The sequence below is a fragment of the Hevea brasiliensis genome, chromosome 17, assembly GCF_030052815.1.
Source record: "Hevea brasiliensis isolate MT/VB/25A 57/8 chromosome 17, ASM3005281v1, whole genome shotgun sequence".
Lineage (NCBI taxonomy): Eukaryota > Viridiplantae > Streptophyta > Magnoliopsida > Malpighiales > Euphorbiaceae > Hevea > Hevea brasiliensis.
In genome coordinates, this window is record NC_079509.1 from 3873602 (window position 1) to 4013040 (window position 139439).

At 33.6% G+C, this 139439-nt stretch overlaps 21 protein-coding genes, 2 non-coding genes and 2 pseudogenes across 34 annotated transcripts in view; 10 read left to right on the forward strand and 15 right to left on the reverse strand.

Annotated features, from left to right (window-relative positions):
* The first annotated feature begins 1980 nt into the window (after positions 1 to 1980).
* LOC110658182 (probable serine/threonine-protein kinase At1g01540) lies at positions 1981 to 5093 on the forward strand. Of its 2 annotated transcripts, XM_058140164.1 has the most exons (8): positions 1981 to 2640; positions 2990 to 3408; positions 3538 to 3639; positions 3736 to 3858; positions 3972 to 4142; positions 4263 to 4386; positions 4466 to 4675; positions 4801 to 5093. In XM_058140164.1, the coding sequence occupies exons 2-8, from the start codon at positions 3101 to 3103 to the stop codon at positions 4936 to 4938; spliced, it is 1176 nt and encodes a 391-aa protein (XP_057996147.1). In that variant the 5' UTR covers positions 1981 to 2640; positions 2990 to 3100; the 3' UTR covers positions 4939 to 5093. The 2 variants fall into 2 exon arrangements, with proteins under 2 accessions (XP_057996147.1, XP_057996146.1); XM_058140163.1 differs by having other exon boundaries at positions 1981 to 3408.
* An 85-nt stretch (positions 5094 to 5178) lies between these two features.
* LOC110634794 (probable polygalacturonase) lies at positions 5179 to 7614 on the reverse strand. The gene is made up of 6 exons (XM_058139681.1): positions 7496 to 7614; positions 6891 to 7223; positions 6662 to 6782; positions 6397 to 6571; positions 6249 to 6319; positions 5179 to 6036 (listed from the first exon to the last, which is right to left on the reverse strand). Exons 1-6 carry the CDS (start codon positions 7526 to 7528, stop codon positions 5354 to 5356), a joined length of 1416 nt encoding a protein of 471 aa, XP_057995664.1. The 5' UTR covers positions 7529 to 7614; the 3' UTR covers positions 5179 to 5353.
* Positions 7615 to 13808: 6194 nt separating this feature from the next.
* Positions 13809 to 15751, reverse strand: LOC110658133 (probable polygalacturonase; annotated as a pseudogene).
* Positions 15752 to 17348: 1597 nt separating this feature from the next.
* On the reverse strand, positions 17349 to 19885 carry LOC110658131 (probable polygalacturonase). Its single transcript, XM_058139682.1, has 6 exons — positions 19786 to 19885; positions 19191 to 19532; positions 18959 to 19079; positions 18688 to 18862; positions 18540 to 18610; positions 17349 to 18263 (listed from the first exon to the last, which is right to left on the reverse strand). Exons 1-6 carry the CDS (start codon positions 19816 to 19818, stop codon positions 17566 to 17568), a joined length of 1440 nt encoding a protein of 479 aa, XP_057995665.1. The 5' UTR covers positions 19819 to 19885; the 3' UTR covers positions 17349 to 17565.
* Positions 19886 to 23031: 3146 nt separating this feature from the next.
* LOC110658139 (probable polygalacturonase) lies at positions 23032 to 25307 on the reverse strand. Its single transcript, XM_058139684.1, has 6 exons — positions 25240 to 25307; positions 24696 to 25028; positions 24467 to 24587; positions 24204 to 24378; positions 24057 to 24127; positions 23032 to 23797 (listed from the first exon to the last, which is right to left on the reverse strand). The coding sequence occupies exons 1-6, from the start codon at positions 25270 to 25272 to the stop codon at positions 23112 to 23114; spliced, it is 1419 nt and encodes a 472-aa protein (XP_057995667.1). The 5' UTR covers positions 25273 to 25307; the 3' UTR covers positions 23032 to 23111.
* Positions 25308 to 25722: 415 nt separating this feature from the next.
* Positions 25723 to 27998, reverse strand: LOC110658130 (probable polygalacturonase). Its single transcript, XM_058139617.1, has 6 exons — positions 27684 to 27998; positions 27268 to 27597; positions 27064 to 27184; positions 26796 to 26970; positions 26629 to 26699; positions 25723 to 26536 (listed from the first exon to the last, which is right to left on the reverse strand). The coding sequence occupies exons 1-6, from the start codon at positions 27699 to 27701 to the stop codon at positions 25800 to 25802; spliced, it is 1452 nt and encodes a 483-aa protein (XP_057995600.1). The 5' UTR covers positions 27702 to 27998; the 3' UTR covers positions 25723 to 25799.
* Positions 27999 to 35190: 7192 nt separating this feature from the next.
* On the forward strand, positions 35191 to 37459 carry LOC110658181 (beta-carotene hydroxylase 2, chloroplastic). Its single transcript, XM_021815696.2, has 7 exons — positions 35191 to 35802; positions 35890 to 35949; positions 36044 to 36115; positions 36333 to 36467; positions 36624 to 36749; positions 36986 to 37042; positions 37144 to 37459. Exons 1-7 carry the CDS (start codon positions 35413 to 35415, stop codon positions 37204 to 37206), a joined length of 903 nt encoding a protein of 300 aa, XP_021671388.2. The 5' UTR covers positions 35191 to 35412; the 3' UTR covers positions 37207 to 37459.
* Positions 37460 to 44290: 6831 nt separating this feature from the next.
* On the reverse strand, positions 44291 to 45631 carry LOC110658179 (septum site-determining protein minD homolog, chloroplastic). Its single transcript, XM_021815694.2, has one exon. The coding sequence runs from the start codon at positions 45507 to 45509 to the stop codon at positions 44523 to 44525; it is 987 nt and encodes a 328-aa protein (XP_021671386.2). The 5' UTR covers positions 45510 to 45631; the 3' UTR covers positions 44291 to 44522.
* Positions 45632 to 46024: 393 nt separating this feature from the next.
* On the forward strand, positions 46025 to 48828 carry LOC110658180 (uncharacterized). Its single transcript, XM_021815695.2, has 2 exons — positions 46025 to 46236; positions 47617 to 48828. Exon 2 carries the CDS (start codon positions 48031 to 48033, stop codon positions 48670 to 48672), a length of 642 nt encoding a protein of 213 aa, XP_021671387.2. The 5' UTR covers positions 46025 to 46236; positions 47617 to 48030; the 3' UTR covers positions 48673 to 48828.
* Positions 48829 to 49098: 270 nt separating this feature from the next.
* Positions 49099 to 52243, reverse strand: LOC110658128 (uncharacterized; annotated as a pseudogene).
* A 3956-nt stretch (positions 52244 to 56199) lies between these two features.
* LOC110658178 (probable receptor-like protein kinase At5g24010) lies at positions 56200 to 59227 on the reverse strand. The gene has a single exon (XM_021815693.2). The coding sequence runs from the start codon at positions 59063 to 59065 to the stop codon at positions 56504 to 56506; it is 2562 nt and encodes an 853-aa protein (XP_021671385.2). The 5' UTR covers positions 59066 to 59227; the 3' UTR covers positions 56200 to 56503.
* A 1889-nt stretch (positions 59228 to 61116) lies between these two features.
* LOC110658177 (uncharacterized) lies at positions 61117 to 63767 on the forward strand. Of its 5 annotated transcripts, none has more exons than XR_009145649.1 (5): positions 61117 to 61417; positions 62174 to 62238; positions 62852 to 62943; positions 63024 to 63150; positions 63212 to 63372. XR_009145649.1 is itself a non-coding variant. In XM_058139799.1 (5 exons), exons 4-5 carry the CDS (start codon positions 63040 to 63042, stop codon positions 63526 to 63528), a joined length of 417 nt encoding a protein of 138 aa, XP_057995782.1. In that variant the 5' UTR covers positions 61117 to 61417; positions 62174 to 62238; positions 62852 to 62943; positions 63024 to 63039; the 3' UTR covers positions 63529 to 63767. The 5 variants fall into 5 exon arrangements, 4 of the variants coding, with proteins under 4 accessions (XP_057995782.1, XP_021671384.2, XP_057995780.1 ...); XM_058139799.1 differs by having other exon boundaries at positions 63223 to 63767; XM_021815692.2 differs by having other exon boundaries at positions 61121 to 61417; positions 62852 to 62925; positions 63223 to 63767.
* A 1624-nt stretch (positions 63768 to 65391) lies between these two features.
* On the forward strand, positions 65392 to 67836 carry LOC110658176 (uncharacterized). The gene is made up of 6 exons (XM_021815688.2): positions 65392 to 65826; positions 65956 to 66182; positions 66308 to 66418; positions 66568 to 66723; positions 67027 to 67271; positions 67386 to 67836. The coding sequence occupies exons 1-6, from the start codon at positions 65492 to 65494 to the stop codon at positions 67707 to 67709; spliced, it is 1398 nt and encodes a 465-aa protein (XP_021671380.2). The 5' UTR covers positions 65392 to 65491; the 3' UTR covers positions 67710 to 67836.
* Positions 67837 to 67900: 64 nt separating this feature from the next.
* On the forward strand, positions 67901 to 69817 carry LOC110658173 (uncharacterized). The gene is made up of 2 exons (XM_021815685.2): positions 67901 to 69389; positions 69501 to 69817. Exons 1-2 carry the CDS (start codon positions 69180 to 69182, stop codon positions 69780 to 69782), a joined length of 492 nt encoding a protein of 163 aa, XP_021671377.2. The 5' UTR covers positions 67901 to 69179; the 3' UTR covers positions 69783 to 69817.
* Positions 69818 to 69940: 123 nt separating this feature from the next.
* LOC110658174 (ferric reduction oxidase 2) lies at positions 69941 to 73606 on the forward strand. The gene is made up of 8 exons (XM_058140148.1): positions 69941 to 70852; positions 70957 to 71056; positions 71161 to 71349; positions 71435 to 71669; positions 71761 to 72088; positions 72166 to 72409; positions 72492 to 73198; positions 73383 to 73606. Exons 1-8 carry the CDS (start codon positions 70672 to 70674, stop codon positions 73520 to 73522), a joined length of 2124 nt encoding a protein of 707 aa, XP_057996131.1. The 5' UTR covers positions 69941 to 70671; the 3' UTR covers positions 73523 to 73606.
* On the reverse strand, positions 71079 to 79058 carry LOC110658171 (proline--tRNA ligase, chloroplastic/mitochondrial). Of its 3 annotated transcripts, XR_009145734.1 has the most exons (13): positions 78547 to 79058; positions 78318 to 78374; positions 77860 to 77970; positions 77605 to 77691; positions 77386 to 77499; positions 77091 to 77297; positions 76204 to 76341; positions 75841 to 76002; positions 75326 to 75525; positions 74400 to 74483; positions 74104 to 74307; positions 73381 to 73489; positions 71079 to 73231 (listed from the first exon to the last, which is right to left on the reverse strand). XR_009145734.1 is itself a non-coding variant. In XM_058140143.1 (11 exons), exons 1-11 carry the CDS (start codon positions 78889 to 78891, stop codon positions 74166 to 74168), a joined length of 1647 nt encoding a protein of 548 aa, XP_057996126.1. In that variant the 5' UTR covers positions 78892 to 79058; the 3' UTR covers positions 73756 to 74165. The 3 variants fall into 3 exon arrangements, 1 of the variants encoding a protein (XP_057996126.1); XR_009145733.1 differs by having other exon boundaries at positions 71079 to 73489; XM_058140143.1 differs by lacking the exons at positions 71079 to 73231; positions 73381 to 73489 and having other exon boundaries at positions 73756 to 74307.
* Positions 79059 to 79512: 454 nt separating this feature from the next.
* On the reverse strand, positions 79513 to 81282 carry LOC110658172 (protein PATRONUS 1). 4 transcript variants are annotated; one of them, XM_021815680.2, is made up of 5 exons: positions 81124 to 81264; positions 80731 to 80786; positions 80165 to 80605; positions 79994 to 80031; positions 79513 to 79907 (listed from the first exon to the last, which is right to left on the reverse strand). In XM_021815680.2, exons 2-5 carry the CDS (start codon positions 80747 to 80749, stop codon positions 79716 to 79718), a joined length of 690 nt encoding a protein of 229 aa, XP_021671372.2. In that variant the 5' UTR covers positions 80750 to 80786; positions 81124 to 81264; the 3' UTR covers positions 79513 to 79715. The 4 variants fall into 4 exon arrangements, with proteins under 4 accessions (XP_021671372.2, XP_057996129.1, XP_057996127.1 ...); XM_058140146.1 differs by lacking the exon at positions 80731 to 80786 and having other exon boundaries at positions 79513 to 79895; positions 81124 to 81282; XM_058140144.1 differs by lacking the exon at positions 80731 to 80786 and having other exon boundaries at positions 81124 to 81282.
* A 3222-nt stretch (positions 81283 to 84504) lies between these two features.
* Positions 84505 to 86763, reverse strand: LOC110658170 (scarecrow-like protein 8). The gene has a single exon (XM_021815675.2). The coding sequence runs from the start codon at positions 86543 to 86545 to the stop codon at positions 84638 to 84640; it is 1908 nt and encodes a 635-aa protein (XP_021671367.2). The 5' UTR covers positions 86546 to 86763; the 3' UTR covers positions 84505 to 84637.
* Positions 86764 to 104320: 17557 nt separating this feature from the next.
* LOC110658169 (protein DETOXIFICATION 35) lies at positions 104321 to 107357 on the forward strand. Its single transcript, XM_021815674.2, has 7 exons — positions 104321 to 104723; positions 105035 to 105660; positions 105865 to 105921; positions 106222 to 106460; positions 106542 to 106660; positions 106843 to 106929; positions 107047 to 107357. The coding sequence occupies exons 1-7, from the start codon at positions 104460 to 104462 to the stop codon at positions 107122 to 107124; spliced, it is 1470 nt and encodes a 489-aa protein (XP_021671366.1). The 5' UTR covers positions 104321 to 104459; the 3' UTR covers positions 107125 to 107357.
* Positions 107358 to 119535: 12178 nt separating this feature from the next.
* On the reverse strand, positions 119536 to 123275 carry LOC110658168 (rRNA 2'-O-methyltransferase fibrillarin 2). Its single transcript, XM_058139685.1, has 7 exons — positions 123121 to 123275; positions 122573 to 122895; positions 122351 to 122446; positions 122170 to 122247; positions 121920 to 122096; positions 119923 to 119991; positions 119536 to 119825 (listed from the first exon to the last, which is right to left on the reverse strand). Exons 1-7 carry the CDS (start codon positions 123134 to 123136, stop codon positions 119649 to 119651), a joined length of 936 nt encoding a protein of 311 aa, XP_057995668.1. The 5' UTR covers positions 123137 to 123275; the 3' UTR covers positions 119536 to 119648.
* Positions 121478 to 121548, reverse strand: LOC131175747 (small nucleolar RNA snoR60). The gene has a single exon (XR_009145936.1). It is a non-coding gene; the product is annotated as a small nucleolar RNA snoR60 (small nucleolar RNA).
* On the reverse strand, positions 121665 to 121738 carry LOC131175746 (small nucleolar RNA snoR60). Its single transcript, XR_009145935.1, has one exon. It is a non-coding gene; the product is annotated as a small nucleolar RNA snoR60 (small nucleolar RNA).
* Positions 123276 to 124136: 861 nt separating the features above from the next.
* Positions 124137 to 127512, reverse strand: LOC110658166 (30S ribosomal protein S9, mitochondrial). The gene is made up of 4 exons (XM_021815668.2): positions 126835 to 127512; positions 125577 to 126017; positions 124791 to 124871; positions 124137 to 124578 (listed from the first exon to the last, which is right to left on the reverse strand). Exons 1-4 carry the CDS (start codon positions 127430 to 127432, stop codon positions 124487 to 124489), a joined length of 1212 nt encoding a protein of 403 aa, XP_021671360.2. The 5' UTR covers positions 127433 to 127512; the 3' UTR covers positions 124137 to 124486.
* A 5299-nt stretch (positions 127513 to 132811) lies between these two features.
* On the forward strand, positions 132812 to 134114 carry LOC110658167 (protein SRC2 homolog). Its single transcript, XM_021815670.2, has one exon. The coding sequence runs from the start codon at positions 133025 to 133027 to the stop codon at positions 133853 to 133855; it is 831 nt and encodes a 276-aa protein (XP_021671362.2). The 5' UTR covers positions 132812 to 133024; the 3' UTR covers positions 133856 to 134114.
* Positions 134115 to 138667: 4553 nt separating this feature from the next.
* Positions 138668 to 139439, forward strand: part of LOC110663662 (N6-adenosine-methyltransferase non-catalytic subunit MTB) — a 6886-nt gene continuing 6114 nt past the window's right edge. The window contains exon 1 of one of the 2 annotated variants that reach the window (XM_021823051.2): positions 138668 to 138947. The gene's annotated coding sequence lies outside the window, so the exon portion shown is untranslated. Of the gene's footprint in view, positions 138948 to 139107; positions 139271 to 139439 lie in introns of those variants that run through there. The other variant, XM_021823050.2, reaches the window with a different exon arrangement.

Below are 139439 nucleotides of genomic sequence, written 5' to 3' on the forward strand. Positions count from 1 at the left end.
GCTTGCACTTACTGGCAAACTATGGCCAAAGATTTATGAAATCAAATTGCATCTGACAAAGAAACATATTGATAATGGCGCGATTAAGCAGCTTCGCTTACGATGATCATGATACGAGAATATGCCAGCTAAAATTGTTGAAGTAGTCAGGACACGTGCCATGCTTTACTTGGGTTTAGGAAAGATGGTTACGAGTCTTTATTTTGAGCTGGCTATATGAGCTATGGTTGTAATCCAGATTTTCATCTTGAATGATATTGTGAATTGTGTTCTTCTCCCTCATGAATTCTCTCTATTTTCTCTGTGTGTTCTGTTTCTGTAAAAATCCATAACAATGGTATCAGAGCAAATGACCCTCGGCCATGGATTTTGCTGCTGCTATTCTTCCTTTCCGTTTCCTCTTTTCTCGAACCTAGGGTTCTTCTAAATTCTCCTCTATTCTTTCTGATCTTTTCATTCCTTTCTCTTCTTGCCTATTCTTCTTTCTTGGTCATTCTCATTCTCCTCTCTCAATCTGTTTTTCTTTCCGTCTTTTCTTGGTTACAAACAGAGCTGCTAGATCCTTAGCCAGGATGGAAGATATGAAATCACAAGATTTTCTACAAAAATTCACTGTCATGATGCAAGAATTAGAACAACGACAGGAGGTTTTGCAAAAGGAAGCAGAGCAACGACATCAAGAAGCTTTGGAAGAAATTAAAGCGTTGCTTACTGGTATAAGTTTTCGCAATATGAATATCGTCAATAATATAACTCAAGGTGAATTCACAAAAGCAAGGGAAGATCCATTAGAGGATTTAAAGAATTTGAAACAAGAATTTACCTTGCAAGATTATTGGAATTCCTTTAACCAGTTGTATTCAAAAGCTAGAATTCAAGAAGAGAAAGCATTGAATTTTTTCCTCTCTGGACTGGTTGATGAATTGCAATTGGTAGTGAAGATGTTTAAGCCAAGGACACTTTCAGAGGCTTATTCACTGGCTAGGTTGCAAGAGGTAACTGTGGCAACAATCAAGAATAATGTCAATTCAGATACTAAACCCACAATCTTTGTTACTGCTTCATTCCCTCCTTCCATTCCATCCAATCTCCAATCTAATTTTCCTAAGCTCTCGGTTTCTGGAGACAAATTTGATCTTTTGCCAATAACCATCATTCAGTTACCAAAACTACCTGGTGTACCTCCAAGAAATCCAAAATTGGAGCATCATGAAAATTTCAAAGGTGAGAAGAGTATCAATGGAAGTTCTCTTCCTAAATCTGTTAAGGTTTATGAAGGTAAAGCATATGTTCTTGTTACTAAAAAATCTGACCAGCACAAAAAGAGAGTTGGTGGGAAAAAACAGTACATGAACTATGGGAATTATGGTGAGTTTGATTTGGGTGCTCATGAAAAATACAGGAATTATGAGAACTGTGTTGACTTTGATTTGAGTGACCATGATTACATCACCCTTAAAGAAGATGAGTTTGAGAGATGGAAAAGGCAGAGGAAGAAATTTTATGGGCGCGTGAATTTGCTGTATAAAAAATATATAAAAGCTATAGAAACATTTCAATTCTGGATCATATTGGTTTATTCAAGAATCTCAACATGCCTGTTCTCAAGCATTAATAATGCTGCAAATCTGCTCCTCATTCATTGAAGATTTTTTTTTCCCCAGTTGATGCTTCCTAGAAATGTGCAGATGAGTTGAGAGCTCAGTTTCCTGCATTCCTTGAGGACAAGGAATCTGAAGGGGGAAGTATTGATACGAGAATATGCCAGCTAAAATTGTTGAAGTAGTCAGGACACGTGCCATGCTTTACTTGGGTTTAGGAAAGATGGTTACGAGTCTTTATTTTGAGCTGGCTATATGAGCTATGGTTGTAATCCAGATTTTCATCTTGAATGATATTGTGAATTGTGTTCTTCTCCCTCATGAATTCTCTCTATTTTCTCTGTGTGTTCTGTTTCTGTAAAAATCCATAACAGATCAGCTATGCCCATGAAGTTTTTGACATGCCGCCTCTGCATCCAAGTTAAATGACTTCGACAGAGTTGTGCATGTGTAATAAACTTTCTCTAAGTGAAATTTTTTCCTCACATGCAGGGAAGACAAATGGACTAGGGAACAGGATCGCTTGATTTTTCAAGGAGTTGTTCTTCTTGTAAGATTCGGGGCATGTTCCGCTGAGATGCTGAGGGGGATGGTGCAGAGAGTGTATAAGAAGTTAATAATTTGCTTGTGAAGTGATCTATGTCCAACATAATAAAATTTTATTGGGTTTGCCCTCACTCCTTCTCCACTAGCTGAAATTCTTTGCTCATTTTGGTTGAACCAATCGAAATTCAATCCTGTTCTCTATCCCCATAATAGGGGAGAGGGAGATTCCACGCTGAGGTTGAGCAATAGAGACAGCTAACCATGATTTTTTTCCCCTAAACAGTCTGGTCCAAATCGATTATAATTGGATGCATTTAATTACGTGACGCACATTCAAGAATGCATGCCAAGGAATTTTCCAAATATTTTTCGTTTCACAGAAGGTGGACTTAGCTGATGAAACAATTCATAACAGCTAATATTTTCTTCAAGTGGCAGCAAACTGTTAGATTCATTTGGTGTAAAATTTTCCGCTACTCCCGCTGGTTAGTTGGTAAGTCAAAGATTTGAACTAAAACAAATAGGGTGTTCTGGTTAAGCTTTAATTCTTCTGTTTTCTTTTGTTTTCGTCTGCTAAACCTATACCATAACCTTCTCTTTCATTTCAATGGAGCTCACGTCTTGATTCACCCCTCTCTCTCTCTCTCTTTCTCTGTGTGTGTGTGTGTGTGTGTGTGTGTGTAATCATGTCCTTCCACGAATCATCTCTTAACAGAAATCTATTGAAGCATACCTCATTCTTTGGCATCCGATTATGGGTTGTTTTAGTTGCTTTCATTCTACTCTTCACTGTTCTCATTCTCATCGTTATCTTTCTTTGCATCATCTATCTTTGTCGCCAGAAATCCAAATCCTTCGAACCCCGTTTCCGTTTACCAAATGCCGTGTCTTGCAACAACTATCGGGGTAGTTTCAGTTCATCATCCCTGGACAAGAGACTCCTGTCGTGCCGTATGTCAGAGGTTGAGATGAACATTGCCAAGCTAGACCATCATAATCCGCTGGTATCACCTCAGGCTAGTGAGATGATGATCACCACTCAAGGGAGTGGTGATGTTGATGATTTGGAGTCAGATGGTAGGTCCTGTCCCCTTGTTTTGAATGTGGGGAGAGGAAATAGGTTTGCTTTAAGGGATATGGATGTGGTGACCAATGGATTTGCGGATCAGAATGTGATTGGGAATGGTGATTATGGTGTCGCATATCGTGGCATTTTGTTGGATGCTACAAGAGTGGCTGTAAAGAGACTATTTAATAAGAGGTACTCATTCTGAAATCTTCAGTTTGATAGTATTTCTTGTTTTCTTAATTTGGACGATGAACAAGGTGAAAGTATTCTTAGACTACATTGCAATTAAACAATATTATTGAGAAGCAAATTAATCATCAGTTGCCAAGCTAAAGACTTTGTAGCTGAAGTGGAGGTTATAGGGCATGTCAGACACAAGAATTTAGTCAAATTGCTTGGATACTGTATGGAAGGAGGTTACAGGTATCATTTCCGCTGTGTTACATGAATGAATTCACTCCCTTTCCCTGAATGTTAAGAAAATATTTTAAGCATTTGTTTGGTTTTTGTTTCTATTAGAATGCTTGTGAATGAGTATGTGGATAATGGTAATCTGCAACGGTGGCTTCACGGATGCCCAGAACAAGCAAGCCCTTTAACATGGGGTATGAGGATGAACATCATCCAAGGAGTTGCAAAAGGGTGAGTTATTTGATTCTAAGTCCTGACATTTGGTTTCATTCAATATACACTTCATAGTTCATACTTTTCTTTTTACTTTATGATCAAACAATTTGAATAGTTTGCTTCTAAAGATTGGCCTACCTTCATGAGGACATTGAACCAAAAATTGTTCATCGGAACATAAAATCTAGCAATATATTGCTTGATCAACACTGGAATCCTAAGATCTCTGATTTTGGGATTGTTAAGCTCTTTGGTCCAGAGGGAAATGACATAGCAGCTCGTCTGATGGGAAAGTCAGGGTAAGCTTCTATTGTTGTTTTGACTAGGTCTGCAATTCATTTGCTTTCAATATAGGGCAATGTGCTTAAGTATGCATTTAGTAATTTGAATTGACCATGTAAAATAGTGTGTTTTTCCAGTTATTTATCTCCAGAATATGCTTCTAATGGAGTTTTGGATGAGAAAACTGATGTTTATAGCTTTGGAATACTTATCATGGAGATCATATGTGGAAGGACTCCTGTAGATCACAATCACCCCCACGTAAACACTCAAGTTCTTTACTGAACCTTTTTCGTTCATTTTCATAAACTCTGAAACAGAAGCTGCTCATCAATTGCAGGTTTATTTGATTGACTGGTTGAAATCCATGGTTGCAAATAAGAAAATCATGTATGTGGCAGATCCTAAATTGGCAGAAATGCCATCTTCAAAGGAGCTCAAACGCATACTTTTACTTGCTCTTCGATGTGCTGATCCTAATATAAAGCATAGACCTACAATGGGAGATGTGATCCACATGCTTGAGCCACGCGACTTACTATTAAATGATGTGAGAAGGAATTTATAAACACATATAATGCTCGAGTCTTAAATTCACACACTTCCTGGATTTCATTTCCACAAAAAAATTTCGATGTATCTTATTGAATTTGCTAGGATGGTCCTATGATGCAGGAACATCGTATTAGGAGAGGATCCTCATCTCATCGAAGTTGCTCACAAGAGTCTCGGATTGTTGCAAAATCAGGTGAGAGCGACTTCAATACATGCGAAAAAGAAAGCAACTGTAATGTCTATCAGAAAATGATTTGAAGACGTATTCACTGACGTTTCAACTTTCAAGATTTATGCTTCTGTTTTTGAACAGTCAATATAAATAAAATTGTTCTTCGTTTGTATTTACTTCTGCCATACGAGAATTTTTGCAGCTGTTCTAATCATAGTTGATGAATGAAACACAATGTTAAGATCCCACATTGATTGGCTAACTGGGCAAGTGCTTCTTATATGACCTTGGCAATTCTGCCTTATAAAATACCTTTTAAGATGGAGTTAATCAAATCCATATTATCAACATTTTGTCATTACCCACCCTTTTGTGGTGGAACACACAGTAAGCAAAATAACAGCAGAAAGTTGCAATTTCGTTACATATCTTTTGCATCTTTTTATTGACCATACTTAAGAGGACTGTACATGATTGATCATAACTCACTGGAAATTTTTCTTAAATAGAGCAAGTTGCCAGATGAACATTTTCAATTGGCAGCTTATCATCTGGGAAAGAGCAATCAGTTGCTTTCTGGGGTAATAAATCGCACGGCTCAGGAGTCACCTTGTTTGAAACTCCCTGTATGCCAGTGCAGTTCCATTGCAACTTTTTAGCTGTTTCACTCAATATCATAGTTGCGTTATAAATGCAGATTCCAGTAAAGGGATCCTTAGCATATCCATCAAGTGATCCTGTGATTGTCACGTTATCTGCTACAACGTCTATGTAGTTTATATTGTTAATCACAGCCAATGCATTTGGATCATAGCCATTATCTGGGTGTGAATTATAAGCACCTGAAATCCAGAAAACATACTTCATGGTCTTTAAGGTCATCCTTCTTACAAATATGTCTTTAATATAGCCTCCTCTTCCGGGTGCAGTTTTGATTCTAACAGCAGATTCGGTATTGATGGCTGTGATGTCCTCTGCTCTAACATCTTGAATTCCACCAGACATCTCACTTCCAAGCGCTATGGTAGCACTTTGTGGGGAAATGCAGGTTAGCCTTCTTATAACAAGGTGTTGTGTGGGTATTCCAACTTTAATTCCGTACTCATCCCATCCACTTTTAACAGCAATGCAATCATCTCCCGAGACAATGTAAACATCTTCTATCCAAATGTTTGTGCTTGAATCTGAATAACATAATTATACAGGGAATTGTAATCCAGCTACTATAAAGGAGTACAGAGCTAAGCTATGCTCCCAATAAGAAGAAATTTTTACATCATCCACAACAACCAAAAGTCCATTCAGAATTAAAAAAGAATTCCATCCAAAATGGGTGAAAGAGGAAGAAGAGCATAGCATCCAACTGCAAATGAAATGATAATGTAAGCAATCTAACCTGGGTTAATGCCATCTGTATTGGGGACTTCGACAGGAGCAAGAATCGTCACCTCTTGGATCACCACGTTACTGCATATTGCAAATTTCATCAGAGCCACTCAATATGCAAAAATGGGCCGTTGTGCTCATAATAAACATCAACAAACCTGCTATATATGGGATGGATGTGCCAAAATGGAGAATTGGTTAAAGTAATGTTTGATATTTGGAGCTGATTAGTGTACATAAGCTCAATCAGGAATGGTCTGGTCGCCTTCAATAGACCCTTCTTGAATTTGTCCCACCAGGGAGCACCCTGCCCATCAATCGTGCCATTATTACCTAAAGAATGCAAAAGTCCCAATGGAGAGTATTAACATTGGCACATAGTTAATCATGGGAGAAATGACAGGCATAATGTGTGATTATTACCAGTAATTACAACGTCAGTGAGGTTCATTCCAAGAATGAGGCTGGCGAATCTTCCATCAGTAAAATTTTGCTCTCTCCCATAAGAGGGTAATGGATCGATTAAAGGAAAATCTGCCTCATTCTGCCCATATGATCATCATGCAAGTTTATTCAATGTACATGATACTCTTTCATACAATATTCATAGATCAGAGGAAAATTAAAGAGAAAAAAAAAGGGGGATTAGTACCTGAGAAGCGAGAACAACAGCACCCTCTTGTAGGAAAAGGGTGAAATGGCTAGTGAGGTTAAAGCTTCCAGTTAACCATTTCCCTGGAGGTACAATAAGCTGTGCTCCACCATCTGAACCATATTGGCTTAGATTGGCAATGGCAGATTGAAAAGCCTTTGTATTCAATGTTTTTCCATCGCCAACTCCTCCAAATTGTGTCAATACTGCAGTGTGCTTTCGACAACTTATGGCAGGGTAGTTGATTGTGGTCTTCTTTTCTAAAATCTGAACATTTTTGCTTTCTGCTATTGGGAGACTAACGCATCCCACTAGAATAAGGATCGACAAAATCTGTAAAATCAGCGCAAAATTAAGTTAATAGATGAAGAAAAGAGGCCAGTTATTTCCTTCATTAATTTAATTCTCTTTTTATAATACAAGTGTAAATTGAAAAAAAAAAAATTGAAAAAAAAAACATTGGTTTTTGTTAAAGATTTTCTAGATAAATTTCAAAGAAGACTAATTGATGAACATAACAAGATAAAAAAAAAAAAAAAGAATAATAATAACATAATTGAAAAGAAAAAGAAAAAGAAGTGTCGAGGAAAAGAGAAAGAAACTACATTGAGTCGAATGGATTTTGAGCACAAAGTCATTTTCTGAAAACTGAAACTGATGAATTTTTTTGTTCTGCGGCATTGTTCTTAAATAGATGCGAGAGAAATCTTTAAAAAAGAAAAAGAGAATGTGATAAATACATTAAATTTAATTAATTAAGTTGTTTATTTTTATATTTGAAGACTAAAAAATCACAGATATTTGCACGGTTTCCCTGTTTAGTTGACATAAGAATTTCTCCTTTTATGGTATTCTTTGCATGCTAAGTTTTTAATTCTTATTCCACAATTATTAATCCTATGAAATTTTTTACCATTTATGGTCTAAAGCCTAAAATTTTTAAATAATGTATATTCTGTAGTTTTTATATCGATTGATTTTTTTTGTTGCTTTTAGTCATAAAAGAAAATCTCTGCTTTTTTTTTTATCCAAATTAGATTAAGAACTATTTGACGGTTACTATTAAAAAATTTAAATATATTACTTAAAGTGTATTAAAAAATAACTTAAAATTAAATTTAATATATTTTACTATTAGATAAATTTTTAAATAATATTTAAAAGAAAAAAAATACTAACCACAATTTCAAATTAATTATAAATGGACACTTAAGCCATATTTAGTTTGACGTAATCATAATTGGAATATAATCATGATTACATTACTTCGTTAATTACTTTATTTGAAAACATAAAAAAAAATTGATGTAATGAAATGACAATTACATAACATAATTAATTATATTTAAATAATGTAATAGTCATTATATATAAAAATAAATATAATCATTATTTTTTCTTTTGATTTTTTATTTATTGTCATTACTATCATTATTACCATTACTCAGCTACTATTGTTACTATCGTCACTACTCTTACTCTGTTATTATTACCACCACAATCACTACCACCACCATCATCACTATTTTATTACCACCATAGTTATCGTTATCACTTGACTATCTTTATCACCACTTAGCTATTATCACCTCTATCATCACTAAGCTATTGCCATAACTACTATTTCACCTTACAACCACCATCACTACCATTTTCTTTATTGCAGTTCTACGTGGCATTGGAATTGGGCTCTAGAAACTCATGATAGTATTGACTACCAATTAATATAACCATTATTATTTATTATTAATATTATAAATAAATTAAATATTAACATAAAAATTATCATTATATTATACTATTTATATTTTTATTTTGCAATCAAATAAATGAATGTAGCGACAATTACATTACATTACAATTTTAATTATATTATATAATTGATTACATTACATTACATTATACCAATGTAATATTATTTCATTAAGAGTTTACTTTATACTTTCACAAATTTTATTTTATTTATTTTTATTATTTTTATCTCGTCACTCCCTTCTCATTTCATCTCATTTCAAGTGATGTTTTTAAAAGAAAAAATTTATCCTCTTTATTTTTTTTTTTAGAAAATTAAGGAAGAATTAATTATTTTCTTTCAATTTTAATCTTATCTTTTATGATGCTTAATATATTTATCCATTTCTTATCACCTTTCTTTGTTTTAATTAAATATAAAAGTATTTTTGTCAATTATCAGTGTTATTTTATAAAAATAAAGTTAACTAATTATTTTCTTAATTTTTATAGAAAAACTTAAAATATATTTAAAATGGAACGACAGAGTGATATATGCGTATGAGAGATGGGAGGACTTGTGTCTTTCGATTATCATAAATAAATATTCATTTCATATTTAATACTTATTTGATTTGTATTGAATTCTTAATCCAAATTTAATTAATAATTCCCTTTTGTCTATTTTTATCTTCTATTTTTTAAAAGTTATTTCATAATTATCTATCATTTTAAAAAATCAAAGAATATTAATTATTTTTTCTAATTTTATTATTATATCTAGTAAATACAATAATTATTTATGTAATTTCCAAAAAACATCTAAAAACCTCCCCCTAACTCTCTTAATTAGGTAAGAAAAATGATAATTTATTAAACAAAGGAGTATTTCGTTAAAATATAGGTAATTGATTCTTTAATTACTGTGTAAAAACCTTAAACGACGTATAAAATTAGATGGAGATAGTATAATATAGGAAATATAAATTTAATATCGCACAAATTTTTGAAAGATATATCTATACAGTGAATAAAAATATTTGAAATATTAAAAGAACTAATTATTAATATAAAATTACATTAATATCTCAATAATGGTAAAAGAAATTATAAATAAAAGATAAAATAAGCAGAAAAATTATACTTTAATTTCAAAAATTAAATCAATTATTTTAATTATGATATTATCAATTAATATATTTTTATTATGTTTTAATTTGAAATATTTAAAATTGATTGAAAAAATTTTCAGAGTTGAATGAGTACATAAATAGTAATATTTTAGAGTGTAATAATATGAAATTATTTAATTAACATTATGTCAATTAATTATGTGTAAATATGTCTAATAGAAGAGATATTTAAAGATATAATATTGTAATAATGATTCAAAATTCTCTTAAAAAGTCAAGACACATTTGAAATAGTAACAATTGATTCAAAATTCTCTAAAAAAGTCAAGACACATTTGAAATGGTATAATAATTATAATAATATAAAGTTTGAATTTATTATTTAATTAATATACAATAAATTATAATATTTTTTTTTGTTAGAGGGAAAGATATCTATTAACTAGAAATAAAATATAAAAATGAAATATATATTGACATATCATCTTTTTCATAAATGAAATTAAAAAAAATAATATAATAAATTTTTAAATAAAACATAATCACAAAACTCTTAGATTTTGATAATTAATTTTTTTTAAATAATAATTTAAATCATAAAAATTAAGGTAATAACATAATAATGATAATGATATTAAAAAAAAATTAAATACTTATCTTAAAAGAAAACACTCACTTTTTATAAAGACCAACATGTAGCAATATCATAAAAAAGTCATGCTCATTATATTCTTAAAAAGTATCATGTGATAGCATCACACACACACACATATACACACACACATACGGTTATTAATAATTTTAATATATAAATAATATTAATTTACATATATTGTTTTAATTTTAATATATAAAAATTAAATAATATCTTAATTTTTTATTAATTATTTTATATTTTTTTATTTTTATTAATTAAATAATATTTCATATTTTTTATTAATTTATTATCTCTCAAAATTTTTAATGAAGATTTCATAATAAAAATAATTACAATATAGTAATATAATAAAAACATTTCTTAAAGATATAGTATTTTTTATATTTTTTATTTTTATTAATTAAATATTATTTTATTGTCACGATCAAAATTATAGGCAAGATTAACACTAGGACTTGAGTCAGCATAAGGCCTCTGAAGCTTGTAGTAAGCCTAACTAAACTCTAGCCCATCATTAAGCGCAATTTCAAGTGACCAACCGGACAGAGTACGGCTATAAAATATACCATCAAATAGGGAGCCACTGACTCACTTGACCTGTAATCTTAATGAAAATATATTTGGGGAGCTCAGCTTACCGGTCAATCACCCACAATCCCAAAATAAAATTAATGGGAGCTCAGCAACCTTATCCATCATAAATATCCAACCACACAATTACACATACATAAATCTTATAAGTTACAATCCCAAATTAATAAATATTACAGTCGAGCTAAATATTATGATCCTACACATGCGGAAGTCTAGAAGTTATATTTAATAGTACAAAATGTAAAATTAATAATAAGTAGACCTGCGAAGAATAAAAACAGGTTAGACACAAGGAAAAACTCTCCTGTAACTTGAAAAAATAGTGAACAGAGTGAGCATTCGACTCAAAGAGTAAATATTTATTTCACTTATAATTTCTATAATTATTTAATTCTAATGCATTCTTAGAAATAAAATGCATCATCTTCATACAAGTCAAACATATCATATTAAGTCACATCAAAGATAATCTGGAGTACTTATGCACCCAAGTCATATTCATACTCACGCATACATATATGGGGAGCTGATCCCCCTACTCAACTCTCTTAACCAAGACCTGCCAATGATATCAACTAGAGTTGGACTTTCGCTTAATAATCCATATTCGAGGGCTAGCGAGATCAACTCAAAGTCGTGCCTACCCCGACTTATCCATAATAAGGATCGGGTCTCAGCGAGTCAAGCTCCAGCAGCGTCTACCCATCTTACCCATATTCATATACTCCGCATACACATCAACTTACACACACAGCTCTAGATTATCAAACACAGAAATCAAGCAAATATCATCAAGTATAAATGCAAAATAGGGTATACCTAATATTTAACTACATAAATATAATTATAAGTGATGCATGAGTATGCCATAAATATAATAATATTGAAATTATAAATAAAATAAATATCTACTCACAACGCTTGTACAAACTACTGTGGTGGCTGAACGGAGAAAGAAGGTTATCCTGACTCACCTAAACAATATATCAAACTTTATTAATAAATAACTTGAAACAAAACTGTAGAGAATTAAAAGACAGCCCTAAAGTTTTGTCGAAAATTCGACAATGTTCTCCTTATACATAGAACCTACTTAACCTGCAAAAGGATTCAAAAACACTTCTAATTCTCAATTTCCCACAATCACAACACATCAATAACATATGGCCCCTACTGGGCTCTCCAAATCAATTAAAACTCACAAGCTAGAAAAATTACAATTTAGTCCCCGAAACCAACTTTTTAGCAAAAACTAATTAAACAAGTTTTAAAAATTCTAAAATTTTGCCCCGCGGTCCTTAGCAATATTATTAAACTAATGCAAAAGGAATTATAATTTTCTAACCTACCACGAATATTTTATATATTCTTAATTGAAATCAAACACTAGATAATTAAGAAAATTATGGTTCGGGTTTACCTATGCCAGTTCGGATGTTTGAGATGTGTCCGGGACGTATGAAAACAGTGAGATAACCTATAAACTCGACCAAGTTCTGAAGTTTTCCTGGTAGCCTGCCTGCCCAGTTCAAAATTACAGACCTGAGTAACTGTCAAATTTTCGCGAAACGAAGGTACCTACATGAAGCCCACAATACCAGGGGTTAGACTGAAATATTTATATTTACATATAAAATAATTATTTAAAAATTAGGAGTGTTACATTTATATTTTTATTAATTTTTTATCTCTCAAAATTTTTAATGAAAATTTCATAATAAAAATATAATAATCATCTACATTTCACGTACATTGAAAAATATATGAAAAATTTTTTATATGTTGCCATAAAGTGATGTTCAAAAATAATTTTTATATACCACATTTGCCTCTCTAATTTAATTAAACAATAAAAAAAGCCCAAAAATTCTAATTTTCATAGGATGTCTCGAAAAACAAACTAACCTATTTATATTTTTTTAATCTAAAATAATCCAAAATAATTAAATTTTGTATATTCCATGAACTGGTAGACCATCTCCATGAACGGCTGATGACCACCAGCCACCTCAACTCGATTCATTTGACTTCTTATCGAGCATGGAGTTCACACTTCAAAATTTTCTACTAGTTTTTGACATATTCTTATTGAATGTATATGAAGTTGAGTTGATCCTAAAGAGACTTCAGGCAGCTACAAATAGAGTGCGTATTATTCTATTATAATTGAATAATTAATTGAAATTTGATTATTTTGATAGGAATATGTGTAATTTGATTTAATTTTTAATTAGTAATTTTAAAAATTTTAATTTTAAATTATTAATTCAATCATTTTTAATTTAATTATTGAATTAATTAAAATAATTAAACCTCTATTAATTAATATATTAATTATCATTTTATTAATAATATGATTATTTATAATTATATATAAATAAGTTTAATACGAGAGAGGATCCTCATCTTATTGAAGTTGCTCACAAGAGAGTCCGATTGTTGCAGAGTCAGGTGAGAGCGACTTCAAAACATGAAGCAGCTGTGATGTCCATCAGAAAATTATTTGAAGACATCTTAACTGACGTTTCAACTTTCAAGATTTATCCTTCTGTTTTTGCAGCTGTGCTAATCATAGTTGATGAATGAAACACAAAATGGCTAAGTGGGCAAGTGCTTCTTATATGAGTTGGGCGATTCTCCCTTTTGGGATGGAGTTCAACAGTTCCATTTTATCAACATGGTGTCTGACCCACCCTTTTGGGCGGAACACACAATAAGCAAAACAGCAGAAAGGAGCAATTTTGTTTATATCTTTCATATAAGGAGCAATTTTGTTTATATCTTTCATATCTTTTTATTGACTATCCTTAAAGAGGACTGAACATGATTGATCATAACTCACAGGAAAATTTTCTTAACAGAACAAGTTTTCAGATGAACAGTTTCAATTGGCAGCTTATTATCTGGGAAAGTGCAATCAGTTGCATTCTGGGGCAATAAATCGCACGGCTTAGGAGTCACCTTGTTTGAAACTCCCTGTATGTCAGCACAGTTCCATTGCAAATTTTTTGCTGTTTCACTCAATGTTATAGTTGCGTTATAAATGCAGATTCCAGTGAAGGGATCCTTAGCATATCCATCAAGTGATCCTGTGACGCTCACGTTATCTGCTACAAGGTCTATGTAATTTATATTGTTAATCACAGCCAATGCATTTGGATCATAGCCATTATCTGGGTGTGACTTATAAGCACCCGTAATCCAGAAAACATACTTCATGGTCTTTAAGGTCATCCTTCTTACAAATATATCTTTAATATAGCCTCCTCTTCCAGAGGCAGTTTTGATTCTAACAGCAGATTCGGTACTGATGGCTGTGATGTCCTCTGCTCTAACATCTTGAATTCCACCAGACATCTCACTTCCAAGAGCTATGGTAGCACTATGTGGGGAAATGCAGGTTAGCCTTCTTATAATGAGGTGTTGTGTTGGCATTCCAACTTTAATTCCATTACTCATCCCATCCACTTTTAACAGCAATGCAATCATCTCACGAAACAATGTAAACATCTTCTATCCGAATGTTTGTGCATGAATCTGAATATCGTAATTATACAGAGAATTGTAATCCAGCTACTATAAAGGAGTCCAATAGTACTAAACTAAGCTATGCTCGCAACAAGAATGAAATTTTTACTTCATCCATAACAACCAAAATCCATTCAGAATAATGAAGGATTCCATCCAGAATGGGTGAAAGAGGAAGAAGAGCATAGCATCCAACTGTTAATGGAAAGATAAAGTAAGCATTCTACCCTGGGTTAATGCCGTCTATATTGGGGACTTCAACAGGAGCAAGAATCGTCACCCCTTGGATCACCACGTTACTACATAATGCAAATTTCATCAGAACCACTCAATATGTAAAAATGGGCCGTTGTGCTCATAATAAACATCAACAAACCTGCAATATATAGGATGGACGCGCCAAGATGGAGAATTGGTTAAAGTAATGTTTGATATTTGGAGCTGATTAGTGTACATGAGCTCAATCAGGAATGGCCTGGTCGCCTTCAATAGACCCTTCTTGATCTTGTCCCACCAGGGAGCACCCTGCCCATCAATCGTGCCATTATTACCTAAAGAATGCAAAAATCCCAAAGGAGAGTATTAACATTGGCACATAGTTAATCATGGAGAAATGACAGGCATAATGTGTGATTATTACCAGTAATTACAACGTCAGCGAGGTTCATTCCAAGAATGACGCTGGCGAATCTTCCATCAGGAAAATTTTGCTCTCCCATAAGAGGGTAATGGATCGATTATAGGAAAATCTGCCTCATTCTGCCCATATGATCATCTTGCAAATTTGTTCAATATATATGATACTCTTACTTACAATATTCATAGATCAGAGGAAAATTAAAAAGAAAAAAAATGGGGATTAGTACCTGAGAAGCGAGAAGAACAGTACCCTCTTGTAGGAAAAGGGTGAAATGCCTGGTGAGGTTAAAGCTTTCAGTTAACCATTTCCCCGGTGGCACAATAAGCTGTGCTCCGCCATCTGAACCATATTGGCTTAGATTGGCAATAGCAGATTGAAAAGCCTCTGTGTTCAGTGTTTTTCCATCGCCAACTCCTCCAAATTCTGTCAACGCTGCAGTGTGCTTTCGACAACTTATGGCAGGATAGTTGATTGTGGTTTTCTTTTTCAAAATCTGAACATTTCTGCTTTCTGCTATTGGGAGACTAACGTATCCCACTAGAATAAGGATCGACAAAAGCTGTAAAATCTGCACAAAATTAAATTAATAGATGAAGAAAGGAGACTAGTTCTTTCCTTCATCAATTCCATTCCATTTTTACAAGACAAGTGTAAATTGAAATAAAACAAATGAAAGAAAACATTGGATTTTTCTTAAACTTTTTATAGATAAATTTCAAAACAGACTAATTTATGAACATAACAAGAATCCCAATTAAAAAATAATAATAATAAAATTAGTGATGGGCAACACACAAACAACAGTAACATAATTGAAAAGAAAAAGGAGTGTAGAGGAAACAAGAAAGAAACTACATTGAGTCGGACGGATTTTGAGCACAAAGTCATTTTCTGAAAACTGAAGCTGACGATTTTTTTTGGGCCTTGTTCTTTTCTCTAAAATAGATGAGAAAGAAATCCTTAAAAAGGAATATGATCATTTTAAATTAAAAAAATTATTTAAAAAAATAAAAATTAAATATAATTTTATAAAAATTCAATTAAATTCTTTTAATTTATTAAAAAAATAAATATAGAATAACTATGTGAAATTAATTAATTAATTAACTTAATTATTTTTACATTTGAAAATATAAAAAAACTAAAATCAATGCTATCCTCCAGTTATATATATATATATATATATATATATATATATATATAATTTCGTATTTTATTTTAATAAAAGCTTTTGATACCACAGTTATATTTTGGGGCTTACCGGTTTAGTCGTTAAATGTATGATATTACTATTGGTTGATAGTTTATATTTAATTATTGATGGTTAATGACTGATAATAACTTACTTACTTTATGTGTTTGATAAATTACAACTAACAATTACTGTTAATAAGTAAAATAATTAATAAAAATATATATAATATTTTTATTTTATTATTAAATTAATTATATTATTATTAACTCATTACATTATATAATTTATTCTATCAATAAAATAAATATATAATTATTTATTTTGTTTTTAAATAGATAAATAAAAATTAAATAATAAAAAATATCATTATAAAATAATATATTATTTTTTTAAACATATAAAATAATACATGATTTAATGCACGTAAAATACATATTATTTAAATTTAATAAAAGTATAAAAATTAAAATGAATATTAAAATTAACATGAGATATCGAATTAAATAGTACAAAGAATATGAGTAAAATTTATATAAAATTGAAGGTAACAAAGCAAAAATATGAAAATATTTGAGAGGGAAACAATATTTTTTTTTAAAGAAAAAAAGCATTAAAATTTACAAATAAAACTTTAATTTTGAAAATTTGTAGAGGTACCTCCACTCCTTGCAAGGCCTACCTTCAATGGTTTAATTAATTACATACACTTGAACTTTCAAAATCATATTAAATACAATCTCAGCCATAATCAGGTCAAATGCTCTAAGTAAATATGCTCATTTGAAATTTAGACTCAATAAAAATAATTCATCACCTTATTTATAATGTACAAGTTAAAAACACGATAGTAATCATAGTAAATTCTACCTATAAAATACTTCTGTTGTTAATATATATTTATAACAAAATTTATCAATTGTTCTAATCATAATCCATGAATGAAACATATATAGAAAGCAAAATCAAAACAGAAAGATACAATAATTTATTTTTATTGACAGTCCTTAAAAAAGACTAAGCTTGGTTGTCGAAATTTCTACCAACCAATCGTTTGCCAGTACATCAATAATATATTTAAATTAGACCCGATTCATCTTAAATTCAAGATACATTAGATGTAATAGAATTATAATATAAAATAGATGTGATTCACCTATTTGTGTTTTTGATCTTAATGAATGGAGTTGAGATAAGTTTCACAGAAAAAGTTTCTTAAAAGAACAAGTTTTCATAGGAACGGTTTCAATTGGTAGCTTATCCTCAGGGAAAGAGCAACGAGTGTCTTTTTGGGGCAATAAATCGCAAGGCTTAGGAGTCACGTTGTTTGAAACTCCCTCTATGTAAGTGCAGTTCCATTGCACCTTTTTAGCAGTTTCACTCAATGTTATAGTTGCATTAGAAATGCAGAATCCAGTGAAGGGATCCTTTTCAAATCCACTGAGTGATCCTGTGATGTTCACATTCTCTGCTACAATGTCTCTGTAATTTATATTGTTGATCTCAGCCAGTGCATTTGGATCATACCCATTATCTACGTGTGTCTTGTAAGCACCTGAAACCCAGAAAACATACTTCATGGTCTTTAAGGTCATCCTTCTTACAAATATGTCTTTAATATAGCCTCCTCTTCCAGGTGCAGTTTTGATTCTAACAGCAGATTGGGTATTGATGGCTGTGATGTCCTCTGCTCTAACATCTTGAATTCCACCAGACATCTCACTTCCAAGAGCTATGGTAGCGCTATCTGGGGAAATGCAGGTTAGCCTTCTTATGACGAGGTGTTGTGTGGGCATTCCATATTTAATTCCATACTGGTCCCATCCACTTTTAATAGCGATGCAGTCATCTCCGGAGACGATGTAAACATCTTCTATCCGAACATTTGTGCATGAATCTGAATAACATCATTATACAGTAAGTTCAAATCCAGTTGCTATTTACGAGTACTGGAGCAGAAGCACTGCTTAGTATTATGCTAGCAGGTAGGCTCTCATTAAGAATGAAATTTGTACATTATCCATAAAAACCAAAAATCTATACAGAATAAAGAAAATTTCATTCAAAATGGGTGAAAGAGAAAGAAGAAGAAGAAGAAGAAGAAGAAGAAGAAGAAGAAGAAGAAGAACATAACATCCAGCTGCTACTGAAAAAATAATGTGAGCAAGCTAACCTGGGTTAATCCCATCGGTATTTGGGACTTCAACAGGAGCAAGAATCGTCACCCCTTCGATCACCACATTACTGCACATTGCAAGTTTCATCAGAACCACACAGTACGCAAAAATGGGCAATTGCGCTTAGAATTAACATCATTATACCTGCAGTATATAGGATGGACATGCCACGATGGAGAATTGGTTAAAGTAATATTTGATATTTGAAGCTGACTCGTGTGCAGTATCTCAATAAGGAATGGTCTGGTTGCCTTAAATAGACCCTTCTTGTACTTCTCCCACCACGGAGCACCCTGGCCATCAATCGTGCCATTGTTACCTGAAGATTTAGAAAAAAGAAATATTTCCAATGGAAGCATTAACATTGGCATATAGTTAACATGAAGAAAGGACAGGCATAATGTGTGATTATTACCAGTAATCACAACGTCAGTGAGGTTCATTCCAATAATGAGGCTGGCGTATCTTCCATCAGAAAAATTTTGTTCTCTCCCATAAGAGGGTAATATATCGATTATAGGAAAATCTGCCTCATTCTGCCCATATGATCACCATTCAAGTTTATACAATACACTCCATATGATACTATTTCAGACAATATTCATAGATCAAAGGGAAAACATAAAGAAAGAAATCTGGATTAATACCTGAGAAGCGAGAAGAACAGCACCCTCTTGTAGAAAAAGGGTAAAATGGCTGGTGAGATTGAAGCTTCCAGTTAACCATTTTCCTGGTGGTACAATAAGCTGTGCACCACCATCTGATGCATGCTGGCTTAGATTGGCAATGGCAGATTGAAATGCCTTTGTATTCAATGTTTTTCCATCACCAACTCCTCCAAATTCTGTCAGCACTGCAGTGTGCTTCCGACAACTTATGGCAGGGTAGTCGATTGTGGTTTTCCTTTTTAAAATCTGCACATTTCTGCTTTCTGCTATTGGGAGACTAAGGGATCCCACTAGAATAAGGATCGAGAAAATCACTAAAATCTGCACAAAATCAAAAAACCAAAAAGTGCAAATTAAAATTTAAAAAAAAAAGTGAAAAAAAATTGGATTTTAAAAAACAAACTCCAGAAACATTTTCCAAATAAATTTAAAGCGAACTAGCTATGAACATAACAAGAAACCCAATAAAAAGCTAACTACAAATGGCAAAAAGATTTCTTTTAAATATTGCAAACAATAACACAATTGAAAGGAAAAACAAAAAGAAGCGTGGAAGAAAAAAGAAAGAAATTACATTGAGTTGGCTATTTTTTGAGTACAAAGACATTTCTGAAAGCTCACCAAGTTAATCTTTGTCTCTTTTTTTTTCCTTCTTAAATAGAAGGGGGAAAAATCCTTAAAAAAGACAAATATGAGAAATTAACTAATTAAGGCGGATTTATTTTTAGACTTGATGATGATAATGAATTAATGATGATGAAAACTGAAAATTGGTATTCACTGTTGGTTGAGGTTTTTCTCTTTCAATAAAAGAAAAAAAAAAAAAGTTTTTAATTCTTATCCGATAATTATTGCGAAAATCTTTACCTTCTATCCTAAAAAGGCCTTAACTTAAGTTCTCGACAAAAACTACCAATTTGATCAGAACAAAAAAATCTCAAAGAATTGAATAAACAGATAATATATTGATATTAAAAAATAATTATATATAAAATATCAGTGAATAATGCATACTTTTTTTTTCCTAGTGTATCATTAATACTTTTTAATAATTATTTTATATTTTAATTAATTATATAACAATAATCGATAACAGTAAAGTATAATTTATTTGGAGAATTGTTAATTTATCAAGAATAAAATTACAAAATTTTTATTTTTATAGAGGCTATAATTTTTAAAATTTTACTTTCTTTTAAAAGTTGATTAATAATAATTATGAAATAAAATATCTATAATATATTTATCTATGATTTATAATATGATATATATAAATATAAATAATAGGATAACTTTGTGAATGGATAAAAATATCCTCATGCATTATGTCTATTTTGTTATTATATTATAATTTTTACATATTTAATAACATTATTAAAAATAAAATTAATTTTAATCTTATCATAATTCACATTGCAAAAATAATTATTCCTATTTGAATATGAGTAAAACTTTATTATTTCTATACATAATCCTATTTGAATATAACTATATTTACAAGGTAACAAATATCTACATAAACTACTTTTTTTTTCCTAACATAAATTATTTTAAGATATTCTTTTTGTCTTATAATTCATGTGTAAAAAAAAAATTATTGGTCTATTTTACCATAATTTTTGTAAGTTTTATTTTTTAAAATATGATATATCTATAAAAATTTTGAAATTATGATATTATATTTTATTATAAAATCAATAATTAATAATTTCTTATTTAACTGATTTATTCTCACCTTTTAAACAATATTTACAATATTACATTCCTAATTTTATATAAAAAATATTATAACATATATGTGAATAACAATTTTTAATTTTGCAAATTTTCAATGCACGAAAAAATTTAGATTACTTAAAAATAAAATGTAAACAAATCATACTTATTTTATTCAAAATAAAAAATATAATTTAAATGAGTCCATTTTATCATTTTCATCTCCAAGTAATATTATTCATCCATTTATACTTTCCAAATGCATATTATTATATAGCGCTTTTATTCTATTGTATTTAAGATAATAATTAAATTAATAATAATATAACTTTCATAAAATATAGTTTAATTATGAATACAATAATTTCAAAAATATATATTTTTTAATTTATTGTATTGTATCTGATAATTATATTAATATTATATGTTAAAAATTACATTAATTAATCAATAAATATTTTTTTATAGGATTTAAATAAATTAATATAAATTTAATAATATATTTTAAATAATATTTGATACTTCGTATTTAAACATATAAATAAAATAATTATAAATTATTTAATATACATGCAACTCACATGCTTTAAAAGGAAAAGATAAATTACACTAAATTATTAAATCTGTTTTAAATTTTTGTCCATAAAAAATAAATAAAAATTTTAAAGGGAAAAGATATTATCTGCGATTTGATCTTATAAACATATCTCATTAAATTAAGAACCAAAATTTTTCTTTTAAAAAAAATGCACTAAATAATAATTAACCAATAAAAAGCAAATGACAAATTGGTCCAAAATTCTATTGGAATTCCACTCCTCCCCCCGAAATTAACAAGAAGCCACACAAATGAGATCCCCTTATTGAAACTCCACCCCATTCTCCGATCCCTTTTTTTTTTTTGCCAGGGCCTTTTTCCAATTTCTCATCTTCTCCTCTGTACCCTCCACACACAGGAAATTTATTATTCCCGTTGGGAAGTGCCATCTATCCGGGTATCTCTGCCACAGCAATGGCGTCATGATGAACTTGACAGAGTATTGGAGTTCTATGTGACATTATCGATCCAAGAAGAGCCACCTGCACCTCTTGAGAGCAAGACAGTGGGGAGTTTTTTTTTGGGGGGTAGATGGTAGATAACTCTGGAAAAAGGAAGGCCTGGCCTGCTGGGTTAATGACTTGCAATACTTTTAGGCCGATAACAATAGCTGATTTATATCAAGGGTCCGTTTTGTATTATTATTAAAATTATTGTTGGGAAATTTATTTTTTAAAATATATTAATTAAAAAATATTAAAAAATAATTTAAAATTAAATTTGATAAATTTTAATAATAAAAATATTAAAATAATAAAATAATTTTTTTAAATTATTTTTTTAAACAGTATTTAAAATAATATTTTTATTCAAAAAAACAGTATTGACCCTCCAAATATAATGTTAAAAAGTACTAAATTTTTAATAAAATTATATTTATTTATGAATACATAAAATGACTAATAAAGGTATACATGTAATTTTTATATTTATTGAAATAAATATATAATTAGTAATTTATTATGTCACATTTATTTTATTATTAAAATAAATGTAAAAATATTATTTTAATATTTTTATAATTAAAATTTATGAAATTTAATTTTTAATTAATTTATAATATATACTGTTTAATTAATATATTGAAAAATATTTTTAAACAACATTTTAATAATAATATCAAGTAAATTATTTTATCTTTTATAGACAAAAAATTTTGTAAAAAAAAAATATAATTGTATATTTAATTTTTTTATTTAACTTATTACATGATACCTAGCACTGTTTTACACATTCCATGAACGCTAATTTTTTAAATTAATTAAATTAATGAGAAGTTATTATGTACATGGATAAAGCTACAATGGTGCGTCCCAACAAATGACTTCGTTGGAAGAATTCAAGAATAACAACTCGACTAAAGAACCTTTAATTCACATGCTTTTAATATTATGATTATTTTTGTAATAATAATAATAATAATAATAATAATAATAATAATTGAACCAAACATCTCTTAGTAACCTTTAAAAGCATAATAACATAAAAAAAAAATGCAATTTTTCTTCTTATTATGGAATGAAGCATGGTTGACAATAATTCTACCAACCAATCATTTACAGCATGAATATATAATTATAATATATTCACATCAGAGTACAAGTTTGCATTTGAATGGTTTCAATTGGCAGCTTATCCTCTGGGAAAGAGCAGTCCATGGCTTTTTGGGGCAATAAATCACAAGGTTGAGGGGTCACATTGTTTGTAACTCCCTGTATGTTAGTGCAGTTCCATTGCACCTTTTTAGCAGTTTCACTCAATGTTACAGTTGCATTAGAAATGCAGATTCCAGTAAAGGGAGCCTTATCAAATCCATCAAGCGATGCTGTGATATTCACATTTTCTGCTACAATGTCTCTGTAATTTATATTGTTAATCTGAGCCAGTGCATTTGGATCATACCCATTATCTACGTGTGTCTTGTAAGCGCCTGTAATCCAAAAAACATACTTCATGGTCTTCATGGTCATCCTCCTTACAAATATGTCTTTAACATAGCCTCCTCTTCCAGGTGCAGTTTTGATCCTAACACCAGATTCAGTATTGATGGCTGTGACATCCTCTACTCTAACATCTTGAATTCCACCGGACATCTCACTACCAATTGCTATGGTAGCACTCTTTGGGGAAATGCAGGTTAGCCTTCTTACAACAAGATGTTGCGTGGGCATTCCAACTTTAATTCCGTACTGGTCCCATCCACTTTTAATAGCAATGCAGTCATCTCCCGAGACAATGTAACAGTCTTCCATCCGAACGTTTGTGCATGAATCTGAAAAATGGAGTTATTCAATGAATTGTAATCCTGCTACCATACAACACAGGATTATTAAAGCTAAACCAACACATTGGCTCTCAACAAGAATGAACATGATAGCCCTAATCTCAAAAGCAAAAGAACTGCGACTTTGTCTGATACAAACGGGAAATTATCCATAGCAACCATAATCCATCAAAAATTGGTGAAAGAGGAGTAAGACTAAGAACATACAGTCCAACTTCTAATGAAAAGATAATGTAAGTGATCTAACCTGGGTTAATGCCATCTGTATTGGGGACTTCAACAGGAGCAAGAATCGTCACCTCCTGAATCACCACATTACTGCATATTGCAAAATAATTTCATCAGAACAATATGAAAAAATGGGCCATTGTGCTCATAATAAACATCAACAAACCTGCAATATATAGGATGGACGTGCCAAGATGGAGAATTAGTTAAAGTAATGTTCGATATTTGGAGCTGATTAGTGTACAAGAGCTCAATTAGAAATGGCCTGGTCGCCTTTAATAGACCCTGCTTGTACCTGTCCCACCAGGGAGCACCCTGCCCATCAATCGTGCCATTATGACCTGAAGAGTGCAAAAAATCCCAAAGGAGAGTATTAACATGGGCGCTTAATTAGTTAATCATGGGACAGTAATAATGTGTAATTATTACCAGTAATTACAACGTCAGTGAGGTTCATTCCAAGAATAAGGCTGGCGAATCTTCCATCAGTAAAATTTTGCTCTCTCCCATAAGAAGGTAATGTATCGATTATAGGAAAATCTGCCTCATTCTGCCCATATGATCACCATGCAAGTTTATTCAATATATATAGTACTCTTTCATACAATATTCACCGATCAGAGGAAAATCAAACAAAAATAAAAAGGGGGATTAGTACCTGAGAAGCGAGAAGAACAGCACCCTCTTGTAGAAAAAGGGTGAAATGGCTAGTAAGGTTAAAGCTTCCAGTTAACCATTTACCTGGTGGTACAATAAGCTGTGCTCCACCATCAGGACCATATTGGCTTAGATTGGCAATAGCAGATTGAAATGCCTTTGTGTTCAATGTTTTTCCGTCACCAACTCCTCCAAATTCTGTTAAAGATGCGCTATGCTTTCTACAATTGATCGCAGGGTACGCTACTGCGCCTTCTGTTTTTAAAGTGTTTTCATTTTTGCTTTCTGATATTGTATCACTAATTGATCCCAGCAGAATAATGGTAAAGAAAATCTGTAAAATATATATATAATTATTTTTAATATTTTAATTAACACAAATAAAAAAAAAATCTAAAGTTAAAGGAATGATGGTAGAAATAAGACGAAGAAACCAAGATTTTTTTTTTTATTGACGAAGAAATCAAGAAATTGAGCAAACTAGTTTAAACCCATTAGCTAATCCAAAAAAAGAATTACTTCTATCAAAAGAAAAGAAAACTTACATTAAGTTGACGGGATTTTGAGGGCAAAGACATTTTGTGAAAACTGAAGCCCAGATATATTTTTTTAAAATTATTGTTCTTAATTTGATCGAAGATAATTTGAAGAGAAATCCTTTATATAAAAATTAAGAGAAAAATACGGGAATTATCCTAATTAAGGTATCGTTATTTTTAGATTTAAAAAATCAAAGTTGCTCGAATTAACGGCATGATTGTGGTGTTCATTTCAGGCAAAAAACCATAAATAGGTTGCAAACCCGCGATTTGCGAGGTTATTATTTATATTTTATAATTATTTTAATATATTTAAAAATTGAATTTCGACATAAACGAAAAAATATAGGAAAAAAAATGGACTAATTCAAAGTATCATAAAAATCAGAAAGTTTACCTTGTTTTTTAAATGTCAAAATTACTTTATCCATTAATGATTAAAAAATAAAGAAAAAAACCATAGAAAATATTCAAAAACTAAGACCCCTTATTATAAAAATTAAAACGAAATCGATTAATTATTGATTAAAAAAAAAAAGAAAAATTAGTCACCTAAATAATTAATTTTATTCATTGCTCCTAATAATTAACATGGAACCCAACAGCTGCGGCCTGGCGGCATAGCAGGTTTTGAGCTGAACATAATCAATTGGAAGTATAGCTTCTGGAAAAGGACAATCGATCTTATTTTTCGCAGGAGGCAGCAAATTACACGGCTCAGGAGTCACATTACTGGTAACGCCCTTTATATCAGTGCAATTCCATTGTAGTTCCTTTGGTTTCTCTGTCAATGTTATATTTACACTAGAAATGCAAATACCCGTAAAAGGATCATTTTTAATCCCATCAAGTCTCGCAGAATAGGTCACATTCTGAGCCACAACGTCTCTGTAATTTATTTGGGTAATATTAGGCAGTGCATTTGGATCATATCCTTGATCTGGGTGTGATCCATAAGAGCCTGTCATCCAAAAAACATACTTCATTGCGGTGAGGTTCATTCTTCTCACAAAAATGTCTTTGACATAAGCTCCTCTTCCTACTGCAGTTTTGATTCTGACGCCGGATTGAGTGTTGATTGCTGTGATATCTTCAGCTCTAACGTCCTGGATTCCACCGGACATTTCACTGCCAAGAGCAATGGTTGCACTGTCAGGAGAAATGCAGGTTATCCTTCTTATCACCAGATGCTTTGTAGGAATTCCAACTTTGATTCCATATTGATCCCAACCACTTTTAACTGCAATGCAGTCGTCCCCTGAAACTATGTAGCAATCTTGGATTCTAGCGTTTCTGCACGAGTCTAGAAAACAACCACCATTGAATTTCTGAGTGAAATTTACAGGGTCGAAAGCTTGAAAAGAAATAAATTAGAATCTAATTAAACAAACAGACCTGGATTGATCCCATCTGTGTTAGGGGAATCAATTGGTGCAAGAATGGTCAGCCCTTGGACCAAAACATAACTGCAATTTTAATCGAAAATGTTCTCAGTTCTCATCGATTTATGTGTAAAAACATAGTGAAGAGTTTGATGATGAGTGGACAACAATGGTAAAAACCTGCTATACGTGGGATGAACATTCCATGATGGGGAGTTTATTAAAGTAAGATTGGATATTTGAATAAGACGAGAGTACAAAATTTCAATAAGATAAGGTCTGGTCAGATTCAACAGACCCTTGTGGAACTTGTCCCACCAAGTTGCACCCTGCCCATCGATCGTGCCATTATTACCTAATGAGAGAATTATTAATCCACATTCATTAAAAATTCATACGTAGAATAAACTTTTAGATTTTATAAAGTAGAGTGCTAAATTTGAATTACCTGTAATCACCACATCCGTGAGGTTTGTACCAAAAATTAGACTGCTATACCTTCCACCAGGTGCATCTCTTCCTCTTCCATACGATGGCAATGGAGGAAGAACAGGCCATTCTGCCTCGTCCTGCCCATTTGATCAAATAATACAAGATAAATAAAATGACAAACATTCCAACCCATCAGCAATAGAAAAGAATTTTTCTATACCTGAGAAGCAAGAAGAACAGCATCTTTATGCAGAAAAAGAGTGAAATGACTAGTGAGATTGAAGCTCCCAGTTAACCATTTTCCAGGTGGTACAACAAGCTGTGCTCCACCATCTGATGCATAGTTGCTTAGATTAGCAATTGCTGATTGAAAAGCAATTGTATTAGATGTTTTTCCATCACCAACCCCTCCAAAATCTGTCAAAACTGCACTGTGCCTGCGACAATTAATTGCTTGGTATCGTACGGTATCTGAAATAACATTTCTGCATTCAACAAGCCTTGAAGCAAGTGATCCCAATATTAAAATAATTGAGATGACCTCAACAATCTGTAGAGAAATAAGTTATTTGTCACATAGTTTGAAAATGGAAACAAGACAAAAAGAAAAATTGAAGAGAGCAACAGACAAACTACATGGTATTTGGTAGACATGTTCCTTCTGCTTGTGGAAAATGAAGGTGAAGAAGAATATTTTTACTGGAGAAATAGATAGAATATATAGAGAGAGTATGCTTAGATTGAAAATTCATAAAGAAATCCCCATAAGTGAGATTCAGTTAGCATATATAGTTCTTGATTTTGATATCAAATAGGGATGTTTCGAGTATTCTGTGGGCTAATTAGACATTCATTTAGGCCAATATTAAGGTAATAATTTCTGCGGAATGACATGTTTTTGATAATATACTCTCAAATTAGAAAAATACCATTTTGGTTTAATATCAAAATTTGAATTTTAATCGACAATTAAGGTAAATACTAAAATATGCTTCTCAAATGGATTAAATCCAAAATAAATGTTGATAATAAAGAAAGTAATTGAAAATTTTAAACAAAATTGTAACACTAGCCCATTCAATTGCTCTCCATTCAATTACTCATCTTTATATAAGCTTGAAATTTTTATAGCCTCACTCAACTGTTAGGCTTGGGTGGTTTTTGGAATCAATGCATGTGGGGTGGTGTTCTACAATGGTGTATCAAAAGAAATGATGGCTGTTGTTGGTAGTAGGTTAGATAAAACGACAAAAAAAATTTTTCCCCTTACGTTACTGGGCTGCAATTTAACTAGAACTACAAAAACTGTTTCTAATCAAATTCATAGGAAAAGTGACTCAGCATTCAAAGCATGTAGCCGTTACTTTCATCAATTGAAAATTACTTTCATCCAAAATGTTTCGTCTTTCGGCAACCCAATGGGTCCGGCATGCTTTGGTCAACCCGACCCAAGTGCCTCAGGAGATGGCTAGTAGAGCCGTAGCCAATGTCAAAATGTCGACCAATGAAGCAAATCCAAGTGGCAGACAACAACCGACCACCAAAAAGCTCCGGATAGGTTAGCGATAACAAGGGAAGCTACGTGGCGCGATGCAGAAGCTAGAAATCCAAAGCGAAAATCCAAAAGGAGTCAAAAATTGAAAACAAGAAATGTGATTCGTTGTAGACAACTCCGCAATCCTGTGGCAGCATAACCGCCTCTCATTCTCCTGTGTGATTATGACACCTGTACGTTCGTACTCGCAAGAAAACATCAACCTCCACTTCTCCATTATTTACCCCTTCCAAGCTTTCAAAACTACGCTTATTCTACTATGCTTTCTGCCCTGGTAGTTACAATTGAAACTTTGAAGTAAGACATCTAACTTACATAGTGAAGAAAATTAAAGCAACGTAACAGCCATCGATCTATGTGAAATCATTCAGTTGGGTTTTAAATGGATTCAAATTCATAATTTTAAAAATTAAATCAAATTAAAAAGTACATAAAATTAAATTGATTTAAACTAAAAATTTTAATTCAATTCTATTCGTTAGATTTGGCTAATGTTTTTCTTTAACAAACACACCCACACAATAAAGGCATAAATGATGAATGTAAAATTAAAATTATTCTCACAAAAAAGCAATGATTAATATACAGATTTCACATTTAATCCAACAATTTATAATAAAATCTCAAAAAAAACCTAACAATGAATAAAACCAAGTAATCGGCAAAAATATGCACAAAGACTAGATAGCTTGGGAAAGCAAAGGATGGCGGAGATTCTTGAGCCATAACAAATGGTATTTTTCAATGAGAACATCATTAGACATTAGCTTGATAAATGGTGTCAAGAGATTTGGAAACGATGTTGCGAGCTCGTTCAAATGTTAAAATTGCATTTGCATTTGAACGTTTGATAATGTAACTTGTTATTAGTGAAGTGTAAAGGAGAGATAATGATTATCCTAATATGTAACACTTATCCTAATTTAACAAACTCATCTACACATATCTTTCAATGTGTTGTAATCAACCTTAGCTTGTATCTCATCATTATCTTGTAATTCTATATTAGCTATTTATAGCAGCAATAATATCTCAATAAACAATAGTTTATTAAGAATCTTTATGTTGTAATGACCTACATTAAAACTAAGACTCTTCTTTGCTGCCATTTTCGATTCATCCACAGCTGTTCCTACTTGTCATTCTCAAGCTATACAGGACCATAAATGGTGAGCTACTATGAATGACGAATTGAATGCCTTGATTAAAATAAGAACATGGTCTTTGGTACCTTGCTCGGCTACTCAAAACACAGTGAGTTGTAAGTGAGTCTTCCAGATTAAGCATACGTCTTATGGATCTATTGAGTGCTACAAAGTGCGTCTTGTGGCCAAGGGATTTCATTAAGCTAGCAACCATTCGGTTATCCTGTCTATTGCCATTTCTAGATATTGGAAAATTCGTCAATTGGATGTCTTGAACACCTTTCTTCATGGAGATTTGAAAGGTAATGTCTTTATGGAAGAGCCTAAGGGGTTTCATGATTCAGAAAGACCCAACCATGTTTGCAAACTTCACCAGTCTCTTTATGGTCTCCAATAAGCACCATGCTAGTGGTATAAAAAGTTGATGACTACTTTTAAGGAAAATGATTTTTGGGCATCCACAACAAATTCTTCTTTATTTTATTACAACCGAAATGGCCTATTGACTTTTTATATGACTTGTGTTGATAATTGTTTACTAACGAGTAGCTACTCCAAGTTTATCCAGGAATTGATTTGCTCTATAAATCAGAATTTCATGCTCAAGGATTTTGGAGACTTGGATTATTTTATAGGAGTAAAGGTTAAGAAGACAACTACTGTCACATCTTACCCCTCTGTAAGGCATAACATGATCCCGTAGAATACTTAATGAACTACCGAACTTCACCTACCGATAACTCATTAAGTACCCTACAAGGGATTTTAAAACAATTTTCTTACATTTTGGAAGTGGTGAGCATTTTGGTGAGAATTAAAAACCATTTAATCAAAGTTTAAATATTAGTAAAAATTTTGTCCATTTTAAATTTTGCCGCAAATTTTATAAAAATTTTGTAAAAAAACACTTCCAAAAATATTTCACAACTCCCAACCTTCAATAACTCAATCATCTCAATTCAATGCACTTCAAAATAATTTCACAATACAAATCAAGATTTCTCATCTCAAAATATTTAATATCTCCATTCACAAAGCATAAAGTAGAAAATTCATATGTACAAATATTAAATTTACAGAAGAGAATCCAAAATAATATTATTACAATTTATTTACAACTGCTCAACTACATTGATACATACAACATTTTTATATTTACATTAAGATTATCTACAAGGGTATAAAATAATACCCGTACAAAATGGTTAGAGTAGTCCTCGATTTAACAGCAGCTCACTCTGCTGCTTTCTCCTTGCTCTTATCTGCGACAGCAAAATAAGCTATCGCTGAGTATAAAAATACTCAGTGGTGCACAATAAAAATTTAAAATACAATAAATAAATCATTTATTGCCAAACACAATTTAAATATTTGTCAATCATATTTCACAAATATCAAAGTTCATAATAACACCATTTTGTCAAATAATCTATTAAACACATTTTAGTCAAACAATTTCATAAACACAGTGTTACCAAAGTCATACACAACTTAAGCCATGACACAAAATTTCTTATCAATGCCGCGTTGTACACCACGACAAAGCAATCTCAACCCCATTAATCGAAATCAATGAGGGAGGTGGCTAGCTAGCTAATGAGTACTCATCCGATCTACAACCTCAACTGGCAAGCCAGAGAGGGAGGAAAATAAACGATCTCAACCCCATAAATGGAGGAGAAATAATATGGTACTGTCATACTAAGTGTGAACATAAAATCCATTCAAAACAATTTATGCAAACAATTTATGAGAAATCTGATCACTTTCCAAAGTCACATTTACGATTATAAAATGGCAACACAATACATAATTAATCAAAGAAGTCAAATTTTTGAGATTTAAAATATTTAAATAATTATTATTGTGCACAAACCTGACTAGAGTCGCCTTGAAGCATTCACTCAGTCTCTTTGAGTTTTCAAGTCTTTTTCAGCTGAAACACATAATTTCACAGTGTTTCAGTACCTTAACTTAGCATAAATCTAAAAATAAATTTCACTTCATTTTTACCTAGCTTTAATGTACTAATTTTGACGTTCTTGAAGTTTTTGTGTTTTGGGTTACTATTCACTACACTATTCAAGTCAAATTGTTGACTTTTTAAGGCTTAATAGGTATGGGAACTTCAACTTCACCCACATACCACATTTTGGTCATTAAATTTGTTGGTTTTGGTCATTTTCTCAAAGCTTAAGTCCTTTTGGCCAAGTTGTCAAATTTTCAGTTTTGGTGCTCCAAGTTGCACTGTTCCATTGGCAATTTTACTGTTGGAATTTGGCAAAACTTCCTTCATAGAAAATGTTCCTTAATGTCTAAAGTTTATTCTCATTTTTGGATCACCCCAATTGGAGTTTTTTAGCTCAAGTTATGACCCTTTGAATCAGGGCTGCTGGATGGAACATAACCCAGATTTTCTGGGCAAAGTTGGGTGCTGGCAGATATGAGTCACCAACTTGGGGTGGCCAAATGGCTTGGTTGCTGGCAGAATTTGGACTTGTGTTCTTCATGAAAGTTTTAGATCTATATCTTATCTAATTACTGGTAAAATTTCAGGTCATTTTGACTTGCCTAACTCGAGTTATGACCAAATGAACTAATACTGTTCATTTGGTCAGTTTGTGCAGTGGCAGCCTGCACTTATCCAACTTTGGTCAATTGGTTCACTAGGTTTTGGTCAGTTTTTGGGCATGGTTCCTCAATGAAAATTGTGCCATTTTATGTCTATTTTCATCCCCAATTGGTGCCATATCAATTGGACTTGTAAAATTTCCGTTTTGGTCCTTCAAAGTAGGCTTGGTCATGCTGCCAGCAGCATGACCATTTACCCTACGAATTTGACCTCCATTCCAATAATTCCCACACATCTCCTTTGGTCATTATTGACCATTTTTCAGCTCACAATAGGTCAAAGTCATCATTTATGCATTTCTCCAAATTTTGGTTCACAAACCCTAACTCATCCATCTCATGCATTTAATCACAATTAGTGCACTTAACCTTAACCATTCAACTAATCAAAGCTTTTAAATTCATTCAAACTCATTAAATTCATGCAATTCATACTCCCTTCAACAGGTCAAAATTTTAGTTTGGTCCCTCACAATCTTTTTCTTTTAATTTTCAGTTAATATCTAAGTTACTTGAGCTAAATACATAAATAAGAAACTAAAATTTTCGAAGTAAATTGCTTACCTCCACTTGAATTTCAATTCTTCAATTTCACTCCCTTATTCCCTTTCTTTCCTTCTTCTAAAGCTTCCTCAAGTTGAACTAACAAGTTTTTATGGTTTATTTTGAGGTCAAAGTGGATTGAAGTAGTTGGAAGAAAGCTTAACTCAAGCTTTAATGGAGTTCTTCAATGGAGAGGTGAGGGAAAGGTGGGCGGCACAATAGGAAAAAGAAGACCAAAATTGATTTTTTTCATTTCTTTTCTTTATTTATTTTAGTTGATGGAAGACCACAAAATCCCATTTAATAAATAATTTAATTAATTCTTTTATGACATCATGCATGAGGTCATGCATGATGTCATCACCCTTTTTACTTTTTCATTTTTTTCTTTTTTTTTTCTATTTTTCTATTAGTTCTTTAATTTAATTCTCGATTCCGAAATTTTTTTTTCTCCGATTTTATTTGACAATTAGGTCAAGAGTCAGCTCTCGGGGTCAATTGACCAAATTGCCCCTCGCCGGTTCATCCCGGTTTACAAACAATCCAATATTTCTTCCGGCTCCCTGACCTAATTATTTGACTGGCTTAACAGTTCTTTTTCGTGATTTTCTCTTTTCCACTATGTTTATAATGGTCCTAAGGACCGCAGCGTCACATTTTACGGTTCGAAATTTGAGTTTAAAACGATTTCGCAGTCGTTCCCGATGAGGTCACCCATCGCTGTGACTCTAGGCTCGTTTAACTTCTTATGTTCTGTTTTTCTTATTTATACTTAACTAATTGGACATTACTAATTATTTGTGTTTATGGTTTCTCTGGTTGTCTTAAGTTTGGTTCTAATCTCCTTAATTGTCCGGACCGACACCGGTCACCGGAACAGTGAAATATACCAGGCTATACAAATAGGGGTGTTACAACTACTGGATTATTGCTCAGTAAAAATATGTGCAGGATTTGCTCACAAAGGCTCAGATGTGCATCTCTTTATGAAATTATTGTGGGATGCTACCTACTCTGTCAATAGAGTTTTACAATTTATGCATGCTCCCACAGAGGAACATTGGATTGCAGTTACGAGAATATTGTGTTATCTTCAACACACGAAGAATTATGTTTTACATTTGACAAGGTCTTCCTCTCACCAACTTTACACCTATAGCAACACCGATTGGGTTAGTGATACCAATGATCTTAAGTCAACAACTGGGTATGCAACTTTTCTTAGATTGAATTTAATCTCTTAGCACTCCAAAAGTAGTGTACAATTGTCAAATCTTTCACAAAAGCCGAGTATCGAGCAATTGGTGCCGCAACTACCGAATTGACCTGTTACAGCCTCTTCTTTTTGACATAAACATGCTGCCCTCCAGTACCCCAACATTATGGTGTGACAATATTGGGGCAACATATCTCACTGTCAACCTAGTGTTATATGCACGAACTAAGCACATTGAAGTGGATTATCACTTCGTTACACGTACTCACTAACCCTTTGCCAAGTTCTAGACATGCAAATCTTTGAGCAAAATTAATAATTTAGCCTATATCTAATTTGAATTTCAGGAGTACAAAGGAAATATGGTGATTTTCTTAATTTGTAACACTTATCCTAATCTATAACAAACTCATTTGCACATATCTTTCAATCTGTTGTAATCAACCTTAATTTGCATCTCATCATTATCTTGTAATCATATATCAGCTATTTATAACAATAATAATATCTAAATAAATAACAGTCTATAGAAAAAACAGAAGGAGAAAAAGAAAAAGAAGAAAATGATTGTTTGGACTCTAAGCGAAAGAATGCGAGTGAAAGTTGAAGGGAAAGGAAGGGATGCTGTTAGGAGAGTGAGGCAAATGGTGTAGCATTATGAAAGAGAAATGTTTGGTTTAAATTGAGTTTTTGAATAAATTAATCGAATTAAATTGAAAAATAAGATATTTTTAAAACGAATAATTAATATTAAATTAATTAAAAAAATAAAATAAAAATTAAATTAAATAATTTCAACTTAATTTTTCAATTTTAACTATTTTTTTCCTATTTTTTTAACCGAATTTTAATCTAGCTAAACCAAAATTTAACCGAAATTTGCCCGACCTACTTTGGGTCCCGCCGTCCTGGGACGATAGAATGGCAATTTTATAATTTCAGTGAAAGACAATGGCAGTTGTAACGTTGATTTTCTTCCCGCTGTAGACGACAGTATTTTATTGCCAACGCCTGACCAAACCACCACCCCCCACCTCCCCCCCCCCCAACAAAAAAAAAAAAAAAAAAAAAGAGATGTGGTTTTCGTGCATTTAACCATTTGCTCCAAACCCTCCACAACTCGCAGTTCACGCTAAAACCTCTCCACAACCACGACATACCTCTCTCTCCAGCACCCTACTGGCCTACCCCTCTCCCACTCTCTTCCGCTCGCTCTCCCTCCCTGTATATATCTCAAGCTCGAAAGCTCTCAACCGTTTAACCCACCTCCCTTCGATGGCTGCTGGATTATCCGCCGCGCCCGTCTTCAAGCCCTTCCTTTGTATCCATGCTTCCAATCTCTTCCCAAAGCCCATAACCACTTCACTTTTCTCAATTCCTTCTCCAACTCGATATCACAGTTTATTTCGTGTTGGTCGAAGGAAAACCAGCTTCGCTATCTGTTTTGTCCTCGAAGACTCAAAACAGAGTGTCCAGATCGAGAATCATAAACCAGAACGGTCCGAAGAAGTAAATTACCAGATCTTGACGCCTCGTGTGGCGGAGAGATTGTCTAGGAAGAGGTCTGAGAGGTTTACTTACTTGGTTGCTGCTGTGATGTCGAGTTTTGGGATTACTTCCATGGCTGTTATGGCTTGTTACTACAGGTTCTATTGGCAAATGGAGGTACTTTATAATATTCTTCTTTATCTCTAGTTTCACAATTATGTTTCCATGTAGATTTATTCTGAAATTGGATACTTTATGGCGTAGGGTGGAGAGGTGCCTTTGCTCGAAATGTTTGGCACATTTTCTCTCTCAGTGGGCGCTGCTGTAAGTACAGATTTCCAATTTTCTTCCTTCTTTTCTATCCAATTTGGGTAGTTCTTGTTGTTTACGTTGAATCGAATTGGGTTTTTTGTTTCAGGTAGGGATGGAGTTTTGGGCAAGATGGGCTCATAGAGCTCTCTGGCATGCTTCCTTATGGCATATGCACGAGGTATGATAATTGATATGCTCCTCCCTGTTTCAAAATTCAATGGAACTGCAAGGAGTAATTAATAAAAGGAGAATTTAAAATTTTCGAGTATGAATCTTGGATCATATTAGAAACGGCAGGACAAGAACTTAATAAAATTTCTCATTTTCTTCTCTTTCTATTGCGTTTTCTTTGCAACCAAACAGAAAGGATTATTGAGAATTCTTTTCGATTGCAGTCTCACCATCGACCCAGAGAAGGTCCATTTGAGCTAAATGATGTATTTGCAATAACCAATGCAGTCCCAGCTATAGGACTTCTCTCCTATGGCTTCTTCAATAAAGGCCTCTTTCCTGGTCTTTGCTTTGGGGCAGTAAGTTTCAGTTTCTCTGTCCAGTATCTTTCTTGATCAGATTTTGCTCCTTGATTAACGGTTTAATCATTTAAAAATTAATGGTAAATGACAAAATTAATTTGTGACTAAAATGCCCTTGAAAAATTCTCATAATGACTATTTGACTTGGAGCAGGGTCTTGGAATTACAGTGTTTGGGATGGCCTACATGTTTGTCCACGATGGTCTTGTTCACAAGAGATTCCCAGTGGGTCCCATTGCGAACGTGCCCTATTTCAGGAAGGTAGCTGCTGCCCACCAGGTAAATTTGCAGGGTGATGGTGCTGTGCGTCGCGGGACCATCACTATCTTTACTGACTCAGATAAGACAATTTATTAGCTAGTGAAGCATTGGAAAGGGAATCGCGTCTTCCCAACATCAGTTTTATTATCATTTCCAACCGCCTGTTCTTTTTTTTTTTTTTAAATATGAATCTATTTTGCCCTAACAGAAAACAGAATCTAACCGTCATTTTTTTTTTTTATGCTTGGTCTTAGCTCCATCACTCGGATAAATTCAATGGTGTTCCATATGGGCTGTTTCTGGGACCTAAGGTGGGCTTCTTCTGCCTCTATTTTATTTATTTTTTAAAGGGTTCAATATGAGTGTGTGATTAGTGCATGAAATTTACTTATTCCATTTTGTGGTCCTGCAGGAAGTTGAAGAAGTTGGTGGCCTTGAAGAATTGGAAAAACAAATCAAAAGGATAATAAAATAAAATAGTACAAAAGGCAGCTAAGGAGATCAATTTTGGATTACTTGTTAATGGAGATTGTAGAGAAACAATAGTGGTCAGTGAAATATATTATTATTCCATATTACAATTGAAAATGGGGTCGTCAATTTTTCACTTTATGTGGGAACTATACCAAAAGCCACGGCAATCTGTGTGTCACTGATTGCCACTGTATTTGAGCCCTGAAATCATTTACATACGTCGAGTAATACTGTTTTTCGTTTGAGTTCGTAAATTTGTGTTATCATACGTATCTCATATACTTGCTATAATACTCAACTCAACTAAGCTTTTATCCAAAAAATTTGAGGTCGGCTATATAGATTCGCTTTCTCCACTCTAAATAATTTTGGATTAAATCCTCAGAAATTTGTAATGCTTCTAGGTCATATTATACTACTCTTCTTCAAGTCAATTTAGGTCTATTTCTTTTTTTTTCTTTCTATCCTCTAACCTAATGTGCTCTATTTGTCTAACTGGAGCCTTCGTATGTCTACGCTTCACATGACCAAACCACCTCAATCTCCTTTCTCTCAACTTATCCTCAATTGGTACCACTCCTACCTTTTCTCTAATACTCTCATTACGGACTTTATCTAGTCTAGTATGGCCACTCATCCACCTTAACATTCTCATCTCTGAAACTCTTATCTTAGACGCATACGACTCCTTCAATGCTCAACACTCGCTACCATATAACATAGCCGATCGTATGGCTGTATGGTACAATTTCCTTTCACTTATTGGGAATCTTACGATCACATAAAACTCCCGTGGCACGTCTCCACTTCAACCATCCATCTTTAATCCTATGACTAACATTCTCCTCACATCCCCAATCTACTTGAAGGACTGAGTCGAGATATTTAAAGTGATTATTTTGAGACAGTACCACTCCATCCAAACTAACTCCTTCCCTATCACTAGCTTGGCCTTCACTGAACTTGCAATGCATGTATTCTGTTTTCATTCTACTTAACTTAAAGCTCTTTGACTCTAGAGTACTTCTCCAAAGCTCTAGCTTTCTATTGACTCCTTCTCGTGTCTCATCTATCAGAACAATATCATCCTCAAACATCATATACCAAGGAATACTCTCTTGTATATGTTTCGTCAATTCATCTAAAACTAATGTAAAAAGGTAAGGGCTTATAGCTGATCCTTGGTGTAATTTAATTGAGATCGGAAAATCTCTTGTGTCCCCTCCCACTGTGCGCACAATAGTAGTTGCTCCTTCATACATATCTTTCAATACTTGTATATAACTAATAGATACCATTTTTTGTTCTAACACACTCCATAGGATATCTCTTGGAACACTATCATAAGCCTTCTCCAAATCAATAAAAACCATTTGTAGATCTTTCTTCACATCTCTATATTTCTCTATCAAGCTTCTAATGAGAAAGATCGCTTCCATAGTTGAACGACCGGGCATGAAGCCAAATTGATTGAGAGAGATAGAAGTATCATGATGTAGTCGATATTCCACAACTCTCTCTCACAACTTCATAATATGGCTCATGAATTTAATTCCCCTATAGTTCGAGCAACTCTGTATGTCTCCCTTATTTTTAAAAATAGGTACTAAAATACTCCTCCTCCATTCATCAGGCATTTTTTTTGAGTTTAGAATCTTATTAAATAATTTAGTTAATCATGCCACTCCCATATCTCCCAAACACTTCCACACTTCAATTGGTATTCCATCGGGTTCACAGGCTTTACCCACTTTCATTCTCTTAAGTGCTTTTTTTACTTCTAAAGATCTAATCCTTCTAGTATAATTCACATTCTTTTCTATCATTCTATAGTCTATATTCACGCTATTACCATTTTGACTATTATTAAAGAGACTATTAAAATAATTTCTCTATCTTTTTTTAATGTCCTCATCTTTTACCAACACTTTTCCTTCTTTATCCTCAATGCACCTAACTTGATTGAGATCTTGACATTTTCTTTCTCTCCTCTTTGCTAATCTATAAATATCTTTCTCCCTTTCTTTAGTTCCAAGTTTCTCATATAACTTTTCAAATGCCTGTGCTCTTACTTGACTAACCGCCTTTTTTGCCTCTTTCTTTGCTATCTTGTACTGTTCATATGCCTCATTATTATCACATTTAGGTAATTTCTTATACCATTCCCTTTTTCTCTTCACTGCCTTTTGTACTTTCTCATTCCACCACCATCTCTTTTTTGAGAGTTGTCCATGTCCTTTAGACTCTCCAAGTACTTTTCTAGCTACTTCTCTAATCTTTGATGCCATCTGTACCTATATATTATTGGCCTCTATATTCAGCTTCCATGCTTCGGACTCGAGAAGCTCATTTTTGAACTTCACTTACTTTACTCCTTTGAACTCCCACCACTTTGTTCTAGCTACACTATTTCTTCTGACCTTACTTGAATTGTTCCTAAATTTGACATTCAAGACCACTAACCGATGTTTACTTGTTAAAACCTATCCTGGAATGACCTTACAATCTTTGCATAGAGCTCTATTTGTCTTCCTGGTTAAGAGGAAGTTGATTTGGCTTCTATGTTGCCCATTTTTGAAAGTCACTAAATGTGACTCTCTTTTTATAAAATAGGTATTTGCTAGTATTAGATCGTATGCCATAGCAAAATCCAGAATGTTTTTTCCCTCCTCATTTCGACTATCAAAACCAAAACCTTCATGAACATTCTCATAGCCTTGCCTATCACTTCCTATATGTCCATTCAAATCTCCACCAATGAAAATATTCTCTTCATTCGGTATGCTTTGCATTAAATCATCCATATCTTCCCAAAACATTTGTTTACTCTCACTATATAGTCCTATTTGTAGGGCATAAGCACTAATTACATTTATTGTTTTTCCTTCTAGTACTAGCTTTACTAATATAATTCTATCTCCTACTCTTTTCACAGCTATTACAGCGTCTTTCAATGTCCTGTCTATGATTATGCTCACTTCGTTCTTATCTCTCTCCTTTCCGGTAAACCACAGTTTATATCCTGAATTACTCACTTCTTTGTTTTTCTCTCCTACCCATTTAGTCTCTTGAATGCAAGCAATATTCACCCTTCTCTTTCCAAGATATCCACAAGTTCCATTAATTTTCTTGTAAGTGATCCAACATTCCAAATACCAACCCTGATCCTTCTCCTATTCTGTTCCTTCCTAATGGGTCTCCTTTTATGATATTTTCTATTATTTTCTATGTTTATCTTGTATTCTGTTCCACTATCTGTTCTACTATCTATCCTATGGACTAACTTCTTTACCCACACTCGTCCATGATGTGGAAACCTTTGCTCACTTAACACCACACCAGGGGCCGGCATGGTGCTTTGCTTTCAGTGAACGCACTACACCCTTGCATATTTCTCACTACACCCGGGCTCCGATGTAGCGTGTCATTAGTAGAGGACGCCCCAACGTTTATATCATTTGAATCCATATCATAAGGTGTGAAGAAATTTTTACGCTGGTTGTCACCTACCACAACCCTCCTCCTTTATCCGAGTTTGGGACCGGCTAAGCACAAACTACTTAGGCGGAGTTATATACTTGCTCTAATAATAGAAAGAAATAACATATTATATAATATATAGTTTGTTCAATAATATGTTATATTAATTAATAAAATTTAATTAAACAATATTAAAATCCTCTTTAAAACTGTGATCACCTCATCCTCTTCATTCATTTGCAGAGGAAGTCAAAATAAACAGTGAGTGTGTATAATGCGAATTCCATCAACTGAATTCTTCATTCCTATCCATCCATGAGTGAGAATGTTTGAAAGCAAGAATTGCATCCTTCTTTACTTTTGGTTCACTGGGATTGGGATTGTTCCTCCTTTATTATGCCTAGAGATATAAACATACATTAATTTTATCTTACAATTTAATATTATTATTTTCAAGGCTAATATCAACAATGAAAAAGTTTCCTAGTAGTTGGTTTAAGTTGAATGTGGATGAAGAGGAATGGTGTTGCTTCTGGTGGTGGTATGATGAGGAATGATTATGGAGAGTGGGTTGCTGGATTTGGAGCTACTTTTGGTAGACTCTCAATTGAGCAAGCAGAGGCAAAAGCGTTGGTTGAAGGTTTGAGACTAAGTTGGGACTTGGGACTGAGAAGGGTGGTGGCTGAGTGTGATAATCAGAGTGTGGTTAATTCTATTATTTCTGCTCATAAAGTAGAGAGTTCTTTTCAGCCCTGGAGTCAAGCAATTAAGCAGCTTATTAATTTGGATTGGGAAGTGCAGCTAAAATTTGTTTACAGGGAAGCTAATCAGGCTGCTGATTGTTTAGCCCGAATTGCTGAGAACTTCCCAGTTGGGTGTTGTTAGGCTTGATACGCCTCCTCCAGAGCTGTTTCCTTGGCTAGCGCATGATGTCATTGGTGTGGCTTACTCTAGAGTTTGCCTAGAGTAGCTGTAGGTTTCCCTCCTTTGTCACCCAAAAAAAAAGTTAATTAAAAAGTTAGGCCAAGTGCTTGGCTTTATTTTTGCCACAACGCAGAAGTTAATTAGGAGTATGATTCTTTCACGTTATTAGGTGATAAGGATTGAATAGCGAGGAAATTTCTTTAGTGAACTTTGTTGCAAGTCAAATGGTAGGAAGAAGCTGGATTTTACACTATTGAATTTAAGTTTTTCTCTGTTTCGTGAAAAATAATTATTACATATGAAAAATAATTTCATTATTTAATTATAATGTTAAACTAATAGTATGTTTATATATATATATATATATAAATTGTGAAAGTTTAAAAAATAATTTTATTTTTAAATTTTTTTTTTTTAAATTACATAATTTTTTTTTAGAAAAATATTTTTTATTAATATTTTTTTAGTATTCATATGTTAAAAAATATGTTAAAAAAATATTTTTTACGAAATAAATAGAGTCTAAATTATAAATTTTTAATTATAAATTAATCTTTAATATTTAAGATTAATTTTTTTATTAGTTTATGTACATTAAAATTAAATTTCTTTCTGGAATGATTTTAAAGGCACTCCTACATGTTAACTTAACATATTCAAAATGTTTAAACAATTTTAAAATACTTTAAAGAAGTTGAATTCTAATTAATTAAAAAGTAAAATTCTCATTCATATTAATTAAATTAATTTTATTGAGTTAAATTGCAAATTGTGATTATAATTTTAAAAATAATTTTAGCACTATCAAGTTTTTTTATTTATAATAAATTTTTTAATCAATTTATATAAATTCAAATTAAATATTTTATAAATTTTAAATAATTTTACTGTGTTTCTTAGCATAAATCAACACTGGTTAATATATATATATATATATAATCAATTGATGTAAAATTTGAGACACTCTCTTCATGTGTAGGATTCACATTTAAAATATAAAATTTATAAAATTAAATTTTTATGAGTAATCAATTATCAATATTAGATTGACTCTAACATGATATTAATAAAATGAATCAGATTTAAGTGTGCCGTTACAAAAAAAATTATTTAAATTATATATATGATTTTTTTTTTTCGAATATTCATGAGACTTAACAGAGCGAACGGAAGTATATTAAGGCTGACATAGCTACGTGTTAACCCTGCAATACCATTCATCTCATCTCTAGCAATAATACTACATAATTGAAAATGTGATCTGAGTGGCTCATGCACTTAACCGTCCTAACAAAATGGATAAAGACGTGCACCCGCTAATCTATAATTAGATTAGTGAGGATAATTTGGAAAAGTTCAAAAGAACAATGTTATCTTCTTGTTGGTCACAGGATCACCAACTTTTGATTGCTGTATCCAAATATCAAATGGGTTTTTGATTTTGACCTTCACCTAAAGAGTGAGGGGACTCCTCTAATAAATTATAGATAATAATTATCCAATAAAATGATTATTGAGTTGTCATTTTATATTAAATATTAATATGAAATAATTATTTTATTGTATAATTTCTTTATTTTCTATGGTTAATCTCAAACATTAGAATAATTTGTTGAATAAGAGAATGTCACCTTATATATAATAAAAATAAAATAAAATTATATAAGAAATTTAAAACGTTATGTACTGCACTTACAATTTGATTTCAACCAAAATAAAAATCACTATAGGTGAGCCCATCAGCAAATTCAGCATACAGAATTTTGGGGTGAGGAATTATTTATTATTATTATTGTTATGGACTGTGGATTGCTGGCAACGATTTTCTATACCCACTGGTCTGCAAAATCTTCAGAGCCACTCATTGAACCATAACTGGAGCTATTGGGTCCATCTTTGTAACTGGCAAGTTGGTATCCTTTTCCCATGTGTTCACAACTATTCTCAAACCATGCTAACAAAACTGAGGAATGAAATAACTGAAAGATAAATATACAGGTGACACATCGGGCTGACAGGTCTCTGAAAGGTCTGCCAACAGTTTAGGTTGTTTGGGTCCATTGAAATCACTTGTCCGTGAGAGCTAAAGCCCAAGTCCATTTAATTGTAAGAATGAAATGAGATTAGAAGTTGGGCCTTAGCTGTTAGGCAAAGTCCACTTATTTATGGATTTTATATGCCAAATCAGTTGTAGTTGCTTCATTAGAATCAGTCCCTTCGACCATCTAAATAACCAAATCAGTTGCTTGCTCTGGTTATTTCCCCATTGACGATGAAACTATGCCGCGGTCATTTTGATATGTGCGTATTTTCCAATAGACCCAAAAAGATTATTTCCTCCTTTCATGATGGAATCGATTTTCTATTAGTAATCACCTAGATGGATTTGAATTATCAGAGCAATTGACTACCTCCTGCTGTAATGTTATCGACACAGCACTTAATCCTCCCCTTCTAGTTATCTTCTGCTGCAATGGTTTCAAATTTGGAAGGGCCAGTTCTCCTCGAAATAGTCCATCAATCCCCCTTCTTCTGCTTGGTGAGTGTTTTAATTTCTCCTAATTATGAGCATCCATCCAATAAAAGCTGAATTTTATAATAATGAACTTTCACGTTCCTTTACCATATGTTACCCACAATGACGATGAACTGATATATCATCCTCCATTCAAGAGACAAAATTAACTGAAAAATGGAAAAAAACAATCCTCATTCAACAACAAGGGCATCCAAATTAGCAGCCCAAGAACTAATACAAGAAATATCTCTATCGGAAACTTCAAATCACTGAAAAAAAAAATCAAAACATAAAACATCACTAACCAACTGTACACAGCTCCCTCTCCCCTTCACACAGCCAACAATTAGCTTGCAAAATTTAACGTAAAGCAAATAACAGCAAGCAACCAATGTTTATCCTCCAAAAAGGGAGAAAAACCCACGTTTCTTGGGCTCCTCCTCCACCATAACAGCCTTCATAGTATCCTGCTCAACAAGTCTCCAAGCAGCCTGCTCGAACGCCAACCCTGCCAGTGTAGGGGGCTTATTCAACACAAGTGGGTATCCCCTATTGGTGCTCCTAATCACTTCTGAATCCTCTGGAATCACCCCCAACAACGCCAACCCCAACATCTCCTGCACATCCAGCACTGACATCATGTCCTCGCCTTTAATCATATCAGTCCTCACTCTATTCACAACCATCTTTATATCCCTAATCCCATCGCACTCCAACAGCCCCGTTACTCTATCCGCGTCTCGCAGGCTCGTAATGTCGGGTGTTGAGACGAGCACTGCCTCATTCGCTGGAGTTATGGCCGTAATGAACCCTGCATCGATCCCCGCCGGACAATCTATAATTATAAAATCTGGGCAGCCTTCTGGCCTGGTTTTTAGTGCCTCCACCAGCCAAACCAGTGCCTTGCCACCGAATCCCAATGGCAGCTTCGAGCGAGGTTTCGAGATGCACAGAAGCTCGAAATTGGACCACCGTTTGTCACGCACTAGGGCTTGGTCCAGGCGGCAATCGCCGTTCATAACCTCAACGAGGGTATAATTCACGCGATTTTCAAGGCCCAGGAGAAGGTCAAGATTTCGTAGACCAACATCGGCGTCGATCGCTACGACGGAGAAGCCGAGACGAGCCAATGAGAGGCCGACATTCGCGGTGGTGGTTGTCTTGCCGACGCCACCTTTGCCGGAGGTGATTACTACAACGCGTGGGGTCTCTCCAGCCAATTCGGGCTTCCTATTCCATTGGAGGACGGATTTAATAGCGGAATGGGAATGGGATTTTGAGGATTTTAGGGTTTGGGTTTTGGGAGTGAAGAGTTTAAATGGGGTTAAGGAGCGGAAGAATGAGGAATTCAGGTTGGTAGGAAGGGGTTTAAGAGATATCATTGTTAAGTAAAGGGTTTAGAGACGAAGGAAGACGAAGATCGTTTGATTGGATCAGATCATCGGACGGAGGATGGAAGACAGCATAGAAAGATTCTCACTAGCCAGCAGTCACTCTCTCAGTGACATGAGTTGGGCTTTTATGTTCTAACATTGAGAGCCCAAAGCCCAAATAATTTGGGCCTAAGCCCAAGAATAGTTGGTTAAGCAATATTATTCATATCGTTTGAGAATTGACTTTTAAGTTGATAGCGAAGCCAATTTGGCCTCTACTACTACAATGTCAGATCTGGAATCTTGACCCTTCAACTAATTGCTCCCCAAAGGAAACCTAATCTGACGGGTGACATTACCTTTTCTTCTTTAAACGGGACCCACTTGACTTATCTGATCCATCACAAAAGGCTGCCAGGTGGCAGTAATTCCATACATGAAAACACTGATTTCCACATTTGCCCTCCCTGCGGCTATCACATCAATGTCCGCCAAACTGCCATCAACACTTGTCTACTTCTTATTCGTCAGAGGCCCCTCCGCGTCCCTCGCTCTCTGCTTCGCCCATCTCATGTGATACAGTTATTTTATATCTCTTACTTTCTCTAGATCCAAACACCCCTGTAATGTATTGTGACCTGCCCCTCTTTCTCTCTCTCTGTGTCTCGCTCTGTGTGATTTTCGCGTCTGCGGGGAAAGCTTAAGGCACTCCTAATCCCTCTACCATTGAAACAAGGTTTGATTCATTCGTACTTTTTTTTTAATTGTTATTATTATTATTATTATTATCATTATTGGATTACTCTATAACTCTGATTCTAGGGAAATGAAATTTTGCGTGTTTTAGCTTAATTAATATTTGGATCTGATGTTCACGTGTATCCTTACATGGCTGTAATTTAATGTTTTCGTGTTTTTCTAGGCCAATAGGTCAGAAATAATGGGTTTTGTTTTAGATTTGATCTGATTGAAGTTATTGGAACAAGTTGTGGCGTAGATCTAGCTGCCTAATGATTTTGACATCCTCGATTTATTTTTCGCTGAAAATTGATGGAAGTAAAAATTGGAAAGGATTTTGTCAGTTTTTAGGGAAAAACAAACCTAAATTACAAAAATTTGTATCCCAACACTTTTAATATTTGTTATGCTGACTGATTGTTGATTATTAATTGGGTTTATAGAGTTTATTTTTTGGGATCTAGAATCTTACCAAAAGGGTTAAAGGGCTTTATTTGGCATAAATCATTTAAAAAAAATGAATTCAATTGAATTTTCACACAATTATAATTGATTTCTATTTTTATTAAAATGATTTTTGTAAAGTTAAAAAAATTAAAAATTTTCATTCTAAACATGTGAATCGACCAAAAAGAAATAAATTGAATGGAATTTTACAAAATTCTAGTTTTCAAATAGGAGGATATTGTTCAATCATGGAATTACTTGTAGGAACAGATAACTTGTAGCAAGACTTGTAAGTAACACTATTATTGGATCATACTGATCTAAGATGTTTAAGCCTAGCAAGAATAATTTGCTTGGTTGAGGAGGATAAGAATTAGTCTCTATATGTTATAATCATTTTGTTGTTTAATAATTACTATTGAAGTTCTATATACCAATAATACCACTATCATATGAGGCTTTCCTTGATATATGAAAAATGTGATTTGCCTAGGTAGTAATTAGTTTCATGTTTATGTCCTTATTTTGTTATTGGTGATTGAATGTGCAAGTGGTTTCAGTTCAATCACATACTCTACTGTTACCTTTGTTTTTCACAGTCTTGAAGCTCTTCACTTCAACTGCTTTAGGCAAGATCATTTGAGCTATGACGTGTTTCTTCTTGCTTCTCTGCATAACTATTATTTTTTATCTATTGATTAGGGTATCTTTTGGTTAGTCATGTTGAGAAAGTAATTTGCTAATCAAGGTTTGTGGTTAATATTACTGAGTCCTTGTCAGTGACTGGAACTGAATTGAGATTTATAATATGTATGTAGGACACCATGTACTATCTTACTGTAATTTTGTGTTCATTCCATGCCTGTTACTTCTTTTCTGATGGTTTGTAATTTGCTTACATTTTATTGACTTTTGGAATTTTGGACTGCAGGAGGGAAGGCCATGTGAGCTGTTTGAACCGGAGTGTTTCATTTGTAGTTTTATCGGTGTGCGCCAAATGGGTAAATGCAAGGGTTGTGGCAAATTAGGAAGAATGGTGCCAAGGGATGAGTCTGTGAACGTGTACCATTTTTCTCTTTTGCTATCTCCTGTTGTTTCTGTCTGGGATTGTGTTGTCCGGAAGAGGAGGTATTCCTACAGACCTGAGTGGGTGTAGTTGTGAGGCTTCTGAGATATTATAAGTTTTTCTATACTGAAATAGTTAGTAATCATTAAGGTATTAAACAAAGGAAAAATAAGATAGAGAAGGAAACATAATTATAGGGAAATGTACACGTTTTAGAGGATTTCTCTTTAAGATAAAAAGTAGAGCAAAGAGGATAATATTTATAGGTTGGTAGTTTTCATGGATAGCATAGTGTGTAATAAAGTGCAACCTGTTGTGAGGAAAGTGAAGAAGAAGCAGGTGAAAGGAGAGTTAGATCGTCTCAAACAGGCTGAGAAGAAAAAGAGGCGTTTGGAGAAAGCCCTTGCTACGTCTGCAGCCATCATATCTGAACTAGAGAAGAAGAAACTGAAAAAGAAGGAAGAACAACAAAGGCTTGATGAAGAGGGTGCTGCAATTGCAGAGGCTGTTGCTCTGCATGTATTACTTGGTGAGGACTCTGATGATCCATGTAAAATTGTGCTAAACAAAGAAGAGGGTTTCAACCCTTGGGATTGTGCTAGTAGTATCAATCTCTTAATGGGTGAACAAAGAGCATGCATTCCGCATCAGGACCACTTGAGGCATTCACGTGAAAGTGTTGGGTGGATTTCCAATGCATGTGGAACTGGATGTGAGTGGAGTGAAATGGAAAACAGCAACTGGTCATTCTCGTATGGGTCTTTTGGAAGAGATCTTCATGCACCATACTTTGAGGAGGAAGGTTGGGGGACAACAGAACTCTCAGCTGATCTCATTGCAGCACAAGCTGTTTCATCACTCCAGATTGCTGAGGATGCACGTGTCGGCACAATTGTCTTCAATGGAATGCTAGGAGGATAGATGAAAAGCACTCTGTCGCCTCTAAAATTGAGTGACGATCTTAGTTCTAAATAATGGCTTTGTATATATTGGTTAAAGTCTCCTCCTTGTTTATCAGATCTGTATGTTGCAGCTTCTGCGTTAATCAAATGTTGCACTATCGTGCTTGCTGTTGTCCTTTAGTTCCAAAAGCTTGGTTGCGTGATGGAGTGTTCTTCATGAGTTCGAAAAATGTTAGGCGGATGCCTTGTTGTTTTCTTGTGGAATTAATTTTTTTGATCATTAAGTTGAGCATGCAAATAAACCATTGGCTTTAAAATTAGAGCAAGACATTGCTCTGGATTAGTGGAGAGAAGCAATCAAATGAACGAAGGAGAAGATGAATAAAAGAGTTTTTTATGTTTTCGTTTGAAAGGTGATATGATGCATTTAATGGAAGAGGGAAGAGACAAGTAATATCATATGGGATTTCTTCAAATAATGACAATTTAGATCTAAATGAGCTAAAAACTGAACATAAATAAGTAGACTAATTGACGAGATATCACATGTAGAAAACAAAGAATAACGATTGCCACAAGCTTCCAGGCTCCGTTTCATATCGGCAGGCCTTCTCAACGTACTTAGAATCCTTTAGGCACCAACAGGAAAAATTCAGTTGGAAAAGCAATGAAAATTTTACAAAGATACACAATCGACTGATAGCCTATGTTTCAACTGATACAACTGACAACGATGCTTTAACAAAATTCTTCATCATACATCATGTCGTGAATTCTGCTGCGCTGGTAGTTCTGATTCCCATTGTTGTGAATACCGCCGTGATGGTAAATCTGACACTTGGTCACGTTGTTGCCGAAGATGGACATCTTCATCCTGATTGTCTATTTCTGCGCTACTAGATGGCTTGGCACCAGAAGTAATAAGATTTTTAAGTTGCTTGAAATCTTGGGCTTCCTCTGTTTGAATTGCCTAGTGAATCAGGAGCAGGCCCGCCCATTACTAGAAACCACACCTACAGGGAAACGATATGCCACTTTGCTAGCTGATACAATCTCTGCCCTAGCTTGTCTCAACTGCAGCAAACCAGCCCAGAAGAGAAATGATAATCACACTGTACAATATCAAAAGCCTGATAAGGATTCAGTCATCATAGAAAATCAGGTTCTGTTATCACATGACATATTCTAATCTGATTAACAATCTACATTTCAGGCCAATATGAAATGGTACCCATAAGGTATGACAGATTAAATTTAAAAGCACACCAGCATTAAAAAAAAAAAAAAAAAAAAGAAATCACTGCACCCACTGTATGCAAACTCAACCAGGGAAGAATCATGTGAAGTTCAATTTGCATGTATAATTTCTGTGATTAACAGGAAGAAGAAGCATTTCATGTTTGATAATTGACAACCATCAGCTCCTTATACAAATGAAGCAAAACTTGAACTGGATTGAATGCTAGACAAATCGCATTTAGGAAACAGCTACTCACAAATGGCGTCTTCATATGTAAAAAGCAAATTGGACTTTTATGTTTCTAAAGGGTCACAGAGATCTAATATGAACAGCATTATTTGGTTGTTCCTCGTAAACATGAACAAAGTAAAGACGATCCTAGCCAAGAAAAAGAATAATTGCACAACATCTCACCCGTAATGCTTTATTTCCTGCTACTTCCAAGGCTGCAACACTAATGTTTGCAAAACGATTAACCCAACCTGTTAAAGGCACGATAAAAATATTCAATAATAAAAACGATGTTCTTCAACACCACGGGGGATTTATTGGCTCAGAAAAATAATGTAGAGTGAAGGGGGAAATCAAACGAAAAAAAATACAGCTTATTACCCATAATCAAACATTACTTCTAAATTTTTGTAAAATGGGTAATTTTACAACTATAAAAGTATGCGAAACATAAAGCAGGCTGGAGCAGCTCCATAAGCTATCAGCAATACAGCTGCCCAGAACCCAACCTAAGCATATGTACAGTGCAAATCTACAATCACATGCTAAATGTCTAGGTTAATTTATCCACAAGTTTAACAGGCCAAGCATTCAAGTTTACATAATGCGAATAAAGCTTACCTGGAAGTTTTGGCACACCAAGTCTTTCACAGAACTCATCACAGAAGTGATTGCAGTTCTTGGATAGCAAGTCATATGAATTCCAGGCCATTCTCTACTCAGTTCCCGCAATACTTGATTCACTTTAGAGATAGAAAAGTTAGTTTTTCCCAGTACAATGCTCTCACGATATGCATACATTGGGTTCTTTCCAGAAGGGCAACTAAAAACTCCAGTTCTATGTTTGCAAAACCCAAAAGCCACTCATCATTTCCATGAACCTGTTACATATAAGTCAAATTTATTGCGGGCTACATGCATTTCCATTCAGCATAGCTTTGTTGACATAAGAATATTGAAATAGCAAATTGAGGACAAGGAGGGAAATATTATGAATTTTCAAGAGAAACTAGAAGGATAATGTAATGCACCAGAGAGGCTCAATGTAAAAGTAATGTTAAGGCATGCAAGTTAAATAAAAAATGTGATGCGTCATATCAGCAAACAAGATGTCCATATGTTCAAATCAAACTAAAAGTTTCACACCATCTTAAAACACCGAAAGGTATGAACAACGTCCATGTCTTACCATCTTCACCAAAAAGGACAGCAGTAGCATACAAAAACAACCATAACGAGCATAAAACTAGAAGCCAACCATTGGAAACAATTTAGTTGGCCGATTCCAAGTTTTCTTATGCAAAATAAACGCCCTAGTTCTTGAAGATACCTCTATTTTACCTACTCGAAATTTAAGAAGGCTCATAATCCTCTAGTAAAAAACCATAGAAAACACACTAGCTCTCACAAAATTTCCACCTATGGGCCTGGGTATTGTTCCTCTTAATTGACAAAAATAAGGATTCGACACTAGAATTTAATGAATAAAGACTCGTAAGTAAACGAACCAAAACCTCAGATCTCAACTGCAGCGGAAGAACAATTCAATAATTGATACAATCAAATCAACACATAAAAACAATCATGTTCCCGCGTGTCAGTATCTAAACTAGTTTCTCACGAATCATATCAGTTAACTAAACACACACACAAAAAGAACAAAAAAAAAAAAAAAAAAACCTAGATTCCATCCACAATGAGTCAGTGACTGCATTGCATAGGCACATCAACAGGGCAACAAATCAATAGATATATACGTAACTACTTATGCGTATATATATATATATATATAGAGAGAGAGAGAGAGAGAGAGAGAGAGAAGGGGAAGAACCTGAACGGCGCTGTGGAAGATGCGACCAAGGCCAACACCGTCCTTGAAAATCTGGTTGATCTGCATAATGGTGTTATTGGTCTTCTCCGATCCACTATTCGTGACATCGTATATATGCAATATCACATCCGTCATCTTTATCAACAAAGCCCTAACCCTAACTTCAAACTTCTTCTCCTCTTTTTCTCTCTGTGTAACCTCCAATCCTCGCAGAAACTTGTCACTGGCTTTCCTCTTTCTGTCTTTCGCTTTTAAATCCCTCTACTCTGTTTGAAAGAGGGTGCAAGAGGGTATACAAAGGATCGGTAAGTGTGAATAAGCCTCCGTAAATCTCAATTTTATTTTTTTACCTCTCTTTATTTTTTTTCATTAATTTATTTATTTTTAAATATAATTTTTTTTTTATTTTAACTCTTTTTAACCTTTCTCTTATCCTTCCATTGATTATTCTTTCTCTCACACATCCAACAGAGCCTAAGAACAGAGCATTCCACTTTCCGTTTTCGTTATTACCGGACTTTAACTACAAACATGGTAACATGGTTCAGGGTTCGTAGATATTTTTTATTTCCTCTCGAGTTGGAGAGCACTTTTACTAATAAACCATTCACATAATAATAATAAAATAATTATAATTATAATCAATTAAAATTTAAAAATCCGTTAAAATGTGTTTTCGGATATTTTAGTGGAAAAAAAAAAAAGCCCCAGTGGACAACGGTTACTTTTACAACTGTCTGCCACTATAGTCACATAGTGTGTTGAGTTGGATAAGGGCGCCCCACTCACGCGCGCAATTATCATTGAGTACGATACGCCGGTCCACAGATTATTTTTACCCTCGCTTTTTGTTTGAAGTTTTATAACGGTTAAAACAGTTAAAAACGAAACAGTTCCTCCCGACTTACCTCAAATGAAAGAGGCGGAATCACGGAAACCGCAATCTATTATTATTATTATTATTATTATTATTATTATTATACACTAAAAGAAAGGTTATTTTTACTGTTTTTAAAAACAGTAAAATTATCAGTTTAATCTTTTTTATTACAGTCTTATTATTTTATTATTTTTTCTTTTCTTTTTATTTTTTTTAATTTCATGAATTGCATCAAGTTTGCTGTGAAATATGACGTATGTCAACGGGACAATAAGCAAATACTCTCTTAAAAAAGCTAAACACCATAGTCCAATCTTTTATATATATATATTAACGGAGCCAAAAAATTTATTTAAAAGGGTTCATTTTATATAATTACGTGAATATATATATATATATAAATTAAAATTATATTTTTTTTAAAAAATTGATAAAATTTTTTATTTTTTATATTAATAAAATTTATTATCAATTTTAAAAATTTTGAGCATTAACTATTTCTTTTAATTACCTCAATTTTGATATTAAAAAAAATTAAGAAATTATAAAAAATTTTACATAAAACTAAATATTCATATCTCTAAATTTTTTACCAACTCATTAAATTTTATTATTAAATAAAATTTATCAAACTTAATAGAATGTTATAATGATTAAACGAGAGAAATAGAAATGATGTACTAAAATTGATCTTTCGTTATTAATTTATTAAAAAATCTAAATATTAAATTAAAATTTCTAACTTTATTATTCTATAACATATTTAATATTATAACAGCTCTAAAAATTCACAACATTACAAATCCTCATTGATTTTTAGTATGGATTTTTTTAAAAAAAATTTAAGCTAAAACTTTAAGCACATCGTTTACCTAAAGAGAAATTGGTTAAATTTTTTTTCTATTGGATAAATTATTAAATTTATTAATAATTAGTGAAATTCACACTTTCATATTCAATTTTTAAGAATTGAAATAAATTATTCTTATGTTTTAAAAAAATATAAAATTTAATATTTTTATTACATTTTAATCCCTCACTTATATTAAATAATTTTTATTGTCTATTTTTTAGATAAAATAACATTTTAGTCTTTTATCTTTTATTTTATTAGAAATTAAAAATTAATTTTACCTAAAAATTTAAAGAATAAAATGTTATTTAAAATAAATTCATAAAAATTAATTATATAATATTTTAATTATATAAGTAGATTATTATAAAATTAAAAAAATTGAGTATTACATTCTTTAAAAAAAAGATACAAATATTAATTTTATTAAAAGTAAAGGAGTTTAAGGTAATTTAACTTTTATTTTTATTCAAAAGACTATTACACCCTTAATATTTTTCAAAATCTCATGGGGTGAATGCTTGGCCCCTTAATGGCTTTGTCAGTATATATATATATATTAATTTTAAATTATTTAATTATCATTAATTTTATTAAAAATAATTTTAAAATAAATTAATTCTAATAAAGTATAATTCACTGTTTCAACTACACTATTATAATCAATTTATTCTGCTATGATTTTTTATTTTTTGTCTTTATTTTTTTATAATTTTTTATTTTATTATTAAAAATAAATATAATTTTTATATGATATATCTTTAAATATTTTGAGATATTACTCCACCTTTTTTATTTAATTATTTAATTTATTAATTGATTTTCAAATTTCGTTTATTTATTTTAATTTTAAATCACTAAAAATGTTTATATGCAAATTCAAATTATTTTTTTACTATTTTTTATTATTTTCATTTTAATTTTTTTAATCATTTAACTATTTAATTATTAAATTTTTGTTAATTATTATTAAGATCAAATTAAAATAATAGTTTTAATTTAAAAATTCAAACAAAGAATTTTATTTAAATTAAAATATAATATTTGATTTTAAATAATTATAGATAAAATATAATTATTAATGTTACACTATAGGTATAATATATATGTGCATTTCTTATGCACAACAAAGAGATGAGCATCATTATATTATAATTACATTTTTTTTATTAATAAATTCATAAATTTTTTAATGAAATTATATCTTTTTTCTAATAAGCATTATTCACTATATAATTTATCAGATTTAATCAAATTTTAAAATTTTTAAGGTCTCTATATAATATTTATTAATAAATTGAACACTTGAACTAACTTTTAACCTCTTAAGAATTAATCGATAAGAAATAAAATGTATATGTTATGTAAGATTGAGCACCTATAATAAAATAAAAATTAACATGAAATAAATTATTTATATTTTGAAAAATATTTATAGTTATTATTTAATTTATGAAAGATGACCTGAGCATGAAAGGGGAATGGAGCCAAGCGTGAACAGCCCTCGGACATTTGAAGAATGGAAAGACTACTTAATAGAAGGAACGAAAAATTTTAATATAATTATCAAAATAAATAATTAAACCAGAGAATGGAGGTAAATCCTAAAAATTTTTTGAGTAATTCACCTTATAAATGATTTTTAAAAGAGTCTAGAAAATATGTACTATTTGACTACTGATGCCGCTCAATGGCGCCACTAGGCCATAATTATGGGCTGTACAGACTCATTGTCATTAATGGTGTAGGTGGGGTGGCTCACATTTAATTTAAGTATCATAATTTTCTTGCCTTCCTTTTTTTTTTTCCTGCAACCTATTTAGTACATCCAATTTTTCATCCTCTGGCCAAATCCTAAGGTTGCTTATCGGGATGCTCCATAAAAATAAATTTTTTTTTTTTTAATTTTAAAAGAGTGTAGCCCATATTTTTAGAGAAAAAAAATATAAATGTATTGAATACAGTTAATAATTTCTCAATCAAAAAATTAATTATCGCATTAATTGTGCTTACATGTTGAAGATGAAAAATAGTGTTTAAATTACAAAAAATGTTAAAAGGACGAAAAAAAAAGCCCTTCCCTCTCAGCTTCCTTCAATTTCGCCATGATTGGATGGGGTGTACACATGACAATGATGTCACAAATTTGACTTATGAACTAATAATTAATGGGTGAATCACCCATAAGAAGTTGCTAGATAGTGGATATGGGTACGCAACCATGATGTTTGATCAGGTTTTGGTTTCTTAAATGTAAACATTTCAGTATGTCAAAATCATGCAAATACACAAGTGACTACATAATGGCAATTAAAATTGCATTCATAAAATCAAACCACGCATTAGGATTCAACGATGTATTTAAAGGCCCAGATAGATTTTTATATCATTCTTTAGCGCTCAAATAGCATTTTATTATGCCTTCTTTTGATCACATTCAAGAATTAACTTTAGGCTTTAGAGATAAAATCAAAAGAACATAACAACCCACATTCATCAGAACAATGAAAAGGCACAACAAAGTGTTTTTATATGGATTCCAAGGTTCACTAATTCATTAGACAACATAGTTTCCATTTAGCAGAAAAGCTACAGCAGGAATTTTACGTCTTAGGGGACTGAATATAGATTTAACTTAGATTCATTTAAGATACAATCGTATTTGCTATGAAAATCAAGATAAGATGCAACTAATATAATTTAGAATTGGGAAAAAGAAGATGGTGAGATAAGATTAAAGTTTGGCATGGTATCTTCCAAATTAAATAAATTCGAACAGAATTAGAGTGTGAACTGTTTATAGAACTATCTGCCTTCATTGGTCATCAACTAGGAAAAAACTTTGCTGGTTTTTAGTATCGGTTGATGAACCTTGGGGAATCATTGAAGGTGATGGGAGCTCCTGTGCATTTGCATTGCCATCCTCTGATGGTCCAGATTCCTGAAGCTGAAGTACATACTCCAAATTCCATAGCACATCGCCCATGGTAGGCCTATCCACACCATAGTCCGCCAAACATTTCTCTGCTGTTTCTCCATACTTCTTTAGAGAGTTTCGATTTATCTGTCCGACAAGATGGGGGTCGATAATTTTCTCAAGCATGCCTTTTTTCTGCCATTGCATTGCCCATTCAGCTAAATTCACTTGCTCTCTAGCAAGCAATGGATCAACAGCAGGTCTAGCACAAAGAACTTCAAAAAGCACAACTCCAAATGAATAAACATCTGACTTATCTGTCAGCTGCTGTCTCCGGAAGTATTCTGGATCAAGATAACCAAAACTACCTTTGACGCCAGTACTTACATGAGTCTCATTGAGGCATGGCCCAGATCTTGAAAGACCAAAATCAGCAACCTTGGCCACATAATTTTGGTCAAGCAAAATATTTGTAGACTTGATATCACGATGGATGATGCCTTGCGTTGAACCTGTATGCAGGTAGTGAAGACCTCTTGCTGCACCAATGCAGATTTCAAGCCTTCGCTTCCATGACAGAGGAGGATATCTTGCACCATATAAATGATTCTTCAACGGGCCCCTTTCCATATACTCATAAACTAGTATCATTTCCGACTGCTCTTCACAATACCCAATGAGGGAAACAAGATGACGGTGACGTATCCTGGACAAAACTGCTATTTCTGTCTGGAATTCTGGAAGCCCTTGCCTAGATCCAGGAACACCCCTCTTTACAGCAACCTTCGTGTTGTCTTTAAGAACCCCTTTGTAAACCATACCAAATCCACCAACACCAATGATCAGTTTTTCGTCGAAATTGTTAGTGGCTGATTTAATGTCAGCAAAAGGGATCCTCAAGCTGTGATAACCATTTGGGCCAGGAGATGCATTGACAGTCACTTCAGACATTCTACTGCGAGAACTACCTCCATATACACGTAAATGTGTCCAACCTGCACTTTCTGCACGCCTTGGTTTTGGTTTCTGTTTTTTGCATTTACATAGAAGCACAGCTGCAAGCACAGCTAAAGAAAATATAAGAAGGCCTCCAAGAGTTGAACCCAGCGCAATCCAAATAGTTCTCTTTGTATATTCACTCTGTGAATCAGCAGCATTTATCATCTTCATAATCTCTACCCCATTCAAAATAGCATTGACTTTCAAAGAAGTGCTTATATCCGAGGGTCCAACACTCACACGCATGACCCCCAGATCATCAGAATCTGCAATGAAGTCTACGTAGACTGGAGATGAAAGCATGTGGAATGTAAGTGTAGAAAGATCAAGATCCTTGTAAGCAGAGTAGTCATTCACATAGACATCAAAGTACAACTGATTAAGTGAAGTGCTAACAATATCACAAAAATGCAAGCGAACCAAGTGTCGAACACCAAACGAACCCACTGGAAACTCCCATGTGATGTTGAATCTAGCCCCTAAGGTTGCGTTCTCCTTATTCATCTGCTGTGCAGTCATATACACATTATCCGGCGCAATCTCTGGGCTGGCACCCCCACTCTGATAATTAGGAGTATGAGTGGTAGCTACACGCTTAGCAGCAGATTTCAAAACAAGAAAATCATCATCAGGGATCCACGATCTCCACAAAGTATCATTAAAAGGTGTCAATTTTGAACCTCCCACATTAATCCTGTGAATTGTCTCTAAAACATGCAACGAAAGGTTCTTGTACTCTTCAATTCCATTAGCACTAACCAGTCTGGCTCCATAATCAACGATGAAGTCCTTGGGAGCCGAAAACACTTCAATTCCACTAACAAATCCAAAACCTGACTCATCCACAGGTATCAACAAAACTTCCAGCATTTCATCATCTACTTTCATTATATACTCCTTAAGCACGGCAACTTGGGTACTAAAATCTCTCAACATCATATTGCCGTTAACAAGAACACTAAATTTTGCATCTGATAAATTAAAACCTTGAGCTGCAAATGGCCAGAAATGAAAACGTACCAAGTGAGTCCCATTCTTCCTAATGTTGAACTTGTAGCTCGAAGGAGTGGTGAAAACTCTCGCTGTATGGTACAAAGCAGGAGAATTTGGAGATGGGTTGTGGTCAGCGAGGGGAATGGACCTGTCAGCTGAGAGAAAAAACAAACCTGGCCTGGAAGCATCGGCTACAAAGACTCGGTTATAGAGCGAAGTGTTGGTGGCTGAGCCACAGTTGAGAAGGTAATTATCTGTGGGAGTGAAAGAGGTGGATGAAGAGAGGAGAGAGAGGAAAATTAGAGACAGAAAGTGAACTGTTTTGGTTTCCATTGAAGGAGATGGGTTTCCTGAAGAGAGATAAACAGAGGATTGCTTCTTTAAGAAATGGAGGACATGATTGTAGAGTGTTGAAGAAAGATTTGGGCGTGTAGAAACAGGGTCACTCTGATTAGAAAATGGGGGCATGACGGTGCAAATTAAATGATAGTTTTTGTGCTCTCATCGTCAATACTTACACACCGTTCACATTGGTGCAGCATTGTTGATCCGCCATTGGATGAGACTGGTTCGGCTGCTCCCTATTGGTATATAAACAGTGCAAAATCAGCCATGGACAAAGACAAACCAATTGTTACTTTAACGGTTCTAAAAGTTAAAAACTCTGCAGTGTTAAACTTGATTAGGCAATAATTATGCACGTGGACTTATTTATCTATCTGTTAACATTAATTACTGTGATTCACAGTAAAACCAGTTAAAAACCGACTACAATCAAAGGGTCACTCATCGAATAAGATTTTCTCTAGAATGTGAACTGGGGGTCACACGAGCTCAAGCAATACTTATCTTGGGGTGCCACTAATGCTGTCCGTGGCAGGATTCTTACACGTCTACAAAAGTAAACTTTGACCTATGATTTTATGTTCTTGATCTTTGATAACTTTGCTCTGTGCCTGCGGATGCTCCAAAAGCATGTAGGTCCAGTCCAGCACTTCTGTAGTTTAAATTTCAATTTTCTTTTAAATTTTGAATTAGCTATTTGAGTTTGCTTGGTGGATGTCACTTTCTTCCATCCATTACGTGGATGAGCTGGAGCCCTCCATTCAAAAAAAAAAAAAAACTTATAACATAACATACTAAACCTTATGTTTTAGGCTATAATTAATGTCAATTCTAAATTTTATAAAATATTGTAATTCAATCTATTTTTTCTTTTTAAATCTCTACCTTTTTTATGCAATCTGAGCCATAAGATGCTAGTGATTTGATATGATTATTTTGTTAGGTTAAAGGTTACTGTAATAAGCGGTGGAGGGTTGCTTTGCTTGCGGAAAGAGTATTAGGTTGGTCCAGGCTAGCTGGTATTTTCGAGTTTTTGTGTTTCAATCTCTTAATTAACACCGTGTATGGCGTCATGGGACATATATTTATATGTGATAAAAATGGACAAATCCTTATAAATCCCACATCAGATATAAAATATGTTCGTAAATTTATAAATATTAATATATTATCACAAAATTACCATAATTTTATAGTGATATCTATCATTTTTCTGTCTTTTATGTACATTTTAATATATATATATATATATATATATATATATATATATATATATATATATATATATAATACGGTGTATTGTATTAATTAAATAAAAAATTATAAATCCTTTTATGTCTTTAGGTAGATTAGATCCAAGATAAAGATTCTCAAATGCCTAAAGCTTCAAAAATTTTTGATAAAAATACACATTTTTGTTAAATATAAAATTACAATAAATATATCATGAAATTTTATTGAGAATAAAAAATAGCATAAAATTAATTATCATAAATGGTTGCTACTTTCACCTAAAATAATTAAATTAACGATCGCTATTTAATAATTTAGAAATGTTTAATGTTCTTTTGGCATTAAAAAAATAATATTTTAAATTTAATTAAAAATAATTTATTAAAAATTTATTTTATCATTTTAACATTTTTATAATTAAAACATGTGAATTTTTTTTTAATAATATGCATTTAATATATTTTAAAAAAATTATTTTTCTTAACAGAATCGTTAATCAGACCCTTGGGCTTGTGTTCACACTGTGCACGAGTGATAATATCTATTTTTTAAATAAACTGTATTTAGGTTATATATAATTCTTTATAATATATAATAATAGGTTAAATTATTTATAATAATGATAGAAATAAAATTTAAAAAATTAAAATTAAATTATTTTATTGAAAAAGTGAAATAAAGATGATAATATAATATATTTATTATAGTTATATTTTAAAATTTTAATTTAATTTTATAATTTTGAGTATAAAATAATAATGAATGATAATAATTTTTCTACAAAATAGTAGATTATATATTTTATATGATAACAATTAGAATAAAATATAATAAAACAAAAAAAAATTACACATAAACATTTAAAATATATTTTTAAAAAAATTTCATTTGATACACATTTATTAGCTCTTAGTCTTAGATACATTATATAGATAAAAATTAGACAGTAATTAGTAAAAGATTACTGCAAATTTAAAAAGAAAAAATGAAAGAAAAGATAATAGAGCGATGGCAAAAGCAGTGTTATGCGACGTCGTTCTAATGAGTCATACGTCTTCTTGACTTGCGTGGTGCTTAGCATTTCACGCGGAGATTGAACAAGGAACCCTTTCTCGCCTGATGAACCATAATCTATCCTCTTCCGCGCTTGAGTTGGATCATCTCTCTGCAACTAGTTCCTATAGCCAGAGTCCAGAGAGCCACAGAGAGACGTCGCATAGACAGGAAATCTTCAATCTCAGAGTAACCGCTCTCTCTCTCTAATTTCTAGGTTTTTGTTCGGCGCTTTTATTACCTCCCATTTCTTTCTCACTTTAACCCTAACAGAGATTATGATCCGATATATATATATATATATATATATATATATATATATATATATATATATATATATATAAGATGATACAGTTTCAAAAATTGAATATCCCTGGTTTAAATTGACTCATGCATTATTGTCAGTCGAAATGGCAAATATTAACCCTTTGTACTTCGTTTGGGAGCAAGTTTTTGAAGGTAGGTAAGATATTTTAAGGTAGTTAAGATATATGGACTTGTTTGGGAGGGAGTTTTTATGGGAAAGGAAAGGTGTTTGAGGGTCTTTGAAGGTTTTAAAACTACAAAATCCTAAGTTTCTCAACTTACTAAATTGGGGTGTTGGGAAAGTTTTTATAAATTAAATATTAGTTATGACTAATCGTTTCCTTAACTTCCCTTTGATCTAAACTACTTAATATTAAACCTTGCCTTCCATTTACTGTTATGGGAAAATTCTAATTTAGACGTTTGTTGCTAACATCATATAACAGCTCGATTCCACTGCCACCATAGCTTATTGGAAACTCTGCTTCTGTTTTTGGCTTGATAACATTTTATTGATTTCCGGACAAATATTCTATCTGTGTATCATTCTTTTGATCTATTGTAAATGGGCCGATGTTGGGCTATGGAGAGTTATGCTTGAGTACTTTTGATAATCTTGTAACATTTGTTTAAATGCAGGTTTGTACTGACTGATGCTTTGAAGTACTGAAATTATTTCTGCTCGTGCACTGTGAAATAATATGGTAAATTGAATTTGGAAAGAGATGCGTATGTTAATTGCTTATATGTGCACTCTCCAAGTCGCTTTGTTGTCTTTGTTTACTTCCCTGACTTTTTCACCTTGAACTATTTTAGATTTTTCTACTTATGAACTGATGTTTGCTGGTATAGCAGCAACTTTGCTTTGCACTTTAAAGATTTGCAGTGGCTATATATGCATCTAATAATTATATTTATGTGTTCTAATGTTAATTTGGTAGTTCTAGAATGAGATTGCCTTTTAATATGAGGCTCATGCACTGAACATGGGCCCTTGTCTTCATTGATTAAACAGCTGTACAATAATATAGCATCAGGTCATTCGCCTATGCTAAAGCTTGAATATCTGGTTGTTGTGGACCATCTGGTGACAAAACCAGCTTTGGCTGGTTTACTAGTGGTTACAACTTCAGTTTGCTTCTTAAAGTTATTTCATTGTGGAATCCAAAATGTCAATTCATTATCATCAAATGTTTTAATTGTTGTGTGGGAGATTCTAAGCTAGTAGAAGTTCAAAACTTAATGCTCTTTCTAAGCAATATTTCATTTCTCGTGTGATACCAATGCTTTGGTGCTGGGTGTGAAAACTTGATGCAGGATCCTAATGGTTTCATTGATGAGAAGGCTGAAAGTAGACTTTATATTGGCAACCTTGACTTGAGAATAACAGAGTAAGGAAATTTGTCAAGGTTGGATTTTTTTTATTGCAAAATTATCATTTATAATTGATATTAACAGGTTGTTGTTTATGTTTTTGCATCTTCTTCAGGGCTGCTCTGCTCAAGATGTTTTCTCCATATGGCAAGATTGTATCTGAGGACTTCTTATGGCATACCCGTGGACCAAAACGTGGGGAGCCACGGGGCTTTGCTTTTATCCAGTTTAGCACCAAAGAGGTAAGTTATCTGCATCTTTTGACTTTGTATTTAGGCAAATTCCTGATTTCCACAATTAAAGTGAGCATGCAGGAAGCTAAATTGGCCAAGGAGAAAATGCATGGGAGATTAGCTTGTGGCCGCCCTTTGGTTGTTCGCCTTGCCAGTGAGAAATACTTGGAGGAAGCAGCGCAGGATTCTTCTAAAACAGTAGGTGAGATGACCAAAAGAGGCATTGCTGGTGGCGCTTCGGGACAGATGAGTCGGAGTGCTAAGATAGCTGCGATAAAGACCAAATTGAAAACCCTGGAAGAGGAGAGCTCTAGTGTGAAGAAGCAGAAGCAATCTGATATCATTTCTTGTAACAATATTGTTGATCATTCATCTGGCAAAAGATGATGAATAATAATGCTGAAGAGAATATGAACATTGGAAGTAATTTCAGAATCTGTGTAGGATTGAGCATCACTGTACCAAATTTCAGGTTATTGCTGTTGATACAATGATATGTTAACCTGCACAAGAATTCTTTGGCCTGACTTTCCATGTCCTGAAATTTGTGGCTTATGGAAATGGCTTGTTAACAACAGCCTTGGATGGTGAAAATGAAAATCAGTGGTTTGGAATTTTTCATGAAATGCTGTTATTAATGGCATGACTCGTGGATGTTTTCTGGTTTATGATTTTTTTTCTTTTAGGTGGAATTTCTTGTTTATGAATTTGAATCTATGGGAAGTCAACAAATAATTTGTGAAACACTATCAAGGTTTGTCGGCGAGGATATGGGAATACGAGCACTGTGCTTTGTCCGGGAACTTTGGACTCGGAGCTTGCCTGATTCGGTGCTCCCTGTATACTATAGAAATGTGATATGGCAAGTGTATGATGTTAATGTTTGCATTACTTTTATTTTTATCTGAACATTTTGTCAAATTTCAAGATCCAGTAACATGATGCATGGCAGAAAAACATTGCATTGCTAAAAGTTAAAAGAAAGGGGAAAATGTTACCACAATTAGTTAAGTCGCTAAGACTGTAGGCAGTAAAATTTACTTGCAATGTGAATTTACACGTAGGTATGGGGAAGAAGTCTGGATAGTTTTAGATTTTACTAGTGAAATGCACCCCTCTCACATAAGAGTGGATTTGATCATGTAATTACATTCATTAGCATCTCTTTTTTTTTTTTTTTTTTTTTTTTTAACAGTGAAACATTATGTCATTAATTTGAAAACGAAGTGATAACCTATCCGCAGCCAAAAGGAAGCCAACTGACTGAGAGGATGGGTTGTAAATTTTTTTTGCTAGAGGCCCAAATTTGCCGTATTCTCCGTTAATCAATTGATCACTTGGATAAAGTTTAAGCATTTAACATTTTTAAATGGAATTAATAGATCCAAAGCTAATAGGGTATATATTATGTTAACCTATATCAGAGTTTTCATGATTTAGAAAAAATTATACTTCCTCTGTCTCACAAACAATAGACTTGTTTTTATTTTCACATAAATTAAAAACTATATAATTAATGCGGCCTAAACAATAAATTTTATTTAATTTTTTTCTTAACTTATCATCTATTTATATTATTTTATTAAAAATTAAATTATTCATATTACTAAATAATATAATTTTTTTTTAAAAAAATCTTATAATTTAGAAAAAATAAAAAAATAAATCTATTTTTTTAACAGAGAGAATATCTATTAATATTAATAGGTAGAACAATTAAATATAAATTATTTATAAATAAATTCTAAATGAGGTATAATAAATTTTATGGCCTAGAATTTATTTAACCAGTGTTCAAGGAATCAAAATACACTCCCTTGTCCCTCAATTTCCTCCACTGCTCTATTTAAGTCTGGTGTGATTGGAAGTAAGTAAACTTAAAAAGTAAAATTTTTTGGAGAAGTAGAATACTCACTTTTTTTTGTAAGGAAAGTAGCTTATTCAGATAAAATTTAATAAGTTATCCTTTTTAATTAAGTATAATAAATTGATTAATTTATTTTTTATATTTTAAATTATTTTATAAATATTATTATTTTTTATAATTTAAAAATAAATTACTTCCCTCCGAGAAATTAATTATATACGAATAAATTTATACCATATTTTTTAGAAATGTGTTCTCCAAGTTTCTCGCTGAAAAATATATTTTTTAAAAAATAAAGTATTTTAAACTAAACAAGTCTTTATTTATTTATTTATTTTTAAAAAAGGGGTTACTGTAGAGCAGAGCGTACTTTATTAACCTTCCAAGTTCCAAGCGCACTTCCAAGTCCAGGTTCGTTGCAAGCTTATTTGTTCACTCACTCACACGCTCTCTCTCTCATACCTCGCCGGAGACTCGAGGTCAATGGAATCGAAGTTTCCATTTTTACATATAGCTGGTTCTCCGCTGCCAAAGCCGGAGATTCAACGGTCACTTTTCTGTTCCCGCCAAAATGCCCTTGGAGTCTCACCAACCACCGTCGCACCAACACTCGTAAGTTCATCATCATCGTTTTCATTAGCTAATAATGGCAATAACAATAGTAGCCGAACATTTCTGTCTCCGCAATTGTATCCAAAAGACCCAAGTTCGCTCCGATCTGTAGCTGTCAGATCCAATTTGAGTTTTCCTCTTATTTCTCCCAACGATCGATGGGGCACCTGGACCGCTCTCTGCGCAACCGGCGCTTTTGGTATCTGGTAAACGTCCTTCCCCTCTCTTCACACACAAACTAGAATTTTGACGCTGAAGTTTTTACGAATTAGAATCTTAACTCTGAAATTTGGCATTTATACAAGTAAAATTATGATTGTGCTTTGAGATTGAAGGTCGGAGAAGACCAAGATTGGAAGCGCGTTGAGCGGTGCGCTAGTGAGCACCTTAGTTGGACTTGCAGCTAGCAATTTGAGGATCATTTCGTGTGAATCTCCGGCTTACTCTATTGTTTTGGAGTTTCTGCTCCCTTTGGCAGTTCCATTGTTGCTGTTCAGAGCGGACATGCGTCGTGTGATTCAGTCCACTGGGACACTTCTCTCGGCTTTCTTGCTAGGATCAGGTAATCAATTTTGATACTTTAGCAGCCTCTATAGTGAAAATAAAATTTGAATGGTTTTGCTTTTGGACTTCTGTATTCTCTGTTTGGAAGTGTTTTTCAAGTTTGTTTTGCTTTTGTTATGTCAGTTGCTACAACAGTTGGGACATTGTTGGCATATTGGATTGTGCCAATGCGATCACTTGGTGAGGATAGTTGGAAAATAGCAGCTGCTCTCATGGGAAGACACATTGGCGGAGGTAATTTTGTTTCAAGATTTTAAGACTTGTTTCAGGAGCTATAGGTATTTGTCGGTCACTGTACTTCAGCCCCACCCCAGAACCGCTCTCATCTGTTTTCTCCATGCTCTTCATCAATCATGATGACTTTCAGTTTTGACATTGTGTAGCTGTCAATTATGTTGCCATTGCGAATGCTCTTGAAATGTCTTCATCAGTTTTAGCTTCTGGACTAGCTGCAGATAATGTTATTTGTGCAATGTATTTTACAACATTGTTTGCGTTGGCATCTAAAATACCGCCTGAGTCTTCAACAGAAACTAATGGTGAGACAAATTCTAACTTCGTGTTTGTGGATGAATTGTTGTTTTCAGTTCTCTCATATTTCACTAATGAAACATTTAAGTCCTTTCTCCAAAGACTAGTGTTACAAAACGTAGTGGGAATTTTTTTTATTCAGTTTCTGGCCTGCTTCATTTTGATGGTTTTATGAAGCCAGTGACTTTGGCCATGAATTAATTTGGCTTTCCCAATTTCTTTCATCATTCTTTTGTTACAATATGTCCTTTCCTTATGTAGTTGTGAACTTGTGATGACTTTGACGACATGATTATTGGATTGTACTCTAGCAGATGCTCAGATGGAGAGTGGGTCTGAACCTAGCAACAACCTTCCTGTTCTACAGCTCGGTACTGCCCTTGCAGTGTCCTTTGCCATCTGCAAGGCTGGTTCTTACGTGACAAAGTTTTTTCAGATTCAAGGAGGTATCCTGCCAGCTGTAACAGCCATTGTTGTTGTCTTAGCAACTGCATTTCCAACCCCTTTTAATTACCTTGCACCATCTGGAGAGGCTATAGCTTTGATTCTGATGCAGGTGAACTGATTTTTTGATGCAGTAATTCAGTGTTGGCTTGCATTATCTTGAAGCCCCTGAAATGGTCCTTTGCGTGAGGTTCATAAATGAAAAAGTTTTCTTTTTTGGAAACAGGTATTTTTCACTGTGGTGGGTGCAAGTGGAAACATATGGCATGTGATTAAAACAGCGCCCAGCATTTTCCTGTTTGCTCTTGTACAGATTACCATCCATCTGGTGGTGATCCTTGGATTGGGAAAGCTATTTCGCTTTGACCTAAGGCTATTGCTTTTGGCATCAAATGCTAATGTCGGAGGCCCTACAACCGCATGTGGAATGGCCACGGCCAAAGGGTGGAGATCCTTGGTTGTTCCTGGTATTCTTGCTGGCATTTTTGGAATCGCCATTGCAACTTTTCTTGGAATTGATTTTGGAAGGAGGTTTCTGAAATTCATGTAAATTTTTTAAATTTCTGAAGTTCGCTAATGCTGTACTCTCTATTTGCACCTTTCTTCTTTTTTTTTTTTTCTGCTTCCACAAATTAGTCATATATAGCTAATAAGGTGAAGATCACTCATTTTCCTTACCTGCATTGCAAATCACTTTTTCAAAATAACAGGCTTGATTTTTTTTTTTTTTTAACAGGAAATATCACAATTAAGAGAAAAGGACTAAAGAACTTAAATAATGGGATAAAACTCAATACAACGCGCTAATTTGAGTTCTAATACATCGTTGAACTAAAACTTACAACACAGACTATCTACTCAACAATGGAGAAAAATGGAGGAAGAAAATAGGAATTACATTCATTTGAACACCTAAAAAAAGTTATGGATGGTTTACCACCTTGATATCTGCTTAAGTAGGTCCAAAGTTTCATTACCAGCTGCAACATATTGGTTTCAAAGCACACTTTAATAGCCATGGTCCTCAAAAGATTTTCTTGACTATCAGATACTCCGAGCCAACAGACTTGAAGAAGATATGTGGCAAATCCATTGTCCAAGTACCAAAATCCCACTTGAAAGGGCACCTTCATTTCAACAAGCTACTTATCAGAATCTACACCCTCACGTCGAAGCATATCTACCGCCACATTCCCACCATCTTCTCTACGGCTTAGGACCACCAAATTAATTCAACTAACGTTCACATCTGAATTCATTTCTCCGGAAGACCATCGGGGCACATGGACAGTTCTCCTACCACCGGGCGTATTCGGTTGTCTTGGAATTGCTACCGCCGCTAGCGGTTCCTTTGCTCTTGTTTAGAGCTGAATTGCGTCAAGTGATCCATTCAACTGAGACATTGCTCTTGGCTTTCTTGCTTGTTTCAGGTTACATCTCCTCTATTTTCTTTTATTTCTCCATGGAGTTTGAGCCGCTCTTGTCTGTCATAATTACATCTCTAAGGATTTGGAATCATATATTTTGTGCACATGATGTGCCTAATGAACATAAACGAAAGCAATTTCACATTGAAGGATAAGAAAATTGCAGATGATTTTTTTTTTTTTTTTTGGTAATTGAGACTTTTTTGGGGGGAATATTTTGTTGGGAAAATCAAAATATATATAATGTTAATAAAATGTTTAAGATGGTCTTAGATAGTAGAACAATTGAACAAATTCTCTTCTTGACATGCTAGCTACCACATTAGTATTTATGACAAAGAGGTTATGTAACATTAGTATTGATGACAAAGAGGCTTTGTGCTCTCAGCAGCGAATTACTGATGAGATGCTTGATGTATTAATTACTCACTCATCAAAGCAGATCTTGGACCTAACAATTGGCTATGGCTTGGTGCAATAATTGTATCACCATTTTTCATGTTCCTCCTCCTACTAGTTATTTTTGCTTGTTATTATATATACCCCATTGATCATAACACTGAGGAAATGTACCATTTTTCGTATCTTGTATTATGCATGGGATATGCTATTGGTATGTGCCTGCGTTGTTATTGCCTTCCTTTGGTGCAAGAAACAAAATGGGGTGGAAGGGCAGCAAATTCAGAAATTTGAAGCGCCGGGCTCAGGTCTTGACAGTGCAGATAGAAAGCTGGAAAGCCTTCCCCTTCAGTCTCTTCTCCAAGCTACCAAGGTGCATTTTGATGCAACATCTGACCTCAATTGTAAGCCTTTACTGATACTTGGCTGGAATAATTATTCGGTGCAACTGTTGCATGTGCAATGGGCATACATAATGGTTGCACCCTCTTCCTTTTTGCATTAATTAATTGCAGGGATTCTATCAGATTGCGAATCATAATTGCATCACTCATGAGGAGGAAGTTATAAATAAGGCAAGAATTAAGACCTTCACGATCTTGAATTTTCAAAATACAGCACCTTCCTCCTCTTCTGCAATTTCTGGTTTGTGGGACGGCAAATTCTACAGTTTCTTGCTTCTGAATCAAGTGGTTAAGAGGCTCTTTATGTCTGAACACAGATTACAAAGGACAACGACAAGGACAAGGACAAGGAATTTTTCTTTTTGTATATGTTTCTTTTTCCCGAGCATTTAATATTACCTACCCCTCGGCCTTCCAAGATTCTAATGGAGAATAATTCACATACATATGTTTCTTTTCACTTTGTGCATCTTAACTATATATATATATATATATATATATATATATATATATATATATATATATATATATATATTGTAATGCTGCGAAAATAAGAGCTGAAGGAGGCGACAACCTCTAAGCCTAACAATTATAAAGTATTCTGCATTGGTTTAAGCAGATGATTATGTCCATTCATGTTTGGCTTAAACCAATGCAGTTTGGCATTATAACAGTTTAATGCCCGAATACCAGTCTCACATTGTAGTGCAGGAAGTCAGTCAAAGTCTGCTATTTTTTAAAAAAAAAAAATAAATAAATATTAAAATAATCTATGTATAAAAATTTTATTCCGTCATCAAAATTTTAGATAGTGTGAATAGAAATTACATTGCTAATTTTATAAATTAAGACTCCTACATTTCACACGGAAAAATTACATAATTAATAAGAACATCAGTACCGGTAAGGCAATTTGCACGCGTTTTGTAAATTATTAAGGATTTTTATTATATGATAAGGGAGGAAGAAGAGAAACGTTGGTCCAAAGCTAGAACCTGGCCGAAAGCAAACAAGACACATGCAATGCAAGCCAGAATAGAATAGAATGCTGTTGCTTTGCATCCGACTATTGCTTTGTCAGGAAAGAAAATACCATTTGGCCACTTAATTTCCAGCCTCTGCCTCTCAGATACATTTTTTTTTCTTTTTTCGGTGAACAATGATTGACAAGTTATTTGTCATGGAAAACTCACTTCCTTTTAATTTATTCACTATATATCTACGAGTGAAAACTCCTCAAGAGTCCAGAAGTTAATCAAAACCTTCTGTAGTGTATAGTGATATGTTTTCAGGATTTAGTGGTCAAGCAATGAAGGCCGTTCGATTAGCCATAATGGTGTTGTTAGCGCTGGTCTTTATTGGGTACATTATGATTTGGGTCATGAAGGCCACAAATACCTATTTTTTAAACTGGCAGCCTCATATTCAAGCAAAAGCCGATTCCAGGTTCTTTGGAGAGCAAGGTTGAATTTACTTGTCCAACATTGTTATGATCATTTGACTATTTAACTTGCAAGAAAGCATTTTTATATGTTATGTTTTTCTTCTACTTCCATGAATTCAATAGGTTCATATACGCTGGTACATGTGTTCCCCATTCTCTTTATTGCTACCTTGGCCTGTGCATACCTCCATCTGGGAAAGAAATCTGTTAATGGTGGCACCGGGTAATCAAAGATGCTCTAATGCTAATAAAGATACATATATTAATATGCTCTATGTTTGATTAATCTCTGCTTTACTAATAAAGTTAATGGGTTCTTGGAAACAGCAAAGTTCATTCTTTGTTTGCCTGGTGCAAACGTCCGGTGCTCGCGAAAGGTCCCCTTGGGATTGTGACGGGGATAGAGCTATCATTATTGGGTATGTTCTTTGCGTTAATGGTGTGGTCATTGTATTCTTACTTGCAAGCCATGTTCGCGTATGCTGCTCCTACGGCTGCATCTTTGGGATTCCAAGTGTAAGGATTTCTTTCTACAACTTTTCCCGTTTTTCCACAATCTTTCAACTTTAGTTTCATTTCATTTATTTGGGCGTTTTGGCAGGTGGGAAGTCAAGTTGGAAATATCAGCTTTATCTCTGGGATTAGTTGGGAATGTCTGTCTGGTCTTTCTCTTCTTCCCAATAGCCAGAGGCTCCTCAGTTTTGCAGATTCTTGGCCTCACCTCAGAAGCCAGTATCAAGTACCATATATGGCTAGGCCATATTGCCATGACTATCTTCACCGCCCACGGCTTATGCTATATTATTTTTTGGGGCAAAACCCATCAATTGTCTCAGGTAAAAGCTTCAATCCCCAAATCACTTGGAGAAATGTTGCGTTTCAGCTTTGAATAATTTTGAAAATTCAAGTATCCCTCCTGGATGGCAGATGCTAAAATGGGACAAGCACTTTATTTCGAATGTGGCCGGCGAAATAGCTTTGCTTTCTGGATTGATCATGTGGGTCACAAGCTTAAAACGCATAAGACGAAAGATTTTCGAGCTCTTCTTCTATAGTCATCACCTGTATATTCCTTTTGTTGTCTTCTATGTGTTTCATGTTTGCTTCTCTCGTGCTTGCATTATCCTTCCTGGTTTCTACCTCTTCATGATCGATCGATACTTGAGGTTATTACAATCCCAACAGAGAATTCGCTTGGTTTCAGCACGAATTTTGCCCTGTGAAACTGTAGAGCTAAATTTCTCCAAGAACCCAGGTGAGGTTTAACCCTTGTAACTAGATGATTTCTTATGCAAATCTATTTATGTGCAATTGAAGTTCAACCTGTGCCAGGATTGCACTATGCTCCAAGAAGCACCGCATTTGTAAATGTACCTAGAATATCCAAGGTACAATGGCATCCCTTTACAATCACAACCAGCAGCAATATGGATCCTGAAAAGTTGAGCATAGTCATCAAATGTGAAGGCAATTGGTCTCACAAGTTGTATCAGATGCTGTCATCCCCTGCTCCAATAGACCGCCTTCAGGTCTCCTTTGAAGGACCCTATGGTCCTGCTTCAACTCATTTTATGAGGTGATTGCTCTCTAAACAAATTTTGAAGACATTCTATCACACGTTTGATGTGCCTGAATTAACATGGAGAGTGTTTCTGCAGGCATGACTTGCTAGTGATGGTTAGTGGAGGAAGTGGGATAACCCCTTTTATCTCCATCACACGTGAGATCCTATTTCTAGCCAATACAACGAATGGCAGGACCCCGAGGCTTCTCCTCGTATGTGCTTTCAAGAAATCTGTGGATCTCACCATGCTAGAGCTTCTACTCCCAGTTACAGGCACCACCTTTGACATCTCCCATTTGCAGTTACAAATTGAAGCCTACGTTACCAGAGAGAAATTGGCCCAAGCAGATCCACAGAAGCTCCTCAGAACAATATGGTTCAAGCCTGACGTATCAGATGTGCCAGTCTCTGCAGTCCTAGGTCCAAATAGCTGGCTTTGGCTTGGTGCAATAATTTCAGCTTCTTTCATCATCTTCCTTATCCTCATCACCACTCTCACAAGATACTACATATATCCAATTGACCATAATACTGATATGATATACTCTTTGCCTGCAAGGGCTGCTTTAAACCTATTCTTTATAAGCATCTCCATAGTGATGGCTGCCTCTGCAGCATTTCTTTGGAACAAGAAACAGAATGCCAAGGAAATCAAGCAAATTCAGAACACAGATATGCCAACACCAGGAATGTCCCCAGGTTTGCAGTCCCGCCATGCTGACAGAGAGTTGGAAAGCCTTCCTCACCAATCTCTTCTCCAAGCCACCAGGGTGCACCAAGGTGAAAGGCCGAACTTAAAAAGTAAGCTATTTTCCTCACACTTTCTCTATAAACCTTAAGATTCACCAAATATATTCAGTGTACAGTTAGAAGTAACCAAGTGTAATGAAATACAGCAAAATTAAAATGCAAAAAAAATGACAAATAAGAACTACATGTATGTATGTCATTATAGTCTAAATTCCTAAATTGTTGATTCTTACAGAAATATTATTGGAGTGCAAAGGAGACAGTGTAGGAGTTCTTGTAAGCGGGCCAAGAAAGATGAGGCAAGAATTGGCAGCAATCTGTTCATCCAGCTTGGTAGATAACCTACATTTCGAGTCCATTAGCTTTAGCTGGTGAGGCAAGAGAGATGAGGCTACATTTTCAGATTCCTAAAATCTTATGGTAGTTTCATATATGTAGCGATAATAGTTTCATACATGTAGTGATAATGGAAAGCTTTATGATGAAATCAATCAGTTGACTAGATGAGGACGTTTTAAATAAAAAAATTTACAAAAAATAGAAAACAGTTGATTCAGGAAACCAAGCAAGCATCCATCTTATGTATCCAGTAACCCAAAGAGCGAACATGAATAAAAGGGGATTTCAAACAAAAAGCATCTGTTGCACAAATCAATTTTTTAAACCTCTAAAGATAAGGGATTTACAAAGCACAGCATGAACAAGAGATTAACTGCTATCTCTACTCCAAAGAAACTACACAACAACACTGGACCCTACCATTTTCAGCTAATCATGCTCTCCAACGGGAGGAACTACCAATTTAAGAACACAGACAGAATATATGATAATACTATACCCACTATTAAAATATTCCCTTCAAACAATTCATAGTAATCAATAAAATACTTTGCCTTGGCCAATTTGATAGAACTTATAAATATGAGGATGGAGAGAGCTCTGACAAAATTTTTTACCATAACTCATAATGCTCCCCCAAACAAGATCAAATCTTTGAAAAGGAGTAATGCCTTGAAAATCAATAAGATTTAGCAAAAATTGCAACTTCTTCTGCTGGCTTGCCAGTCATCAAGCATGTTTTAGTCCCTTGAGGTTGTTCAAAGGGAAAACACCGAATTGTTGCTCCTGTTTCTTCTTTCACCTTTAATTCATCTGCATCACTGCAGCCAGTAATCACAGTACAACATAAGCAAGTCTATGATATGTATTCCATAATTTATCAAAAGAGAAAAAGAAAGGAGAAAACAAATACCTAGCTGACCAAGGACCCCTTGCCCATTTGCCAAGGGATATTGCAGCTTTGAGTTCATCATATGAGCTCACATCCACAATGTTACTACAAAAGAACATTAAAATAAAATTAGAAAGGATTTGAAGGATAGGAGAATGGGATGCAATTTAAAAGATGTTGGTTTTCAATACATTGGAAATGATATACAAGTCCAAAATGCCTACAGTGGGGGATATGATAACCCCATAATAGAAAGCACTCTCACAAAGCTTCAAGGAACAGTGCTGAATACAATGTGACAGTCCATGACCACTAACCGTAAAAACTACATGCCTAGTTTGACTAAATTCAACCCAGAATTCTTTGAACATCTGGACCCATTTGAAAGAAGCACAGAATCTATCAACTTCCAATGTTATTCATGTGACAACGTTTTGGTAGAAAAAGAGCATGCCTTTCTAAGAAAGGTTTTGCATCCTTGCTCAACCAAGTTAAAATACAGGTTATCACTTAAATTCACTTCCTAGTTCCTAGGAGTCACACTGGCATTCATCCTCTTTTGATAAGCAGACTTCAAACCCAGATATGCCTCGAGTGTTTAAATATTTTTAATTTAATATTATCATAACTTTTTACTCTTTCCCACAAATCCTTTCAGTGCTGCCACTTGCCTAGGCTTGATCAAGACAAACACCACAATGAAAAAAAAGTGACAGGAAACAAGCAATAGCGCAATCAATGTGGGGGTGTTGATAATTCAACATCCACAAACATTTCTTAGGCAAAATCTTGCTATCAAGGCTCAACTAACACATAATCCGTGACTTGATGCTAGAAAGTAATATTAATAGATGACTGCAATAAAAAGCAAAGCTCAAATATCCCATATTAACAATCCTAGCTCTAAGCTTCCAGTGTGAAATAAATGCTAGAGCAAGAGAAAGCACCTATCCCGAAATGATGTTGCTCTACTTAGAAGGGATGACTGGATTTCATCCAACTTGTCCTTGACATAAGCTTCTAAAATTGAAGGGTCCATAGATATTCCAAATACTTTCCCTTGCTTTCCAGGAACATCTCTCCTAGATATAACCACACTTCCACTTGAAACATCCCGTGGACCAATTTCAATCCTCAGAGGAACTCCCTGTGAAATTAAGGTGTTATTTCATACACTTGAAAGGTTCTTTCGCATTACAAAAGAGAAAATGCAACCAAATTTTTATATACAAAATAAGCACAGGATATCGTACAGGAAGAATACAGAACAAGCCCCCAAAATTGATGATCAACATTTAGTTCGAGAGGAAGGGGCCAATACGGGTCTTTTGCTGGATTGGATGTACAGTGTGCTGTATTGATTGAGACATGTTTGGTCATCTCCCACATGATTCATAATTAATTTGTGTAGTGCAACTGTTAATGACTGGCAGCTTTTCAATTTGTTAAAATGAGAACTGACCTTCATCTCCCAGAAATTGAACTTCCATCCTGGGGTTCTCTGATCTGAGTCATCAAGTTTAACTTTGATACCAGTAGATTGCAAAACTTCTTTCACAGATGATGCTGCATTGAGAACTCCAGCTTTCTCATTTTCTTTCTTCCAAATCGGTACAATCACTACCTACAAGGGTGCAATGCACATAAGAAGGTAATTGAATTGGCTACATAACTAGGCACCCAGACCAATGGAAAATATGACTGTTTAAAGTTTGAACCAAATAGAACATTGACTAAAAAAGGATTAATGTCAAATACTGTGCTTGAACAAGAATAGCATAGTATACACTAACTTATGAAATCAATAACAGGACTCCACAAGTACCTGTATTGGAGCAATTTTAGGGGGAAGCATTAGGCCAGCATCATCTCCATGTGTCATGATAATACCACCAACAAAGCGGGTACTGATGGCCCATGATGTCTGCCAGACATGCTGCCTTTGTCCATTTTCATCAGTGAACTGTACAAAAAAAAATAATATGGTTCAGATATTAGTTGATTTCTCAAAAAAAAAAAAAAAAGTAAAATTCACTAATTAAGGAACAAAAAGAACCAATCACTTAATTGAAAGTTTAAAAAGGAACACATTAACAAATACTGAGAAAGTCTGACTACCAAATTCCAGAAAGATGATATATAGAAAGGCAGAAGATAGTTCTCAGGACAACACTTTAATTTATTATTTTAAACAGAAAAGAGCTCATGCCCATCAAACAGAGATGAAGAGGGGATAGTAGGTACACATTGGGACCAAGCCAATCATAAAAACACTTGCCCATTCATCCACAGTAAAAGCAAATAGAAAAGAGAAAGAACAGAAGGTCAATTAACACCAATCTAACCTCTCCTGACTTTCATATATGCTTCTAAGAGACCACCACAAAGCAGCAAAACAAATGCCCAATCCATGTGTGTTTTGTGTTTTTTCATGACTGATCATACTCCCTCCGATCTAATTATCTTTTGAGGAAGAAAAATACGAGCAGTCATTTAGCAAATGGACGATCACTTTTATTGGATGAACTCACAGAAACTGTTCCACTAATTCACTGAGGAATGCGTTCAAAGAAAATATATTTTGAAATTGTGTTATTTACTTCATCCTTTTTACCTTTTTAAGCTGTAAAAGCAAGGTAACTGAAACCTTAAATTGTTGCAAAAAATAAGAATCTAAAATACAGCTTGCTGAATGACTTAAAAGTCAATAACCTGTGTTCCAAAAGCCCGAGAGAAATTTTGACCAAGGTTGTGACTGGTTCCAGCCTGTAAAGCCTTCTGATCGCCCATCATAGCCTCTATTGTATATGTCCTAACAGCACCAGCAAAGGTTTCCACCTTTGATTTTCGACCTGCAATAACAGGTATTGCAGCTTGCGCATAAGCAAATTTTGTATAGACGTCAATCATCAGTAATGCCTGCAGTTCAGCATCAGCAATCCATTAAATAAATGTAGTCCTGTGCTAAGATAATTGCAAGCATTCCACAGATGAATGAGATGGAAACCTCTTTTTCTGCCTCCTCTAGAGTCGCATGAGCTGTATGACCCTCTTGCCACAGAAATTCAAGAGTCCTCACAAATGGTTTTGTGCGCATCTCCCATCTTGTGACATTTGCCCACTGAAATAGGAAAAAGTGTAAGGCAAAAGGAAAAGGAGAAAAAGAATTGCATGCAGTGGTCTATATAATAAGGAAACTCTTTATATCATCTGGCAAAATTTTCACCTGGTTGACCATGAGAGGAAGATCTCGGTAGCTATGAATCCACTGAGTAAACATGTGATTCACTATGGTTTCACTAGTTGGTCGAACCTGCCAAAACCTCAGGAAGTGCAACAATCAAAGCCAAAACTTGGGTCGTGTTTTCATGAACTTGAACCAGCATCTTCATTAACTATCAATTTATAATTGTAGATAAAAACAATTGAATTATATAGAAAAGGAAACTGCAAATGGAAAATGTTGCTTCAGAGGACTTACCACAAGTTTTTCTTCAAGTTCCTTTCCTCCACCAATAGTTACCAGAGCCAATTCTGGACTGAAGCCCTCAACATGACTAGCTTCCTTCTCAATAAATGAATAAGGTATGAACTGCAACCATAATGAGATTTGAAGCAAACAAATAATATCTTATCCAAAAAGAACTTAACCAATGAATGATTTGCTTCATCCAGTGGTTTTTAAATCTCTGATCCAAATAGAAACTAAACATTTTACTTGAAGCTTATACCATTATTTAAATTTCATTCATTTCAAAATGTAGAATGGTCAACAACTCTTGAAACCAATTAATATGAAGCTACAAAAGAAGTCGATGAAGCTCAGCTCAAGAAAAAGCAAAATTATCATATCCAAACCATCGCATGGTTTCTTTGCAAGCCAAAACAAAGAAAAATAGGGAACTCTCCGCGACAAACAGGAGGGGTTTACAAACACACCTGTGGGAAATACATATTGCTGTGCCCTGTCTCCTTGAACTTAACATTCAAATAATCCTGAAATTTAAAGAAATAATAACTGTTACAATTACGATTGAAATAGCTAAAAAAAAAAAAGACACAAGCACAGCAAGCTTAGCATTCAAAACGCACTTTAATTGCTTTTAAAATTTCAGCTTTCAAAAGCAAGAAAAACAGAATAAGGAATTTGTTTCAATAAAATTAGTACCTGGATAGCCTCCCAGATAGCATATCCATAAGGACGAATGACCATAGTACCACGGACAGGACCATAATCAGCGAGCTCGGCGTTGGCAATAACATCAAGATACCAAGCATTGAAATCTTGAGATCGGGGAGTAATGACTCGGTCCTGGTTGACACGACTCTTGAGGTTATTAACTCGGTCCTCCGTCTCAGGAGGGCTCGACGCCGCGCTCTGAGCGCAGAAGGAAGCCGTTAGAGGCGGCGGACGGAAATACAGGCGACGTCCAGAAAACGCTGGTGACCGACGTATCGATGGAGAGGAGAAAAAGAGGGAGGCGAGAGTCGGTAGCCTGAGAGAAACTACCATTTCTCCAGGTGTTGGCTTGGGGATTTGCAGTGGGAGTGCAGAGTGTTTTTGTTAAGCAGAGCTGCGAGGATGAGGATTTCTTTCCTGACGTGGGTACGCGAGGCGTGGTAGAGCGTGCACTGTAGGCGATGGTCTTGCAGATTGGTGGATCATTGGATCACTAATCATATAGTTTTTTTCTTTTTCAGAAAAATGGACCAGAAGATCTCTTTTCCTTCCTGGCTTCTGCTTAAATATTGAAGGCCCATCAATCAGTTTGGGCCAGTTTCAATACCCTTCGCCAAGGCATATCCCTTCACCGAATTGACTTTTTTTTTTCTTTTTTCCTTGAGAAGAAATAAGGAAAATGTAATAGAATATAATTTTAGTATGATATAATGAATATAATATAATTAAATTTTTCATTAAATTATATTTTATTATGTTGCAGAAATAGCTTTTTTGCAAAGCAAGATAAAAACTACATAAATTATGAGATATTTCGTACAATGGATTACTCTTTTTTTTTTTTTATAATTTATCAAGTCCTACCAAACAACTTAACTTTAGCAGCAAATAAATTAATGATCATACCTATCTATGAAGCTTAGTCAAAATACAAAACAAAAAAAGGAACAGGCATTGTTTTAACTCCAAAGAATTCTCTCACGCTACCGCTGCAATATTCTACAATAGTATACCGCCCTTGTCAGGCATATTTTCTCCCCATTCCAAAAGGAGAATGCAAAAGAAAAAAAAATTGACATCACATAACTTCAGCAAAATTACCACCTATCCAGACTAGCATTGATGATAAGGAAGTCAATGCTTTGGCATCTACGCCTTTATGGGGATTCTAACAACTTGAAGTTGTAGTCAAGACGCATATAATGCCTTGCCGATTTTGGAGTACTGCAAGCAGGCGGAGAATCAAGTTTGCTAGACATATTGTGTATCCAGGATCCATCTTCAAACAGCTGCTCCTTCATCTCTTCCATTTTCAAGTGCCTTTGGGGACTCTGAGCCTGAAACATAAACTACGTATCCATGAAACAAAAGTTTATTCCCCAACAAAACTTAATTGACATAGGATTTGAGAGGAAAACATCAGATGGACCTTCACCTTAATTGACATATGATTTGCCTGCCGTTTGGAAAAAACTAGACAAGAAAATAATATGTGAATTAATTAATTTACAAGGTGAAGAAAATCATAAACACGTGTTCCTTCAGTAGGCAAGAACAAAAGATACAGAATAATTCCAAATAAAGAAAAGATTCAACTTTTGTTTACCATTGTCGAGTCCAATTGTCTCTAGAAATTGATCCAAGCCCATAGATCTTGCTTGTGCTTTGATACATTCTTGATGATTGTGCAGAAACGTTTCCTCTGCAATTGCATTGGCATCGATTGACTCCTCTGCCACAACACTTAACTTTGCATTGCAGTTCTTTGATTCCTCATTCCGGTTTGGCTTCCCAGAATTTGAAATGTCAGAAAGCGCCTTCCTGCCACTGGTTTGCACTTTCCCTGAGGCTTTAGATGTACTCTTCTGCTTGGGGACGTCAAGTGCATTTTGAAAGGCACCAGTCTCTTTCTCAGACAAGGAGAAAATGCTAGAGTTCTGCTTCTTTGATGCCCGATTCAGCGAAGGCTTCAGTGAATTTGACAAATCACCAAGCACTTCTTTCCTTGGCGCTTTAGAGACATTGGTCTTCCAGCCAACATGATAGTCTGCGCGCGGTAAATGAAGTCAGGCCACAACACAGCCAGAAAAAGTATATATATATATATATATGAACACAGAATAGATAGAGTTCCATTGTAGTGGATATTTATATTCTGATCTTGAACCAGACCCCCAGCTTGTGATGCCATTGGTAAGAGTCCTATGAGAAAAGGTCAAATCTAGGATCTGCAAAAATAATAGACCACAATATTTTCTATGAACATGGCATGTAAACTAAGTGATTTGATTAGTGAAATTTATCAACAACTAAACCTTAGTTGAAATCAGCTATATAGATATTTTTCGCTATTCAATTTGTATGAATCTAATTATGCATCAATATCCAAAATGTTAGTCATGTGAATGAGAAGCCATTGATATGCATTCTGTCATCAAACCTAATTACAATCATTGCTATACATGAAATAAAATTTCAAAAAAAAAAAATCTAATCCTAAATCATCAATAATCGAAGAAAACCCAAAATGGGAGTAAGAAATAACGAACGAAAAAGATAACTCACGAATGGGTTCTAATTTCTTGCTTCTTCTCCCAGTATTATTTAGCCAATCTCCAACGTCGCCCACTCTTTCCGAGCATCGCAGTTTTGTTGACAGTTTTTCGTGAAAGATCTTCAAATTGGGCATCCTGCTAAGAATGCAGAGGGCGGCGGGTTTCCAAAGGTAACTTGGTTCCGATTTACATTTATGCGCTCTTCTAGGCAGTTAATTACAAGAATGACATGAGCTTTTTTTTTTTTTTTTTCTTAAACCACGAAATTTCATTAAATTAAAAATCATTAATTCTCTACTGTTAATTGTTTTTAAGTGCATTTAATATAAATTTCAATTTATATAAAAATTAAGTTTAGTAATTATTAAATTAAATATTTATATTAAAATAATTATAAAATTAATTAAAATATATGTGTAAAGTATATTAATTTATATATAAATATTTAATTTAATAATTAATATCAAAGAGCTCATTTTTATATGCATTTCAATTTTTTATAATCGTAATCTTAGTTTTAGGGAATGTATTTAAAATTTTTTAATAAAATTTATTAAAATTTTTTAATATAAAATTAATTGAATACAATTTAATTAAATTAATTTTTTTTATACATGTTTTTACACTTTTCAAACACTGATAGTTATTGCTTGAGGATATATGGGATGGAGATCTCAACATCAGCTTGCTAGCAAATTAGTTTTTGGATAGCAATTGATTATTGCCCTGTTAATTTACTATATTGTCCCGTTAATTTTCTGTTTTGAGAATTTTCTGTTTATTTATAATAAAGATAATCATATAATTTTACTATAAAAATAAGTATTTTTATAATATTATTTTATAATTAATATTTTCATATTTAATGAATAAATGATATTAAAATAGATTTTATATTGCAGAAAATCTTTATTATGAATCAAATTGATTCTTATATTATTACCATTTCCAACGGATATATTTTGAAGATCAAATTGATCTGCATTATACTTTGAAAATCAAATTACTCTGTATATATTTTGGATAAATGAAGACAATTATATAATTTTATTTTGAAAAATTAATTTTTACAATAATATCATTAATTGATTTTCATAATCAATGTTTCATATTAATTAAATGTAATATTAAAAAAACTCTCACATTTTTAGAAATCTTTTAATTTACAATAAATATGAACCGATTCAATCCCTATAACATTACTCCTTTTCTCAAAATACTAATATTTATTTATTTTTTTTAACAAAACACCCATTTCATTTGAATATAACAAAAAAATATAACACTAAAAATCTAACTAAAACATATTCAAACTTCTAAAATTAATTTACAGCACTCTTAATACACTTAATGTTTACATAACCTATATATATATAAAAAAAAAAAAGGATTAGTGACCAGTGAACCATAGAAAATTAAGTCATAAGAACGTAAACCACTCATGAATCTCGAAAGGCAATGTGAAATATACAGAAGTTTTGTCAATCTCCGAGTAGACCGAATTAATATTTTGAGACTATTCATAAATTAATAGTGAGCTACTTAGATTGAATATGGAGTAGATCGGTCCAAAGTACCATCTAAGTTAGCCTTCCTTATCTTTTCAGGTATAAAAAAAAAACTTCACAGAGGAGACTATAGGGAACTACCAAAAAATAGTATAAAACTCTCACTAAAATAAGTAAAATCAAATGAAAAATAAAGAAATAAAAGGAAGAAAAAAAAAAGTAGAAGATAAAATATGTCATACGAAAAGAAGAAAAAGGAAGTGAGAAGGAATGAAGAAAAAGCAAGGAAGGGATTCACATCCTTTTTGTGCTGTGAAAGTTCATGATAAGAAGAGGCAAAACCATTCATTCATTATAATCCATGGTTAGGTTAGAGGTAGAAGAAAAGGTGTGCGTGTATATATATATATATATATGAAGGTTTTGACTTTACCTTAATGAATGTTGCCCTTATCTTGATGCTTTTGGTGACATGGTTGTGATGATCTATTCAGCCCGTCAAATCCAACAAGCGTCCAGACATTACATTATCGATTCAATCTCTTCTTTATAGCACAATTTCTTAATAATAATGAAGTTAATTACCATAATTGAATATCAATTTATTTATATTATTATTCTAATGTTTGATTTTATAATTATCACTGCATAATCAAGTATAAATTACAGAAATAAATTAATCAAATCACATATAAATTTAATCTAATTACATGTAAAATTAATTTAAATATTATTTAATTGTCGATAAAAAAAATACGGATAATATTTAATAATGAAAATTCCATATTTTTCTAATGTAATGTTGGGAAATGTGTACAAATAGGATGTTATTTTCATGTTAATATAATAATATATCACCTCATGAAAATATTAAAATATAATTTGATTAAGAAGGTTAGCTACAGGTGCTATATATATCAATATCATTAAATTACTTACCAACGAAAAATATCATTAATACTGTTTTCCTACCAAAAAATAATTAGGATAAATGGCTTTTTTAGGTCACACACAATAAGTATTCACCATCTGCAATGATTGAGAAACCTTCCATCACTTCCCATAATATTAAGCATGCATTTAAGTTTACAGAGGAAGAATACTTGCTCTCTGCATTTTCTCCACAGCTAATGAACATTGACACTGACCCAATTAATTCATATTCTCATCAACCTTTACTCTTGGCTTTCAATTACTTCAATGCTGACGCTTCGCTTCAAATATAGATACCAAACGCAATCCATTTGGTAGCACCGACTGCACAAGCATTAAAGATAAATCAACTTACAGTTGGTAATTATTTCTACATTTTGGTTATATGTCTATTTCATTTTCCTTTTTATCTTTTTTATTATATAAATATGAGTGGGGAATTTCTTGCTTGTTAAATTTGTCTCTTGTTAGTTAGGATTAATTTTATCATTTTATACAATGGCTAGTTCTTTATTCTGTTGTAATAAAGATTTCTGGCAAGGAAGTGGGTGAATTTGTAATTATCTGTGATACGCCCACTAATTTTACATATTAATTTTTATTAGTGTTTTAAATAATAAATATAAAAAAAATAACGAAAATAAATAGGAAAATTTGCAGGAATCAAACATGGGTTTGAAAAGAAGAAATTCAACCATATATGTGTATGAAAGAGGGAGAGAGGGCGGTCCCAAAAATGAAATAAGCGCAGGCTCCAAATAACTATATATAAAAAAAAAAAAAAAAAAAAAGCCTAAAATAAGTCCAACTGAAATTGAAAAATAATCTTCGAGTGGAGCCCTCCATTGCTAACACACTATACACCAAACACTCTGATTCTTCCATTTCACACGCCAATATTATACTTGTAATAATAATAAATAATGAATAGTAAAATGAACTATAAAGAATTTTCCTCAAATGAAATCACTGCCTTTATTATTTCTTCAATTCTCCTTTGCGCTTTCCATTTTCTCAGGAAAAAAGTTAAAAATACTAGGTATAACAATTAATAATATTAGCCAAAAAAGAAAGACAGTGAAGCTAACGCCAAGCAGATGCGACGGTGAGTGTTTTTCCCATCCAACCGAAACTAACCCCACCATTTTCTTCTTTAACAGTGAAACCTGTGTTCAACCGGTTTCCAGAACTCAGTCTGGCTTTCATCGACTCTCCCACGTTTTGACTCAGTGGCTTCAACTCGAACCCTGCCATTCCCATCCGGGCCCGCCATTTCCCAAACACTTCGCATCTTTCCACACGGTCCCTACCTTCGCAAGCAACCGAGTTGGCGAGTTTCCGACCCAGTCCTTCTTCCACCTTCACTCTATCTAAGTTCTCCCTCTGCATCGTCGACTCAATCGAGTCAAACAATGCCCCATAATACGAGCAGGCCTCGTTCGCTCGCGCCATGAATGGAGCCGTATTTGTGTTCATTTCTTGTTCCACTAGCGTCACCACGCGTGGCGCCAACCCCTTCACGCGCCGCAGAAGTTCGTCTCGAGGATTCTCCGTTGAGACACTCTCGTCAGGCATTCGATACAGGTTGAATGCAAAATTTACGGCCAAAGGCTCTTCAGGATCGCAACCCAATGAGTCGCGGCTCAACTCACCGAGTTTACAGCTCACAACGTTGAAACGTAAAGAAACCCCAGCAAGCCGTTCTGCGACTTGACTCAGCTTACCACCAACCAACTTCAACCTCTCTTTCTCTTCCCCTCCATTATCAGCTACCGCTGTGATCTTCACAATGGAAGGCTTCCTATTCAGACGCTCAGATAGCGCGTGCAAAAGATTTATGTATTGGCATCCCTGGCCTACATCGAAATCGATAACATGAAGCCCGCTGCTGCTGGTGGGCTGGTCTACGGTAGCCTCAAGAATTGCGAGATTAGCAGCCATAAACCCAAGTTTGAAACAAGGAGAGACTTCATACAGTAACCGGGTCGACCCCAAATGTTCCTTGCTATACAGCTCCGCCACTGGCGGCGGGTTCTCCGCGGGGTTAACCCGTGATTTGAGTGCTATCAACATGTATTCCATCAATCTCTGTTCAGAATTCCCTTTCGGGTTCGAGAACTGAGATACCCGCGTCAAGATCTCACTCGCAACACCAGTTTTGCCTTCGTAAATGGCGGAAGCAGCGTCAAGTAGCGTTTGTTTTGAGCAATTGTGGACTGGAGTGGTCACCGATGTTGAGGAGGAACAAGGAGATGAGGACGATGAAGTAGGCGATGGAGAAATCAGGTTGGCACTTGAAGAAGTGATGAGATTCTGTATAGTTTCTGACCACTCGCTGTTACCGTTAGTAATCACCGAAACCGCATCGCCTTCGTCGTCTTCGTTGTCATCCAGAAGCTGCTTCTCCAGCTCCTGCAATCGATTCATCATCTTCTTTTTTGATTCTTGTCCTACCATAACCACTCCCCCTCCTCCGTTTTGATTTTGGAGCATGTTCACGTAAGGAAAAGAGGAAGAGGTGTGTTTCGCAGACTGAATGGTGGGTCCGTGCCCAAGATTGATGGGCTGGGGCCTGAGCCGTTGAAGAAGAGGCACACCGCAACGCTGAGACGAGGGTAATTCTGGAGACATGTTAGCCGATAATTCGATGGACGAGAGAGGGGAGATTGGGGATGTATGTTGGTACATCCTGGGCTTCACGGACCGAAGGAGCAGATCATTTAGTGCTGGGTTTAGGTTTGACTGCTGTAGCTGTTGCTGTTGATGTGCTTGGAAATCGGCAAGCGTTCGTTTTCCGATTACGCTTTGGGTTGTTAAGTTCGTGGCGGTTGTTCGGTGTTGAGCGATCTGAGAGGTAGGGTCTAGAAACATTTGAGAGAGCTGGTTTCTATAGGAAGGTTGAGATGGGTTGTTGGAATTCATGGAGATTATGGATCTACCCACGATGCCGGTGTAGAAATCTGCGCCACTGCCGGAGAACCTTGATGTCATTTTCTCTCTCTGTGGAGGGAGTTAGAAAAGTTAGTGCTTATAGAAACGCATGAGACATGGGAAGAGTTAACGGAGAAATGAATGGAAAGAAAAGGTTTGGGGTTTGAGAAATGATTGTGATGAATATAAGGGTGAAAGCTTAAAAATTCCAACTAGTTATTAGCTCTCTGTTGCTTTTATTTTATTATTATTATTTTAATCGACAAGAAACCCACAGGAGCATGTTTGGCATGAAATTTTCGCCGCTAGATTGTCTTTTGATCGAGCGCTTTCTCACTTTTCAAAGACATGAACGGTGATTAACTTGGCCACCGCATACTCGTTTGCTTATACGGGGCTAAAACTCATCAACTTCCAGTATGAAACGTTATCACGCTTGACAACAAGGCGTGGCTTTCAAAACCAATGAGAGCGCGAGGAAGGCAAGAATAGGGGCCCCTCATATTGTGATCGTGAAGGCACGCTCCTATATTGCGATGTGAGGATAAAATTGAATTTGTGCGAATGAGATGATCTTTATGCGGGCAGTGATCACCTGACAGGACAGTTACGAACTATTCTAAAAAGCTAACCACAATAATCCGAATATTGCAATAAAGAAGGTGTAAGATTATTTCTTGAAATATAAAGATCGAGTATACGAAAAATAAGGGTATGTATTGCGAGAGAAAAATGAAAAATCAGACACGTGGAACTAGAACGAAGAGCTTTGAGAAAAAAATTGGCAACTGCAGCGCTGGTTTGTAATTTGCCCGAGCTGTTTCGCGGATTCGAAGTTATTGTAGCTGTTTTGTCCTGACGGACAATACCCGGTTGAGTCATGGGGAGTTTACTTACACGCGTCGGTCGATGACCTTTTCGTGTAGTGCAGGAATTTCAAAACCAGAAAAGTTGCGTAAACCCCAACCATTAAAATATTAACCTCCAACACAACCCAAGAAGAAAAAAAAAAAAAAACAATGAGGAGTTTGCTTTCTGCTGAGAAATTGCTGCTCCCTACTCGTCTTTGTTACTTCAAATTAAAGTAGAGGCAAAAGGCGTTAATTCTGATAATTTTTTTAGTTAAACAGATAACTAAAAATTTAATTAGGATAATTTAAACTAATTATATTATAATTAGTTAAAATACAACACAGTGGCTCACATGAGCTAAACGGCAACTTAACTCCATTTATTAAAAAAAAACTACAAAAAAAATTTAGAAAAATTAAAACTGAATTTTCCTTCCAATCAAATATCATCTTATTCTTTTCTCTTCTACAAAATGTATAATTAATATCTACGGCGCCGTTTATTTTATAAAAAATAATTTATATATAAAAATATTTTTTAAAATTATAATATTAAATTAATAATATATATTTATTTTATATATATATAAATATGTTCATATTTTAATAAAATTATTAAAATTTAAAAAATAAAAAATAATTTTTTCTTTTAAAAAATATAAGTTATTTTTTTTAAATTACTTAATTTTTTTTAATAAAAAAATATTTTATGTTAACTAATTTTATTTAATATCTCAAACACCAAAAAATATAAAAAAATATTTTTTATAAAACAAATGGAGCCTACATGTTTAAAGAATCTATGAATGAAATTTTTCAATTTGATTTTTTTTTATCAAAGTTTAACATGGCATGAAAAAACTCATGCCAAAGTAAAAATTATATATATATATATATACTTTCTTAAAAACAAAATTTTTTAAAAAATATACCATTTCAAATCAACAATAATTCATAAAAATAATAAAATATTATTTTAAAAAATCTTTTTTTTTTATCGATGGAATCAGTAAAAGCCTCCAAATCAGCAAATTAGAGGAATTAAACATGCATAGAACCACGGGATCACGTATGAAAGAATCTCACACTGTAGATTTTTAAAGAGTTATTGTTATAAATAATTTATATGTTAAATAATAGAGAGATAAATAATTTTTATATTTTTAAAATACATAAAAGAAAAAAGTGAAAAATATATATAGAATTCTGTGTGTGTGTGTATATATATATATATATTCTGTTATAGCACCTGACACATATATGTGTGAAATAAAATAATTATCTTATTTTAATTCTTGTAAATAAATTGCGAATAGATGTGTTTATTAATACTTGTCTGTTACTAAATAAACATACCTATTACACACAAATAGTTATAACTATTAAAAGATGTGTCTTTTAATAAGTAGATGTGTTTGTTAGAAGATGTGTTTGTTAATAAGTAGATGTGTCTGTTACTAAATAAACATGCTTATTACACACAAATAGTTATAACTGTTACAAGATGTGTCTTTTAATAAATAAATATAATTATATCTGTTAGAGGATATACCGATTTAAATAAACAATCATATCTGTCAAAAATAGACAGATATGTTTGTCTAAAATATGTGTCATGACTTTTAATCATATATAAATATGAACGAGTTTTCAATTTAGAAATATACTACTTCTATTTCTTCTTCTTCTTTTCTCTTTAAATTCGGTTCGTATAAATAATTTTTAAGGGAAATGTTCAGAAGTTACTGTTTGCAGATTTCAGATTTTGTTGTATTTTAAAGATTTATTGGCATAAACTTGCAGCAATCTAGTTTTGATAATTAATACCTTAAAGATAGTGATTTATCACGTCTCAAAATCTATTTTACATTCATTGCCTCAACAGTTATACCTTCGTATACTCACTCTCTTTTCTAGTGTGATCACACAAAAGCATTTGTGCTTATAAACCAAACCCTGATGGATTCCCATCTTTCTCAAGGTGGTGGACAAGCTTACTGGATCAAGTCTCTAGAGGTAATATGCAATCTGAGACTCTTTTGTTTAGCTGCAATCACATGCTGGCACATATGGAAAGAAAGGAACTTAGCAGTGTATGAAAAAGCCATTCGGAATCCTTTAGCAACGATGAGGCATATCTCTATAACAATAGCAAAAAGTATGCTGATAAATCCCAATGGAGAAGGAAAATGTAGATCAAGCTTCTATAAGCAGATGGAAAGCCTCGCCAGTCGGATATCTAAAGTTAAATTGTGATAATAGTTGGAAAGAAGATAAACTGAAGTTTGCTATAGCAGTTGTAATGAGGGATCATTTGGGTACAGTGGTGCACGGAATTGCTAAGTTAGCTTTTGCCACATCCCCGCTGTTAGGTGAAGCGAAAGCTATTGAGGAAGCGATGCTTTTGGCAAGGGCTCGTGGTTTCAACTCCATTTTTGCTGAATCTGAATCTAGCAATCTCATCCAAGCTATTAATAAGATGCTTCAACCTCCTCCTTGGGAAATTCAAGTAGTGTTGCTCTCTATAGATTTGCTAAGGTCTTCTTTTCAGAATATCTTTCTTTCTTATGTTAGGAGAAATTATAATGAAGCAGCAAATAGGCTAGCTAATCTTTTTGCTAGCAATACTTTGCCTTGTAACTGGCTTCTAAACCCTCCTGTTCATTTTAGGATGGCTTGTAACTCTGATGCCACTGGAGCCTTGTAATGCAATTTCGCAATTGTACAAAAAAAAAATTCAATAACTTCAATCAAAAGAATGGTGCATATGCAATTATTATTAGGGATCACAGAGGAAGAACTTTGGATTAGGCTACTCAAAATGTAATTAAATATGAATGATCCGCTCATTCATTAGAGTTTAGCTTGCAGGGATGCGCTTCAGCTAGCAATTACTAAAGGATACACCAAAATCATCTTTGAAGGAGACAATCAGATGTTGTTTAATGCTATCCTAAATCGTCAATGTCCAACAATCATCCGTAATATTATTCATGATATACAGGAATTGGCTTCTAACCTTCAGTTAGTTTCCTTCTCTTTTATATACCAAGCTTGCAACGGAGTAACGCACTTTTTAGTTCAAAAAACTTTTCATGATGTATATTTTTGTTTAAACCCTGTTTTTCAACATATGCTTATGCCTTCTTTATTTTTTGGAATGAAAATTCATCTTAAAAATAAAATCAATAACTTTAAAACCCCAACCCCAGCATTTAAATTTATTCAAAGGAAAATTTGCAGATATAATAAGAGTATTTAAAATTAAAAAAAAAAACCCTTAAGGAATTGTTCAATTATAGTAGCTAGAGAGCATAAGTAGTATATAATTATAGCATTTCATTAAATATAATTAAATAACCAATAATGCATTGGCATAGTAATTAATGTTGGGGTGGATTTGGGATGATTGTCCAAGGCATCCCAAGTTCGAGCATGAGTGATATCCAATATATAACGTTTGATTCGAATGGATTATCTCGCTAGACTATTCTCAAAAAGAGACCATAGAGTGATAAATCTGATGATTAATTGATGAGATGAATTTTGATTATAAAAATAATAAAATTAATTTTCATTTTTACAAGAAAGCAAAAACAAAAACAATAAGGAAAGAAAATAATAGGATAGAATAAAATTAGGAGATATGATGAAACATCGAAAATCATGAATAATAATAAAAATTTTAAAAATATTTTTTAGATTTTATTTTATTAATTTTTAATTATTTAAAATATAAAAAATAATTTATTAATTTATAATATATTTTTAATATTTATAATACATTTTATTAATTTTTTAATATCATTAATTAACACGGTCAAATTTAAACGTATTTAATCTAATTTAAATTGTGAAGGGCATGTTAATTTGACTAAAGAAAAAAGCAGAACCAATGTGATTATTAAACCTAAATTTAAAGCGTTAAAATGGACCCCGTTTGAGAGAGAAATGTCGTCAGATACACCAAAAATTAAGTTATAAATTTAAAATAATAAAAATGATATTAATATTTTTATTTTGTTATCGTATATATGATAAATAAATAAATAAATAAATTATTTAATATATTACATTTGGAATGTACATTTTAAATAATAATAATAAAAAAAATAACGTGCGTATATGCGGCGCGTGAGCAGGAATTTGAGTGAATATCATTGGTTTGTGAAATACATAACAAACCTTACTACTAATTAAAGAAGCAACAACAACATATCTATAAGCTAATAATAATGACTTTCGATCTACTCCAACATCATTTGATAATGAAATTTATCCCAAAATTCATCCCAACACTTTCTTTTCATATACTTTCTTTTCATATACTTTCTTCTTATATTTCATATTAAATATTCGATTAATTAATTTTCTAAACAATATTAGTTTAAGTTTTTTTTTTTTTTGGTGTTTTTAAAAATAATAAAATTATTAAATTTAAACTCTTGATTGTATTGAGTACATTTTATTATTGAATTATTGAGTTTAGCGATTAATTAAAATGGTACATTAATTGACTGCACTGCGACACCATTTGTGATGTGTAGGTAAAGAATCTTATTAAATCTAAGTGATGCCTTGATGGTGAACCTGCGTTTCCAAAATTATATCGTCGTCTCAGAATTTTATTAATTAATTATTATAAATTAAATTTTACATCAAAATAAATTTAATAAATTTAAATTAATTATTTATACCCAGGAGGGGGAAGAGGCATAGCATGAGTAAGTTGTACGTATGGTAAAGGCTCCCGACCTATCTTGGTATCAGAGCCTGATTATACTTATATAGTACATACTTCGACGGTGAGTAAAGAGAATTTCTCTCAAATATGTCGTACCAAACACCTACTCCTTCTTCTCAAACAGTTCTACAAAACCTTACACCTTCTGAAATTGTAAACCTTACTTCTTCTCTCTCTCTCTCTCTTCTCCCCTAAGAAGAACTCTTTGTTCTCGTATTGATAACCTCATAGAAATAGCCACCTTGCCTGAAGATGCTTAGGTTGGGGAATCTCTCCTTCCCCTTCTCAGTCCTTACAACATTTATAGACGTTCTGGATCTCTTACCAAAAGTATCAAATCTCTTATCTCTTATAGGAGATCTCTCTCTAAAGAATACGTCCAAACTTCTCGCATGGATCAATGTTCTCTCCAGAGTTCTTCTGCTGAATAATATGTCACTCTGGAAATCCCACCTCCATTAATCCCCAAATGGAGACAGGAAGGTTATTCCCATCTACACTTTGGAGCAGTAAGACTTATCCTCAGTCTACATGGAAGACGTGAACTCCCAGTCACTGCTAGAGTGTCACTGCTAGAGTGTCACTCCTCGACACTAGATTTCTCCAATATGAGCATGCGGTTATTGGAACGTATCTTACCACCCTTCACACTGAGAGCGTGGTATTAAAATTCTTTTCAAATTACAACCTCTCACTACGAGATCCTCATCTCTGCACCACACTAAAAGCACAAGTCTAGCTCACAGGAGCATAATAGGTGACGTCATCTATGATGGCCACCTTGCATTATCAGATCATTTACAAACTATAGAATCATGTAGTAGATCTGTCACAGCCCTCTATCTCAAACAATGCTTTGCTTGTCCTAGCAGACACTGAGACAACGCCAACAATAGTCCAGATACCTAGGCAACTGCCTAAAAGTGAGCTTGAACAGCTAATTCCAAAAACTTGGCTGACCAACTATGAAAGGCTCCATGCAACTTCTTAGCTGATCTAAATCACAGAATCTTCTTTCAGAAGAAATACTAATGGAACGGTACAAACCACTTTCCAGCCACCCAAGCATTCCACAGGATCTTTACCTGTGTTCCAGACCATGATGGTCCAGCCATTAGAAAAAGAGCAGAAGCACTATCTTATCAGAGCCGTAATGCCTGACAATCACTATGTTTATCCCATAAGGGTAGATGGTCATTATCCTTGGGATCTCCCAGGATCTGGCATGTGCGACCCAGATTGTGACTGTTGTGACAATTACTGAAAAAATGAGTATGATCATCCTCTGTCAGATAAGAACTGGAAGAAACTCACTAAGAAGTCCAGAGCTTCTTGCAAACCTCCTCAGACTCTCAGGGAGGATTATCCTGACAACAGCCCATGTATAGGCATCCATGAAGAAACCAAGCAAAAGAAGCCCCTTCCAATTTATGAACTTGCCTTGGAGATCATCAGACAAAAAGAAGTACAGCGGCCTTCTCCTCCTCCTCTTCCACCTCCTGCATTACCATTGGTGCAGCCCTGCATGATGTTTTCCCCTGTCTTATATGAAGCGGATTTCCCTTTGCTAACCCAACAGACAGATTAGCAGACCAAGATCTCCACAAGACCTTTTATCCATTCAACCAAAGTTGATGCTGAAGGTCATATGACCCCGATCACTCAAGCTGAAGAAGTTATGAACTGGCAAACAAAGAATGCAGCAGTTCAAAACAAAACACTGCAAAGGATTGATTCTAAAATTGATCAAGTTCTTACTTGAGGAAGATGGACTTCTCGGCTCATATCTGGTGGGTGCTGGAGGAGGAGTTGGTCTTTGAAACAAGGGAGATGGGTTATAAGTTACAGGGGTTGGATCATAGGAGTATTTGAAAGGACCAAAAAGAGAGTAAGCAGGTTCAGGTGTTGCAAGGAAAGGATTTTGTGATATCGGGGCAGAGAAAGGGTTGTAAGAAGTGGGCGCTTATGTTGGTTTGTGAAGGTCTGCCTCAACCTGAGCCAATTGTTTTTTTAGTCTCCTGATCTTAGCTTCTTTTTGAGTAAACTCCATACCAAATATTTTTTGTTATATCAAGGACTTGAGATCCTTATCAAGCTGTGTAATCTTTCCTTGTAAATCTTTATACATATTTTGGGCAAATGCAGTAAAGGAATCCACCCTTTGATCCAATCTTAATCCACAGCCCTACGGATGCATCCCATTGAATTGAAAACCCTTGTTGTCCATATATGATAGATAATGAATTTTTTAGTACTAAATTACTAAACCTCTCTCAAACTAAAATTTCACTTCAAAACATTTGAGTTTTGTCAAGTGATTTTATAATTTTCTTAAATATTATTTAATTCTTATATCATGGTAAAATTAATAATTTAATCTTCAAATTTTGAAATGTACATTAATCAATCTCTAAATTTTGATTTGTTATATACTTTAGTTCTGTCTATTTGTTTCAATTTTTGTCATTAATGATAATTATTTTCATTCTTTAACTTTTATAATTATATACATTTTTATCCTTATTAGTTACCACTTTTGATTCATTGACTAATAGTTAGGGTTGAGCATTTGATTCAAATTGAATTGAATTGTTAGAAATTGAATTACGTTAGAAACCGAATTAAGTTAGAAACCGAATTAAATTAAAATGTATAAAAAATAAAATCAAACCTAAACTGTCATAATTTGATTCGGTTTGAACTGATCGATTTTTGAACTTTGATTGGTTTTTTTATTTAGACTTGATTTTCAAGTTATTTGTTTGATTTTAATATTGATTTAAACTTAATAATCATTAATCAATAAAATTAAATAATTTATATATATATAATACATAAATTCAATATAAAAAAAAATAATTTAAAAAATCAATAAAGCAATTGAAGTTGGTTTGATTCAATCAATTTTTTTTATCTTCAAAACAAAATCAAACTAAAATAATTAAAATTTTTAAAATTTAAAATCGAATTGAATTATTTTAAAAATTAAATTAAATTATTAAATTAATATAATTTAATTTAATTTATTTAGTTCAAGTTGAATAGCATTCACTTCTACTAATAGTAATAATTAAATTAATAAAATTTAGCGAAGATACCAAAGACATAATAGAATTAAATATAGAGACTGAATATATATTTTTAAAAATATAAATATTAAATCATTAATTTTAGCATAATAAAAGTTTGTCATTTTTTTATTATTTAAAGAAAAAAAAAAAAGCAGCTAGAGAAATATCTCATCTGTCTTGGTATCTACCGCCAAAAAACGACAAGTCGAAGTTGTTAATTCACTGAGTATCCATTTTGAGAATGACTTCTATATCCAATAAGCTCTCTCTTTTCAAACATCTGCCAAACTAAAGGAATCCAACCACACTTATTTCATTTGGCTTTAAAATTAAGCCATTTTTAAACAGCTTTACAGTATCTTTTGCTAAATTTATGGCTTTTGGCATTGGACCAGCCAATCCATTCATCAGCAATTCCAAACAATCTTTTATTTTGCTAATACATAATTGCCAGATTCATTCAATTCTAAACCACACGTTTAAACATATAACCTTCTACACCTCTTAATTTCTTAGAATTATTTTCAATTTACTTTTTCATTTTAACTGTAGAATTTAATTTTATATAAAAATTGAATTAATTAAAACAAATAAATTAACTAAATTAAAATATATGAATAAAAACGAATGATTGACCCATTTGACCATTGAACCCTTCATGCTTGGGAGGGGTGGGTCAATGCAGGGTCTTGGAAAATATATGTTATAAATTATAACAGCAAGTGTTGCCGTATTCATGGAGGGTATTGATGTAAATTACGCATTTGAATAAGCAAGTATTTGACATTTTCATAGTAGATTGCGTGAAGGCAAAACTTTCACTCACAAATTGTTTAGCAAACTAAGCCGTCCAAACCGCCTTCGATCCTAATCCCCAAATTATATCTTCACCCTCTCCTACTGCCACGTGGTTTTTTAATCCACATTCGCCGCTTGTCCCTGGCCTAACCTAACCTCTCCCTGCCACATAGATTTTTCTTCTTTGAATGGTTTCATATTGATCCAGCTTCTAATTAGAATTTAATCGTATTAAAAATATTATATAGTTATTAAATATATATAAGAGAATATATTCTTAAAATTATTTAAATATAAAATTAAAATTTTAATTTATATAAATTAATTTTGAAAATAAAAAAACCTAATTCTTTACGGCTTGTCTCATCTCCCATGATTTTGTACCTGCCTAAATAACAGCTAACAACAAGTAAGGGTATTTTGGTAAATTTAAAGCCCCCTGCAGCCACCTTAACTAGAAAAGCCACCGGTTTATTTATTTTGGTGGAGACTGCCTAACAGAAACGAATCTGTTTGGTTATGGATTGGTAACCGGGGATAGCCGGTTTGCATTTGAAACCCATCAGCGCCGACTGGGAAGTGATATTTTATTTTTTAAAAGTATGGTCACGCGCTTTTCCAAGTGTGGACGAGCACACGCCTTTCGTGCCTAATGCCACACGAAATCCAAGCTTCTAGAATATCTGTTTTCGTTGGTCGTAGAGTTGACGGGGTTACATGTTTTTTTTTTTTTTTTTTTTTTTAAAGTAATTCTTATTTATTTAATGAGATAAAGATCGTATTTGGTCGATTTGGCGACCTTCTTGGTTTCTATTTGTGGAACCCATGATGATACGAGAATTTATATGTTTGTACCTGATTTTATGGGGAAATTATTAATTGCATTTGAAATATTAATTTTTAGTATTTTTTTATATTCATATAAATATAAATTTTTTGAACAAATCATGAAAAATAAATCTCGCATGTATATAAATTAAAAAACACATATGGTAAAATTTATCGGTTTCATATAAATATCAATTTTTTATTTATCATTAAATATTATTTTTAAAATTTTTATTTAAAAAAAAAACTTTTAGTTTATTCTTTTCGAAATATGTCATCAGCTGCATTGACTCTGAGATAAGGTGACCGGTGATATCATCGTGACTTTAGATATCAAGTTGAATCTCAATATATGCAGTTACCAAATAAAAATATATATATATATATATATATATATATATATATATATATATATATTAACACATTATTATAATTTTAGTAGAGAAGGAGGTTCATGTACCTTGAAGCTTCAAAAGGTTATTGAAGAAGTTATAATGAAGCATCTAATACATACGAGAAATTAATTAGACTAGTGAAAGTTAGGAATTTGGAGCCCCCACTTGGGCATATGCAACGCAAGTTGTGGTTACCACTTACCAAATGGTTTTGTTTTCAAACGTTAAGTTGTTTCTATTTGGCACCCAAACGCTCTCAATAACAACAAACAAGCAAGAAGCACCCGCAGGCTCCGCCCTGGCACTGGGTTTCACGTGAATCTACTATACCATTTCTCAGATTCATCGCACCCCTGATAAAAGGTTACAAACGGCTGCAACAAACTCAATCCTTTTTCATTTTCTACTGCCATTTATTGCACGTTATACATACTCCTTTGCCTTGTTCCATACATTTCCACCGCCTGAGGTAATGGCCACATGCTGATTCGATATTGGTTTCCAAGAGTTTAATTATTATTATTATTATTATTATTATTTAAATTTAAAAATTTAAGATTAAAAGTTGAATTAATTTTATTTATTAATTAAACATTTAAATAAGACTAATCTAAAAAAAAAAAAAAAAATTGGAGTTGCTTACTTTTTCTTACCGATTATGGCCGGTGAAAGGGGAAGAAAGGTGTATCGTCAAATCTCGAAACATAGGTGTAGAGGGTCTGCTGCGTCGTCAGGTCATACATACTGCGTTTCTGATTATTTTTCCTTCCATACAGACACCGAGCGCCGTATAGAGAGAGGGTTTGAATCATCAGATGGTGAATAAGAGCCGTTAGATTCGGTCACTAGATTGTCAGTACACGTTTCGCACGCTCATGGGTGAATTTTGACATGAAGTTGTCAGCTTGCAGGGCACGTGACTTTTACGTTCCTGGCTAAAAGCTGAAGCCATCCATCCGAGAAGATTTAACTGCTTTCTGACCTTCTGGTTCTCACTTCTCACTCCTCGACGCTTTAGGGGTAATTGGGCCTTCCTCTGAATTGATTGGGCTTGTGAGTGAGGCCGGAGCGGCTTTCCATTTTTTTTTTCTTCTAATTGCTTGTCCTCAAAAGAGTAGAAACATATTTTCAAACCACTAAATAACTGCCACGTATGAATGAGTATAAAATTATCTAACTATATAATAATTATTTATTGATCAAATTTAAATATGATGTGATTAAAAGTAATTTAAAAGCAATTTTTAAATTTTTCAAAAACAATAATAATCGGAGCTTCAAATTTTGTGTTAAGTGGTTGCCTGTTGGAGCGGAGTGGACTGGGTCATTTCAGCAACCTCCTTAGTTGCTATTATTTTTATTTGTTATTTCGTCTTATAAATTTATAAATAATAAATATTTAATTTTTTATTTAAAAAATAAGTTATTTTAAAAGAAATAAATCCTGCAATAATTTAATTTAATAAATGAAAATTTTTTATTAAAAATTTGAAACTCTCCTATTTAAGTTATTTTTTATAAGAAAAAAATTAAAAATAAGTATATTTATTCCATTTACTAATTATTTTGAATAATAAAAATTCAAGACAAAAAATAAAATTTAAATAAATTATATCATTTTAAAAATTTATTTAGATATATAATTTTTTTATAAAATCATTTAAACTAAATTTTGTATAAAACTGAATTAAATTATAGTAAAAAAAAAAATCCAAATAGAGTGATGGGTTTGACCCTTTTTCATGGGTGAACATCAAGGAAAGTGTTATCAACATTTCAAAATTAAAAAGTAAGGGATGGTTAATATGAAAACGCAAACATTTATTTGTAAAATTTATGAAAAATGTTTATTTCACTTTGAGACATAAAAAAAAAAGGATTTCATGTATAAATAATAATAATAATAATAATAATAATAATAATAATAATAATAATAATAAGGATTTATTTTAATATGAAAAGGATATATCTATAAAGGCAATTGGTGTAACACCCCAAAATTTTAAATTTTATTATTTTATGAGTATTATTGATATTTTAATTTTATTTAAATTTTAAGAAATTATTTGAGATTTTTCGGATTTTAAAAATTGGGTTCGATTTTTCGAGAAGATAAACTTTGATGATTTTTAAAAATTTATTTAAAGACCACGTGGCAAAACTAAAAATATATTTGGAGTCTACAAATTTTTCTGAGTTTTCTAGAATTTTTTTCGGAATTTTTGGACCTCGTTTTCAGTCCCAAGGCAGAGTAAAAATTTTAAATTTTGTATTTGACCGAATCGAACCGGACCGAATCGAACTGGCCGAATCGGACCGGTCTTCTTCTTTTTCTTCCTCCTCCTCGCGCGTGTCCCAACCTCCCTTCTCTTTTCTCCCGTTTTCTCTCTCCTCTCTCCTCCCCTTGCTGCGTTCCAGCTTCCCCTGCCACCCCAGCTCGCCGGCGCCCATCCCAAGCCGTCCCAGCCCACCGGCCGCCGCCTGGAACGCCGGAAAACAGCGCCCGAAGCGACGTGACGCAAGCGCGCCACTTTGTCTTCCCAGCATAAATCCGGCCACCAATCGGACCGGGTCTTGTGTCTAAATCCATCTACTCGTCGAGAGCTTTCCATAGACACTAAGAACACCGAAATCCATTTAGCGGTTTGTCCAATTTTTACCCGGGAAGTTTTAGCCCATTTTGACTTTTGGACTAAATTTCTCGCAAACCGTGAACCCCACGAGAAAACCGACAGTACCAGAGCGCTCCACTCGTCGAGAGCTTCGCGGCGACATAAATTTCGAATTTTTCCGACATCGTTTTTCGGTGGGTCCCATGGAACTTCCCAGTATTTTTCCGAGCATTAAATGAGCTTAGAAAATTCTGTAAAATTTATGTACTAACCTCCGTGTTGTGGGCTTCGTGTAGGCATCCTCAATTCGAGGAAATTCGACAGTTGTCCGGGTTTGTGAATTTCCGGCCAGACAGACCCGCTACCGGAAAAGTCTCCGAACTGGATCGAGGTTTTGGCTACCCCACCATTGTCAGACATCCCGAGCGCGTTCCCAAAGTTGGAATCGGCAAAGGTAAACCCGAACCTTGCTTTTTAGTAATTTTCTAGTGCTTAAATAGGATTAAAAATTCATAAAATATTCTTGGTAGCTCAGAAAACTATGATTCTTTTTGCAATAGCCTAATAATATTGCTAATGACCGCGGGGCAAAGTTTTAGAATTTTTAGAGCTTGTTTGGATAGTTTTTGCAAAAATGATCAATTATAAGGATTAAATTGAAATTTTACATATTGTGATGGATGACTGAGTTAATGGGCCCAGGAGGGGCTGTGTGATGTGATTGAATTGTGGATATATGAGTTGCGAATATAGAAGTGTGTTTTGAGCCCCTTTTTGCAGGTTAGGTAGGTCCTAGGTATAGGGGAGACTCTGCCGGATTTTTGGCACGACTTAGGACGTATTTGGTCTTTTTATGATTTGTATTGAGTCAATTGTGTTAACTAATTGTAATATAATCGTCAGGTGAGCCGGAACAGTCTTCTTCCTCCGCCCAGCCACCACAGTGACCGCTGTCAAGTCTGTGAGTAAAATATTAATTTTAATTGTAATTTCGATATTATTATATGTTTAAGCATGCCCATGCATCACTTATATGTATGTATTTATGTAGTTAAACTCTAGGCACGTTTTATGTTGCATTCATAACTGTTAAAGTGCCATGGATGTTGTTGTGGTAATTTAGAACAGTGTGTGTGCGTTGGCGTGCGTGTGATGTGGTGTGTACTATGGATAGGACGGGTAGTCACGGCTTGAGATCTTCGCTGGGACCCGATCCTTCGGGGGTAGTCACGGCTTGAGTTCTTCGCTGGGACCCCAATTTGGTTTATTAAGCGAAAGTCCGGCTTGAGTTCTTCGTTGGCACCAGGTTGGATTTAAGAGAGCTGTATAGGGGATCAGCTCTCATATATTATGATTGATATTACTAGGTGTGTGAGTGCTCCAAATTACCTTTTTGCTGTTATGATGTGAATTTATTGCTGATGTTATATTTCACTCTACAGGGTGCATTAGTTTCAGATAATTATAGAGATTATGGTTAAAATTGATATTTTACTCTCTGAGTTGAACGCTCACTACTGTTCAATATTTTTTCCATATTTTTTAGGTTAACCTGCTTTCTCCCTCGCATGTTATTTATTCATGTTTGTGTAATTCTATAAATTTCTAGAATTTCCGCATGTGGTAGAAATATTTAATTGATTTGGATCTGTAATATAAATTATTATTTTGGACCTGTAAAATTATTATCACATGCATGTTTGATGGACTGGATGAGGGAGTTGAGCTCCCATTTATTTTTATGTTGATATGAGTATGTGGAGGGTGAGCTGAGCTCCCCAATTGAGTATTTATTTTGTTTACAGATCGGGTGAGTCAAAAACTCCCCGTTGAAAGGTCTATTTTGTGGTCGGGCTCTGTCCGGTTGAATTCTTGAAATTGGGCCCAAATGGGCTTTAGAGTTGGGTTAATGAATAGTTAGACTTACTACGGAACTTGGGGCTTTAGGCTGGCCCAGGTCCTAGTGCCGGTCCGGCCCATAGGTTGGGTCGTGACAATTGGTATGTTTGTGAAAAAAATAGAATAAAAGGAGAAAGATAATGAGATTTAAATCGTTAATAAAAAAAAGAGAGAATAAAATAAAAATAATTAAAGGAGCGGGGAGGATTTTTTTTGTTTAATAAGGATTTAAACCCTTACAATTTCACTTATAGTATATTGGTGAGATAGTAAAATATGATAAAATCTTTATTAATAATTGATTCATGAAAATTTTATAATATTAAGGCTTCATTTTGTTTCGTAAAAAAATAATATATATAAAAAATATTTTTCATTATTTGATTACAATGTTAAGTTAATATTATGCATTTATATTATTCAGGTATAAATATTTTCACATTGTACTAAAATTATCCAAATTTAGAAAATCACTTAATTTTCTATCTTTTGACCAATAAAATATATATATATTTTTTGCCCCAAACATAAAAAAAATGCAGAAAATATTTTTTATGAAATAAATATAACTAAGTGTATTGATTTGATTTGAAATTTTATATTGAATTTTCAGTAATTTAGTTTATTTTTTTTATTTTAAGAAATTTAATTTATTTAGTTTAATTTTATGAAAAAACAATTGAACAAAATCAAATATTTTATTTTTCTAATTAATGATTACTATATTTAAAGTTAAATTTAAAACAGAAAATGTAGTTAAAATTTAGTTTGAAATTAGTTCAAAATAAATGTAAAAAATAAATCTAAGATGAAGCTTAAATTGAATTGAATTAGTTTAGTTTGTTTGCTAAAAAAGTTAATTTGTTTAATTTAGTTAATTTTCTTTAATGAAATTCATTTTAGTCTATTAAAAAAATATAATTTATTTAATTTTTTAAAATTAAATCGAACAAACTATATAAACATTCATTATAATTTTGCAAAAACTATTATATACAATAAATTGCCGGCATAAAAGAAGTAATCCTTTTGTCCATTTAGATTTGAATGAAAAAAATATTAAATAAATTTTTTGTACTTTCAATTGAGGATTAAATAAATTTAAAATTTAAATTAAATAAAGATAAAAACTTTTAAATTAAAATTAAATATTTTAATTTTCAGCAAAAATTTAAAATATCATTTTCTCTAATTTTTAACAATAAAATAATAAAAATAATAATTTTAATATTAAATAATTTTTATTCATCATATTTTTCAATTTTTAAATTTTATTTTAATTAAAAATAATAAATAAAATTTAATATTTATAAGTTACAAAATAATATTTTATTATATGAGTATTTATTTAGTTTTAATGAAAATTTTTAATTTTTATTTAACTCAAAATTTAATTTAATTTATATTATCATTGACTGAAGATATATTTATTTATTTATTTATAAATTTAAATAACATGAGAAATGATAACTTCAACCAATTTGTCAAAAAAAAAATTACAAAAAAAAAAAAAAAAAACAGTTCAACTAGGAAGCTATTCTAATTTAAAAGTGCTGTCCACTTGTCCAGCACTAGTTGATAGGCTGCGTGGCTGCTTGCTGGACGAAGTTGGTGGAATGAAGGGTCGGATTTCGTTCACGTCAACTTCTTACTTCTTAGGGCCGTAGATGTGAGAAAGGTGCTTAGTCCGCAGTCACCTATAGGCTATAGGAATGGGAACCACAATTTGTTGACTGCTTGGATGGTGGCCAGTGTTTATATAAGATTTTATTTATCTCATTAAATTATAATTAAAATTAATTTATTAGAACCTCATAATTGGAATTATCATCCATCATCTACTAATTATGAAATTAATCACTTAATGCATTATTTGATTTATTAAAAAAAATATTACCCATAAAATTATTATTTTATCCTTTTTTTTTAACTGAAAATAAATATTGCATTATAAGATCCAAATAATAATGCAAAGAATTAATTATTTATGAAAATTTTATTTAAATTCAGATTATTATAAATTTAATATATAAATATATAAAATTTATATATTTAATAAATAAATTTAATATAAATTTTATATTTAAAATTCACAATAATAAATTAAATTTAAATAAAAAAAAATTTATTATTTGTTCGGTGAAAATTGTATCTACGTTGCCCTGTGGGTCGTGGCATGGCAACCCCCGGAGGGTAGTTGGCAGATGGGACGCATGAATTTGTCAGTCACTTATTGACACAATTTAGTATCGTGTCTCCAACAATTTGGGCTATACAAACGTCCTTTTAGTTGACTTATATCATAAATCATCCTTACAGTAATTAAATTAATAAATTTAATTAATTATGCATTGGAAGCTTGAATTCTATGCAGAGTTTAATAAAAAAATGACATTTTTAAAGGAAAATGATATTTTTAAAGAAAAAATCTAAAATTTAATGAAAATTTGCAGAGTAATTTAATTCTGAAATTAATTAATTAATTACCCCTCATGATTAATTGAATTATTATAATTTATTAATCTCTTTTTTCATTATTATAGTTATTATGCGTAAATTACATAATAGTATAAATTATAATCACGAGGGGTAAAGCTTAACGCAAGAAATATGAGCCGTGCGTAACATGAGAATTACGAGTCGTGCGTTTCACAACTAACTATAAGAAAGCACATGTTTACGAGTGCAAAAACTCTCAGCAAAAATAGTCATTCTCCCTCAAGGACCGAGTCTCCGAACCAAATCTACATCCTTCACGTGTCCCTCTCTGCCGGACATGGAGAGGCCGCTGCTTAACGGAAGTCTCACCTCCGGCGACGGAGACTACTTGCCAGTGAGGAGTTTCAAGGAGATAAAGTCTGTATTTTGGATTGAGACAGTGAAGTTGTGGAAGATTGCCGCTCCAATTGTGTTTAATACCCTGTGCCAATATGGGATAAACTCGGTTACCAACATATTTGTGGGTCATGTTGGAAATTTTGAGCTTTCTGCTGTTGCCATTTCTCTCTCTGTTATTGGCACCTTTTCTTTTGGATTCATGGTTCGCACTTGCGACCCTCTTCATCTTCTTTTTCTTCTTCTATTCCTTTTTTAATGCGAAAGGGGGAAAAAAGATACAAAAATTCTGGAAAAGAGAGAAAGAGGGATTATTTTCTTCTTTTTAATTCCAGTTTTCATCATTTTAGAATCTACCCTGTTTTGTACAAGCAACAGATATGAGAACCATTGTAGATTTTTTTTTTTTTTTTTTTTTTTTTTTTTTTTTTTTAAGACTGAAAGTTGTTTGCTTTTCTTTTTGCTATTTGATTTTGATACCAAAAAAAAAACTGACGCTTTTCCGAAAAATTGCAGCTTGGAATGGGGAGCGCACTGGAGACGCTCTGTGGTCAAGCTTTTGGTGCTGGGCGAGTTCACATGCTTGGTATTTACATGCAGCGGTCATGGATTATCTTATTCGTGACTTGTATCTTCTTGTTGCCCATTTACATTTTCGCTAGTCCTATATTGAAGCTCCTTGGGCAAGAAGAAAGTGTCGCAGACTATGCTGGAAATTTTACTTTACTAATTATCCCGCAGTTGTTTTCACTTGCCATCAATTTCCCTACCACAAAGTTCCTTCAGGCTCAAAGCAAGGTTACTGCGCTTGCCTGGATCGGCTTCGTGGCTCTGATCCTGCACATTCCTTTGCTCTGGCTCTTGATTTTTGTATTTAGCTGGGGTACAACTGGTGCAGCCATAGCATTTGATATTACTAATTGGGGAATGGTTGTGGCTCAAGTTGTTTATGTCATGGGATGGTGCAAGGACGGTTGGCAAGGATTTTCTTGGTCTGCGTTTAAAGAGATTTGGGCTTTTGTTCGGCTCTCACTTGCCTCAGCTGTTATGCTTTGCCTAGAGATTTGGTATATGATGAGCATTATTGTGCTCACTGGCCATCTTGGTAATGCAGTGATTGCAGTTGATTCCCTCTCTATATGGTGAGTTAATTAGTCTTTAGATTTTACCAAATCACAAAATATTCAAATGTGTTTATCATAATTCATGGCAATCAGATGCCCTATAACGGCATTGTTTAGTGGCTCAAAAGTTTTTTTTACAGAAGTTGGATCCTTCCTATTGGTAATCATTCAATTTTTATTTTCATTTTTGGCGCTTATCTCACTTGTTTCCCCCTATTTCAGTATGAATTTCAATGGTTGGGAGGCTATGTTGTTCATTGGAATAAATGCAGCTATAAGGTAAACCAAAGGAACTCTACTTTTGAATGAATATAACTAACAAATTAATTCAATTACTATGTTACGATGGGAGGATATATTCCTAGGGATACATGGTTAAGTAACTGGATGGATGTTTCAAACTTCAAGAAGGCGTTAGCATCTTTGTGTCTCTGGTCTAGAAAGTCCTGCAAATATTTTGTATTTCTTTCTAATATGTTTCATGGTTATTCTGTAAGGTTTGGGATTCAATGAGTATTTGTCTTCCTTGCTTTGCCACTACTATCTCTAAAATATTTTAAAATTCTTTTTCCTCTTCAGCGTTCGTGTCTCCAATGAGCTTGGATCAGGACATCCAAGAGCAGCCAAATATTCCGTATATGTGACTGTATTTCAGTCCTTCCTCATTGGAATTCTTTTCATGCTCATCATATTGATAGCCAAGGACTATTTTGCAATCATTTTCACTAACAGCAAAGATCTGCAAGTAGCCGTCTCCAAGCTAGCATTTCTCCTTGCCCTCACCATGGTTCTTAACAGTGTTCAGCCAGTGATAGGAGGTACAATTGGATTTCGCCGCAAAACTCACATCATTCATTTTCCAGCCTCTCCTTATTATGGTTTTTATGCTAATTTTGTAGGTGTTGCCATTGGGAGTGGTTGGCAAGCATTAGTGGCCTATATCAACATCGGTTGCTACTATATTTTTGGGCTTCCTCTTGGTTTCCTGCTTGGTTACAAAGCAAACTTAGGAGTGAAGGTACAGTAACTTTGTTCCACCATTTCTGTGCTTGCTTGATTACCTTCACCATTATGATTCAACCTAACTAGCCATTGCCACATTGTTCTTAGTTTCTGCCGTTGCTAATTGTATATTGCTTTTATAGTTGCTCGTTCTTAATGATTAGTTGATGTAGTAAGTAAAGGGTTCCATTGCTGTAGGGAGTCTGGGGGGGAATGATAGCTGGAACTGCTTTGCAGACCTTGCTGCTCTTGATAGTACTTTACAGAACCAACTGGAACAAAGAGGTAAATGGAAAAATTTCCTTAAAAGTGATGGACTGATAATCTTGCTATGGATGACCTTTGATTGTAGTTTTCAGTGGTCCTTCTTCCATGATAAAGAAGTATAAATTGATTTTGCAGGTAGAGCAAACATCAGAGCGCGTGCGGAGGTGGGGTGGACAAGAAGTGGACAAGGAGAATACTGTTGATGGTGTATGAAATGTGCCATTTGAAAAAGCTGTGAACAATTCTATAGGTTCCTCCATTATTGTTTGAACGCCTCCAATGGTGGAAACTTTAAACTCTTATGTAGCAGTTGTTGCTTGATCTCTTGATCTTGCCTCTAGAGTTTAATGCGGCAATGTACTTGTTCAGCTTGTCGAAATTTTTAACTGGCATGAATGCTTTTTGTTCATGCTTTTTCTCAATTAGATTATTGCAAGTTTCAGATAGTCATGCTTCATGAATGTGTGCAGTGAATTACACTCGGTTTATTATGTGAAATCAATAAACGGTGTCATGAATTGATAAGCGTATAACACTGCAAGTAAAATGCAAAAAATATATATATATATTAGATGAAAAATGAGATTCCATGCTCAGTTTAGGTGGCCGAATGGCCTAAGGGTTCTCGGGAGAGTGTGGTTTCAAAACTCATTTCTCACAAATTTCCTTTTGCCCAATTCACATTAGTTTAGCTATCGCTGCCTATATATTGATGTATAAAATAATTAATAAAAATATATATCATATTATTTATTTTATTATTAAAATAAAGATATTATTAGAATTATGACTCAAAATTTTAGTGAGATTTGGAGAGACCTTTTCATAATTTGAGTTGGAGAAATATTCAATAGAAGAATATTTCCTATATAAAGTAAAATTCTTATTTTAATGTTATTCTTAAATTGAGTGAAACTCTTAATCATATTAGAATTGGAGAATTAACAATATAAATAGAAGAATATAGAAAATATTATTTGACTTTTAACTCATGGAGTGAGAGTGTTGCCCATTGCCCATTACAGAGAGTGATTTTGCCAATTGCTGAAGATGTAGCTTTATCCATTAACGAGGAATACTTGCCCATTGCAATGAAGAGAGACTTCGTGTAACACCCCAAAAATTTTAAATTTATTATTTTATGAGTAATATTGGTATTTTAATTTTTATTTAAATTTTAAGAAATTATTTGAGATTTTTCGGATTTTAAAAATCGGGTTCGATTTTCCGAAAATATAAACTTTGATGATTTTTAAAAATTAATTTAAAGACCACGTGGCAAAACTAAAAATATATTTGGAATCTACGAATTTTTCTGAGTATTCTGAAATTTTTGAATTTTTGGACCTCGTTTTCGGTCCCGAGGCAGAGTAAAAATTCAAAATTTTGTATCCTGAATCGGCCGGCTGAATCGAATCGGACCGGATCGGACCACAGGCCGCCGCCCCAAATGGCCGGAAAACGCGCGCGAACGTCCCTCCCTCGCGCGCGCGACTATTCGTCTTCCCGGCCAAAATCCGGCCACCAATCGGACCGGGTCTTGTGTCTAAAATCATCTACTCGTCGAGAGCTTTCCATAGACATCAAGAACGCCGAAATCCATCGAGCGGTTTGTCCAATTTTTGCCTAGAAAATTTTAGCCCATTTTGACTTTCGGGCTAGATTTCTGCAAACCGTGAATCCCACGAGAAAACCGAGAGTACCAGAGCGCTCCACTCGTCGAGAGCATTACAGCGACATAAATTTTGAATTTTTCCGACACCGTTTTTCGGTGGGTCCCACGGAACTTCGCAGTATTTTTCCGAGCATTAAATGAGCTTAGAAAATTCTGAAAAATTTATGTACTAACCCCCGTGTTGTGGGCTTCGTGTAGATATCCTCAATTCGCGGACATTCGACAGTTGACCGGGTCTGCAAATTTTAGGCCAGACAGACCCGTTACCGGAAAAATCTCCGAATTGGACCGAGGTTTTGGCTATCCCCCATTGTCAGACGTCCCGAGCTCGTTCCAGAAGTCGGAATCGGCAAAGGTAAACCCGAACCTTGCTTTTTCGTAATTTTCTAGTGCTTAAATAGGATTAAAAATTCATAAAATATTCGTGGAAGCTCAGAAAATTATGATTCTTTTTGCAATAGCCTAGTAATATTGCTAAGGACCGCGGGGCAAATTTTTAGAATTTTTAGAGCTTGTTTGGGTAGTTTTTGCAAAAATGATCAATTATAAGGACTAAATTGAAATTTTACTTATTGTGATGGATGACTGATTTGATGGGCCCAGGAGGGGCTGTGTGATGTGATTGAGTTGTGGATATATGGATTGTGAATATAGAAGTGTGTTTTGAGCCATTTTGCAGGTTGGGTAAGTCCTATGTATCCTCTGCCGAATTTTCGGCACGACTTAGGACGTATTTGGTCTTTTCTTGATTGTATTGAGTCATTTGTATTAAATAATTGTAATGCAATTGTCAGGTGAGCCGGGACAGCCTTCTTCCTCCGCCCAGCCGCCACAGTAACAGTTGTCAAGTCTGTGAGTAAAATATTAATTTTAATTTTAATTTCACTATTATTATATGTTCAAGCATGCCCATGCATCACTTATAAGCATATATCTATGTAGATAAACTTTAGGCACGATTTATGTTGCATTCATAACTGTGAAAGTGCCATGTATGTTGCTGTGGTAATTTGGAGCAGAGTGCGTGCGTTGGCGTGCGTGTGATGTGGTGTGGACTATGGATAGGACGGGTAGTCACGGCTTGAGATCTTCGCTGGGACCCGATCCTTCGGGGGATAGTCACGGCTTGAGTTCTTCGCTGGGACCCCCGATTTGGTTTATTAAGTGAAAGTCCGGCTTGAGTTCTTCGCTGGCACCAGGTTGGATTTAAAAGAGCTGTATAGGGGATCAGCTCCCATATATTATGATTAATATTACAGGGTGTGTGAGTGCTCCAAATTACCTTTTTGATGTTATGATGTGAATTTATTGCTGATGCTGCATTTCACTCTACAGGGTGCACTAGTTCTAGATAGTTATAGAGATTATGGTTAAAATTGATATTTTACTCTCTGAGTCGAACGCTCACTCCTGTTCAATATTTTTTTCAGGTTACAGGAGGATTTTATTGTAGTTAACCTGCTTTTCTTCTTCGCAGGTTGTTATTCAATATTTGTGCAATTTTATTTACTCCTAGATTTTCCGCATGTGTTAGAAATATTTAAATGATTCGGGTCTGTAATATAATTATTATGTGGACCTGTAAAATTATTATATGCATGTTTGATGGACTGGATGAGGGAGCTGAGCTCCCATTTATCTTTATGTTGATTTGAGTATGTGGAGGGTGAGCTGAGCTCCCCAAGTGATGATATATTTTGATTACAGGTCGAGTGAGTCAAAAACTCCCCGTTGAAAGGTCCACTTTATGGCCGGACTCCATCCAGTTGATTTCTTGAAATTGGGCCCAAATGGGCCTTAGAGTTGGGTTAAGTGAATAGTTAGGCTTACTACGGGCCTCGGGGGCTTTAGGCTGGCCCAGGTCCTAGTGCCGGTCCGGCCCATAGGTTGGGTCGTGACAAATGTGGTATCAGAGCTTAGGCTCCAGATTCTTAGGGAATGCTTGTCTAAAATGTTGGAAAGAGTCTAATAGGAGTCACATGCGGAAAATAGGGTCCACATTCATCTTGCATTGTCATCTTTGCTTCTAGTTTCTGCTTCATATATTGTGTATAAATATGAGTCTATAGAGCTGTGTAATGAGTAATTTTGAATTTTGTGGGCTAATGCTGCTGAATTTCAGGAAAATGCGTAGAAGGTGAGAGCCGCCATCGCACTAGAACTGCATGTGCCCGACGAGGTGTCAAGACAAGATGAGGCGCCGCCTCGAGGAGGCGGGTAGGAGGCCTAGAGCCGCTCAAGTAGAAGAGCACCGCCACCAGCTCAGATCGATCGTTTGGCACAGGGTCCCATGGACCCCATGGCAGCTATTCTAGCTGGGTTGCAGAGGACCATCGATATGATGGCGCAGTATATGGTCCACCCTCCACAGCAGCAGCAGTCCACCGCACCAAGAGGAGAACCTTACAAACAGATCATAAATTTCAAGAAGTTGGTGCCTGGTACTTATGATGTGTCAGACGATGCATATCGGTTTTTGGATTCCTACATGGTAGTGCACTGCGATTGGTGATAGAAGACTAATAGAGTGTATGCAGTATGTCATGGGGCCTATGCCTAGACAATGGATGAATGACTACATATTACCTCGGATGGAGGGTTTGTCGTGGACTCAGTTTGTGGAACTGTTCATCAATCGGTTTGTGCCAGAAAGCTTCAGGGATCAAAAGCAGTGGGCCTTTGAGGCCTTAAGACAGAATGGCAGGTCTGTAGATGAATATGCTACAGAATTTCTTGAGTTGAGCAGGTATGCCCCTACAGCAGTTGCTACAGAAACTATGAAGGTGAAGAGGTTCTTAAAGGGGCTTGACAGAGGTATGAAAACACGCCATGATGTCCGATCACTGCTTGATGTGGTAGTTGATCGAGCCGCATGCAGAGATTAGCTATCTCATGGATGACAAATGGAAGAGCAAAGAAAAACAGAGCAGAGGGTTCTTCAGGTGCTCCCCATATGGGTGCTCCAGATAGTGGTGGCCAGAGTAATTTCAGAGGAAGAAGTAGGAACAAGAAGAGTGGTTTTAGACACAAATCCCGAGGGTTGCACTGTGGTACGGATCCAAAGAAGGGTCACGGTTCGGTATAGTAGTTCTGGTCCAGTTCAGATCCTCCTTGGCACCTTGTGCACAAGGTGGAAGAGGACATTCAGACCTTGTTTGATGGGTTCAGAGTATGCTTGTGTGTGGCCAACCAGGTCACTTTGCTAGGAAATACCCCGTGTTCAGTGAGCCACAGATGGGGTCACAGGGTTCTGTTGCAAATGTTCCTCGCCAGTTGTATCCGGGTGCTTCCAGCATGGCAAGCAGTCAGTTCAGTGGCCAACAGGGCCGAGGACAAGGGGGACGTGGATTTGGAGGCAGATCAGGAGGTAGAAGTCGTGATCGTGGTTACGCCACTGCAGTAGGGGTCAAGCTCGTTTTCACCCCGACCCACCAGGATGCTCAAGCTTCAAATTCGGCCAGGCATGTATTCTTCTGGTCTGTTCCTATGAGGCTCGTGTTTTGATAGATCCAGGTGCTACGCACTCATTTGTCTCCCCTGTGTTTGCCATGAGGTTGGGTAGAAACCCTACAACCTTAGAATGTCCTTTGTCGGTAGCTACCTCACTTAGTGACAACATAGATGTAGATATGATTTTTCCGGGTAGCCTAGTAGTAGTGGATGGAAATATCCTCCCAGCAGACTTGGTTCCTCTACCAGTGATGGATTTCGATGTAATCTTGGGGATGGATTGGTTGGCAACTCATTATGCCACTTTAGACTGCAGGAAAAAAAAGGTGCATTTCCACATACCTGGTGTGGAAGAGTTTAGATTTGATGGTGACAGGAGCGTGGCTCCATATAATTTGGTGTCAGCAATTAGTGCTAGAAAAATGTTGAGGCATGGATGCCAAGGGTATTTGGCATTGGTGAGAGATACATCTGTAGAAGGTGCCAACATGGAAAATGTTCCTATTGTCAGAGAATTCATGGATGTCTTCCCTAAAGAGCTTCCAGGGTTACCACCAGAAAGGGGAATAGAGTTCTGCATTGATGTTGTTCCGGGTACAAACCCCATATCAATGCCACCTTACAGGATGGCCCCAACAGAATTGAAAGAGTTAAAAGAGCAACTACAGGAGCTGTTGGACAAAGGTTTCATACGTCCGAGCACTTCACCCTGGGGTGCTCCTGTTCTATTTGTGAGAAAGAAGGATGGGTCATTGAGGTTGTGCATTGACTATAGACAGCTGAACAAGGTGACCGTGAAGAACAAGTATCCACTTCCTCTGATCGACGATCTGTTTGATTAGCTCCAAGGGGCTAGATTCTTTTCCAAGATAGACCTGCGATCAGGCTACCATCAGTTGAGAATCAGGAATGAGGACGTGTCCAAAACGGCATTCAGGACAAGATATGGTCATTATGAGTTCTTGGTGATGTCTTTTGGACTCACTAATGCACCAGCAGCCTTCATGGACTTGATGAACAGGGTGTTCAAGCCATTTTTGGACCGTTTTGTCATCGTATTCATAGATGATATTTTGGTATACTCTCGGATCGAGGAGGAACACGTGTGGCACTTGAGAATGGTGTTGCAGACTTTGAGGGAGCACCAGCTATATGCCAAATTTTCGAAATATGAATTTTAGCTAGAAAGCATCTCATTCTTGGGACACGTGGTTTCTAGTGACGGCATTCAAGTGGATCCCAAGAAAATTGAAGCTGTAACTGATTGGCTTAGGCCTACAACAGTCACTGAGGTGCGAAGTTTTCTGGGTTTAGCTGGCTACTATAGGCGTTTTGTGCAAGATTTTTCCAGGATAGCGGCTCCCCTAACTAAGTTAACTCGGAAGAATGTTCCATTCATTTGGACAGATGACTGTGAGAAGAGCTTCCAGAAGCTTAAGGAGTGTCTAACCACTGCCCCTGTGTTGACACTACCTAAGAGTGGTGAAGGATACACCGTGTACTGTGACGCCTCCAGAGTTGGCCTAGGGTGTGTTTTGATGCAGAATGGAAAAGTAGTGGCTTATGCTTCAAGACAGCTGAAAAGGCATGAGCAGAACTACCCCACCCATGATTTGGAAATGGCGGCAGTAGTCTTTACACTAAAAATCTGGAGACACTACCTGTATGGTGAAGTGTGCGAGATATACAACGACCATAAGAGTTTGAAGTACATCTTCCAACAGAGGGATTTAAACTTAAGACAGAGGAGATGGATGGAGCTTCTGAAAGACTATGATTGCACCATCCAGTACCACCCTGGGAATGCCAATGTAGTGGCAGATGCTTTGAGCAGGAAGTCTTCTGGCAGTTTGGCGCACATTTCAGTGGAGAAGAGACCGTTGATTTGGGAAGTACATGAGTTAATGGATCAAGGTTTAATTCTAGATCTTTCAGATGAGGGGGTATTGTTGGCTCATTTTTCAGTGAGGCCAGACTTGCGAGATAGAGTTGGAGTTTCCCAGCACAGAGACCAACAACTGATGAGAATCATAGAAAGAGTACAGCAAGGTAAAGGTGGTGAGTTTGGATTTGCCAATGATGGCACCCTAGTGCAGGGTTCTAGGATATGTGTGCCCGATGTGGACAATCTCAAAAATGAAATCATGCAAGAGGCACACTATACACTGTACAATGTCCACCCAGGTTCCACCAAGATGTACCATGATGTGAAAGATAACTACTGGTGGAATGGCATGAAGAGAGACATAGCAGACATTGTGTCCAAGTGCTTGACTTGTCAGAAGGTGAAGTTTGAACACCAGAGACCGTCAGGGAAGCTGCAAGAGCTCCCTATCCCAGAATGGAAGTGGGAAATAATCACTATGGATTTTGTGGCTGGGTTGCCTTGTACCACGCGAGGATATGATTCTATATGGGTAATTGTAGACCGTCTAACCAAATCAGCTCACTTCTTGCTTGTGAAGACTACTTATTCTGTGGCACAGTACGCCCGACTCTACATTCGAGAAATAGTCAGATTGCATGGAGTTCCGGCTTCCATAATATCTGACAGAGGGCCCCAGTTCACTTCTCAGTTTTGGAGGAAGTTGCAGGAGGCACTTGGCACACAGTTGAACTTTAGTACGGCTTTTCATCCTCAGACAGACGGACAGTCCAAAAGGACAATCCAAACACTGGAAGACATGCTTCGCATGAGTGTTTTGGATTTTGGAGGTCAATGGGATGATCAGCTAGCTTTAGTGAAGTTTGCTTACAACAACAGTTACCATTCTAGCATAGGGATGGCACCCTATGAGGCACTATATGGAAGAAAGTGTAGGTCTCCTCTGTGTTGGACGGAAATGGGAGAAGCGAAGGTGCATGATGTAGATCTAGTGCAGTACACTTCAGAAGTAGTTCCTTTAATCAGGGAACGATTGAAAACAGCTTTCAGTAGGCAGAAGAGTTATGCAGACCCCAGACGGAGGGATGTGGAGTTTGCAGTAGGCGACTATGTATTCCTGAAGGTTTCTCCGATGAAGGGAGTGATGAGATTTTGAAAGAAGGGCAAGTTGGCACCTCGGTATATCGGACCTCTTGAGGTTACAGATAGAGTTGGAGCAGTTGCCTACCGGTTGGAGCTACCACCCAACCTTTCTCACGTTCATCCCGTATTTCACATCTCCATGCTCAGGAAATACATTCAAGATCCTTCTCATGTACTACAGCTAGATGTAATAGAGCTAAAAGAGAATTTGACATTTGAGGAGCAACCTGTAGCCATAGTGGACTATGAAGTGAGACAGCTAAGATCAAAACAGATCCCTATGGTTAAGGTTTTGTGGAGGAGCCAATCAGTGGAAGAGTGCACTTGGGAGTTAGAACGGGACATGCGTAGCAAGTACCCTTATCTGTTCAATGTATAATAATGTGCTTTATTCTGCCTTGTGTAAAAATTCAAGGACGAATTTTCTGTAAGGGGGGAAGAATGTAACACCCCAAAAATTTTAAATTTATTATTTTATGAGTAATATTGGTATTTTAATTTTTATTTAAATTTTAAGAAATTATTTGAGATTTTTCGGATTTTAAAAATCGGGTTTGATTTTTCGAAAATATAAACTTTGATGATTTTTAAAAATTAATTTAAAGACCACGTGGCAAAACTAAAAAGATATTTGGAATCTATCAATTTTTTTGAGTTTTCTGGAATTTTTTCGAAATTTTTGGACCTCGTTTTCGGTTCCAAGGCAGAGTAAAAATTCAAAATTGTGTATCCTGAATCGGACCGGCCGAATTGAACCGGACCGGATCGGACCGGTCGAATCGGACCGGCCTTTTCTTTTTCTTCCTTCTTCCTCCCGCAAGCGTTCAACCTCCTCCCCTTATCTCTCTCTTTTCTCTCTCCTCCCTCCTCCCCTTGCCGCGCCACCACCTCCCTTGCCTCCCCAGCTCGCCGGCCCCGACCGTCAGCCGTCCCAGCCCATCGGCCGCCGCCCCAAACGGCCGAAAAACGCGCACGAACGTCCCTCCCTCGCGCGCACGACCGTTCGTCTTCCCGGCCAAAATCCGGCCGATCCGGCCACCAATCGGACCGGGTCTTGTGTCTAAAATCATCTACTCGTCAAGAGCTTTCCATAGACACCAAGAACGCCGAAATCCATCGAGCGGTTTGTCCAATTTTTGCCCGGAAAGTTTTAGCCCATTTTGACTTTCGGGCTAGATTTCTCCCAAATCGTGAATCCCACGAGAAAACCGAGAGTACCAAAGCGCTCCACTCGTCGAGAGCTTCGCGGCGACATAAATTTTGAATTTTTCCGACACCATTTTTCGGTGGGTCCCACGAAACTTCGCAGTGTTTTTCCGAGCATTAAATGAGCTTAGAAAATTCTGAAAAATTTATGTACTAACCCCCGTGTTGTGGGCTTCGTGTAGGTATCCTCAATTCGCGGAAATTCGACAGTTGACCGGGTCTGTAAATTTCGGGCTAGACAGATCCGTTACCGGAAAAGTCTCCGAATTGGACCAAGGTTTTGGCTACCCCCACCATTGTCAGACGTCCCGAGCGCGTTCCCGAAGTCGGAATCGGCAAAGGTAAACCCGAACCTTGCTTTTTCATAATTTTCTAGTGCTTAAATAGGATTAAAAATTCATAAAATATTCATGGAAGCTCAGAAAATTATGATTCTTTTTGCAATAGCCTAGTAATATTGCTAAGGACCGCGGGGCAAAGTTTTAGAATTTTTAGAGCTTGTTTGGGTAGTTTTTGCAAAAATGATCAATTATAAGGACTAAATTGAAATTTTACATATTGTGATGGATGACTGATTTGATGGGCTCAGGAGGGGCTGTGTGATGTGATTGAGTTGTGGATATATGGATTGTGAATATAGAAATATGTTTTGAGCCATTTTGCAGGTTGGGTAAGTCCTAGGTATAGGGGAGACTCTGCCGGATTTTCGGCACGACTTAGGACGTATTTGGTCTTTTCTTGATTGTATTGAGTCATTTGTATTAAATAATTGTAATATAATTGCCAGGTGAGCCGAGACAGCCTTCTTCCTCCGCCCAGCCGCCACAGTAACCGTTGTCAAGTCTGTGAGTAAAATATTAATTTTAATTGTAATTTCACTATTATTATATGTTCAAGCATGCCCATGCATCACTTATAAGCATATATCTATGTAGATAAACTTTAGGCACGATTTATGTTGCATTCATAACTGTGAAAGTGCCATGTATGTTGCTGTGATAATTTGGAGCAGAGTGCGTGCGTTGGCGTGCGTGTGATGTGGTGTGGACTATGGATAGGACGGGTAGTCACGGCTTGAGATCTTCGCTGGGACCCAATCCTTCGGGGGGTATTCACGGCTTGAGTTCTTCGCTGGGACCCCCGATTTGGTTTATTAAGTGAAAGTCCGGCTTGAGTTCTTGGCACTGAGTTGGATTTAAGAGAGTCAGATAGGGATCAACTCCCATATATTATGATTGATATTACAGGGTGTGTGAGTGCTCCAAATTACCTTTTTGATGTTATGATGTGAATTTATTGCTGATGCTGCATTTCACTCTACAGGGTGCACTAGTTCTAGATAGTTATAGAGATTATGGTTAAAATTGATATTTTACTCTCTAAGTCGAACGCTCACTCCTGTTCAATATTTTGTTCAGGCTACAGGAGGATTTTATTGTGGTTAACCTGTTTTTCTTCTTCGCAGGTTGTTATTCAATATTTGTGTAATTTTATTTACTCCTACATTTTCCGCATGTGTTAGAAATATTTAAATGATTCGGGTCTGTAATATAATTATTACGTGGACCTGTAAAATTATTATATGCATGTTTGATGGACTGGATGAGGGAGCTGAGCTCTCATTTATCTTTATGTTGATTTGAGTATGTGGAGGGTGAGCTGAGCTCCCCAAGTGATGATATATTTTGATTACAGGTCGGGTGAGTCAAAAACTCCCCGTTGAAAGGTCCACTTTATGGCCGGACTCCGTTCAGTTGATTTCTTAAAATTGGGCCCAAATGGGCCTTAGAGTTGGGTTAAGTGAATAGTTAGGCTTACTACGGGCCTCGGGGGCTTTAGGCTGGCCCAGGTCCTAGTGCCGGTTCGGCCCATAGGTTGGGTGGTGACACTTCGGCCTAAGATAGAGTCCATTACAGTTAAGAAAGACTTCGGCCTAAGATAGAGAAATGACATAAAAATTCAAGAGAGGGTAATTCTTGTCCATTAATAAGAGTGCTCTTACCCATGTAGTAGAAGACACCCTTTATAGTGTAGCAATTAAAATAGTAAATATATTAGGTTACGTCTAGAGGAGACCGAAAAAGACTAACTACTATATTTACTATGAGCAATTTAATGCAGTGTACGTTAGTTTGGGTGTAATTGAGTTGATTAGTAGTATAACTTGAAGTTTGTAATTGATGATTTATTATTATTGATAGTGAAAGATGACATGCAATGTAATCCTATGTAGAGAGGGTGAACCACATAAATATTATTATTTTATATATTTAATTTATTTCTTTACGGTTTTTAAGCTTTCGCAGTGCATATATATATATATATATATATATGAAAATTAAAAATATAATTTTATTTTATAAAAATTATAACATAAAATATTGTTATATTTATATATTATTTTTTATAATTATAAAAACTTATTAACGTAAAAAAATAAAAATAAAAAAATAAATAAACTAATGAGGAAAAAAATTTTAAAAATAAAACTGATGGAATCAGTACTCATTAGGATTAGAATTAACTGATTAAGATTTTACCAATACAAAGTAGTTATTAACTATTTCAAAATGATAAATCAAAACACTGCCTAAATGTTTGAACATTAAACTGAAGAAAGAATTTCATGCTAAGAAACAAGAAAAAATAGGAGGCCGCAGGAAAGGATCATTAGCAAGAGCGGCATTTTCTTCAGAAATACCCTATTACCATTGGATTTTTTTTTTAATTTTCTTTTTCTCCCACAAAATGGCCACATGTTTTGCTTTCAGAGTACGCATTTAAATTTGGTATAAAGAAACAAAGATACAGTATGAAAAAAGAAAAATTTTATAAATTTTTAATATGATGATTGAATTTGTATTAATTAAAACACTCAATTTTAATAATATTTTAATAAAATTAAAATCGAGAGATTAACCTAAATTTATCATGAGAATTATGTTAACCGAAAAAGCCATTTCTCTTTGCTTTGCTCACATTTCTAGAGGAACAAATCCACGAAAGAGGACTTTGGCACACGTACGGAGAAGCACCACCATGCAGATTGCAGAGCATCAATATTTGCTCAACTTCCAAAAACATCTATTATTATACTACCCAATGACAATAATGCAAAAATTATTATCCTACGATCTGTACTTGCAAGTTCCATACCTAACCCAATGCCTAGAATCATTGGATGATATTAGATAAATATTATTAGTAATATCCCTGTTAAAAAGAAATCAATTAATTCCATCCCAACTATTATCAACAAATAATAAAATCTATAAAGCTAGTAGATTTCAGGAAAAATAATATGTGAAAATGGTTTACCCTCAAACATTTTCGTTTGAACGCAAATCCCTACTTCTTTTGTAGTACAATGTAACTTTGCTAAGCAGCAGTTTTCTGTTTCTTTGGCATTCGGTAACCACCAATAACACAAGCATGGTCTCGCTCAAATGGCTCAAGCGTGACCTGTTCAGTAGGCTTGAACTGCTCCTGTATCATCTTCTTTACTTCACTTTCAAATACAGCCTCTGCAGGAACAGTAGAGTCGATGCAATTTGCCTGTTACACATATCAATTATATCCATATATAAGTTCAAATGAAAAGGTAGACAAAATCACCGCTGTGTTTTGAGTGAAGAATATTTAAGAAACTAACCTTTATTGAAATGACAAAATGGCCTCCAGCTTTCAGAAAGTATGAAGCATTCAATGCTAAAATCCTTGCCTATATAGGTAATTCAATAAACATTGATAAAAACTCAGATAGAAAATACAAAAGAAAGCTAAAAACACAAAATCCCAGTCGCTTATTTCATGTTGAGTTTGTAGCTCATATTCAGGAAAGATACTGTATAAAAAAAGCTGAAAGGGGGGAAAAAAAATCTGTCCCCCTAATATTTTTAATTATGGGGGGGATTCTTGTAATTCCACATTTCTCCTCTACCTAAGAATCAGGATTTGTAAGGCAGTTGTATTTTCTCCTTCACATATAAAAAAAAAAAAAAAAAAAACTACAACAGCAACGTATACTTCATAAATATAGGCACATTGCCAAACCACAAAATCTATTGGACTCTTGAATTTACTAACTGTTGGTATCACAAGAAGAGGTACATGTAGAGGTATAAAATAACAGTAAGAGAACTAGCAGAAAGAACAGTAACAATTAAGCAGGGAAAGTACATCCTTATAATTTGCAGACCTATTCACTAGATGACAAGTCAAGTTGCAACGAAAACGTTCAATTTAAAGAAAGAATAATGACCCAGTTAGCACAAAAATAAGGAGAATAGTGACCTAGTTCACCCAAAAGGACGGGATGGTTCAAAGTCTAGTCAAAGAAGCATAACAAGGCACTCGGTGATAGTATATGACCCTGTTTTCCATTTATTCTGCCAAGAAAGATGTACAGTAACAAAATGTGCAACTCTTAGACAAAAGCAAAATACTCTTGAACTTTCATCTAATGAAGAGGAATTCTTTTGGAACTGAATCTTTAGCTCTTGTTTTGGCCTTAACAACTTACTTTAGTATATACACTGTGATTAGTCATATTTACAGCATATCATCATCCAACAGAAATGTTTGCCACAAAATTAGAACACTTAACATTAAACATTCACTTTAGCACATAACAAAGGCATACACATATAATACACTCCACAAAAAGAAACATGCTCCAGATAAGGACAGCATAAGAAAATCCTATACTCCCAGAAACATAAAACAGCATTCAATTTTTGCAACAATAACAATCATACATCTATTCAAATTGAATGCTGCTCAAGCCAATCATGTAACAGAGATGTAAAAGAAATATAGGAATCACTTGCTATATTACTCAAATCAAAAAGGAATTCTTTTTTTTTCTTTAATTAATAAAAAAAGAAACAAGGTTAGCTACAAACTCACTCCAACAGGTAACGTATTGAATCACCAGCAGTTCATCAATATAAAATGCAAATAACAATAATACACAGTCCATGTCCATTCCATAATAATATGCCACACTTGCATACAATGCCTTATGACTCACCAGAGTGGAATAGACAAAAACAGCAGACCCCCTTTGCATAGCATAGCAAACAAGTTCAATTATAAATGTTATACGAACAAGTTCAATTATCAATGAACAGTTGAGAGTAAAGAGAGTTGTGGAAAAAGAAAAGAAAACAGACATTATAAATCTCATAAAAAAAACATTTGTCACAAGCATCAGAAACTCGGGATTGCATCACCCATATCGTCTAGAAGGGGAATCCGAGTACTTCATCATATGCCCAGATGTAATAAAAGTAGTGGCCAATCACAAAGAAAATACAGAATTTTCAATTTCAAAAAATGATTAAAAAAATATCTTTGTTTAAATACTGAAATAAAAATAATGCGATTTGATATTGCATCAGAAACTCGTGTCTACATCACCCATGAAGTCTTGAAGGGGAATCCGAGTAAAATTTCATCATTTGCAAATATATAGGTTTGTTCATCTCACTCAAAGTGGGGAAAATTTTGAGGACCATTTAAAAAAATATGCAAACAAGATGATTAACGTAAATTTTGAATCAACATGGACACAAATTAAAGAATGACATCCACAGGAAGTGAAAATCACTGCAAAAAGCTTTAACAGGAAATACACTAGAAGTAAACCTGATCAGGCTGTGCGACATCAGAAAATATCACATCCACCATGCCAACAAGCATGCGGTACTTGGCTGGATGTCTGGCATCTTCAATGATGGGTATCACATTTGTTCGCTTCTTTGCCATATTAACCAAGTCTCTGCCACTTCTGTGAGAAAATTCCACTGCATAGACCACTCCTGTCTGCAAACTCAAACAACAATTTGTAAGCAACCTATAGTAACACAAAAACATCAGGAAACTACATTTTACTTACAGGACCAACAACGTCAGACACATGAGAGACCGTAGTACCAGAAGCTGCTCCAAGGTAGAGAATCTTAGCACCAGGTTTCTAGATTTGACAAGACAAAAACACAATCATTGGCCCCCCCTGTAGATTGTACCAATATATGAAAAAAAATAAACGCACAAATAATCTTAGAAATGTGACTTACAATCCATATGTTATCGACACCACCAAGAATAGCAGCTGCCAATTTTGATCGGAATGGGTTCCAAATCCTGTATTCGAGTTTAGTACCATCTTCATTCTGAGAAACAGAGAAATATGTTATCAACAATAATAAAATTTCACAAAAACTCATGTGCCATCACAAAGTTACAGCCTTCAGAAGGAATATTCATAAATGAAGATAGCATCTAAAAAGAAAAATAACCTGCACAGAGATCCTCTTCTCATTATAGACGGCCTCACCAGGTACTAGATTTTTAGTGACAAGAGCATCTTCTTTCCCACCCTTAGCAATGAAAACTCCTTCATGTCTATGAGGCTCTACCACAATTTTGCTCCCACCTTTCATTCCACCACCACGTCCACCACGTCCTCTTCCTCCACCACGACCGCCACGCCCACCACCACCACCACGACTTTTCATGGCACTTCCTCTGTCCCCGAAACCTCTTCCACCTCCTCTCCCTCCGCCTCTACCTCTTCCCCCATCACCCCTGCCACCCCTGAATCCACCACCACTGCCTCGGCCTGAACATTATCAACCAACAAAACAGAAATAAATCAACCCTTTCAACACTACCAAAACCACAAGATATTAAAAAGAAGCAAAAGTATAAGAAAATCCATAGTTCTAAAACTCAGTTCAGCAGGTGAAAAAATAAAATTAATAACTCCAAGTCATATTCAGCAGTAATTTCCTGGAGCTTTCTCAGGAACCAGACAGGAAATGAAAGAGTTCTTAAATTTATTTACCTCTTGGAGGTGCCATCTCTGGTGTAGTGGACACACTGGAACTTGCACGAGAAATGTTTGCCAACAGAGGGAGGGGGAAATCGAGCTCGGAAATCACTCTCCACTTGGCTTTTATTGTAGCGACTTTAGGGCTTAGGGTTTTGTCGATGTTCCTCTTTAGGGTATTCTGATAAGCGGGCAAGTCTGTTATGTGGAGTTGGTGAAAGCCCACCAGCTAAGCTTGGAACAAATTCAACTGTCTTTTACGTTGGATGTACTTGCAAGCCCAATATGATTCACTTGTGACCAGTGAGCCGGTTGATTTACTAAAATTAAAATCATTTGATTTGATCCCCTCCATTTTAACTTAATTTTCTTTTCTTAGATGCATTTTAATTTAATTTTAAATTGCCCGAAGCTTACGCATTTTTTAGTCCAATCATTAATGTTATGCCAGTAATCTCAAATTTTAATAAAATGGGTCAATTTTTGTGCAATTCTAATTCAGTTTCAAATTAATTTTAATCGCTCTTAATTCATCCTTAATTTTACATTAAACCAATCCATTTCTGTTCTCAACCGCATCGTGCGTTGGTCTACTTGTGAGCTTAAAAGATTATGCTTCTAATATTTAAATTTTAAATCGAAAACTTATAATTCTTTTCACTTGTAATAATTCTTTCAATTTATTTATTTAAACTCAGATTTTGAAAAATTATTTCTAAATTTATTTCCAATTTATATAAAATAAATATTATTTAGTATAATATAAATAATTTAAAATATAAGCAAAGCAAATCCATGCAATGAATCAATCTCAGTCGAGTCAAGAATATAAACCAAACAAGCCCATAACTGAAAAATGTTGGGACAATCTCGCCGCAAATGCAAAATAATTCATCAACCAATGGCAATGAGGAAAATTTTTATCATGTTAATGACGCCTTCGAATTCCAAGAAAGATTGAGAGAAAAAAAAACAAGAATACGGGAACAATATGTCGCTGAATAAAATGATTTAACTCATCCAAACAGAGATAAACTCAAATTTGTTTCTTATACTCCAGAATTTGAATTCGAATGGACAACAAATCATAGCAACCTGCTACATTTTTGAAAATTTTTAAGCTTTTCTTTTATTTGCCCAAGACACGTTAAAAGGTAACCAAAAAAGAGAAGGAAAAATGAGCAGAGGTTGAATAAGCTCTCTAGGTAAACAAAATCTTCACAGGCTCTTCCGAGAATCATGGTGTAACTACGAACTACAAGTTGCATTATAAAAGAAATTTCAGGCCAGCTAACAAGCCTCCAAGCTACCGGCTAATGATGTGAATACCAGGTTTCCAAACAAAAAGTGGTTGTACAAACTGCAAGCTTGTAACCATTGATCAACGTTTGACCCATTGAAAGCTCTTTCTTGCTTTTGCTTTTCCTGGTTTCTTCCTTTCAACCACACGTGGGTCCCTTGTCAAGAAACCAGCTGACAAACACCAACAATTAAGGGACGCATAATGAATAAGCAGCACAGAAGTTAACTCAAAGTATAAAACCATTGCCAATGAACAACTAATTTTATGCCACAACCAAGCTTAGAACCAGAATGAGACATGTGAATTACAATGTGTTAAAACATGGTATAAGAGGTGCAAATAAACAAAAGCAAAAAGAGGAGAATGTCAGATAGAGTTATACCACTTCTTAGAGGTGGACGTAAATCAGGTTCCCAACTTTGCAAGGCACGGCTGATCCCCAGCTGTATAGCTCCAATTTGACCTGTCACCATGCAAATGATTGACTTCCCCCCCCAAGTACTATCTAAAAACAGTACATAAATTGGCAAACACGACCAAACACGGCCTTTCTCCAAATCTTCTTCTAATTTACATAGACATATGACCTATGCATAGCTGAAGCTTTTTACAGAACCTTCCAGAAAGCCTAGATGCTACCCTCACAAAAGGATATTGTTAAAATAAGTTAAAGGCAAGTCTCAGGCTGCCAAATGCAAAAAAAGTACAGCACAAAACCACAAACCGGAGGAATTAGAATAACTTTTGAGTTTGAGGAACTAGATGAGCAAGCAGACAATCAACCAAAAGGAATAGGACAGTGGAATGAGAATAATCATGTAAGAGCATCAACGAAATAATAAATTAATTTCATTATTAAGAAAGAGCTTTAACCATTGGAAACATGCCATTGTATCTACCCATAACACTATAACTCAGCAAGTCAAAAAGATCCTCTAGTTCCGACCAAAAAAAAGCTCAGAGACATAGCAAATGAATCTAACATGCAATTTCTCTCCTATGAAATGAAGCATACATACACCATAATGCAAAAACAATGTCACCTAAATTTCAGGATCAACATAGAAGAGAAAGATTAGCTTGAACAAGCCAGAGGAACACCACAAGAAAATAATATACCTGTGCAACTAGAATTGTACAAATAATGACTGGAATCGTACAAGCTTACCAGAAACACCACCTCCTTTCACAGTACAATTGACATCCCAAAGACCCAAGGTCTTTGTTTCAGTAAAGGGTCGCAACAGGGTAGCACGATGATCAAGCATTGGGAAATATACATCAAATTGTTTATCATTAACTAAGAATTTTCCATCACCAGGTTGAATCCAAACACGGGCCACACTACATTTCCTTCGTCCTGTTCCATAAGCTCTTCCTTTGTCATCTACTTGTCTCACTCTAGCTTTGGCAACTTCTTCCTGTTTTCGACGCTCTATTTCAGATCTCATGGATTTTCTTGTGGTCTTTTCATAACGCATGTCCTCTATTTCACTTAGAGGAGGCAATCCCTCAACCCCTTCAAAATCCTTTAATGCAATCAAACTGTCCAACATTGCATCAGTGATTCCAGATGCTGCAATTAGGTCACCGAATGCGCGATTTGGACCTGCAATGATTCACGTTGGATCAGTACAATCCTTTAGAGACAATCTGTCAACATGAAGCACAAATTGACCCCCCCAAAATTTATCCACAACTACTGAAAAGGCTTATAAGAGAATTAAATACATTTAAGAAAGAAAGCTTCAGACTATACCTGATTTAATGTCACTCCACGACATAATCAAATAAAAATTACTTCTAACTAATAAAAATATGATATGTAGCATTTAAACCTTAACACAATTAGGGACACTTCTTAATCAAGGCCTTTGCAAGATAACTTATTGGTACATAGAGTTCCATAGAATTTTGTCATTAATATCTACAACGTCTGATTGCCAAATAATTGTATTTCTATTCATGTTCTGCAGGCAAATACAGTGAAAGGACAATAATTGAAAAATTGAACTAACCAAAGCCTACATTATATACAGCAATCTGTGACTCAATATGCAAAGCCTAACAGTACGAAGTCGGAGAATGATTCTCTAGTAATTCAGTCATAAACTTGCTTGTATCATTTCAGGTGAAAAGCAGAAGTGAATGTTTAAAAAATTACGAATCATATTTAACCATGTAAACAAGTACAATTTCACCCAGAGATATTGAGCTACTCATCCAACATAAAATTAAAAAAATGCTAACAATGATCAACCTTCACACTAACAAATAGTGTATTCATAATTTCATAGTATATAAAACGCAGATCAAACAATAAATAATCAAATACTGAATTCTCCTCTCTTCCAGTAATAGACAGAAAATATTTATTTTTGTTTAAATTTACGAAAATATGTCTAACAAACTAATAAAAAGGTTACCCTTAAGTATGGCAGTGAGCTCCTCTTCCTCTCTCTCGAGCTCTTTCGGATCCTCAATCTGGTCAATCTCCAGATTCACACTAGTCTCGGTGCTAGTTTCGCTAGCATCCTGTGCAATCTCTCCAATGTCAAACACATTATCTTTCTCCTCCTCCCCCTCATCCAAGCTCCACATCTTGTACCCCTCCGACGTGAGCCACTCATTGCCAGCATCACCGCCATTCCTCGCCCCAGAATCCTTCTCAATTCTGTTAAATATATCTCCACCATCATCTCCCCTTTTCTCCTCTAACCATGACTCTTCCTCAGCAGCCGGAGAATCCGTAATTCCAGAAAGGCTGTCATTGGAATCTTCGGTGAATAATGAATCGAATTTTTCATCACTTTCTCGAGAAAGCTTCCAGATGTCGGAGGTGGGTTGGCCTTTGCTGTTATTGTTGTTGTTGTTGTTGTTGCCATTACTGTGATTGGTGGAAAAGGGTCTGATAAGGAGCGTGAAATTGGATTTGTGAGGAGAGAAGGAATACGTATGGGATTTGGAAGAAAGATTGGATAGGATACGGAAATGGGAGGATTTTGGGAGTAAGCGAGAAAGCATCGTTAGACGGAAGAAGAGACAGAGACTGAGGGCGGGTTTTTTAAGTCTGGGAGAGTTTGATTGATTTAGTAGGGTTTTAGATTTGGGGATTCAAAACTCGATCCGGTTTTACTTTGATGAACGATAGATCGGCTCGGTCTAGGCCACGGTTTGCAATTGTAGTGGGCTTGCATAGACCATCAGGCTGGTCAGTCATCTGCTTTAAATTATGATGGGCCTTTGGCAGATATAAAAAATGTTGCCTTTTCTGTAAATTATTATTGCTGGGTCTGCAAATACTATGAAATTTGTGTATAGCCAGGTATTAATTATTCTGTAATTTTTCTTAAGTTTTTTTATATATGATTTTTTTTATGGTAATCGATGAATATTTGATTTTTTAAAATAAAATAAAAAATCATTGTGCTCAAAAAAATAAAAATTCTGTTAAATTGGGTTTTGCGAGCCACGATATGACTTGTAAAGTCTGTCACTACAATTTTGATCTTTGCATTTTCTAGTAACTATTGATTTATAAGCAGACAGACCAGTAGATAAAGGCAAATTTCAATTCGATTGCAATTTATGATGACTAGATTGAGATAGGAAAATTTATGAATTTAGTTTTATCTTTCATATAATATATATAAAGTTAAAAGTATTTTAATTATTTTTATTATAATTAACAGTTAATTAAATAAATAGATTAAATTATATATTTTATCAAATTATAGAGATTAAATTATTATTTATTTATTTATTTAAATTTTGAAATAAAATTTAGGTGTTCAAGAAAAATTTTATAATTTTAAAAGGTTTTATTCAATTGTAGGAAATTAAAATATTTAAATAAAGTAAACGATAAATACAAATATTTTTTATTTATTATGCTATTATACTTAATAATAACAATTATAATAATATAGCGTGAATGAGAAATAATCATAGACTTCATATATTAAATTCAAAAAATTGTTCCAAATAATAATCAAATGTATAATTGGAGTGGTAAGGCAGATGTGTACATACATGCTTGCATTCAAAACCTGTTTCAGAGTTTCGTATCAAGCATTCAGTTAAACTTCTTGTCTGCTATATGTGAACCACCCCACTAGTCTACTACGATTAACTTTATTCAGCTAAATTTTTTAGTGACATTTTCAAAACGAGCCTGCATCACTAATCGTGACAGTTGACTGTTTCTATGTTTCATTCTCTCTTTTATAACACACAATAACAAATTAAAATAAATCAAAATATTTTATCTAGTTTTTGAAGATAAATTTGAAGTTTCTTACAATTAAAAATATATATATATAAACAAAAATATCAAGTTTAAAGAGAAATTTAATAAATTTATGTAAAAAATATTTTTTCAAGATTCTGTGAGCTTTTGGATGACTACCACATGACTCGGGGTCACTAGAAAGTTAGGATCACTCGGTAATTGTGGGCAGTCATTTTGATCGGATGAGGTAATCTTATTTAATGGGTTCAATGACATCTGCAATATATATATAATGGTCAAAGGACTAATAGGGTGTTTGGTTTACCTTAACTGATAACTGATAGACACAAAACAGGTTAATTGAAGTAACATCTATCATCAGTCACCGATTATTAGTCATTTTACGTATTAACAATAACAATTAAACATAATTTTATCAAATACGTAACATAAATTAGTTATTATTAGCTACTAGTTATCATCTAACAATTATCAATTAACAGTTTTTAACTATATTTATCAGTTATCTAATAGTTAAACTAACAGGCTCTAAATGAGCAAACTAAAATGCCAAAAAAAAGGAAAAGGGGAATTGCTCCCTGGGGCTTAAGCCCCGTTTTTCTCTCCATCTCATTTTTTTGTTTATGAGACAACAGACCTCTTTTTGTGCCAACCAGTGGCCTTTCCTACCCTTCAGGGCAGGGAGGATTTCTCTATCCCCATTCCAGTAGTGGGTTATGCCTTTCCCTCCTCCGAATGGAGTATTATGCATAAATAACCATCCTTGATTTTGGTATATCGATCTGACATTTTTACTGGAGAGGATTCTTTTTATCGATCTTGTTGTGTTTAGCTTGCATGCAAAGTAGAGTTGGTTGGTGATGGGTTTATTCTCTGACTTAAAGCTAAGTTTACTTGGAACGACAGGTTCATTCTTTAGCCAGCGAATGTATCTCTTACAGACGTTACTAGTGCTTTCTCTATAGGCATCCAGTCTCTCAAAGGCCAAAGTGCAAAGGAGCTCTACTTCACGCCTGTGGTTTTGCTTGGCTTTAGATTTTGATCTTCTCCATGGTTTTCTGGGTTTAGTTTATTGATGCAGATGGGTTCTAATGGGCTGTTTTTCCAGGGCGTTGCATTTTGTGTGGATTTGCTATGTTAGAGTTGGCGGCTAGGCATTTCCTTTGTGTTTCGTTATTGGTGATCGCAACTATTGGGTGAACGGGATTTTTTATCAAAAAATGTGTAATAAAAAAAAATTATACAAAAAAAAAGTGAGTTTGAAAGTAATTACCGAAAATAGTTGGATGAAGTGAGTACGGGAGGCTAATTATAATAGTGTTTTTAAGATCCGAATGCTATTTATAATAGCGTGTGGATCAAAAATTTCAAAGAAAAGTTATACGCTATTCATAATAGCGCCTAACTTTCCTTTCAATAATAAATAATAATAAAAAAAATTTAAAAGTTGGACAGTAGCGTCAAATTTTTCTTTAAATTTTTAATTATTTTATTTTATATTTTAAATAAAATATAAATATTATTTTAATAAATAAAGTTATAATATTTAATATTATAATATTTTATTATAAATATTATTTTTTAATTTTTTATTTAAATTTTTAATTATTTTATTTTATATTTTAAATAAAATATAAATATTATTTTAATAAATAAAGTTATAATATTTAATATTATATATTATAATATTTTTATTATAAATACTTTTTTAATTTAAAATTAAAAAATAATATTTATAATAAAATATTATAATATATAATATTAAATTAAAATTTAATAAAATAAAAAATTAAAATTAAAAAAGTTTAAGAAAAGTTTGGCTAAGTATCGTTTAATTTTTTTTAATTATTTTATTTTATGTTTTAAATAAATTAAAAATATTATTTTAATAAATAAAATTATAATAATTAATATTATATATTATAATTTTTTATTATAATTTTTTTATTTAAAATTAAATTAAAATTTAATGAAATAAAATAAAATTAAATTAAAATTTAATGAAATAAAATAAAATTAAATTAAAATTTAATGAAATAAAAGATTAAAATTAAAAAAGTTTAAGAAAAGCTGTCCAACTTTTTTTTTAATTATTTTATTTTATATTTTAAATAAATTAAAAATATTATTTTAATAAATAAAATTATAATAATTAATATTATATATTATAATTTTTTATTATACGAAATTTTTTTATTTAAAATAAAATTAAAATTTAATGAAATAAAAACATTAATTATTATAATTTTATTTATTAAAATAATATTTATATTTTATTTAAAATATACAATAAAATAAATAAAAATTTTTAAAAAAATTAGACACTATTATAAGTAGCGTCAAACTTTTAAATTTATTTTTAATTATTATTTATCATTTAAAGAAAAGTTACACGCTAATCATAATAGCGTCCAGTTTTCTTTAAAATTTTTAATCCACACGCTATTATAAATAGCGTTCAGACCTTAAAAACGCTACTATAATTAGCATCTTACACTCATCTCATAAAACTCAATATAATTCATTATGTTTTAGTAATTACTCTCAAACTCATATTTTTTGATATGATTTTATTTTATTACACTTTTTTGGTAAAAATCCCTGGGCGAGCAGTAAGGGTTGGGTGCTGTAGGGGCAGCATCTTCTTTCTCCATACTAGAACCTCTCTTTGAGTTAAGCCTGAATTAGAGTTTCTATGTTTTTTGGGCTTAGGCCTTCTTTTTTTGTACCTTAGGGCAACCTGTTAGGCCCCATTTTTTATTGGTCTGATTTTGACTTGTAAGGAAAATTTAAGCTGGATTGATATGAGGATCTGCCCATTTTTCGTTGGTCTTTTACCTGTCGTAATGGGTCTCTAACCCTTTTTTCCCCCACAATGAATTATGTTATATTTAGGGAAAAAAAAGGACTAAATGGGGATTTCAACTCTGGCGTCCAAATTAGAGGGTAAGTATGGGAGTGTAATAAATGCAAGAGAATTTGTGAGTGTTAAATGAATTTATACACGATAAGCCAAAAGGTTATATAGATTAGTTTGTTAAATGGAGAGTTGGCAATTCGCTTGCCAATGCCAGTAATTGTACATGAAAATCCATACCCTCTTATATCAATATAAATACATTGAATTCTCATTTAAAATATAATTATATATTTATTATATACATTTTAATTAATTTTATATAAATTTTAATACAAAATATTTAATATAACCATCATTAAATTTATTTTCATATTATGTCAATTTATATTAAATACACTTAAAAATAAATTAATAATAAATAAATAATATAATAAATTCAATATTAACAAAAATATATTTTAAATTTAATAATTTTTAAATTAAATATTTATATTAAGATATAAAATTTAATTTAATAATTATTAAATTAATTTTCATGTAAGTTGGACCTAACATGTGAAAAAAATTAAAATTTTGATTAAAGAAAACGGGAGTGGTTGTTACCTTGTTATGCGAAAACAGTGGGCTTGCCACGTTACATTGAACCGCGTGCACACCGTGTAGGAATTAATTGGCCAATAATCTACGCGTGCGAAGATATTCCTGCCCTGGATAAAAGCACCATATCTTAGCGTAATGGCGTTCACACGGTGTTTATCCAATGGTGGTCTCGGTAAACCTTATTTTATAGCCTGCAACATTTGTCACTTCCCATTTGAAAACTGCCATATGTCAGTCAATCGTGTTCCTATGGACGGGTTAAACGATTAACCTAAGCGCATAAGCACATTCTATTGAAAAAAAAAAACACCTTTTTTAATTTAAGTATTAAATATTTATTTAGTATTAGAATACAATTTTAGTGCTATTTTATAATATCATAAATTTATTTTATTTCTTAAAAGAGACCAATATTTCTAAAAAGATAAAATTTCAAAATTGATTTAATTTCTATTTTAATAAAAAATTTATTTCCTTATTAGATAAATATTATTATTTTAAAAATTATAATAATATATTTTAATTAAAGAATATGGACCCATTACTAGAACGGAAATGCATTTTCTGCAAACAAAATATATTGCTTTGTCTCTAAGCAATCTCTGGCCGTGATAACGTCCGTCCACGTAAAGTCTGTTTCAATTTTCATATCTTGTCTAAAAGGCCCTTAACTTATCGTCAAATCAAAATTCAAAAGTCTCGGAAGTAGGGATAAAATGGTAAAGAAATCGTATCACGCTGCTTCATCTCCTTCTTTTAGATAAAACAACCCCCAGTAAGGACCATTCTGCAAGACTGCAACCTATTTAAAGAGGTAACTCTAGAGCTTAAAATCGCCGGCAAAACACCGAGTCTGAGTATTTCGCCTTTCTTATTTACTTCAACTTCACATTTATCCTGCAAAATGGGTTCTCGCTATGAGGTCGAAGTAACAATCACGTCAGCCAAGGACCTAAAGAACGTCAACTGGCGCCACGGCCCACTGAGGCCGTACGTAGTCGTTTGGGTTGATCCAAACAAGAAATGCTCCACCAGAGTCGACGAGGAAGGTGATGCATGTCCTCTATGGGATCAGACCCTTGTTATCTCCTTGCCGCCTGGCCCAATTCAGGATCACACTCTCTACATCGACATCGTCAACGCCGGTGCTGAGGAAGACACCAAGCCGCTGATCGGCTCCGCCCGACTAAAACTCGTCGACGTTCTCGATGACGTCGGCGTTGGCGAACGAGCTAAGCGCACTCTCCAGCTCAAGCGTCCTTCAGGTAGACCCCAGGGGAAAGTCGATGTTAAAGTTTCGATCAGAGAACCACGGTATCGTGCGCCTGATGCGTACTACCAGCCACCTTACGGTGTCCCACCACCATCAGCTTCGAGAGACTACCCATATGGAAGTCCCTACTCTGCAGCAGCACCACCACCACCACCAACAAATCCATACTATGCAGCGGCGCCGCCCACTGGATATCCGTACGGTGGTTACAACGCGCCACCTCCACCAGCACCCTACGGTCAGTCAAGTTACGATTACGGTCAGCAGCCCGTTTATGTTCAGGAGGAAAAGAAGAAAAGCAAGTTTGGTGGGATGGGGACTGGATTGGCTGTGGGCGCGGTAGCTGGGGCTTTAGGTGGACTGGCATTGGCGGAGGGCTTTGATGCGCTGGAGGACCATATTGCTGATGAAGCAGCGGAAAAGGTCGAGGATGACCTTGGCTACGATGGTGACGACTTCTAGAGACTGCCATGGGAACTTTTTATTTTTATTAAAAAATTATTATTATCCTTTCGCTCTTCGAGAGCTATCAAGAAACTTAGCGCCGTTAAGGTTTGGGAATGCTCCCATGCTTCATGTCGTCGTCATCATCTTCTTCTTCTTCTTAATTACCTAAATTAATCGTGTTGTGCTGCATAATCAATGTGATTAGATGGGTCCCATGTCTTGTTATCAAATTTGATATGTCACAAATTCTATATTAGTTTCTTTGTTTTTGCAAGGACGTGTTTGATGGTATCAAAATTAATTTATACTATAAAGAAAGGCACAGCCAATGAGTATAGGCATCTAGGTGGGACAATGCTTATGGGCCTCGCAATTTTCAACGAAATCCCAAAAAAAGAAGAGAATAATTCTCGTTGATGCTTCCTTGAGTGTTACCCTTTGTTTGAAAAAAAAAAAAAAGCAGATAAAAAAAAAGAAAATAAAATTAATGATTTTTTTTACTAACTTTAAATGATAATAATATTTCTTGCTTTTTAAAAAATTAATATTTGAATAATAAATAAATTTGTTTATTTTCCATTTTTTCTAAGAGTTAGATATTTTTTCCTTTTTTTTTTATAATTCCTGTTCTATTCAAAACAAGTGAAAATAATAATATTAATTTAATTTCTTGAATAACATAAGATAATTGGAATTAATTTACATTTAACTTTATTCCTTCTTTTAAAGATGATTTTCTCGTACAATAAGAAACGATAACATTATTTTTTATTATTGTATAATAACAATAAAAGATTTATAAAAAAAATTTAAGCATTAAAGTAAGAAAAAAATTAGATAAGTATCGGATAAATTATTATTTAATAGATATGATAAATTATTATTTAATAGATATGATCACCAATTAATTTACGCTTGTTTCCATCAATTTTAGTGAATTATTAGTTCTTTTTATTTAATTGAATTCAATAATCTATATGCATTACATACTAATTAGCCAGAGGATGTAAAAGTAAATTGTAAAATAGTTTTGTTATTGGTTCGTCGAAAATATTTTTTTAGAATTTTTTTTCATAATTTTTAGGGTTTTAGACATAAAAAAAATGTGTCAATGAAAATATTTTACTAATTAAATAAAAAATTATATCATATTTTAAGAAAAATGGCTTCCTCTTTTTGAGAGAAAGTTATTTTTTTATTTTATAAATTTTAATAATTTTATTAAAATAAAAAAATATTTATACATACATAATATAAATACATATTATTAATTTAATATTATAATTAAATAATAAAAAATATTTTTTCATGAATAACATTTTTTATATAAAAATTATTTCTCATGAAATAAACAGAATTTAATAAGTGTAAAATTATAAATAATAAATTATTAAAATATATTTTTCAAAAAATAAAAGTGACATTTGGCATCTTTAATTAAATGTTATTTTGATAATTTTTTTAATTAAATATAACGAAATCTCAATTATATATATATATAATGTAATATAATTTGAATTAAAATTAAAATTCTCTTTAAGAAATTAAAATTTTAATTGTTATATTTTATCAAAATTAAGTCAAATTAATATAATTTAATTTTAAAACTGCATCATTCGATTTAATTAATTTTAATTAAGTATTATTATTAAGAAAAAAAAAAAGTCTCATCAAGGAATTTGTTATGAACTTCTCCATCCTTTATTAGGCCGTTTGAAAGGTATTTTGGTCCCCACATAATTGGCTCCACATAACATCTTTGTCTTGTACGTTCGACAGTTTGCAAGGTTTAAATTGGGATGATCCCAGTAAAACAAAAACGAAAATTACACAAAGGCCTCGCTACATTAATTGGGCATTCACGCACCCATAATGTAATTGGATCCGTATCTAATTTAAAAAAAAAAAAAAAAAGTGGTCGTATTTACCTTTTTTATTTTTTTTAATCGAAATAAAAAATTCATTAATAAAATCTTAAGCACGTGGCTTCAGCCCAACAATACAATAAACCTAGGTAAAAGTCTAACAACCCAACCCAAAACAAGTAGGCCCAACCCATTTAAAGGAACCCTAAACTTAATCGAGTGTTTGACCCACACCACGCCTAGCAGAGACAAACTGGCACAACCACCTCATTACCGGCGGCGGAAACATAGCAAAGAAGACAACGAGAATCCACTGGGTCACCATCTACTGCTCAGAAGGCCAACAAGAAAGAAACATTTAACTCAAAGAAAAAAGCATTGCAGCCCTTGGACGAATGAATCAACAACGGCTTGGTAGAATTTGAGCTTACACCATCAAAACTAGAGACTGAAAGGAAACTAAGCACAACAAAAAGAAAATTATAAGAAAACAAACGAAAAACATAGATTTAAAGAAAGAGAGGAGGGGGAGGGTAGACGATCAAATGGTTGGACCTCCTTAGAACTAAATTTGTAGAGAGAAATGAGAGCGTTTTGTAGAAGAGAGATAAAAATAATATATATATATTTTTCCCTCTACAAATTTTCATTGTAAGATTGTACACTCATAAGGATTAAGACTCTATTTTGATTTAATTAAATTTTTATACCATTATATTTAGCTAAAAAATTGATTGTGGTTATTAATAATTTTAATATATAAATAATATTAATTTTTTTAATTTTAATATATAAAAAATTAAATAATATCTTAATTTTTTATTAATTATTTCATATTTTATTTTTATTTTTTATTAAATCTTTATTTTTTAATTTTTAATGAATATTTCATAATAAAAATATAATAATGTAATATAACATTATTTAAAAACATAAAATTATTTTAAATTATTTTAATTATATAATTATTTTTATTATTTTAAATATCAAAATTTTATTATACAGTTAAAAAAAAGTAAAAGATAATTAAATGGATAAATGCTACATGACACACAATATCAAATGACAATACTATAAAAGATAATGTCACGTGATAATATTATAAAAATACATTCTTAATATATATATATATATATATCAAATGAAAGAATTTAAAATTTTTTATTCTAAATATAAAAATTGATAAAAAAAATAAGTTAATTGAATTAAATTTTTATAAAATTATAGATTCTAAATAGGAAGTATGAGATTTTTATGTCTTACAAAGTTTTCTCCTTATATTAGAAATATTTTGACTTCTAATATCTATTACTAAAAAACCTCATTTATATTGCTTAAATAAAAGGAAAAAAAATTACTATTTCATTTTTTGACATAATCACTATTAATGAATAATTTTTTATTTTAAAAATAATTAATTATTATAAAAAAATAAATTAATTTTTTACCATTAGAGCAATCGCAAGCAAAATCATAGCCAATGGTCTTATTCGATGGTATTCCCAAATGTGCTAGAACCAGAATCATAAGACGGTGTACATTTGTGATTTATCATTGAACACCAAAAGGGCATATAGAATATAACAATTATTTATTAATTAAATATTAAACATTCAAAAAATTTAATATTTATTTATTAAATTGATGTAATACTGTCTTCCCCCATTTCTTTCGAAAATAGTAAAAAGAAAATACATCGTGTAAAAGGCATCTAGGTAGCATAATTATTTATGGGTCGCAGCTAATCTATTTTTGTGGATATTGCTCAGCAACAGTCGAACAAATAGAAATTACTGAGGTAAACTAAAAAAGTTTGAGTAGAGCAATCCGACTAAATTATATTACGATGAGTTTGAATTGTATTTAATTAAATTTTCAATAATTTCGAATTTGATGAATAATATTATATTAAATTTAGATTTTATTTGTTAAATACTTAATATTCAAATTCATGTATATAAATAATTAATTAAATATAAAATATATATTTTAATAATAATATTAATAAATTTTCTTGTATGATATATTTTAAATAAATAGAACTTAAGTATTTTATGTAATTACAAAATTTTTTTAAATACAAATTTATTAATAATAAATATATTTTGAGTATTATTTAAATAATAATAATTAAATTTTAAATAAATTTAAATAATTTATTATGAATTTTAATTAAATTTAAAATGTGTTCAAATATTATAAATATTAATAAGTTGGAAATGGAATGTGGTGATTTTTCGCAAGTAATCATCTGTTGCATTAAAAATTGAGGGTTTTTAAGTTTTCACAGCATCATTAAAGCCAGTAATTTGAAAATCAGAGAGCTTTCATGTTTTAACAGCACCATGGGTAAATTATATCAACTTGGGTTTACGTGATTATTTTATTTTAGTTATTAAATTTAAATTTATTAAAATAAAATTTTTTAATTTTAATTTTATTTTAAAAAAATATCTTTTAACTTATAATAATAAGTGTTCATGTTAAAAAAGAATAAAATTATTTTTTTATCTTATTTTCTTTATTTTTTTATAATTTAATTAATTAATAATTATTATACATGAAATTATTTATTTTAACTAAATTTATCAATAAAATTATTAATTATATATATTAATTATTATTAATTAAAATTTAATTTGTAACAGTATGAAAAAATAATAATATTATAATAATAAAATTTAAAATTTTAAATTACATTTTAATAATATGTGATATTTTATTAACATTTTTGTTTTATATAACAAATAAAAAATAATAATTTATAATTTATTTTAATTAAATATTAATTTAATGTTAGTTTAAAGAAATAATTTAAAAATTTACTATTACATATTAAAGGAATTTTTTTTAATAAATTAAAGTTAAATTTTTTTAAGATATTATAATTAAATAATTAAAATAAAATAATTATATAATTTTTTTAATAATCAGTGCAATTTATCCATCAACACCGTGCGTGGTTTGGTTGGCGTAATAAATAGCAGCCACGATCGAGCCTTTAGGCTGGCTTGGCTTACGAATGTGGTGGTGGCGGCGGCGGCGGGGGCAGTGTGAGCATGTAGGATTGGTGCAGTGTCCCACTTTAGCCGGACCATTAACATCGCTATGACTTTGCAGTTAGTAAGGAAAAAGATTTGCAAGTTTCAAATGTCCTTTCTTCTTTGACAAGAATCTGCTCCCACAATTCAAACTTGATGCCCAAATCCCACCTATTACAAATCTGTTGCGGATTCTGAACAGTAAGCACTATATCATTTATCATGAATTTTTAGTTTTATTTTATTTCATTTTCCAATTAAAGGAATAATTTAAAAATTAATACTTACATTTTATAATTCTCTCTTTTTTTTATGGTTTAAGATATTATTATTCGTTGATATTCTTAATGCTTTGGAAATATTAAAATAAATAAACTACGGAAAAAAAAAAATAAAAGGGTTCATTTCCATGGTTTTTAGTCGCGTTGCAGAACTCTGCAAGACCTGAAAACCCTTTTTAGAGAGTTGGTGATTGGTACTAGGGTTTCCCTACCGTTTTTTTTTTCACAAATCGCGGCTGCCAGGTACTTCTATCTCTATCTCTAAACACACGCAACTATCAATCTCTCTTCTTTCCCCCTCGTTTTTCAGTTTTCTAGGGTTCTTTCTATTGCTAGTTGTAATCACAGCAATTTACGTTTTTAGCTTTATTTACTTTACGCAATTTACGTAAATGTTCATGATTTCACTTCT

Coding starts and splice junctions, on each gene's coding strand:
- LOC110658181 (XM_021815696.2), top strand. CDS start 35,413: ATGGCTGCTGGATTATCCGCCGCGCCCGTCTTCAAGCCCTTCCTTTGT. Junction 36,116..36,332: donor CCTTATGGCATATGCACGAG/GTATGATAATTG, acceptor TTTCGATTGCAG/TCTCACCATCGACCCAGAGA. Junction 37,043..37,143: donor GGCTGTTTCTGGGACCTAAG/GTGGGCTTCTTC, acceptor GTGGTCCTGCAG/GAAGTTGAAGAAGTTGGTGG.
- LOC110658179 (XM_021815694.2), bottom strand. CDS start 45,509: ATGATATCTCTTAAACCCCTTCCTACCAACCTGAATTCCTCATTCTTC.
- LOC110634794 (XM_058139681.1), bottom strand. CDS start 7,528: ATGACTTTGTGCTCAAAATCCATTCGACTCAAT. Junction 6,783..6,890: donor CTGTTGTTCTCGCTTCTCAG/GTACTAATCCCC, acceptor TCATATGGGCAG/AATGAGGCAGATTTTCCTTT. Junction 6,320..6,396: donor ATCCATCCCATATATAGCAG/GTTTGTTGATGT, acceptor TGCAATATGCAG/TAACGTGGTGATCCAAGAGG.
- LOC110658182 (XM_058140163.1), top strand. CDS start 2,834: ATGTCCTTCCACGAATCATCTCTTAACAGAAATCTATTGAAGCATACC. Junction 3,859..3,971: donor ATCCAAGGAGTTGCAAAAGG/GTGAGTTATTTG, acceptor TTGCTTCTAAAG/ATTGGCCTACCTTCATGAGG. Junction 4,387..4,465: donor TAGATCACAATCACCCCCAC/GTAAACACTCAA, acceptor CATCAATTGCAG/GTTTATTTGATTGACTGGTT.
- LOC110658173 (XM_021815685.2), top strand. CDS start 69,180: ATGCATGGGATATGCTATTGGTATGTGCCTGCGTTGTTATTGCCTTCC. Junction 69,390..69,500: donor TGCAACATCTGACCTCAATT/GTAAGCCTTTAC, acceptor AATTAATTGCAG/GGATTCTATCAGATTGCGAA.
- LOC110658139 (XM_058139684.1), bottom strand. CDS start 25,272: ATGTCTTTGCCCTCAAAATCCCGTCAACTTAAT. Junction 25,029..25,239: donor CAAAATCCCGTCAACTTAAT/GTAAGTTTTCTT, acceptor TATATTTTACAG/ATTTTCTTTACCATTATTCT. Junction 24,379..24,466: donor CACTGACGTTGTAATTACTG/GTAATAATTACA, acceptor TGCACTCTTCAG/GTCATAATGGCACGATTGAT.
- LOC110658178 (XM_021815693.2), bottom strand. CDS start 59,065: ATGCCCCCATTTTCTAATCAGAGTGACCCTGTTTCTACACGCCCAAAT.
- LOC110658169 (XM_021815674.2), top strand. CDS start 104,460: ATGGAGAGGCCGCTGCTTAACGGAAGTCTCACCTCCGGCGACGGAGAC. Junction 104,724..105,034: donor CCTTTTCTTTTGGATTCATG/GTTCGCACTTGC, acceptor GAAAAATTGCAG/CTTGGAATGGGGAGCGCACT. Junction 106,461..106,541: donor TGTTCAGCCAGTGATAGGAG/GTACAATTGGAT, acceptor CTAATTTTGTAG/GTGTTGCCATTGGGAGTGGT.
- LOC110658176 (XM_021815688.2), top strand. CDS start 65,492: ATGGAATCGAAGTTTCCATTTTTACATATAGCTGGTTCTCCGCTGCCA. Junction 66,183..66,307: donor GGCTTTCTTGCTAGGATCAG/GTAATCAATTTT, acceptor TTGTTATGTCAG/TTGCTACAACAGTTGGGACA. Junction 66,419..66,567: donor GGGAAGACACATTGGCGGAG/GTAATTTTGTTT, acceptor GACATTGTGTAG/CTGTCAATTATGTTGCCATT.
- LOC110658171 (XM_058140143.1), bottom strand. CDS start 78,891: ATGGTAGTTTCTCTCAGGCTACCGACTCTCGCCTCCCTCTTTTTCTCC. Junction 77,298..77,385: donor TAGAGGAGGCAGAAAAAGAG/GTTTCCATCTCA, acceptor GCTGAACTGCAG/GCATTACTGATGATTGACGT. Junction 76,003..76,203: donor CTAAAATTGCTCCAATACAG/GTACTTGTGGAG, acceptor GCACCCTTGTAG/GTAGTGATTGTACCGATTTG.
- LOC110658166 (XM_021815668.2), bottom strand. CDS start 127,432: ATGCTTTCTCGCTTACTCCCAAAATCCTCCCATTTCCGTATCCTATCC. Junction 124,872..125,576: donor GAAAGGAGGTGGTGTTTCTG/GTAAGCTTGTAC, acceptor GCATGGTGACAG/GTCAAATTGGAGCTATACAG. Junction 124,579..124,790: donor ACGTCCACCTCTAAGAAGTG/GTATAACTCTAT, acceptor GGTGTTTGTCAG/CTGGTTTCTTGACAAGGGAC.
- LOC110658177 (XM_058139797.1), top strand. Junction 62,926..63,023: donor CTTGACTTGAGAATAACAGA/GTAAGGAAATTT, acceptor CATCTTCTTCAG/GGCTGCTCTGCTCAAGATGT.
- LOC110658167 (XM_021815670.2), top strand. CDS start 133,025: ATGGGTTCTCGCTATGAGGTCGAAGTAACAATCACGTCAGCCAAGGAC.
- LOC110658170 (XM_021815675.2), bottom strand. CDS start 86,545: ATGACATCAAGGTTCTCCGGCAGTGGCGCAGATTTCTACACCGGCATC.
- LOC110658174 (XM_058140148.1), top strand. CDS start 70,672: ATGTTTTCAGGATTTAGTGGTCAAGCAATGAAGGCCGTTCGATTAGCC. Junction 72,410..72,491: donor GCTTCAACTCATTTTATGAG/GTGATTGCTCTC, acceptor GTGTTTCTGCAG/GCATGACTTGCTAGTGATGG. Junction 73,199..73,382: donor TGAAAGGCCGAACTTAAAAA/GTAAGCTATTTT, acceptor TGATTCTTACAG/AAATATTATTGGAGTGCAAA.
- LOC110658180 (XM_021815695.2), top strand. CDS start 48,031: ATGGATAGCATAGTGTGTAATAAAGTGCAACCTGTTGTGAGGAAAGTG.
- LOC110658168 (XM_058139685.1), bottom strand. Junction 122,248..122,350: donor GTGTCGATAACATATGGATT/GTAAGTCACATT, acceptor TGTCAAATCTAG/AAACCTGGTGCTAAGATTCT. Junction 122,097..122,169: donor TGTCTGACGTTGTTGGTCCT/GTAAGTAAAATG, acceptor TTGAGTTTGCAG/ACAGGAGTGGTCTATGCAGT.
- LOC110658172 (XM_058140144.1), bottom strand. CDS start 81,247: ATGCCCAATTTGAAGATCTTTCACGAAAAACTGTCAACAAAACTGCGA. Junction 80,606..81,123: donor CAAGAAATTAGAACCCATTC/GTGAGTTATCTT, acceptor TACCGCGCGCAG/ACTATCATGTTGGCTGGAAG. Junction 79,908..79,993: donor CAAATCATATGTCAATTAAG/GTGAAGGTCCAT, acceptor ATGGATACGTAG/TTTATGTTTCAGGCTCAGAG.
- LOC110658131 (XM_058139682.1), bottom strand. CDS start 19,818: ATGTCTTTGTACTCAAAAAATAGCCAACTCAAT. Junction 19,533..19,785: donor CAAAAAATAGCCAACTCAAT/GTAATTTCTTTC, acceptor GATTTTGTGCAG/ATTTTAGTGATTTTCTCGAT. Junction 18,863..18,958: donor CACTGACGTTGTGATTACTG/GTAATAATCACA, acceptor CTAAATCTTCAG/GTAACAATGGCACGATTGAT.
- LOC110658130 (XM_058139617.1), bottom strand. Junction 26,971..27,063: donor CACGGATGTGGTGATTACAG/GTAATTCAAATT, acceptor TTCTCTCATTAG/GTAATAATGGCACGATCGAT. Junction 26,700..26,795: donor GTTCATCCCACGTATAGCAG/GTTTTTACCATT, acceptor TTAAAATTGCAG/TTATGTTTTGGTCCAAGGGC.